The 144,179-nt window shown below is 39.1% G+C and overlaps 1 protein-coding gene and 2 long non-coding RNA genes across 5 annotated transcripts; 1 reads left to right on the top strand and 2 right to left on the bottom strand.

The window, feature by feature from the left end:
* Positions 1–27,529: 27,529 nt before the first annotated feature.
* LOC117674115 (uncharacterized) lies at positions 27,530–42,209 on the bottom strand. The gene is made up of 3 exons (XR_015731325.1): positions 42,029–42,209; positions 32,442–32,668; positions 27,530–30,170 (listed from the first exon to the last, which is right to left on the bottom strand). It is a non-coding gene; the product is annotated as an uncharacterized LOC117674115 (long non-coding RNA).
* A 13-nt stretch (positions 42,210–42,222) lies between these two features.
* DCDC2C (doublecortin domain containing 2C) lies at positions 42,223–88,491 on the top strand. 3 transcript variants are annotated; one of them, XM_034432036.3, is made up of 14 exons: positions 42,223–42,900; positions 49,927–49,978; positions 52,108–52,184; positions 54,191–54,322; positions 56,844–56,981; positions 61,318–61,366; positions 64,217–64,370; positions 68,960–69,060; positions 70,513–70,575; positions 71,971–72,027; positions 73,592–73,615; positions 76,581–76,641; positions 87,200–87,334; positions 88,378–88,491. In XM_034432036.3, exons 1-13 carry the CDS (start codon positions 42,602–42,604, stop codon positions 87,292–87,294), a joined length of 1,302 nt encoding a protein of 433 aa, XP_034287927.1. In that variant the 5' UTR covers positions 42,223–42,601; the 3' UTR covers positions 87,295–87,334; positions 88,378–88,491. The 3 variants fall into 3 exon arrangements, 2 of the variants coding, with proteins under 2 accessions (XP_034287927.1, XP_034287928.1); XM_034432037.3 differs by lacking the exon at positions 71,971–72,027; XR_004593751.3 differs by lacking the exons at positions 87,200–87,334; positions 88,378–88,491 and having other exon boundaries at positions 71,955–72,027; positions 76,581–76,594.
* Positions 57,764–96,132, bottom strand: LOC117674197 (uncharacterized). Its single transcript, XR_015731326.1, has 4 exons — positions 96,031–96,132; positions 72,932–73,036; positions 71,967–72,007; positions 57,764–57,943 (listed from the first exon to the last, which is right to left on the bottom strand). It is a non-coding gene; the product is annotated as an uncharacterized LOC117674197 (long non-coding RNA).
* Positions 96,133–144,179: the final 48,047 nt, after the last annotated feature.

Genomic DNA, 144,179 nt, shown 5'->3' with positions numbered 1-144,179 from the left:
TTCCTGGGGCCCCAAAAGAGTATCCTGATTGGTTGTCAGACTCCCAGGGGGTGGGGGTCTTAGCTAGCCTTGCTGGCTGATGTAATCTTCCCAGGTGCCATGTGGTGAGTTTCTGTCCTAGATGGGCCTCATTGTGTTAGTTTCTGTTGCTATTGTGTTGCAGATTATGGCCCATTAACAAAGGTGTGTGTGGGGGAGGCAGGAAGCTGCTTTGTCTTTAAAACATGTTTCTCCATTTCTCATCCAGGGAAATATAATATTCTGTTTTTTTTAATATTTCCTAAAATATTTCATTCTTCCAGGAAAGGGGTGGGTGCTAACTTTCTACAGCCAATTAAGTTTCTATCTGAAGCTTAAAAAGGATGTTCAAATATCTGTAAGACAAAATTTGCTCTAAAGTATATCCCTCAATTCTCCATTTGCACCTTTTCTTCCCCCCCCCAAATTCTAAACATTCTGACTTTTCTGTATTCACTGTTAGATAAATTAAGGAGCAATAACTGTCCAAAGCTTTTAAGTTTCTGCCCAAGTATATCTGAGAATGTGATGCTAGCAATAAATCATCTGCATAAAATAAAACAAATTCCTATTTTTCACCTTGAATTGGGGAAAAAAATCAATTCAAGCTGGAACAATATCATTAATAAATAAATTAAAAAGCAGAGATGAAAGCAAACAACTTTGTTTCTCCCTTTTAAAAGTCCTGATATTATCTGTAAGATGTCCGACCAGGATAAACCTAATCTGAATTTGAGTATTAGTATATAAAACAATGATCCAAATTAATAGCCTTCTGTCCAAATTCAACTGATCTAACTTATTTTGGAGTTTGTTTCTATCAATAGAATCAAAAGCTGCATGAAAATCCACAAAGGCAACACATAGCTTCCTGTGGGTGTTTTTTAAATACTATTTATCAGATGATTTATGATCAATTGTTGAATAGGCTGCATTGAACCCTGTTTATTCCTCTGCATATTGTTATTGATGATTCAGTCCTCTTAATTTTTTAGTTAGATGTTTTGCATACATTTTAGCAGTGAAGTTAGCCAGACTAATCAGTCTATAGTGATATAGTGCAATATCGGATTTTCAATTTCAATTATATAGAATGTAAAGGATGTATGTTTGTGTTTTTATTTGTATAGTTATAATGTATACTGAAGATGGCATTTAATTTCGTTGTACCATGTGCAATGACAAAGTAAACTATAAACTATAATTCTATGCTTTTATTCCAATCTTTTGGAAGTTGAGAAATTAAGGTTATTAAATGGTTTAGCTGAAATAGGCTTCCACCTGATGATACTAACTTTTAATAAATTACCAGGGATAGTCTTCCCTGGGGGTTTAGACTGATGGTAATGCCAGGATCTGATATTCAATTTCTTTTAAAGAAATAAGACCAGGATGTAGCATCACAAAAGTTTTAGATTAATTGGACAATTAATTGAAATGTGATGAGTAAACAATTTAATATACTGGTTCTCCCATTCACTCTGGCCTCTTGAGTTTTTCTTATCTTCACTCAAATTGGTATTTATGTTTCCAAAATAATGTGTCTTTAGAATCTAGGAGAGGGTGCCAAAGAGACATTTGCTATGTCTTGTTATACTTTAGGAAAAGTTTATATTACATTTTCTTCCTAAACAGTTCCGTAATTACCTATGAGGCACAACTCTTTCTGTTTACTTTGCCAAATTCCTAACTATGCAATATGCTGTTGTACATTTTGTATCAAACCAGCATGCTATGTTGTTGATGAACTAAACTTAATTTAAGTGTCCTGCTTTAATTCTGATCTTAAATGGTCAACTATCATGTTTTTTGTAAAAGGTAGCTACAAAAGATTAGGATTTTGCAAAAATATAGGTATCCAAACCTTCTTAAAGAAATTAAGATGTCTAGAAGATGGAGTTCAATAGCATATGAAAGTCTTTCAGTGTGGGATGGATGTAAATAGGGATACTACATCAAAGGAGACCATGATTTCATCAGGAGCCACATATAAGCCTTGCAATTTTAAAACAATTAGCCCCTTTTTATAGTTTAAACAATACAGCCAACAGACGAACAGAGGTAGATGCAAACATTTTGTATTGACTCATCAGTATCTACACTACAATAACATGATTAAAATCAGCATCAAATATAACATCTAGCAAGAGCATTAATTAAGCCTATAACGTATGCAGGAAAGCAACCAATGGCAAGCCTTATGCCCACGTGAGGCATAGATTGACATAAAGCTGTTTCTGCACACACAAGGGAGACTTCAAGTGGTTAATAGCAACCACCTCAACAAACCGCAGGAAATGAGAGTTCCTGTGGCACAGCAAAACTTTAAACACAGAGTTTGGATCCACCTGGTGGCCTGTAGCTAGTAAGTGTCTTGCAATGGCTGAAGAAGGCATTTTATGGCCATGATTTGTTGTTGTTGTTGGATTACTCAAGACTGTCTGGACCCATTTTGGAAGATGCTCCTTTATTCTGAAAGCCAAACACCTATCAGTTCTGCCGATTTAATTGTCTCCTCAATTACAAACAAATTGGCAAACACAATGAATTTTGACGCTGATAGGTTGCACTTCCTTAATTACAGGCAGTGGTAGCCTCTGGGTTTGATGTAATATGTGAAGTTCAGCCATACTGAATATTGCTTTAATTAAAGGTTTAAACTTCACGTTGTCAGGTGTGCTAACTGATCCCCCTTAAAGGGCAGCTAAATAAATACCTACTTTTTACTGCAGTTGGCATGCCGGCTTTGGTTCCCTTATTTTACTGTGCCTGTCAATAAAGTGCCTTGGATAACCATTTGAGCAGAGTGTTTGGGTTAAAAATTCCAGTTCTTCTTTTAAACAGTCCTCAGTGTAAATTCGATATGCTCGTATAAATAGTGTCTATATCAATGCACGTTTATACTTAATTGGTATAAAGCTTGTGAAATTCAGATACTGGCCAGACCATGTTGACTTCCTATATACGATTCTTTGAATGGAGCCATCACTCCTTTGGATGATCAGTATATCCAGGAAGGGCAATCGCTCATCTACTTCATATTCGATGGTGACTTTCAGGTTGGGATGACAGCTGTTCAGATGATCCACAAAGTCACCAATAGTCTGTTTGATGGGCAAAAAATCAGTGTGTTGTCTACATAACGTCTATAATACGACAGCCTGAATATATGATCAGAAGATAGTGATTCCTTCTTAGGAATGAAGAAATCAGCTAAGATTGGACCTAAAGGGCTTCTCATCGCAACCCCGTCAATCTGATGATAAGACTGACCAAGGAAACGAAAAGAAACATTTTCAGTGCATAATAATATGGTCTGTTTGAGATTGTCAATTGGTATAGGGATTGATATCTGGTTAGATTTCACTGAACTGCACATATAGTCAACTGGTTTCATGAAGTGAAGTTTCATAAAGACTGAATGTCTATTGAGCACATGATGTCATTTTTCACATTGAGGGCATTCAACTCATTAGCAAGCCTTGTAATTTTGTCAAAAAATGTGTGGATGATGTGACAGTGCTGTTCGAGAGTGTGGTCAGGAAGCTTAAACATTGTGCCAGCCATTTAACCAGGTTGTAGGTAGGGGTATCTCGTAGTTCTACAATAGGTCTGAGGCAGGGGTGAAATCCAGCAGGTTCTGGAGAACTAGTAGCGGAAATATTTAGTTCAGAGAACTGGCAAATACCACCTCTGGCTGGCCCCAGAGTGGAGTGGGAATGGAGATTTTGCAGTATCCTTCCCCTGCCACGCCCACCAAGTCACGCCCAGAGAATCGGTAGTAAAAAAATTTGGATTTCACCACTGATCTACATAGAAGTCATTTTCTATGAATTGTCTGGCATCGGAGCCATACTCTGTCTCACCTTCTTTGGCAGAATCTATGAGACCATAGATAGTGACTACAGAGGAAGGACTATTACCAAAGATGTGTACTTTCATACAGTACTCTATGAGGGATCGTTGTCCCTGAACCAAACAAATCTTAAGAAATTTCTGTGTTCCTTTCTGACAAAGAAGCAATGGAACATTTGTTGGATGTCAGCTACAAAGACAACTCTGTGAAAGTCTCTGCAAAATCGCAAGAGCACTCCTAGAAGTTTGTTATTGAGGTCTGGACCTGACAGGAGAACATCATTTAAGGAAACACCTTCAAATTTGGCACTAGAGTCAAACACTAATCTAATCTGACCTGGCTTTTTAGGTTGATATACCCCAGATAGTGGTAGGTACCAATGCTCCTCATACTCTGAGAGGGGGAGCTATTTCTGCATGACCATTCTCAAAGATTTTCCCCATAAAGGAAGAGAAGTGGTCTCGCATTTCTGGCTTTCTTTGGAAATTAGGTTTAAGGGAAGAGAAGCACTTCAGCACTTGTTCTCTATTGTTTGGTGGGCGTCTTCACTGTAGTCTGAAGGGAAGAGGGGCAACCCAGCTGTTAGTGTTATTGTTAGGTTCAGCTTGTAGCTTACTCCTAACTTGTTGGTCAGGCAATATATCTGTTTCTTTAAGAAACAACTGAGCCACGTAATCAGGGTTTGCTGAACCCTGTAATTAGGCTACAGTGCATAAATAAGCAGCGCAGAGAAGCGTTCTTTGTTCCTGATTGTTCCTGTTGCTTCCTGCGTCTTTCTACTGATTGGCTTTAGACTGGATTGTTTTTTGGTACTGTATACCGAGAGTTACTAAAGTCTGTTTGCTTTGGTAAGGGAAGATACTTACTGGACTGATATTACTGTTTATGACCTTGGACTGTTTTACCTACACCGAGACTGCTTATTATCTTGTATATAAAGTATTTTTCTCACACGAGCTGCACATTTATCTCCTTCCCTGTGTGTTTCTGCTCTGCTCGTTGCACAAGCAACACTTTCTACACACACCCTAACAGTTATCTTTAACTAGTTTCTGCTACATCATTTCTAAAAAGTTTGTCTTCAATAGACATTGCTACCCGATTATCGTTTTTTGTCCTTTGGAAGACTGCACCCTAAATGGCCTTGGTCACTGTCACAGACGAGGTTGTCACTAAAGGAGCCTATGAAGGGACAAGGCAAGTAGGTAGTGTATGGCAATTCCTTTAAGAGGAATTGGTTGTGGAATGGCTGAAAAATTGAAGGACGTCTATTCTCTAATGTGCTTGTCAGCATGCTGCTAACAGAGGTTGGTTTGTGCATGCTTCCTAAACAACATCTCCTATAATGACCCACCCAAGGTCTAATTTCTGAGCGTAGGGAGCATTGTTGGGACCAGTGATCTGAGCTCTTATCTTGTGGACTCATAAAATATCTCTTCCTAGGAGCAAGTCTATCTGAGCCTGAGGATTGAGCTGTGGTATCAGATGTGCTATGCAGTTCAAATGTGGGTGATGAATCGTTGCATCTAGTGTAGGGATTTCAGATCTATGGTCAGGGATCTGGTTGCATTCAAAAAGAGTTGGTAATGTTAAGCATGTTTTCCCATCTACCGACTTGACTTGGTAGCCTGACTCTCTTCTCTGTGCTATCTCCACAATTCCTGCACTAGTTTTTAAGGAATATGGAGTCCTGGGGCCTTTAATGCCAAAGGCATCAAAGAAGGCTGAGCTGGCTATAGAGCTGTTACTTTGGTTGTCTAGAATGGCATAAAGCTTAATGACTTTGTCTCTTTGGCCTGCTGGGTAGACAGTGGCTAAACAGATTTTGGAGCAGAACTTGCCATCTCCAATCTCTTTGCAGACTTCTGTGCATTTTGTATTGATTTCTGCTGTGGTTGTAGCAGTGTGTTCTTCCTCCCTGCCATGCTCGCTGTCACTGTGTGTTATAAAGTCCATGGTGCTGGCCCTGGATGTAAAGCTGTGTTGTAGCCTGTGCTGCCACATTCCATGCATTTTACACTGACCTTGCAGTCATTGGCAAGGTGGGAGACTGATGAGCAGCACTTGTAGCAGATATTGTTCACTTTCAGGAAAGCTTTGCAATCTTCTATGGACTTCTCTCTGATGGCTTTGCATTTTAGGAGAGGATGTAGCTTCTGGTGTAGAGGACACTGCTTACCAGGATCTCTGATCTCTGTCTCTATGCGAGAGGAGCTGGCAGACCTGTGAAGAGAATCTGGAGGAGTCACATTAGTTTTGTGGACTGCTCCTGGAGACTTGCAAGGATTATGTTCTGAAGGAGCAGCACATGACAATGTGAAGTCAAAGCTAGGATCATTTCTTGTTTTAGCATGTTGGTACACAAAGTCCACAAAAACAGAGAAGGGGGGAAATGGAACATTGTGCTCTCTTTTGTATTTGGAGCTGTGTGCGATTCACTGCTCTTGTAAGTTATAGGGTAACTTTTGTACAATGGGGTTGACACCTCTGGCTGTGTCAAGGAATGCAAGTCCTTGCAAATCCCCTTCCAACTTACCTTCTTAAAGGTAAGTTACCTACATTAGTAAGTCACTAAGTTCCCTAAGTTTCTGATAGGCTCTGTTAGGTATTCTGGGAAATCTATCAAGTCTTTCAAACAGTGCATTCTCCACTGCTTCTGCTGATTCATAGCACTCATCAAGTCTGTCCCAGATTGTTTTAAGGCTTGTTTCAGGGTAGTTTATATTTATTGTCCTGATTCGCTTTGCATGCTCAGCAGATTCAATTCCAAGCCATATAATTATTAAATCTATCTCCTCACTATATAACATATCCAAGCCTCTGATGGCAATTTTGAAGGAAGATTGCCAAGCTCTATAGCTTTCAGAATGATCGTTAAACTTTTCAGGCTTTGTGTGACCAGCTCACATTGTGCAAGGAACTTGGCAAGGTCTATTGTGGCTTGTTTAGCCAATTGTGCATTGCTGTGGTGAAAAGGTGTTGAGTACTCATACCTTTTAGGAGTTTCCAGTTTCAGCTGGTCCTTTCTATGCTGCTCTGGCATGAAGGCTGATCCTATTGGATAAATTGCAGGGTCAAGTACCTTGGGTGTAAGTGGTCTGCTATCACAGGTGCAGCTTTGCTTGAAGCTTTCTCGTTTGTAGACTTTGGGGCTTGTCGTTAGCCTGTAGTGGTGCTGAGTAGGATCTTTGGCTTGTTTCTTGAAGGTTGTCTTCCCTATCGAGGTGGGTGTTGCTGCTTGGCCTGGAATGCTGATAGATGTACTCTGAGGTGTGTTGCAGAAGAACTTGGGTTTCAGCTTCTGACTCAAGCACATTGCTGCATTTACTGCATTTGTTGTTAGAATACATGGCACTCTCTATGGCTTTGATTTCCATTGTGGCAGCTGTGACTTCTTTCGCTATGGTTATCTATTCTAGGCTCGCTTCTAACAGGGCTTTCTCTTTTTTTATTTCTATTTCTTGCTCAGCAAAAGCTGCTTGTGCTTTTGCTGCTTCAGTCTTTGCACTGGCAATGGCCAATGCATCACGTGCTGATGACCTTTTGGAAGAATTAGAGACTTGAGACCTTGTCTCGTTTGAAGACTCCCAGTTCTGTGATATGGTGTCTTCCGGTGGTGCTTGACTATCTAGAGACTGCTGTATGGCCGTATGTAGGTAGCTGCATTGGCAGAGTAGCAGGTCTCTGTCTAGTCTTTACCCTGGATCCCACTTGCTGGGTAACTGCTGTTTCACTGTTTTGTCCCCACTACATGTTAGTCTGTGTGCAGCTTGACATGCAGCTAAACCCACCTATCCTCCAATAAAACGGACTGTGTGCACAGATCTGAACGCTTTATTGGAAGAACAGGATATGGTGAAACTGAGGAAAATAGGGATACATACAGTGAGAATCAACTCTAAGATAGACAGTATTAAGTTACTGCTGAACATAATAATTAATAAATACAAGCAGTTTGAATCTCACCAGCAATGCTCTGTGTGTGGGATGTGGGCTTGTCCTTAGATGACCATATGCCACAAATTAAAATGGCTGCTTCTTTGTGCTTCTGCCTTCTCCAAATGTTAAACGAAATGGAGTCTGGCTTCTCAGTGTGCACTAGGTTTAAGAGTGCGGACTAATGGGTAAAGGGTGGAGTCAGTTTCAAACAATATAGTTGGGGCATATTTGTCTCTCCGGTCACTAGATGGGGCTAGAGAGCAACAACAGTATATAAAGTTATATGTTGTGGCATGACAGTTACATTATTATTATTCATCGCAGAGTCGGCCAGTGTTCAGACTTGATTTGGCATTTCCCTCTACCTATTGAATCCTTTTCAAAAACCTGAGATAGGCAGTTGTGGATGTTTGATCTTATATTATTTATTTATTATCATTATATCTTTTATTCATTAAACACGAAACTCAGTCAACTGAACATTTAAAAATGTATCAGAAATATCATTGACTGGTGCTGATGGTTGATACGGGTTGCTGCCAGCATCCTAGCTATCAACCAAGTATTTTCTTAAAATGATTACAATGTTCCAAGAAGCACAGTTTTTTGCAGTTCCGCCTGTATTATTGCAGGAAGTTGCAATTTCTTGATGTATTTTATAAAATTCTTGGACATGGTGCCAAGTGCCCCAGTGACAATGGGTATCACGTTTCATCCATAATCGTGTAGTTTTGATGGCCAGGTCGTGATATTTCGTGATTTTTTCCAGTTCTTTTTCTTTGACTCTGGCATCTCCTGGTACAGCGATATCAATAAATTGTATGCTTCGGTTTTCGACAACTGTGATATCTGGCGTGTTGTGTTCCAAATGACGATCAGTCTGTATTCAAAAGTCCCACAAGATCTTCACCTTATTTTCAACAACTTTTTCCACTTTTATGTTCCCATGACTTTTCGGATACAGGTAAGTCGTATTTTTTACATAATTACCAGTGGATTAATTTAGCAATTTGGTCATGTCTAACTTTGTAATTAGTTTGTGCGATTTTGATGCACTCAAATATTAAATATGAAACAGGTTCAACTTTGTCATTGCAAAGTCGGCAATTTGGATTGTCAGTGGATTTTTGTATCTTCACTTTCATGGCATTAGTTTGTAGTGCTTGTTCTTGAGCAGCAAGTATTAAACCTTCCGATTCTTTCTTGATAGTTCCCATCTTAAGCCATGCCCATGTGAAGTTGTTATCACATTTTCCTTCAAATGCTGTTCATGCAAAGCTTTGGTTTTCCATCTATTTAATCTTTCATCTAGCTGTTTTTCCTTATATTCTGTCTTTGTTTCTTTGTTCTAAAAATGTTCTCCATTTTCACAGCCTGCAGCAATTTTTCTGTACTTTAGTCATTCAATACTTCTTTCTTCTTCTTCTACAGTTCGATGGATTTGCAATAGCCCTCTGCCCCTTATTCTTCTTGGCAGGTACAACCCGTCAATGTCACTTCATGGGTGTAAAGCGTAGTACATATTCAATAGTTTACGTGTTTTCTGGTCCAAGTTTCAACCACACTCCATTTGATGATTCTAGCTGAGTAGCGTCTCAGCTTTCCAGTCCCCAGGCCTTGCGAATGCAGAAATGAACAAGCTCTGGAAATAGATGGTATTTTTTATTCAAGCCTGAGGCCTGGCATAAATGAGTGTTTGACAGTTGCAAACTCAGCGCTGAAAGCTAATGCTCCCAGCGCTCTGTTTATAGGCAAGACCACGCCCCGTCCCACCCCCCAGGTACCAGCGTCAGCATTCTATTTCTCCTCAGCAGTCCACTATCTGGTGTCTGCGCTTCCAGCCTCTGTCTGCCAATAAGTTGGGCTTCGGAGGACCGCCAGTCAGCTGTGCGGGTGGCTGGGAAAATGCCGCGGCCTTATGTCTGCGACTGCTGCAATTAAAGTCGATGCCACCCCAGCCGAGCACTTCGTCACTGGCCAGGTCATTGCTGCACCGTTACTCCCTCCATTGCGGTGGCTTCCATCCCCCCACAAGTATGGCAAGCCGTTCGGGGCTTGATAGGCAGCTCCCCCTACTAGGACTGCAACTGGAAGACAGTAAATATCTATATCTATATATATCTATATATAAATCACGGTTGTTCATGGTTGCCCGATTTCCATCCCTCCCCCCTGGTTTATGAGGGTAGGCCTTCTGTACTTTCGGATTAGTTGAACGGCCCACATGTCCTTCTCTGCCACCCAGGTGGCTTCTGTTGAGGGGTACACTTTCCACCACACCAGGTATTGTATTCGACCCCTGTGGATTCGGGAATCCAGTATTCGACCTATTTCATAGTGATCACTGCTAATAGGTCCTGGTGGCTGAGGCGGGGTCCTGATGTGGTTATCCTTTATTGGCTTTAGCAAACTGCTATGGAACACTAGGTGAATGTGTCCCAACAGGCGGGGCAGTTTCAACTCCACTGTGACCGGGTTTATCACCCTCACTATGGGAAACAGCCCAAGAAACTTTGGACCCAACTTTTTACAGGGTATTTTCAATCAAAGATATTTGGTTGACAGATACACTTACCCTCCCACCTGGAACGGTTTGTGAGGGGACCGCTTTTTGTCTGCTTGGGCTTTGTATGCCTTGGCAGCTTTTGTTAGTGCTGCCTTCATAGTGCTCCATACACCCAATGAGTGTATGGTGCCCATCCACTCATTGGACCGGTAAGGGGAGGGCGGTTCTTGCGGGTACTCGGGAATAGGCATGAAGTCCACCCCATTGACCACCCTGAATTGGGTGAACCCAGTGCTACTATGCACCGCATTGTTGTATGCCACCTCCGCAATTGGCAGAAGATCTGCCCAGTTGGTCTGCTGGTAGGTGACATAACATCTGAGGTACTACTCCACCATGGCATTAGTTAGTTCAGCTGATCCATTGGTACTCGGGTAAAACACCAAGCTAAGACCTTGAGAAGAACCAATCTTCTGGACAAACTCCCGCCAGAACTTTGTTGTAAATTGTATCCCCCAATCCGATATCCGCCGGGGCACCCCATGGAGATGATAGACATGGGTGATGAATAATTTGGCCAGTTTTCGTGCAGACGGTAATCCAGAACCAGGTACAAAATAGGCCTGTTTGGTGAAGAAGTTGATAATAGTCCAGATAACAGTATGGCTGTTGCTCTCTGGCAGCTCCACAAAAAAGTCCATTGGTATATCCTCTCAAGGTAGGGTCGTGTCTGCTACCACCTGTAACAGACCAGGGGGCTTTCCCACCTGACTCTTTGAGGTCACACAGATGGGACAGCTTTTCATGTACACCTCCTTTCATCCAAGACCACAAAAACTGACGTTTGGTGAGGTGTAGGGTCTTGAGGAACCCGAAATAGCCAGCCTATTTAACGTCATGGCACCTGTGAAGCACCTTTGATGGGACATATAGTTTATCACCCTTCCATGCCAATCTTCTCATTGGATCAGTAATGATTGATGCTCCAGGAACCATGGATTGCCCTGTAAGGCATTTTCCAGCTCCTGCATTAGTTCATCTGTAGCACTCTACACACGAGCCACCGGCTGCGGATAAGGAGGCATTATGGCCTGGATCACTTCCTCATAATGGGTATTATATTGGGGCATCCACAATAGGTCATCTGCCATTAAGTTTTTTCCCGCTGAGATATATTTGATGGTAAAACGGAACCGTCGGAAATACTGTGCCCACCAGACCTGTTTTGGGGACAATCAACGTGGGGCTTGTAGGGCCTCCAGGTGTTTATGGTCCATCCAAACCTCAAACTGGTTCCTGGTATCCTCCCGGAAATGCCACCACGTCCCCAAAGCCCACCAAACTGCAAATGCCTCCTCCCAGATTGCCCACACCTGCTCAGTCTCCGTCAATTTTCTGGATTTGTACACATGATAGCAATTGTCCCTGTGCAACCAGCCTCTGGACGTAGCATCCCCTCCCGTTGCAGTCCCTACCAACATCAGCCCTGAACTCTGAGGGATAATCTCATCCAGCGGCTTCATGTAGATGTTAAATAGGAGAGAGTACCAAGCCTTGCAGGATGCTATAAGTGAGGGGTTAGGGGTTGGATCTTTCATTTACTGCCTACACTGATTGGAATTGACCGAAGAAAGCTGAACCAGTTTTAAAACTACTGCCCAGCCCCAACTTGTGTCCCATGGCCGATAGTATCAAAGGCTGTTGAGAGGTCAAGTACTCTCCCCACTCCAATCACCCCCTAACAATCATACTCTCCTCCATCCTGGGCTGGTCTCTCTCACCGACCAGCGAGGGGGAGGACTGACTCATCCAAAAGCCTCCACTTGATGCTCATTCAGGGTGGGGATTATACGATTCAGTCAGATGCACCAGATGCTTCTAGGCTGTCACCTTAGGAGCAAGTTCACAGATGCTTCAGGCCCCAACCCTTAAGGGAACAAAATTAATTTAAGGGATTCACAACTTGCTACCTCAGAATTACAGGTTTCTATGTGTGTCACGACCACTTTTTGGGAAATGAGCCTTAAACATTTGAAAAATTGTACTGGTTACCCCATTGTACGTAGAAGGAAAAATTTTGGTATGTGAGCCTACCAACAAATAGTGCATGCAAGAAAAAAAATTGCGGCAGATGGTGACCCATCTTGGGGCCATACTGGAGGCTCCGAATATCAGATAGAACCTTGTTACATTAAATTACACCATAAAAATGAGAATTACAAAGTTTAATAAAAACTTTTTTGAAAAAAGCACTGAATTCAACTTGATATTAACTCAAATTTGTTTTTGTGACCATAAAAATGCTTATAAATTACTATTTGAAGGTTCAGCATTAAATGTAAGAATGTAAATGCATGTCTTAATAACGAGAATTACTATTTAACCCGTTTTGCATAACAGTTTCTTCAAAATGTTGCAGTAATAGTCATTATTGACTTTAGGCATCCACTTGAGCATACTTTCTATGTCATCTTATTTGGTTTGGGTAATGTGTGTACCTGTAACTCTATCTTAGGCACAGGCAATGTAACAGATGCGGCAGGCAGTGTTGGCGAAGCAGGTTTCCCACAAACACTCATCTTTTCAAAGGCATGGATGGTGACCGTGTTCCAATTTTCCACAGCGAAGGTTGTCTTGAACCTTACTGTTGAATGGGTCTGGGTGAATTTTAGTTCACCTAGTGCAGTGTTTCCCAAACTTGGGAACTTTAAGAAGTGTGGACTTCAACTCCCAGAATTCCCCATCCAGCATGGCTGGCTGTGGGATTTTGGGAGTTGAAGTCCATACATCTTGAAGTTTCCAAGTTTGGGAAACACTGACCTAGTGAACCTAGTAAAGTTGTGAAACTTTAGCATACGGCACATTACTGTACTGAAACTGCTTTGAACACATGGAGTGGCAATTTTATGTTCCTCGCAAAGGTCACAGATATCTTTTTTGGGTACATGGAATGTCAGGTTAAATTCATTGTTGAATACAGTTTGATAGTAAGAGTGTTTGACTGGTTCAGTTCCCGTTTTGCTGCTTTTTTCTTTATACAGCTCTTATACGATGCTTACATTTAATGAAGATTCGAGGTACTCTTTTTAAGTTCTAGCACAATAATGTGATTCCACCCTCGGAAATGAATTAATATGGTCAATTATCGTTTGTCTGGCTGTAGCAAAGAAATGCTTATGAGGGTGTTTCCCCCTCTTGTCTATGGTGGGGTATCTGTTACTAAATCTTTCTGGCTATGGTAGCTGTACACTGGCTTTGGACTGATTGCCAGTGTTCCTAGATAAAAATCCTTCCAAATACGAATTGCCCTGATTCACTGAATTCAGAATTCAATGCCCTGAAACATGTATATTCGAGTGTGACTGATATCCACAATTATTACTAGGATCAAAATGCAGGATTCCGAGCCTGCATTGCAATAGTGTTAGTGAATGGTATAGACTTAAAGCACAGACTACTCACTCTGGAACATACTCAGATCCACTCAGTTCATATAAGTCTGAACTTGCTTCCATATGGTGGAAGAAGACATTATTTTGGTATTCACATGTCCAGAAACAGAGGTAACGCTAGGCGCTGCAGGCTCCATCCTTGCTCCGTCACATGGGAGCAGCCAAGCACGACAATTGGCTGCTGCAAATAGAACCCTGTAGTTCTGAGTTTTCATGCAATAGTGTAGCTAGAACCTAGCAATTTTGCTATTTGTGGCAAATGTATTTAGAAATTTTACAAAATAAGTTGTTAAAAAATTAAGTCATGATAGATCGAACCTTGTTACACTCTTAACTCATTTTCAACAAAAATGTCAGATAGAACCCTGTAATTGTAAGACAATCTTTCAATGGAGGAAGGAGGAGCATGCAACCTAGATACTGTACATGCAGAGTTTTGCACCTGTCACTCACCTCCAACTGTGCAGCTCGGTTCCTAACCAGCTTACAGATCATCTTGGGAGCCCGTCATTCAGGATTTTGCTTGCATAATAAAGGAACATGTTCATCATTGACTGACTAAAACCAAATAAACCAAACCAAATGACTAAACTCTTAAATTATATAAATATTGAGAAAATAATCTTAATCAGGCCTCTCGGTTTGGCTGTGTGTTGTATCTTATTTGTTTTTATCCTTCTCCAATTTTTATTTTTACGATTATAAGCCACCCAGAGTTACTCTCAGTTAAAATAGACAGGTAATAACTTTTGTAAAGTTGTAAGAGTCGCTGGAGTCTCCTGGCCTTCTTTTCTAACCAAGCAGGTGCTTTCCCCTGCTATAGTCCATTGTTATAGATGCCAGTCCACACTAGTCCCTTATTCAGGCACCTCTACTTGCCTGGGTCAGCTGGACTATGCTATCTTGTCGTTCCAGCCTAATCCTCATGCGGTCTCCTCCCAGCAGGTAGGTCACTCCCCCATGTGACCACCCACTGCCCTGCTGGCTATTGCACACAGCATCTATTAGCTGGAGCTGCTTGCACTTATCCCAAGGACTCAGCAGTGCTCCAACAGCGCCATAGCTCCAGCTGACTCCTGCTCAAGGCCTGTGTGCTGTTACCGGTGATAGATAGCGAAGGCTGCTGGAAGTGCCAATCAGCTGGAGCCACGCGTGCCAATCCCAGAGCCTCAGTAGAGTCCCTGCAGCACTGTAGCTCCAGCTGATTCCCCACAAGGCCTGTGCACTGCTGCCGGTGACAGTGGAGGTTTCCAGAGCTCCGGACTTGCACATCCTGCTGCCGGTGACCAGAGGCCACTGGAGTCCAGATTGCCACTCACTGCACTGGCAGAGTTCCTGTACTGTTGCTGCCGAGAAGCTTTTATTCAGTCAAGCAACCAGTTTTCTTTCCTTTTCCTTTGTGAGGTCATGCATCTGTCAGCATTATTATGAAGCATGACCTCAAAAAGGAAAACTGATTAGCTGAATTATTATTCAGTCTTATCTAATTTCCAATATTGGAAGAAATATAAGTACAAAATGAGAGCAGAGATGACAGACTAAGGGTTTGAGGAACATTGTAGTGAGGTAGATAGAGAATTGTTGCTAAAGGATTTGTGAGTCACACGACTCCCCTTATATAAAGACAGTGTGACCCTGATTTGCCAGGGAGGGATACTTCCTGGCCAATAATCTTGTGAGTGCCTTTGTTGAGCCCTCCTCTTTTTGCAGTTTGCCCTTGCACTGGGGGGAGGTGTTAAGCCTGCCTCTATGACTTCTGAGGCCAGCCATAGCTGCCTCTTCTGGTTGCTAGGTAACACTGCTTTCCTTGATTCCCATTTTTTTCAGCTGAATCTCTTCAGGCTGAGGATTCTCCTGTAACTTCTCTCCATCTTCCAAGAGTCTGAGCTGGGCATGACAAAGGGAAAGTCAGTTGGCTGAGATTGTGACTGAGCATTTGAAGCCTCAGAACAACATAAACTTTGTTCGCTTTGCGGGAGCCAGCTTTCATGTCTACCCCTAATCTTCTCCAAGTTACACAAAGCCATCTTTTAACACTTCTTCATAGAATTTTGGCAGAGACTGATAATGATGGAGCAACTTTATTTCTGACTGGAGTCATATCCAGTTGCAATGTGCTTGGCTGCAGTCTGCCTATTTGCTCTAAAGTATTCACAGAAGTTGTGACAAAACATTTGGACTATAAAGCCACATTTTGAAAAGAAAGTCAACTATGTCAAACTATTATCAATCTTATATCCTAACAGTTTCATGCATTAGTTTTCTATTGAATCTGTACATGCCCTAAATAAATAAATTAATATTTTGAGTTGGGACAAATTATAATGAATTTAGATTTTTAGCCACAATCCTTAAACAGCCCGATTATAAATGAAGCTGTTGAGAATAATTACTTTGCTACCTTTCCCTCTATTTGTAAAAAATCTGAAATGAATAAAAATTTAATCCTATGCTCTAAATAGATTTTTAATATTAACCTTTTAATAATCCATGTAGCGGCTCCGTAGGACGTTGAGGACGCTCCCTGGGTGAGCGCTAGCCCCGTGACTTTGTTAGCCGCTAGAACAGCAAAAAATCAGCTGTCTAGTGGCAAAGAACCTTCCCCCCCGGGAGAAGAGGGGGAAGTGAGCAGCCAGGTGCAGGGTAGAGCTCCATAAGAGCCCTAGAATTAATTCTGGGGCTCGAAAAGTGCGAGCTCCCCAAGAACCTGGGAAAAGCTCCAAAGCCGGGACGCCTCTGCCAGAAGGCAGAGCAAAACGCCACGTCCGCTCCTGCTTTTAACTGATACAAAGAGAAAATTGAAGCAGGCAGAACAAAAACAGGAGACTACATAATTGCAAGTACTTACACTTTAATTCCTTTGAACATCGTTTCTTTTCGAGCCTATATGAGCGGAGCTGGAGTGGAAAGGGAGGGGAAGATGGCGCTGGCTCATTAAGACAAAGAGACGAAAGTGAAACTTAAGAAGAAAGTTGTTACAGGCTTGTTAACTCATTAATGCCTACCAGTTAACAACTCCGCTTAAAAAATTTTTGGATTTAATCCTATATCTTGGACTTTGGGAATTAAAATTTAAAGATCTTAAAGATTTTCTGATCTTTTCTCGCTGGCTATAAGAACTGTTTCTGAGACTGTGTAATTTTAAAATGGCTTCAAAGCAGACAAAATTGGTGTTGCCTAAAGCAGCGAGTGCGGGAAGTTCCCCAGCTCAAACTAGTAGGTTGCAAACCTTCTTGCCTCCGGCAGATACACAAGCTCAATTACAACCACAGCTACAACCACAAGCACAAATGTTAACACTTGAGATGTTTCAGGCAGCCATGAAAGAAATCAAAGAAGGTTTTAAAGAGGACATTGCATTTGCATTTAAAGGAGTCTCAGATCAAATGGAAGAAATGAAGGACATAATTAAGACAAGAAATCAACATATAAGGGAAGATATAGTCTTTGCACTCCAGGGACTGGCAAAACATGTTAGTTATGTAGAAGATAGAATTGATGAGGTTGCTCAAGCTAATGAGATTTTAGATGGTAAAGTTGAGCAATCACAAATTAAGATTGACAAAACAGAAGCTGAAATGTTGTTGACACAATATAAGATGATGGAATTTGCCGTGAGAATAAGAGGTTTGAAAGAAAACCCGAAGGAAAATCTGAAAGAGATCTTTGAAGATGCTCTGGCACAATTTATAGGAGTGTCCAGAGGTGAACTCGAATGGCAAATGGATCGGATCTATCGTGTTAATTCATGGGTAGCTAGACAAAGGAAATTACCAAGAGATGTTGTGATTTATTTTGTTACTAGAAGGATTAGAAATGAGATTTTACAAGCTGCCTACAAAAACAAGTTGCAAGTGGCAGGACAAGAAGTTGCAGTATTTAAAGAAATACCACCCAAAATGCTGAAATCCAAGAAAGAATATGCTTTTCTGGCAGATGAGCTGAGGAACCGACAGGTACAATACAGATGGGAAGTCCCAGTCGGATTATCAGTGGATTATGCAGGAGAGCGATATCGCCTTAATACAATTTACAAAGCAAGAGATTTTTATAGTAATATATTAAAGGCTGGACAACCACCAGTGCCAGGAGGCAAAAAAGCAAGAGAGGCGACAGAGGGAAGAAAAGAGGATTTGCAGAAGCAATCGGAAGGTGGAGCTATGAGTATGCAGGAGGAAGTACTGCAACTTTCAAGTGCTGTCCAAGCATGGGATATAGTTGAAAAACAAGAAGAAGGCAAAGATCAAAGACAAACCAGAGCAGCTACTAAACGTAAAGTTGAAGAGTTAAAAAAGTTACAAGAGCAGGCTTTATTACAAGAAGTGAATGCTGGTGTAGAAGCTGTGGGAGGGGCGAGACCTAAAAGAAAATTCCAAGAGGATTATCAAGCGGTTCTCGCCAAGCTTCGAGATTCTGAAGATGGCTTCTAGGTTCTTAACCTGGAATGTTAACGGTTTAAATTCACCACAAAAAAGGAAGAAAATATTTTACCATTTGAGACAATTTAAAAACGAAATAATATGCCTGCAGGAAACACATATAAGGACAACTGACCAAAAATATTTAATAAATACAAAATTGGGAACACATTTTGTTGCATCAGCCCCGGAAAAAAAGAATGGAATAGTGATTTACTTGAAAAGAGATTTGACGGCTAAATTAGTTGAGGCAGATCAACAAGGAAGATTTCTGGCAATTGAGATAATGATAGAAGGAAAGAAAACACTCTTATTGGGGATATATGCCCCCAATCAACAGCAAGAGAAATTTTATAAGTTGATACATACAAAATTATTACATTGGGATTATAATTCATGTATACTGATGGGAGACTGGAACGGAGTGTTAGACCCTAGTATTGATAAGAAAAGAATAGTACAATCTACAAAATTGCGATCTAGACTGCCTAAGACTTTTTTTGATATGATGGAGGATATGGAATTAAGAGACATCTGGCGTGAAAGGAATTATAGAGAACAAGATTTTACATTTTTTTCAGATAGACATCAATCTTTTTCAAGAATTGATTTTATATTAATTACAAATGATTTTTTTTCCAGGGTAAAGAAGATAAAGATTTGTCCCAGAATTTTAACTGATCACAGCCCAGTTTGGATGGAACTGGAGTGTGGGGAAAGAGTTAGGAGATCTTGGCGGTTAAATGAAAACCTTTTCAGATATGAGAAAAATGTAATAGAATGTAAAAGACTAATGAAGGAATTTTTTGTTTTTAATATGAACAAGGGAACATCTATGGATATGGTATGGGATGCTAGTAAAGCATATATGAGAGGAGTTCTGATAAATATGAATAATGCTTATAGGCGTAAACAAGTGGAGAAAAGGAGGGAATTAGAAGAAGAGATTAAGAAAAAAGAAAGGGTGTTAATTGATAACCCAGGGGATAAGAAAATTAAAGAAGAGATCAGTTTATTACGTGGGCAATTTAATATGATGCTTTCAGACCAAGTGGCAACCAATCTACAATATGCTAAACATAATACTTTTTGTAATGCAAATAAACCAGGTAGATGGTTGGCATACATGCTGAGGAAAAAACAAAAATCTCGTACCATAGAGAAAATAGAGTATAAAGGTAGAGAGCTGCATCACCAAAATATGATTAAAAAGGCATTTTTAGAATTTTATGCAAGATTGTATACTGCAGACAAAATACAAGGTGTAGAGGTAGAGACATATTTGGATAGACAGAATATTCCAATAGTTACAGAGGAACAAAGAGAACGGTTAAACCAATTAATAACAGAGGAGGAGATCCTCTCAACAATTAAACAGTTAAAAACTGGTAAGGCTCCTGGTACGGATGGATTAACAGCTGTGTACTATAAATATTTACAATTGGAGATGGTTTTACCTCTTAAAGAATTATTCAATAGAATTCAGCTGGGTGAAGGGGTACCACCTTCATGGAAAACAGCTTTTATTTCGTTAATTCCAAAAGAAGATCAAGATTTGACACAACCCAAAAATTATAGACCTATATCCTTATTGAATACAGATTATAAAATATTTGCTAAGATATTGGCAAATAGGTTAATGCTAGTAATGCAGAAGACGATTCATGCTGACCAAACTGGTTTTATACAAGGTAGACAAATGAAAAATAATGTAAGACAAATTGTTGACATATTGGAATATTTGGAAAGGAATAACCAAATCCCTGCGGTGCTTATATTTCTGGATGCGGAAAAAGCTTTTGATCGATTAGATTGGCAATTTTTATTGAGAGTGGTCAATAGGATGCAATTTGGGAATTGCTTTATGCAGTCTATAAAAGCAATATATCAGGAACAGACAGCTCAGATAATTATTAATGGCAGTTTGACAGAAACTTTTAAAATTGAAAAAGGCACGAGGCAGGGATGTCCCTTATCGCCATTATTATTTATATTAACTTTGGAGTTGCTGTTAAATAAAATACGTAATGCAGATGGGATAAAGGGAATCAAAGTTAGAGATTATGAATATAAGATACGGGCATTTGCAGATGATTTGGTTATGACCTTAACTCATCCAGTGGAATCAGCAAAGGTTTTGATTGATATAATAAAACAGTATGGTCAAGTATCTGGGTTTAAGATAAACATTGGAAAAACAAAGATGATAGTTAAAAATATGACAGCTAATCAAAAAGAGGAGTTACAAAGGGTAACGGGATGTGAAATAGTTAAAAAAGTCAAGTATTTAGGAGTTTATATTGCATCTTCTAATGGTAAATTGTATAAGTATAATTATGAATTGATATGGCATAAAATACAAGTTGAAATGGATAATTGGAAAAAACTACAATTGTCCTTGTTGGGTAGAATAGCAGTTATAAAAATGAATGTGTTGCCTAGGTTTTTGTTCCTCTTTCAAATGATACCAATACTAAAAAAGGATGCCAACCTGGAAGAGTGGCAGAAAGGTATTAATAAGTTCGTATGGCAAGGTAAGAAACCAAGGATAAAATTGAAAATAATGCAGGACATACGAGAAAGAGGAGGACTGAAAATGCCAAATTTAAAATTGTATTATGAAGCAGCTGTTTTATCAGCAATTAGTGATTGGATTAATTTAACAAATGGAAGGATATTGAATATTGAAGGGCATGATCTGGTCTATGGTTGGCATGCTTATTTAGTGTATGAAAAAAGGGTGGACAGAGCATTTAAGAGTCATATACTGAGAAATGCTTTATTGCGTGTCTGGAAGAAATATCAATATAAGTTAAATGAAAAAATACCTATATGGACAGCACCCAGGCACGCAATAGAGAATACGAGTATAGAATGTAGACAGGATGTAATTACGTATAAAGATATTCTCATTATGGAGGGAGGTATATTAAAATTAAAATCTGTGAATGTGTTGAAAGAGGAGAAAATAATTCAAACATGGTTTCAATATGTACAATTACAAGCCAGATGGAGAAAAGACCAGAAAACTGGTGTTATACAAAGTGATGAAAATTTAATTAAACAAATTAGAGATCAAAGTTCAATGCATATAAAAAGATTGTATAATATACTGATAGAGATGGACTCGGAAACAGAGCTAGTTAAGGACTGTATGATAAAATGGGCGCAGAATTTTGAACAGCCAATAATGATGGAAACGTGGGAGAAAATATGGGTAACAAATGTGAAATTTACCAAAGCGCAAAATTTAAGGGAGAACTTTTATAAAATGTTTTATAGATGGCATCTAGATCCAAAAAAGTTATCTCGTATGTATCCGAATGTACAACCAAAATGTTGGAGATGTAATTGTGAGGATGCTACTTATTTTCACATTTGGTGGACATGTAAAAAGGTTAAAGCGTTTTGGATTAAAATCTGGTGGATTTTACAAAATATTCTTAAAAAGAGGTTGAAATTTACACCACAGCTGTTTCTTCTGGGTATAGTTACGGACTGTACAGTTATAGAGACTAAATTGATTTTGAATTTAATAACTGCAGCAAGACTGTTGGTGGCACAATATTGGAAGAAGCAAGGTTTACCTACAATCCAAGAGTGGACAATGAAAGTTATAAATCTAGTGGAAATGGCAAAAATTTCGGCGTACCTGAAGGATCATTCAAATGAAAGATATTTAAGAGATTGGAGAAGGTGGATAGATTATATTCAAAATAAATATCGGAATAAGAAATTGCAGATAGGTTATGAATGATTATATAGATATTTAGTGTGTCTTTAAGTAATAAAGCTAGGCGGGTAATTAGGGAATTGAAGAAACAAGAGATGTGAAATGTCATAATTGTTTAGATTAGGATTGATTATGATTGTTGAAGTTTATATCCTGTAATTTGTTCTGGGAAGGGGAGGGGGGGAGGGGGGAGGTTGAGGTAGGGAAGGGGGGGGAATATGTAAACTTTTTGTAAAACTTTTCAATAAAAAAAAAAATAATAATAATAATCCATGTAGTTGTAGGAAACTATGATATCTCAAAACCGTAATCTGGAATAATTATGTGAAATGTTTATTTGACTTCTAAATACTGTACATATAGTTTTCTGAAAATGTTTGTGTTTGGAAATACTGGTAGTCACAGTACAGATCAACAAAAATGGCTTGGCTATAAGTTACTGAAAAGGATTCATTTTTACCTGCTGTCTTTACAGCAAGCAGCACATCAGGGACATTGGTCCTACCATGATACGTCCTTTCTCGTAGTGTGGGATGGAAGGTGCCAAGCTGGGTTATTTTAGGCCAGTGATGGCTAACCTTTTTGCCATCGCGTGCCAGGAGAGGGGGGGAAGGTTCGCGCGTATGCATGCCCACACCCATAATTCTATGTGCCCTGCCCTGCGCATGCGCGTACAAACCCATCTCCCCCCCTGCTCCTGGCATGCGATGGCCAGGTAGGCCCATTTTTCTTTCTTACCTGGCTCCAGATCCTCTCTATGCATCTGGGAAGGGCAAAAACAGCCTTTCCCACTCCCTCAGAGGCCCTCCAAAGGCCTGAAAGGGCCCATTTCCCAACTCCCAGTGGGACAGCAAAAAAGTCACTTCCTATCCCACTGGGAGTTGGGAAATGGGCCCTTTCAGGCCTTTGGAGGGCCTCCGAGGGAGTGGGAAAGGCTGTTTTCGCCCTCCGCAGATGCATAGAGAAGATCTGGAGGCAGGTAAGAAAGAAAAACTGGCCTTCCCCCCCCCCCCCCCGGAGGCAGGAAACAGCCTGTTTCCCTACTTCTTGTGGGCCCAGAAGGCCCGAAAATCAGCTGGCTGGTGGGCGCATGCGCCCCAGAGCTGAGCTGGCGTGCCCACTGATATGGGTGGCACACGTGCCATAGGTTCGCCATCACGTTTCTAGGCTCTAGCTCTATGGACTGAGTTGAATTTTTTGAGGTTCTGCCTCCCTGGTGATGTTCCTCAGTTTGATAACGAAGACGAAGCGAATAGTAATCCACCTGAAAGACAGAAACAAAAACTCCCCACCCATTGGGAGTCAGACCAGACAGGAAAAGGGTGGGGCTGGCACCTGCCATCCCACATTACGAGAAAGGACATATCACGGTAGGATCAATGTTCCTTCTCCATAGTGTGGCGATGGGAGGTGCCAGGCTGGGAGATACCAAAGCCTTGCCAGCACTAAGGGCGGGAACTGTCCTGGGCCGACGTCCCAGCCTCCTCGTGTACCCGTTGCAGGACCCTCCGCCCAAAGGCTGCCTCAGCAGAGGCATAGGAGTCAAGTCTGTAGTGGCGGATAAAAGGAGATGGCAAAGTCCATGTGGCCGCCCTACAAATCTCTTCAACAGAGGCCTAAGTAGCCCAGGCCGCAGTCGTTGCTGCACTGCGGGTAGAGTGGGCCATTATCCCCTGAGGCACCGAGAGAGCTTGAAGCCCGTAAGCACATGCTATGCATGCCCTAAACCAACACCCTACTGTGGAAAGGGTCCCCCTGTGGCCCAGAATTGACTGTTGAAAGGAAATGAACAGGAATTCAGTCTTCCTGAAGGAAGGGGTCCATGATACGTAAATACGGAGGGCCCGCCTAACATCCAGCATATGCCAAGTCTGCTCCAAGGTGTGCCGAGGCCTTGGACAGAAATCTGGCAGGACCAACTCCTGTGCTCGGTGAAACAAGGAGTTGACCTTCGGAAGAAAGGCAGGGTCCAGCCGCAGGACCACCTTGTTAGAATTAAAAATACACAGGTCTACCCTCAGCGATAATGCCGCCAACTCTGATATCCATCGGGCAGACGTGATGGCCACAAGGAAAGCAACCTTACACGAGAGGAGGCAAAGACTAGCCTCCCTCAACAGTTCAAAAGGTGCCTTAGTTAGTGCCTGTAAGACTTTTACCAGGTCCCAAGTTGGATAACAGTGGAGCGTTGGGGGCCGGAAGTTAGAAGCCCCACGCAGAAAAGCTCGCACCCTCGGATGTTGAGCGAGGGAGCCCCAGTCCCCAAAGGTCAAAACAGCCCAGTGCAGCCACCTGCCTACGCAAAGTATTAGGGGACAGCCCCCGTTCCAGGCCCTCTTGTAAAAACTCCAGCACCTTCACCACTGGGGCAGAAGTAGGGTCCAAATGTTTCGTGGCACATCAACCAGCAAACATGGTCCATGTGGCATTGTAAATGCGTGTAGCTGAAAGCCGTCTTGCCACCTGAATAGTCCAGATGATCCTGGTAGAGATGTTCTCCCGTCTTAAGAGCCTCCGCTCAACTGCCAAACGGACAATTGCAGCCGCTGGGGGTTGGGATGCAGTACGGGCCCCTGGCTGAGGGAGACTCTATCCGGGGGAATCCTCCAGGATTCCCACCAGGTTGGTGAACCACAGTCTCCTGGGCCAATGGGGGGGCCACTAACAGCAACTCTGCCTTCTCCAACAACCCCTTTTGAATGACAGCTGGGATGAGGGATAGGGGAGGGAAGGCATATAAAAGCCCCCTGGGCCACGGGGTCCGCAAAGCATCCACCCCCTCCCCTCCCAGGGCAGGAAACCGGGACAGGAACCTGGGAAAGTGAGTGCTCGTTTGGAGAGGCAAAGAGATTGTTCACCAATCAGCTGAACTGGTCTGCGAGTTCTACAAACAGGCTGGGATGGAGCCACCACTCCGATGGATCCACTCATGGCTCGACTCAGCCAATAGGCTCGGAAGTTGGCCGTCCCAGCAATGTGATCTACTGTCAGGGACAAAAGATGGGTCTCTGCCCACCGGCTTAGGGCCTCCAACTCCTTCATAAGGGACCTTGACCAAGTCCCCCCTTGCCGGTTGATATAGGCCATCGTTGTGATATTGTCTGTGAGGAGGAGGACATGGCACCCCCTCACCTGTGGTAGGAAAGTCTGAAGGGTCAGATGAGTTGCCCTGAGCTCCAACCAGTTGATCCGCTGATTGAACTCCAGCTGTGTCCAGCATCCCTGGGCAACCTGAGATCCGCAATGGCTTCCCCAGCCGAACAGGTTGGCGTCTGATGTCACAGTCACTCGGCAAGGCTCCCTGAAAAAACCACCCCTCCTGATGGCTACCAACAGACGCCTGGATGAGCAGATCGTCCAGGTAACATTGGATCCTGATAGGGATCGTCCTGAGGTATGCTGCCAGCACTGCCAGAATCTTTGTGAACGTTCGGGGGCTGAAGCCAGACTGAACAGTAAAGCCACATATTGAAAGTGGCGGCCGGCATAGCAAAACCTCAGGTACTGTTGATGGTCTGGACAATAGGGACATGGAGGTATGCCTCTGTGAGATCTATAGAGGCTAAAAAGTCCCCCTCCCTAATCCCCACCAAGATGGAATGCAGGGAGTACATCTTGAACCTCCTGTATACAACGTAGATGTTGAATCCCTTTAAATTTAGAATTGCCCTCCACCGCCACCGCCCCCCGAGGCCTTTGGGATGATGAACAAGTTTGAATAGAACCCTCGCCCCCGTTGTTCCGGTGGAACTGGCTGAATGGCCCGAATATCCAGCAAATGCTGGATAGCCGTCTCCATGAGTCCCCGCTTGACTGGGTCTCCAGAAACTGGACAACGGAAGAAAAGCCTCAGAGGAAGGGAAAGAAATTCGAGGGAGAGCCCTGCTCTTATCTTTTCCTGACCCAGACATCCATAGTCAATTCGTCCCAGCGGTCTGCAAACAGACCCAACCTGCCTCCAATGGGAACCTGTGGCCTGCCTTCACTTGGTGTGTCGGGCAACCCTGCCACCTTGACCCCGGAAAGGCCTCCCAGACTGTGGCAGTCTACTCCTGCCCCCAATGCTGGAAGTAGACAAGCCTTGTTAGAGGCCCCCGCCGAGGCCTTGGCAAACTCCTTGTCCAGGGCCTTCTGCCTCACTTGCGCAGTCTTTTCCTCTGCCTTGGAGGAACTGCTGCATGCCCTGGCCTTGGCCCTTATCTTGACCGCTGCAGCCAAACTGGGTGTCCTGGACTTGGTTGGTGCCTTGCCAACCCTGTCAGGTGGTGGGGACCAAGAGCCCTTGGCTGAAAAGGACCCCTGCCGGCCCGTGCCCTCCATATCTAGCCAATTGGTAGGCCCTGAAGCCTAAGGAATGCCAATCCTGAGAAACAGTCCTGGAAACCTCTCACCGGGAGTAAAAGGTTCAGTGTTTGCTACTTGAGTTAATCACTAAGGCAAGTCGGACCCCACTCCCATGGAAAGAAAAAATAGGGCACAAATACAATACTTGCCTGAGTCCAGTGATGAAGGGCAGATGACAAAATGGCAGACTCCAATTGGTGGTAAGGCAATCTGCCCTCAGGAGCAGGCCCACAGACCCTGCCATATTAGGCCGCAAAGCGAACCCATAGGCATGGCTGGCCGATGTCCTGGGCTCCGATCTGCAGCCATGGAGAGCCCAAACCAGCCATGTAGCAGTCCAGAAATGATAGCCACCAAAGAAACAGGCCACTGTTCAAAATGGCCTCCCGATGGGACCACACCAGGAATGCAAGGCTACTGCGGTCTGACTGCTCTGCCTCAAGCTCCGCGCCACAGCGCTCCACCCATCCACCAACAAAAGCGGCCCCCGCACAGGCTATAGAAGGCTGGCGCGGCCGTAGAAGCTCCGGAAGCCGCCTCCAGCAAGAGGGCAAATCCGCTGTACAGCTGCCAGGCGGCGATCAAAGGCAGAGCAGGGAAAAGCCACACCAAGGCTGTAAAAGGCTGGCGCGGCTCCTGTGGCTGCAATCCAGCAATCCAGGCAGCCCAGAAACTTGCAGCAGCCCTATCAGATACACTCCCAAACTCAGCGACGAGAGTTGTGGGGAATGGGGAGGGTGGGGAGCACCATGTGGGCCACCCCCCAGCTCAAATCTGTTGCCACGGAGAGCCCTCCCCAGCTGCAAGGCAAACAAAGCAAAACAGAAAGCAAAGAAATACCAAGGGAAAGAAAGCAAAACCAAAAAGTAAAAATTTAGGGAATTATTCCAAGCTCAGCTCCTAAACTATGGCGCAAAAGAAAATGCATCCATAAGCTGAGATTGAGTTAAAAAAACTGAGGAACATCACCAAAAGATTCAATTCAGTCCATAGAGCTAGAGCCTAGAATAACCCAGCCTGGCACCTCCCATTGCCACACTATGGAGAATAGATTATTTTTTGGTAAAGTTTAAATTGGGCTGGTACATCAGGAGTAAATCTGGATTTGCTTGGAATTTTATTTATTCTTTTAATGTGTCTATTGAATTTGGAGTCAGAGAAAAATAGCAGATTTTCATAGACTATACAGTTTTTCCAGATTCTACCTATCTTTTTCTAGAAAATATCAGCATGGTGATCCATATACAATCACTGAGCTGAGAAAACTATTCCAAATTTTTATTCTCAAAATATAATTTAATTTCTTCATAACACTCCACAAAACATTTGAGAACTTTTCCTTAGCTCAATCACCTCACATTGTTGTACAGCAGCAGTCTGCTGTAAATTGATTCAACTTCCTGCAATAATGCAAAAAAAAAATCTATCTTGTGAGAGGGCTGAGCAGCTATTATAAATTCACTGGTTTTGTTACAATTGTCATTTCATCTTTGTCATTCTGCAAATCCTGCCTTGGGAAACAACCCCCACCCTGGTGGATAATGCAATGAAGTGGCACAACTGGATATCCAAATAGCTTCCAGAAACAATTTCACAAATCTGACCTCCCCCCTCATTGTACTTCTGAAGAAATACACAACGTGTAAAATTGCCCAGTTTTTAAAACATGCTATGAAAAGCGTGGCTTTGCAGTCATTTTAAGTATTCTCTTAATTCTATGTTTAAAAACATCCATACAGCCATCAAAAGTTATAATAGAAACACGCTTAAAAAGAAAGGATAATAGCATAGATGCATAATGCTACCCATTTTTCCCCATAGGATTGCACAAAAGTTCAATGGCAGAAAACCGAATATTGTTCCACAGACTTTTTTTCTCTATGAAAACCTAGCTCCTAATGAAGAGGTTTTAAGAATGATTGCTGAATTATGGTCACATCTTCAAAGGTATATTTACTTCACTTGGCTTAGCTTTCCTTTTTATTATTTTCCCCATCTGTCCTCCCAAAAGCTGTTTTTATTTTTAGCCATAATTTGGTTATGATGTAAAGAACTTACGTTAATAGGATTTTTCAAACTATGTTTAGCAGCACCCTTGCAAATTATTTCCAGTAATCAATTTCATGATCTACCTGGATGGAAAGATAGATTCAGACATTCCCTCAAGAAGCAAAATGTCTTTGATTGGTAAAGTAAGCCCATATTGCTTTCTCACATTGTCCATTTGGGGTAATTAGTCTTGTTTTGAGTCATTAGAAAAAAGTACAGTAGCAAGAAAAAATTAGCTCAAATACATAGACTGCCTTAGGCTTAGGGCATTTCTGAAGTTAATGTAGAGTTGCGATGTTACACTTGTTATCTTTGGCACTACTGTATTTGGAAAAACAATTTTTTTTTGGAAGATATGGATTGGTATACCGTTTTGCTAAAACAGAAGCAGAAGAGGCAGATCTGTAGATGTGCACAAAATGAAGAGCAAAAGTCTTTAGGGATATCAGGAGGGCATTCCTAATAGAGATTTTGGTCTGGGGATAGTGTTGTTCCTGGACATATGCTGTACGTGGCTCTTTCAAGGCATAATGACTTGTCTTAGGTGCTTCTTTTTTTAAAAAAAAATCATTTCTGCCAACACTTCTAAAATGTTTATCTAGAGTGGAATTATAATCTATTGGCTGTCCCATATGACCTTGAGCAAGTCAGGTGGTAAAACTGTGCAAAGAGCATGGAAATTAGAGACAAGTGCATTAATCTTTAATGCATTAATTGGTTGGAACATCTATCAAGCCTACTAATTAAATTTCAAACTGCATTTGCTTTTGGAGTTTTATCTATTAGAAGGATGGCAATTTAATTAATGTCTTCTGGTGCTTGATCAAATTCCACTCATAAAAGAATCAGATGGGTATACATATAACCCAGGCCCCGTGGTGAGCAGATGGATGCATGGTTCCATTAGTTTTTGTGACAACATACGTCAGTGGTTGACCAATGTTTCCTTTCAGATGTTTTTGTCTCCCTAACTCAGCCCAAAGTCCTAGCATTCCCTGGCGATTCCCATCCAAACAGAAATGCAACCACCTATATTGCATTGTCCAAGAGCAGCTGAGAGAGCTTGAAAATGGTTTTAAGTGCTGGAAAGTGATTTTTATTCCCCCTCCTCTTACCCCAGCTCAAGACTTCCTATTCAGACAATTCATGGCAATTGGAGGAAAAGGCGTTTGGCAACATGGTTGGGGACAATAACCTGCCTGGCTCTAGTTGGTCAGACAGGTATATTATGGATCTATCCCTTCTGTCTGGTCCTGAGGGTTGGCACATCTTCTGCAAGACATGTTGGCTACAACCATCTTGTTCTTTTTAACTATGTTGTTTGACTCCTTCACAGGTGACCTAGAAATGGACTAGCCCATCCCTGATTTAGAAATCGTAATGAAAAAGCAATTGAAAGGAGTCAGCTCTTGCATTTTCATGCATAGTGGGCAATTCTCTTCACAGTGGCCCTGACCCCTCATTTCCTTTCCTCAGGTAAGGTTCTTAGGATGGTTAAAACTTCCACATAAATCCCCATAGCACAATGCTTTCTCTAGCTCTAACTCTTCAACAACACTATTTTCTGCAGCTGTATTTTATCTGCAAATATCCAAACGAACACTAGTTGGTAGCCAAGAGATACAAACATCCTTACTGTTAACTACTGTCTACTATGGTCTTCTCTAATTCAGAGCAATCAGACGCTGATTGGCAGCCTCAGGATTAGTAAACAATCAACCATCTGAGGGTGACTTAGCTCCTCCCTCTTCAGGTTTGTGAAGTACAAGTCCCAGCATCCCTTACCATTAGCCAGGCTGATGAGCCGTTTGGTGGTCTACTTAAGCAATTTCTAAAAGGCGCAGGTTCCTCACTCCTGAAAGAAAAAAGGTACAATTGTGTTTTGTAAGATAAGTATTTTTTACAATCTACTAAATTACAGAACTGATTGCAAAGAGAGTGAACATCAAGAATTCTACCAATAGTCACAGCTGCTAGAGAGAAATTCCCTGAATTTCTCCAGCAGGAATCCGAAAGCTTGGAAGACAAAACCTCTGGTCCCGGTGACCGACCCAGATTGGATCCTGCAACATTATCCTGAGACACAGATATTCACCTTCATTGGTGAGTCACAGTTGTCTTTGGAATGGTATGCTAGCTACAGCTTATATTCCAAAGAGTGTACCTTAATGTAATTTAATACAATTAGTATGATTATTTCCCATCTACTGTAGTTAACATATTTCTCTGTCTGCCACATTAAAAAAATGCAGTTGAACAGCAATATTTGGAAAGCTTTGGACAATCACAAAATCTGTAGAAAAGTGTTTTTCAAACTTGGCAACTTTAAGATGTGATTGAGGAATTCTGGGAGCTGAAATCCATCCATCTTAAAGTTGCCAAGTTTGAAAAACACTGTTGTAGAGTGTTGTCAGATGTGCACATTCCAGCATTATGCATAAGGCACAATAGCACAGTGCCCAGGACCTACAAAACCTTGGGGGAGGGGGTGTCTATGAAAATGTTTTAAATTAAAAAATGGAAAAGTAAAATCAAGTTTTGAATTCTATAACAATATTTTAAGATATTACTGCTTCTGTTTTTTATCTAATTTTTATGCCGCCCAACTCCCCTACAAGGCAACTCTGGCTTGCATAAATTATTATGTATGATTTGTTGATAGAGGATCTACAAGTGATACAGCTGTGGATGTGCAACCCAGGTCTATGTGTTTAAACCATGTTTAGACCTTTGAGAAAATAAAACTAATAATGAGTGACTGAAGAATGATGTATTTTTGGTGGATTAAAAGCAGCAATGAGGATTTTCTGGGGCCATCATCTACTTTACAAGTAATAACTTTCCCCCCTTCATATTAGAACCTTTAATACCTTATAAAGCAACATATTTGTGTGTCTGTGTGTGCGCGCATGCACATGCACATGCCTGTCTTATTTCCTGGACTAGTTCCTGCAGTTTTCATGGCAAGATTTTTGGAAGTAGTTTGTGGTTGCTCTGGGAGTAGCCCAGGGTTACCCAGTTGGCTTTGTGACAAGGGTAAGAGTAAAATTCAGCATGTCTTTGTTTGTAGCCTGATGCCCTTAATCACTAGACCAAATATATATCACTATACAGGAGTAGAACAGTAGAGAGAGAGGGGGAGGAAGAGAGGAGGTGGGGAAGCAAACCAAAGTCAGAAGGAATAGAAAGAAATGTGCATTTTCACATACTTTTTCTAATTACACCTCCAAAGTTTTTCTTTTTGTAGTCTTTTGGCACTGGGGTCAAAGCAAGCGAACTCAAGTTTCACACAAAGTATTCTAGACATAGAAGGCCAATTGGTTTATGCAACTAGTCCATGTGATGGGGTCATTAATAACAGTGTCTCAAATACCAATTGGCCAATTATCTGGAGAAGATCAGTGGCTCAAAATTCAGAAGAGGTTTATCCTTGGCTCATTTTAATTAATGCCTTAACAACAACAGTGATAAAAGAGAATTACAAGAACATCTATTTTGCCAAACCATGGTGTTCCTATGAAGCAAGCTCAAGAAAACAATTCATGTTTTGTTATGCAGTCAATTCTATAGGAACATACCGTTGCAGTTGATTTCCCTTTTCCTCTCAAAATTCTCAGGATATTCTCACTTATTTTATCTACATTACCTATTAGACAATAAAGACAATTTGGTGTCCTTAAGTGGCTGTTAAGTTTTGTTATGCAGTGTATAACTTCATTGAATATAACGAAATATAACACATAGAACATCCCAGTGCACATATTCTGGAAAGAGAGAAGTTCCCTAGTAATGGGCTCCAGCACAAGCCCAAAAGTTTGGAACAATAAACCTTTGGTCCTGGTGACCAGTTCAGATTGGATCCTGCAACAATATCCTGGGACATGTATATTTGCCTTCAGTTGCAAGTGTGAATTAATTTATTAATCTATTATGAATTAATTAATCTATTATGAATCTTAATGGTTATGCAAAGCTTAGCTATGGAGGGTTGTTTTGTTTTTTTTACTATAACCACAATACAGTTTAGTCTAGGTTTATCTCAGGATATATGACAATCTAAGCAAGTTTCAAGCAAATTTATTTAAATATATATTTAATTTCTATAATTACAGAACATTCAGTGTACCTGTCTTGCCAGCTGCATCCCTGAATTGTAAGAGGAACATGTTAGAAAAAGAAACAAAACTCTTTCTGTCTTTCCAACTGTATACCGGAAGGAAATAGAAGATGATGATGATGACCAGCAGCAATGTGGATGGGTTCAGGTACAGTGGCTATGAGGGTGCTGTTGGAAGACCTAAAAGGTCAGTTTAAGGACAGACAGCCATGGAGAAAATCTATCAGTTGTGATCACTAGGAGTAAAAAATAATTTGTTGACAAATAATTAATCAAGTGCTAGAATAAACCATTTAGTGAAGATTCAATAATCACACAATGTAACTAACTAGTTTCATACAATATACTTATCCAAATGCAAATAATATAATTTAGGTTAATGTGTCAAAGCAGCCATTCTCTAAAAGAACTAGGCCAATTAATGGCAGGTCTACTCTGCTCCAATTGCTTTTTCTTCGCTCCAGGAACTTACACAACTAGAGTATAAACAAAGAAAGATTAATTTACATGAAGATCTCTAAGCATTATGTATATATATTTTCCCTTCTTTTTTATGTTGTTTTAAGATCACATTCTGTTGCAAAGCCAATAGGGAAGCTAGATTCATTTAACAACCATGTTACTAATTTAACAACTAGAGTGATTCACTTACAACTGTCTTGCTTAGCAATAGAAATTTTGGGCTTAATTGTAGTTGTAAGCTGAGGACTACTTTGGAATTAATCAAATCAGATTCAGACACTGAATCTCTTAATAGGTAAATAGTCTCCAAAATCATATGCACCGTAGACTTACTTTGCATATTAAGAACATCAATCTATCCATGTCTACTCAAATTTCCCTAATGGGAAACAGATTTTGAGTTAAATCAATGCATCTACAAAATTATGCCATTCTTTTTCTGAATGCTCGACTCTTTCACAAAAATTCATCATAAGCTAGAGCAATAGATCAAGGAAATACATTCTATTCTATGTGCAACCAGCCAAAAACTAAGTAAGATCAGAACAAAGGTTAAATTTTTTATTTAATTTGAATTAAACTCAGTGAGGTTAATATAACTCCCAACAGGTTTTAATACTTTGTACTGATCTCGTCAGAGGGTATAATGGCTCAGTGGTTAAAGACTCTGAACTTGACAGCCTGGTTTCGACACCTGAGTACTGCACAACAGGATGAACTCCTGTTACTTGTCCCAGCTCCTGCTCAGCTAGCAGTTCAAAAGCATTCAAGTGTGAGTAGATAAATAGGCACTTCAATGGGAAGGTAACAGTGCTCCATGTGTCTCGGCATATAGTCATGCTGGCCATATGACCACCTAAATATTTTTGGACAAAGCTGGCTCCCTTGGCTAAGTAACAGAGATGAGCACCGCACCTAGAGGTGGACTCAACTGGAAAGGAGAAACTTACTTTTACTGATCTCATATTAAAAATTATAGTTCATGATACACCAGGTTTTATGGATTTGCAGGCTGAATAGTAGTTTATCACTCTATGTAAAATGTAATTTTTAATTTTTAATTATATTAGTGCGGAAGTGGCAATGAAGGAAAGCACAAATTCTTCAATTTTATCACTAACAGAAACCATATGCATATACCGTATTTTCCGGCGTATAAGACGACTTTTTAACCCAGGAAAATCATCTCAAAAGTCGGGGGTCGTCTTATACGCCGGGTACCCGAATCTGAGTTGCTGGCGCTGACCGATGACACTTTGGGAGCGCCGGCAACATTGAGGGGAAGCTGTACTCCAAATTAGTTCCAACCTACAAGAGGTGCCAGGCAGTGCGCGGCCCACGAGAAAGGAACGCGTCCCCACTCTACCCCAGAATTCAGGTCACCTTCCTTTCTTTCCCAGCAGTCCACAGTGAAAGCGGCGCCGCGGTCGACCTGGGCCAGCGCCTTGCACACCTGGCTCTGCGTCTCCATTATGAGAAGCTCCATGCGACTTCGCATGTCTCCGCCCCAGTCGCGCAGCTCTCGCAATCCGCTCACCGGAGGAGCCATGAAGTGCTCGCACCGCCTGGCCAGATCTTCCTCGTCCTCCTTTCCCCATGGCTTTTCCAGTTGTAATTGCTGCTGCTGCTGCCGCCGAGGCTGCTCCTTCATCTCCGCCCGCCGCACCAGACCCAGCCCGGCCAGCACCGCCGTGGCTCCCGCAGTCCAAGCGGATCGGCACCCGGGCTCGCAGGTGAAGGGTGGGAGTGCGCAGCGCACTTTCCTGGCTTGGTGCCGATCCGGACGGCTGCAGAAGGAACTGGGCACCGGCTGTCATGTCTTTTCTGCTGTGCGGGATTCGGCACCTGGGCTCCCGGGGTTTAAGCCTCCGGGCCGGCCCGCGCTGCTCCAGGATGTTCGCTTCGGGCTCCTTGGAATCGCTGCCGGGCGGTTCTTCCCGTTGGGGCGATGGTGGGTGGCAGCGATCGGCATCGCTTGGACTGCAGGAGCCACGGCGAACTCCTTCCCCACGAGGTATTGCTCTGCATTTCACCACCTCTTCCAGGCTCGCAGCCACCCACCATCGCCCCAACGGGAAGAACTGCCCGGCAGCGATTCCAAGAAGCCCGAAGCGAACATCCTGGAGCAGCGCGGGCCGGCCCAGAGGCTTAAACCCCGGGAGCCCAGGTGCCGAATCCCGCACAGCAGAAAAGACATGACAGCCGGTGCCCAGTTCCTTCTGCAGCCGTCCGGATCGGCGCCAAGTTAGGAAAGTGCGCTGTGCACTCCCACCCTTCGCCTGCAAGCCCAGGTGCCGATCCGCTTGGACTGCGGGAGCCACAGCGGTGCTGGCCGGGCTGGGTCTGGTGCGGCGGGCGGAGATGAAGGAGCAGCCTCGGTGGCAGCAGCAGCAACAATTACAACCAGAAAAGCCATGGGGAAAGGAGGAGCAGCGCTAAATTACCTTCCGGGGTGGAGGGGTGTGTGTGGAAGAATAGGTGAAGCTAAAACGGCTTTCTCGTTCATCCCGATGTCAAGAGAAGCGGCTTGAGGGGCGCCCGAGCTTTTAAGATTTTAACCTGGGCTAATCGGGCGGGGGAAAGAAGTGCTCTAGTCTGCAAACGAGGCAGGGTCTTGGGTTTAAAGGGTGGGGGGGCAGAGAAACTTTCAAGGCAGTTTTCTCTCAGCCAGAGGTAGAATCTGAACGGGAGAATATGGGCGCGCTGCGTGGATTGCATTATTTCGCTCATTTCTGGAAATATCCCTGCGCCCCTTTTCGCCTCCCGGAATTATGTGGCTCCCACCCACCCCACCCCACAACAGATCTGCACGAGAGGCCAGAAAACTGTGGGTTTCGTGTGTGTGTATGTAACAAAAGGTGCAGATGTCTTTCCCCCCCTGTTTCTTTCCGGCTGCAGCCTTTCTTCTGAATGGGGTCGGGCTGGATACGCTGCGAAAGAGATCGGCTTGGGGGAAAAAAAACCGGTCTGCCGCCTTTACCACTACCTCCCCTCTTCACAAACACACACTTTTTGTTGTTGTTTGTTGCTGATAACATTCCCCCTCTCCCCCCCCCAATTCCACGGGTTCAAAGCCGCCGAGAGAGAGAGAGAGAGAGAGAGAGAGAGAGAGAGAGAGAGAGAGAGAGAGAGAGAGAGAGAGAGAGAGAAAGAAAGAAAAAAAGAGTTTTGATTCTGCCGGCTTATTGCGAAGGCATTGGAACAAGCAGCCTAAAACTAGGAGGCGTGTAAAGTCGCGGCTTAACGTTGCCGCAATGAGACTTTGGTGCCTGTTTGTATGGACGGTGTCCATGCTTGCCGCGTCCTCTGTATCGAGACCTCTTTTAAAGCTCCTTTTTGATAAACCCCCCTTGTGCCTCTTCTCCGGGTTTCTTGGTAACTGGGATCCGCTACACGTGCAAAACGGAGTCCCGAAATGGCTCTCCCGAGGTTGCCCGCTCTCACCATTACTGCAGCCGTCCGGATTGGCGCCAAGCCAGGAAAGTGCGCTGCGCACTCCCACCCTTCGCGTGCGAGCCCGGGTGCCAATCCGCTTGGACTGCGGGAGCCACGGCGGTGCTGGCCGGGCTGGGTCTGGTGCGGCGGGCGGAGATGAAGGAGCAGCCTCGGCGGCGGCAGCAGCAGCAATTACAACCGGAAAAGCCATGGGGAAAGGAGGATGAGGAAGATCTGGCAAGGCGGTGCGAGCACTTCATGGCTCCTCCGGTGAGCGGATTGCGAGAGCTGCGCGACTGGGGCAGAGACATGCGAAGTCGCATGGAGCTTCTCATAATGGAGACGCAGAGCCAGGTGTGCAAGGCGCTGGCCCAGGTCGACCGCGGCGCCGTTTTCACCGTGGACCTCCTTGGAATGCTGGAACCAGCTGGTTGCTGCGCAGAGCTTCCCCCAGGCATCCAGGGAGATATTACCGATGCTCTGACTTCCCCAGACCGGTGGACCTCGCCATCAGTGGGGGTCAGCTGAGGAAGTCAGAGCGTCGGTAATACCCCCCTAGATGCCTGGGAGAAGCTCCGCTCAGCAGCCAGCTGGTTCCAGCATTCAGCAGCATGCAGCCTTGACTAGATTGGCACAGCTTTCTGTCAATGTCATCAGTCAGTGCCAGCAACTCAGATTCATGAAGCTGTGCGGATCTCGACAAGGCTGCATGGGTGAAGGAAAAAAACCTGGTACAAAATAGCCCTCTTGCCACTACACCTAGCGTAGCCCATTACCTTTCTCTACAGTACAGCAACAATACATACAGTACAGCAACAGTACATACAGTATAGTATACAAATATAACAGTCAAGACCCCATCATGGCTCCACCAGCAAGAAGAAAGAAATATGAAGCCAGTTTTAAACTTAAAGTTGTAAACTTTGCCATGGAACATAATAACTGTGCTGCTGCAAGACAATATGGAGTAACAGAAAAGATGGTTCGGGACTGGAAAGCAAATGTAAAAGCGTTAAAGAGTATGCCAAGGGGTAAGTGTGCATTAAGAAGAGGCACCCCACATTGGCCAGAACTCGAAAAACATGTAGCAGACATGGTGAATGAGCATCGCCAAAACGGTTATGTAGTGACACGAAATAAAATACGTTTGTTTGCACTTCAGTGGGCCAAATCTAACCCAGATCACAGCAACAGATTTAAGGCCACTGTATCCTGGTGTACTAGATTCTTGGAAAGGCATAAGCATTTGAATTAAAATTACCATATTGAAATCAAATCTGATGTTTTTTAATTTTTATTTGGTGTGCGTTGGAAGAGGGGTAGTCTTATACGGCGAGTATAGCCCAAACCCTATATTTTAACAGGAAAAGTAGGGGGTCGTCTTATACGCCCAGTCGTCTTATACACCGGAAAATACGGTATATGAACACAGCATATATTGTGGCCATTAAAATCACTTGCCTAGTTCAGTTCCCTGGGCCCTGACATTGTATATGTATTACTGCATCCTGATTCATCTAAGCGAGGACCTTTTGATTCCATGGGCTACATCTGTTGTGAGATTAGGAGACAGAATGTGTATACAGATGCAAATATTCACATGCTACATAGTATGTATGTTAACCTCTCAAGGGGAAACACTGGGAGGAAAGAAGGAACGGAATGAGTGATGAATCCAACCTTCCCACCCTATCAACAATTCTGCCTCCAGACTTCAGATTTCCCATGGTGGGTGATCCTGATATTGTCATGCAAAGAACAAGCTTTGTAGATCAGTCCTTTCTGGAGGATATAAAATGAAAGTGGCCAATGAGCAATTATTCGGCCAATGCATATAATGTTCAGGAAAGTAATGACTACTGAAATGTAAAGCTACTAGCTGGACGCCTGTGTTTTGCTACGAAACTATGTGCTTGAGCTTGATAAATTGACACTTACATCCTGAAACTTAATGTAGAATGTGTAACTCCGTAGCATCAGAGTGTGTTAATATAATGCAACTGGCAATTGGAACAGAGGGGGAGGGGGAGTAGAACTCCTTAGCATCAGAGGGCTGCTTGGAAAGTGAAACTATTTGCTGTGTGAGCAAGAAGGAGACAGGAAGGAGGCTGGGCGTGGCTTAGCTTAAGTGTTCTGTATTAAAGCTGCTTCCTGCTGTGAAAGTAAAATTGAAACTCCTCTGCTTGTGTTTTGCATTTGGAACAGATTTCTTTGCAGGTGGGGAGGGGGAGTAGAACTTCTTAGCATCAGAGCGTGTTAATAATAATATAGGTCATTTTGAAAAATCCTTTCTTAGTGAGCACTACATGACAAATTTCAAGTTTGTAGGCTTTATGGTTCTGGAGATTTCGTGATTAATGCGTGAGTGGTTTTTGCTTTTATATATATAGCTAAGACTTGAACATAACACCTCTCCTGCGTGAGCTGCACTGGCTCCCAGTTGGTCTTCCGGGTGCGCTTCAAGGTCTTGGTTACCACCTTTAAAGCGCTCCATTGCATAGGACCTAGTTACCTTCGAGACCGCCTGCTGCTACTGATGACCTCCCATCAACCTGTGCGCTCCCAGAGAGGGCCTCCTCGGGGTGCCATCAGCCAAACAATGTAGGCTGGTGACCCCCAGGGGGAGGGCCTTCTCTGTGGGGGCACCTACCCTCTGGAATCAGCTGCCCCCAGAGATAAGGAGAATCCAAGACCTCAGTGCCTTCCGCCGTGCCTTTAAAACTTTCCTTTTCCAGCAAGCCGGGCTGGTTTAAATTTTTTTAAAATGTTTTTAATTGGTTTGTCACTTTTTAAATTATGGAGCCAAATCGATATATATTCTTTTAATTGTTTTTAATGTTTGTATTTTATGTTTCTTATTTGTGGCTGTACACCACCCTGAGTCCTCCGGGAGAAGGGTGGTATATAAATTCGAAATAAATAAATAAATAAATGAACGAACGAATGAATGAATGAATGAAAAATAAAAAATTCAGATTATCCCAAGAACTGTTTGTTAGATGAGCTCAGGAACGCAAAACCTAGGTCACATCATTAATAATAGCAAATCTGTAGATACCGTAATAGGTCATTGATATACTGTATAACGGAACAGTGATTATTTATTTTACCTTCTGGGATAGAGTAGATTGTTTACCACCACATTCAATATAAATGCACATATTCAAGTACTTTTTTTTCTAGATCTGAATTTATTATTTTGTTTAACTTCACATATGCCCCTCCAAGAATTATCTCATCCCAACAATTATCTCCTACATAAAAGAACATTTGGAAGTCTGAGGAAAAAATAGCACAAGTCTGCCACCTGGAGTGAGTCTTCTATAAAACCAATATATAACCTTGATTAATGATTTTATATACTGTAATACAATTGATGTACATCATACTTTGCTAAATATAAAAATCCTATGTATGTCCTACAGGCAAAACACAGAAAGACCAATGGATCTTTTCGTAGTCCTCGATTTACAACAGTTTGTTTAGTAACTGTTCAAAATTACAACAGCACTGAAAAAAGTTACTTATAACCATTTTCCACATTTACAACAGTTGCGGCATCTGCAAGGTCATGTGATCAAAATTCGGATGCTTGGCAACTGGTTCATATTTATGATGGTTGCAGTGTCCTGGGGCCATGTGATCACCTTTTACAACCTTCTGACAAACAAGTCAGTGGGGAAGCCAGATTCATTTCACAACCAGGTTACTAACTTAACAATTGCAATGATTCACTTAACAACTCTGACAAAAGTCATAAAATGGAGCAAAACCTATTTAACAAATGTCTCACTTAGCAACATCCTACATTTTGAAAGAAACAACAGAAAGGATGGGAAAAATGAGTGTAACAAGAAAACAGCTATTTTAGTCTTTGTTATATTTTTAGAGGAGGACCTGTTCACCTTACCACTGTATTTGGCATTAATTCTGTTCATCTACTCTAAGAAGGCAAAGAGGATTCTGCTTTGATGTTGTCAAAGGGTCTCTCTGTTAACAGAGAATGGTATTCTTTGTTTTTTCCTGTACAAGAACCCAGAGAAAATTTGGGAGATGTGAGATGAAGAGGTATTCCTTTCTGGGCAAAACAGCCTGTTCTATATATCCTGGAAAAACAAAGTGCTGCTAGTTTTCCCAAAACTCACATGAGCTTCATAGCATCCTGGCAATGCACTGACAGATTTCAAGTCAGCTCTGGAATTTGCATGAGTTCAGGGCAGCCCAACAAATTAATACAAGGACAGATGGCTTCAGATATCTAAATTATAAGGAATATAACACTTCCTTTCCACAGTGACTATAGGAAGCACACTAGTACATGGAGAATGAGGGCAGAGAGATACCAGCTAATGGCTGTTTTTTGCAGGCTCATCTCAGTCTCAGAGTTCTAATCCTGCTTTAGGCATGAAAGCCAGCTGGGTGGCTATGGACCAAGCACTCTCTCTCTCAGCCCAATCCACCTCACAGGGTAATTAATTGTGGGAAAACAGGAGTAAACTTCATTGAGTATTAGGTATGTTCACCACCTTGAGTTATTATAGAAATAATAAAGATAGGATCCAAATAAATAAATCTTCAATAAACATTGCCTGGAAAAATTCTTGAAGTTACAATGGCTGTCCTTTCTAAAATCATGTTTTCAAATCAAGAGCTTCAAAATATTGTACCACTACCTATTCCCTTGGTTTTCTGTAGAGCAAATAGTTTTCATTTTTACATAATCATAACAAACAAAGACATAGTAAAGTATGTAATATAAACCAAAGCTTGATGATGGCTTAGCATACCAAACGTTGAAAACTACTCTGACGCCCTTTAGTGAAGGCAATTTATATTATGAGGAAGTCAAATAATATTTAGCGGTATAAATTCTAAATTGAAGCACAACAGACTCTTTAAAAATATTCAGGAAGATATTTTTGGATATGAACTGAAATATTCTCTTCGAAGTTTTCTGAGACATAGAATTTGTTTTAAATCTATTTTAGCAAGTCATCATTACAGTAGCTGATGGCCGTACACTAAAACTAAGATTTAACCTAACTAAGGTTACCCATGTAACCTAAGTTTTCTGGATTGTGTAGAATTGAAAAGGATGATCTAAGAATCTGTTGAAATTTCTGTTGTTTTAAATATCTATTTCTTAACTGCTAAGGCATGCAAGCAAAACACATAAAGATTTTTTTTAAAAAAAATAACCAAAACCAAAAGGGGTTTTGCAAAATAATAAAAAAATATATTCTGGCAGCCCTCCCCCGCTTTTTCCTCCAAGTTACTAATTGTTACTTGCATATTTTTATACTAGTTTGAACATTTTTATCTCCTACCTGCTTGGATAACTTTAATCATCATTACAAGTAAAAGTTTCTTCTGTTCTATTGGAAGTTTCTCTTTTTTTTTTCTCTCTAAACAATCCCCTATACTCTAAGCTTGCCTTGCAAGGGTGACCCTTCCTATCCGAATTTAGCTCAACCTCTGCCGTGTTTATCGATCGTCGCTTTCCCTTTGCTGCAAATCCTTTAATTCTCTCTCGTACTCCCCATCCTGGATTGAGGACAAAGTTTCTCTTTTCCAAGGCTGTGCCTGAACAAGCGAAGAACCAACCATTCCCGACACAGCAACGTTTCAAAATCTTTCTTGGAGATTTTCCCGCGCGCGAAAGGCGACAGCAGACCCGGGAACTGAGTAAACTCTCTTACCGATCTGCAGAGCACAAATACAAATACTTTTGTATTTATGTGTTTTATTTTGTGCCTGTTCACCGCCCTGAGTCCTTCGGGAGTAGGGCGGTATACAAATTTAATAAAATGAAATGAAATGAAAATGAAATGAAAGAAGCAGCTCCTCCCGCCCTCTCCACCTGGGCGAAAGCTTCGTACTGGAAGAGGTCCCTTCTCGTCTTGCACCGCCTTCTCCCTCGCCGGGACACTTGGTGTAATCTGTGAGTCACAATCCTCCCCCTTAGCGTGACGTTCAGCCCGGTGGGTTGAGGTGAAAGGGGGCGAGACAAAGCTGCCCATCTGAGGAGTTGTCGGGGAGGGGGGGGAGCTTGGGGTGGGGGGGATCAGTGTTGGTGACACTATGAGGTAGGAGGTTGCTGAAGCAGGATCTTTTAAACGGGAGGTTAGACAGACTCTGAAGGTCTTTTTTTGCCCCACATACTTTGTGTTTTTTTTTTTGGGGGGGGGGTGTAGATAGGAATCTTATAGTTGTCTTTGTTTAGATGTATTTTCTACCTTCCCCAACCCTCGATCTAAAGTAGTAGATTCAGCATGATTGGGACAGCCCGACCTAGGGCGATGTACAGTTTAACAGATTCTACCCCTGCCCGGACAATTTGGGTCTACCGTAACGGGGATCCGTTCTACATGGGGAGGAAATTTATAATCAATCCTCGATACGTGCCCACCTTTGAAGCCTTCATGATCCAGCTGAATGAAAGTGTGCCAACACCCTTTGGGGTGAGGAAGCTCTATACACCCGGACAAGGGCATACTATTACAGACCTCCCGGAATTGCAGCAGGGAGGTAGATATGTGGTTGCTGGCAGGGAGAAGTTTAGGAAACTAAAGTAAGTATGAAGACCGGACCATTGCAGTCCTTTGGATCTTAAAAGTTTTGTTCAAGTTTATCACAATGTGCAAAGTTTCTTCTCTCCTTCCTCCTCGATTTTATTAGATAACAATCCAGGTAGTATAAATTCCAAAGAAAATCTGCACGCTGCTAATTTTAAACCTTTATTCAGTATTGCCAAAAGAAAAAAAAAAGATGCTGATAGCGGAGTTTAGCATAACACTGAAAATATTAGTGGGAAATTCAAGTCCTTGCGGCAAAGATTTTTTTTCTGCATCTTTGTGGTAGGTGAACTGCATTTGCCTTTGCAGTATTCATAATCAGCATTAGAAACTGATTAAGTCAGTGTATTTATAGCTTGCTTGATATATATTAGGGATTAAATGCTCTGAATAATGGTTTTAAAATCCCACAAAATAGAAAATGCCTCAAATAGTTAGTTAATCTAGAATTTGTATGTAAGAAATATTAACTTCTTTATATTTTTATTTTGCACTGTGTTCTATCTTTCCATAGGCAGTCCATCTTTGGAAGTATATAACTGATCTGCTCCAACACAACCCTATTTGCTAATTTGATATTCCTTATTCCTTCCTCTGCCTTGGATTTATCTAATTATTTAAGGCTTAAGTGCAATATGAAAGTCAGTCTGTTCTCTTTTACTTGCCATTGTCTAACTGGGTAGGGAAGGAGTTGCAAAGAGATAAGAAAAGATGGCTGTATTCATGCAACATCTAGATCCATTACACATTTAGTAGCCACATAAACTTGCTTAATTTTATCTTTAACACTAGCACTAATGATGTTACCTAGTTTGGGTAATGAAACATTTTCAAGAAAACAATCAAGCTCAGAGAGTACCAAGGACCTCTCAGTTTTATTTTTGGCCTGACTTTTTACCATTGATTGTTGTGTGATCCCAAGCCAGGTGTGTCAAACTCAAAGCCCGGGGGCCGGATTTGGCCCGGGGGTGCTCAGATCTGGCCTGTGGGGCTGCCCTGGAAAAGCAAAGAAGTGGCCCATGGTGTCTCTGCCAGAGAAAATGGAGCTTGGGAGCCTGTTTTCTCTGGAAGAGTGCACGGGCCATCACAGGTGCCCCCGACACGAGTGATGGTCAGCTGGCCATGCTCCCCCTGGCCATGCCCACTCCAGCCCCCCCAAGATCAAACATAACCCTCATGCAGCCTTCAATGAAATCCGAGTTTGACACCCCTGTCCCAAGCTATTGATTTGTTCAGAGAAAAATGGGTAATTCGCTAACCAAGCTGTATGTTTTATGAATATAGCCAATGAGTAGAGTGCTTTACATACTTCTTTTTGCTGGAGCAAGGAAATAAAGAACAGAGGTATTACAGTATAGGCCAGGGGTGTCAAATTGGTGGCCCATGGGCTGGATGAGTCTCGCGCAGGCCACATCCACCCCAGCTCTGTGAAGGGGAAAAACGTCAGCAACATGATGCAGCGAGTTTGACACCCCTGGTATAGGCCAATAATTAGATCTTTAACTTGATACTTTCTGTTTTTCCTTAAGAAACTGGAGAGTGATAAAAATTTTGATTTGGCTTAAATAATAGCTAATTTTGGGGGAGTTGTAGTGATTGGCTTGCCTATAAATTAGTGGCCAGCTGGTAAAATCATTTGCTTACCAGGAATCTATCCATTTAACAATTGCCTATACTGGATTGAAAGGACTAAGAATTATTTTTATGATAATGTTTCATTGTTCAGTTGGTTAAAATATGTTGTTACTATTAAACTGGAAATGACTTCCAATATGCTCTATAATCTAAACTTGTTCTCAAAGTCTTTTGTTTATATGCAAAATTATTCATAATTAAGACTCACTAGGATAATTGAGACTCACACCTCAATTTACAACAGTTCATTTAGTGACCATTCAAAGTTACAACAGCATTGAAAAAAGTGACATGACCGTTTTTCACAGTTACCACTTTTGCAGTATCCCCATGATCACGTGATCAAAATTCAGACCCTTGGCAACTGGTTCATATTTATGACAGTTGCAATGTCCTGGGGTCATGTGATTACTTTTTGTGACCTTCAGACAAAATCAATGGGGAAGCCAGATTCACTTAACCGGGTTACTAACTAATCAACTGCAGTGATTTATTTAACAACTGTGGCAAGAAAGGTTGTAAAATGGAGCAAAACTCACTTAACAAATGTCTCAACATTTGTGGTTGTAAGTCGAGGACTATCTATAAATGAAAACTGGACTGCAGATTTGTTGAACTGTAATTTATTACTGAATTTGCTGAAACTTGGTACCTCTTGGCTGCTTAGTTGATGAGAGCTGGTATTCATATTAAATGAAATAGGCTGCTGCCTGCAATTCCCACTGTAAGATAATGATTTGTTTTGTTTTGTTTTGTTTTGTTTTGTTTTGTTTTGTTTTGTTTTGTTTTGTTTTGTTTTGTTTTGTTTTGTTTTGTTTTGTTTTGTTTTGTAGTGACGTACTTACTGTGTGATACCTGGCCAGTCTATTTACAGAGCACAGAAGACATAATTTTAGCCTCTGTTCCTTTATCTTGCAAAAGGAAATAGAATTGTCAAAATGCATTACTATTCTTACTTTAATTTAAAGTTAAAAAAAATAGAATTAACTCCTGGAGTGTTGTAGATTTTGTTGTATGAATTGTGCTGCTTAATGTTTACATAAACTATTGGAGAAAGCTGTGGTTAGGATTTAGTATATGATGTCCTTAATAATGATACCCAATTATAATTCTTTTTGTTTTGAAGCCCAAAATGGCATTAGATGCTTAATTTTTTTCCTAGAATCATAATGAACTCAATTATAATAAAATGAAGGTCAGTGTAGATACAGCTAATTTTTAATGAATAGTATGGTTCATCTTGTGGTGTTTGTTCTTTCTTGATGTAGCCTTGTTTTCCATAGAAACAGAGAAGTTTTGAGTAGAGCTATTAGACAAGATGAGAAGATAATGGGTCTAAAAATTAAAAATGAGACCTTTAAATTGGGAACTTTTGATGATGATTTGGTTTTGATTTTACAAGACCCTCTGGAAGGGATTGAATTTTTGATAAAATTTTGATAAAAAGATTTTGGCATTAGCATTTTTAAGATTAATTAACAAAAAACAATCTTGGTAAAAATATAACTACACAAGGTCAAAATGATCTGATGAAAAATATCTGGTTTTAAAATTGAGAAAAAGACTAAATATTTTAGTTTTGTCTTGACTAATATGAACTGTATGTTGTCAAAATAACTGTCAAAGTTTTGAATGAAGTTAGAATATGTTGAGTTGGAAAAAAATGCAGTTGGGAAGAATATCTGTGATTAAGATAAATATTTTATCTAGAATGTTATTTTTATTCCAGACTACATTGACGACTGATATAACATTTAAGCAGTGGCAAAAAGATATTTCCAAGTTTGTTTGGCAAGGCAAAAAGCCTAGAATTAAATACAAAGTGCTGCTGAATACTAAGGAAAGAAGAGGATTAGGACTATCAGATTTGAAGCTGTATTTTGCAGCTTGTTTTTTAATATGGATGAAAGAGTGGGTGACTCTAGGAAATAGGCAGGGGTGAAATCTAAAATTTTTGGCTTAATTAGTGGGCGGGGCTTGGTGGTAAGGTGGGTGGGCGTGGCCAAGTCAATGTCACTTCTTTGCCCTTTTTTAACCTACAAAACACAACACAACACAACTGGCTCACCCACAATGTAAAAGCAGCTGTGCTAGACTTAAAATGGTCCCGCAACAAGCAGGAACCTCACACAGCCACAAAAAGCCCAAAAAAACAACTTTCACACTTTACACACACAAAATTCCACATACAGCTTTGTGAGATTTTGTGTGTTTGTGTAGTTAGAGTGAAACACTACAGAAACACACTAAATCTCAGAAATCTGCACAAATATTATTTTATTTTAATTTATTTTTATATAAAAGCAGCTAAATTTAAAACTTCTTAAACTTTAAATGGCTAGGTCTAAAAAAAAGAACAACTAAAAAAAAACCCAATTAACTATTTTTTTTTAAAGCTCCCAAAGGGGAAAAAACTTACCCAAAGAACAGGGGTCTCCAACCTTGGCAACTTTAAGACTTGTGGACTTCAACTCTCAGAATTCCTCAGCCAGCTTTGCTGGGAGTTGAAGTCCACAAGTCCAGGCAGGAAGGCAGGCAGGCAGAAAGAGCTGCTCACCGATGAGCTTGATTGCAGGCAGGCAGATTCAATTGCTTGCTGATGCATGGATTGCGATTGTCATCATCATCAGCAGCTAAGGTAAGCAAGCTGGAGGCTGGGAGAGGGGTGGGAGAAAAAAAGAACCTTTTTTTCTTTTACATAGCTCTGGCGATCCAAGCTGAGTTGCCTGATTAGCAGGCAATTCAGCTGGGATGTCAGAGCTTGGCTGGTCAGAGCCATTTAAAAGGAAAAAAGGCTCTGATGATCGCAGGGCTCAGCTGGGCATCGGGGGCGGGGGCAGGGATTTTTGCTACTGGTTCTCCGAACTGCCCGCCTCCATCGCTACCTACTCGCCTGAGCTGGTCCGAACCGGGAGCATTTCATCCCTAGAAATAGACCAGTGGTGGGTTGCTACTGGTTTCTCCAGTTTGGGCAAACTGGTAGCAGCAGCGGTGAGAGGCTCCGCCCACCCGCCTGGACGTCCTCAAATATGATCTGAGCATGCGCAGAAGTGGTGCGTGCGTGAGTGAAGTGTGTGTGCGCACGTGAGCGAACCAGTAGCAAAGGTAAGTGAAACCCATCCCTGAAATAGGCAGTTTTTGGAATTGGAAAGACATAATTTAAGATTTGGTTGATACAGCTATTTGTGGTACAATAAAGTTAAGGTTAATATAGATAGATGTGCCATATTGAGAATTTAGAATAGATATAAGGCAAAATGTCTCTTAAAATCCATGTATGTTTGTCACACCAAGATCGTTTGAGAAGGGAAATGGTATTTAAACAAAAATGGTTAACATGTTGATCTGCTGATCTGTTGGAAGGTTTTACATGTCGTTGGTTTCCCTATGCTTAGTTAAGAAGAAGATTTAAGCTTGATAAGAATTATGAATTTGAACATGGTAAGACTAAATTTGATGTGGAGTTGTGTATAAATGATGATCATTTTATTGCTAAGATGTATAAACTTTTATTGAAAAAGAAACAGGATGAACAAATTAAAATCTGTGTGATAAAACGGGCAATTTTTAAAAATAAAATATACATTTGCATCAATGGAAGAGTATGTGGAAGAGGGGGTTGAATTTAAGATTATAATTCAATATAAAATTATTCAAGAGAATTTTTATAAAATGATGTACTGCTGGTATATGACACCAGATAAGCTACCATAAATATACAGGGATTTTCTAATATTCATTGAAAATGTAATCAAACTGAGGGTACACTTTTTCATCTTTGATGGACATGCAAGAAAGCTAGGAAATATTGGGATCAAGCATATATTCTGATGCAGAAGATTTTAAAAGTTAATGTGCAATTGAAACCAGAGATTTTTTTTGGGGGGGGGGGGGTTTAATGGACACGCAAATGGAAATCATCTTATGGAACATCACTTTTATATATGATAACAACAGTGAGATTTTTATATGCTACAAAGGTGGAAAGACTTACAAATACCTATAATGGAAGAATGGATAGTGAAGCTGATGGAGATGATGAAATTGACTGCTTTGACTAAAGAAAACATTGACTTAATTTAATTCTACTTGGAAACTACTTTTGGAACTTTGTGAAACATTGAAAGAAATGAAATGTTAATTTTGGGATCTGCTGATTAGAATTATACAGTATTATAAGAATAATATGGATGGGTGGGTGGGTGGATGGATGGGAAGGGAAGGGAAGAAGGAAAGGAAGAACCTCAGACCTCTTGAAAATTTTCAGAATTTGCTGGTGAATTCCCAGATACCAAATGATCAGAGTTCCTTTTCCATTGTAATTAACTATGTCTGCTGTGTCTATTTCAGCAAAAAGAGATTAATCTCCATGGCACTATGCAATTCCCATGACATGTTTTTAACTTGATAAGCGAGTGAAGGTTTCATGTGTCCTGAGAATAACAAAGAGTCTATTGATGAGTGTCTTAAGGAAGTTGGATTTAGCACAAAATTGACCCAGGTGAAAAGGAAACAGGATGAACAAATTAAAATCTGTATGATAAAATGGGCAATTTTTAAAAATATAATTATATTTGTATCAATGGGAGAGTATGTGGAAGAGGGGGTTGAATTTTGAAGTTCGATTTAAGCACAAAATTGACCCAGGTGTAATTCCCCATAAATATCTAACTCCCTTCATGTCATGCAGACTATTTATCTGAGAGTTAATTTCAGAGTTTCTGCTGGGACCTCAATTCTTGGGTTGTATGTTCCTCTGTGTACCTCCTGTCTCCTCCACAGAGGGTCACCAAAAATAGAAATGTTTGTTAGAGACCTATGTAAAGAGTGATCAATAATAAAAACTGATCCTGTAAAATAGACATAAGTGAGAGTTTATTATCTGTTTAGCTCTTAGATCAAATATATTTCTCCTGCTTATACTGTTCATCATTTGGGGTGGGGGGGTAATTAAATAATATTGAAATTCTGTGGGTTATACATTTTTAAATGTATGTAAAGATATGAGCAGTGAAATTGCTTTTGTTGAACTAACACTTGTAAATGATGACATTTAAAGTAAACCAACACTTCAGCACAAGTTGCTTACTGATGTGGTATTGTTGTTTAGCTTTTTTTTTTTTTTTGCTGCTCACAATATCTATTGTGAGAACTCCAGTAGTATCTCCCTATTAAACCTATTCTTCTAATGTTCATCATTGCATACATTTTCTCCCTAGTAATGGCATAACTTACTGTAGTTTTGCCATTTGATTGAAGAGAATCTGGGTACATTAAGCTTCTACATAAGACAAGACTGCTCTATTGGACCAGATTTCTCTTTTGGACCCTATTTTCAAATTGGTTGACAAATTAATGAGAATGTGATATATTATACTTTTCTGCAGTTACTCTGATATAGGGGCAAAGAAACCTGAAAGAAAGAAGAGGGATGAGGTGGTGAGTATCTCATCAATGCATATTCAATAATTTTCTGAAGAAAACAGTGACTCCATTTTATCAATTTATCATGTACCAACTTAATTTAATTCAGTATGTTATGGTTTAGTAAAATATAGAAATCCTTTGCCATAGAGAGTTCATATATTTATCTTTCATTTGAATACCACACAGCCTATTAAAAAGCTATAATTGGTTGATAACCCATAATATATGAAATACACACACACATATATGTTTATCAACCAATTGTAGCATTTTACTGGGCTGCGTTGTAGTCAAATGTAGGTTAAGTATATGCTCTCTCTCTCTCTCTCTCTCTCTCTCTCTCTCTCTCTCTCTCTCTATATATATATATATATATATATATATATATATATATATATATATATATATATGTATCCGTGGTAAAATATAAAATTTGTTACTACCGGTTCTGTGGGCATGGCTGGGTGGGGGGTGGGGGTGGGGGTAATGTGACTGGGTTGGCGTGACCAACTTTTTTTTATTTTTTATTTTAAAACCATTTTTTCTACAACCTCTTCGGCCGAAGAGGTTGTAAAAAAAAAAAGCTTTTAAAAGCCTCTGAAGATCAGGCAACTCAGCTGGGATCGTCAGAGGCTTTTAAAAGCATTTTTTCTACAACCTCTTTGGCTGAAGAGTTTGTAGAAAAAATGCTTTTAAATTTTTTTTTAAAGCAACTGATGATTGTGTGGGTCAGCTGGGCATGGGCGGGGCGCAGGGATGTTTGCTACCGGTTCTCCGAACCACCTGCCGCCATTGCTACTGGATTGGATGATCTGGTCCGAACCGGGAGCACTTAATCCCTGATATATAGATAGAGAGAGAGAGAGAAGTAGAAGGAAAAAGTAAACATATCAAAAGTCGCAGTCATTGGAAGAAGCAAATAATTTGATCCTTGAACTACAAAGCCAATGTATACAATTGACTGATTTGTAAAATTATGAAAAACATGCTTCACAGTAATTATAGGCCTATTAATAGTTTAAAACCATGCTATATAATGGAAAACCTCCTCCTCCTCCATTATCATCTCTGAGGGCCAAAGAAAGAACATGACCCACAGAGTCTCTCCCACAGAGAGGGTCTCCTCAGGGTGCCATCAGCCAAGTTATGTCGGCTGGCGACACCCAGGGGGAGGGCCTTTTCTGTGGGAGCCCCAGCCCTGTGGAATGAACTGCCCCCGGAAATACGCAAGATCTCCGACCTCCGAGTGTTTCGTTGCGCACTGAAGACCCTGTTGTTCCGCCAGGCAGGGCTATCAACTTAATAATTTTAATTGGGGTATTTTAAATGTTTGGGGTTTTAAATCGGCCAAATCTATGTAATTATTTTAATTTTTAATTATTGTTGTGTGTTGTGTTTTTAAATTGGCTGTACACCGCCCTGAGTCCTTCGGGAGAAGGGCGGTATAGAAATAAAATTATTTATTTATTTATTTATTTATGACAGTGACATTCTAGAGGTGCACATTAAGACTGTAATGTGACAAAGTCTATTGTAAGATCCTAAACATTGCATTTTACTGAATAATTCAAGAATATTCAATCTGTGGTTTAGGGTAATGTACAAAATCAATCATACAATTGTGGAATTGGAAATATCCATATCAGCACCTTACATGAAGCTGGTGAATGTACAAAACTTATTCAGAAGTTTCCAGTGAAGCAAACATTGCAATGAATTCAACATTCCCTGTGGAATACAATTCAAAATATTTCTAACCTTTTAAAATAAAAACAGTAGGGGGGAAAACATATCCCTTGCTTGCTCCCGTGTTTTTCACAAGGGAGCAAGAATGGAACTCTGGTTTCTGATGGAAAAGAATGTTTTAAAAATTGAAAGTAATTGTAATTTATAAAACAACAAGTCGTGGGACTTTATGTGTAAGAACTATGAGTGCCGTTCAGTCTGTACAATCAAAGCAAAATCTTGGATAATATTTCTTAAATTCTAAAGGAATTTTTTTTTGCAATACATTCTGGTCAGAATTTGAATAATTAGAAAAGTACTTGGATTTCAAATCTGGTGTTGTCTACAGCTGTGCAGATATCTGGGGCAAACATGATCTGACCTTTAAGATTCTGGAGTCTTTCTGTTTCTTGCAGATTCGACCAGTAGTCCATAGTAATATAAAAGTTCCTTCCAAATGGCAATCAATTTATAATAAACCAAGAAATATTAAGTGAGTATTTATTTTTAAATTTGTTACGACTGTAAGTTTGTAAGAGTTCTTACATTGCTATTTATGTCCAACTGAAAAAGTATATATGAAGATGGCTTGAGGGTTGGGCTAGAATTCAGATCCCTGGTTCAATATAGAATAATAAGATGGATAAAAATGCCAAATTCATTATAAACATCTGGATGACTATATGACCAATCATAATAACTTTATATTAAATTTTTGGGCAATCTAACTCTAAAGTGACTCTGGGTGGCTCACAACAGTCAAAAAAGTAAGTTTGGGCCTAATTATGCTTCTTTCTTACTTGCCTCACAGGGCTTTTCTGGGGATAGGGGAAGACAATTTTGCATGCTGCTCTGGACTCTGGAGCAGATGTGGGATCAAACAAAAAATAAAAAATAAAATCATAAGCCAAATTTCTCCAATCTGGTATCTTCCAGGAATATTTGTTTATCTGATGGGCAAAGGCTTGCAAGCAAATAAAAGAGGTCAGTTTGGTTTATGTAGGAGCATCCAGATTCCAGACATTAGTTTTACTTGTTTTTTGTTGCAACAAGACTCCAATTGGAGCACTTTAGCAAACAGCAAATTCTTTTTTATATAGAAGATCCTGAGAAATTCATATATTATGTTTTCAGTACTGACCTCTGAGTAATTTATTCATCTCATTTCCTTGAAATTACAAGGATGAAGCTACTTTGATAAAGTTAGCACTAATATCAATCTTAGTTTTTCAAACTTTTGGGATATATAAAAAGGAAAAAGAAGGGACAATGTTTTACAATGTTTATAAATGGCTTGACTATGCCTTTATTTTGATCAGATAATGAATCTTTCCTTAAATGTATTTAAGTGCCACTAAAATTTATTTCAACAAAGAAACTTTAATATGTGTATAATGACAGTTCCACTAGATGGCCCCAAATATCTTATAAATGCAACTTCCATTGCTTTAGAATCCTGTTTTAAAGAATCAGTCAGACATAAATATTTGGCCTGAAACCAGATTTACATAATTGATTTAGATGGTTAGTGAATACATTGTGATTTTGGTATGTTGCTGTACTAAGAACGATATTGGAATGTTTTTTCTAGATAATATGCAACAGTTTTAATAATACTTAGAGCAACAATCTACAGTTGCTGCAAATAGTTTCAATGAAATATTGCTATAGATAAAGAAGTAGGATGTGAAACTAAAAAGTAGATTAATTTTCCAGAACTATATTGTACATTGGTATCACAGTATTCTTCAACCCTTGAGGTTGAGTTGTATTTTATACTTTTTCATGTAATGGAACAGATACACACTTAAGTAAAATGCTTAAGGGAGTTAACAGCAGTATTGAGAACAATGCTTTGCATAGCAAAGCTTGTTATAAATTCTCTTTTCTTACACACATGTATGATTTTTAAAAGAAAAAGTGGAAGAATGGAAATATATATATATATTCCCGTCTGTCTGTCTGTCTGTCTATCTATCTATCTATCTGATAAATGATCCAAATTCACTCTTTTTAAACAAAGATTTTTGTATCCACATCTCAATCATAGTTTCTTAGGAGCATAAGTCCCATTGATTTCATTTTAACCATATCTGGATTAGCATGCTTAAGTCCCACAATAATTCCATATGTAGTTATAGGTTGAGGAAGAAACATTCTCTAATACAGGTCTCAGTAGAAAAACCAATTGATTTTATTAGCTTTTTAAAAGAATTGCACTTTATTTCCTCTGGGAATTGTTGAGGGCATCTTCAGTTGCTATAGAGAGAAAATAAAATTTCAAAAGCCAAACCTTGAGTTCTTCAACTAGACATATTTATATTTTTGAAATATGAACATTAACAACCTAAGGAGTTTAGAATTTATTCAATAAATTAAGATTTAAAATGTATTGCTGGATGTGGCTGGATCCTTAATGAAACATCATCAAAATGATTTGCTTACGTATTTTCAATAATTCCTATTAAAATTAGGTTTATATATTTTTGTTTTTGACAGTGTTTTCACAAATGGAGATCTCTTGATACCGCCCATGAAAATCCTTATACCTAGATTTACACTAAATTATTGGAATAGTGTCCTTGCACTTGTAAATGAAAAAGTAATTCCTCGCTCTGGGGGTATTCGTAGGTAAGTTAGTCTTATAGTAACCTTCTATTAGAAGAATGAAAAATGCGATTAAGATAGGTGACTTTTAATAACCACAACCAAACAGATCACACAGATCCAACAAAACCACTTCCAGGAATGCAATTGCCCCCCCCCCGGCAACCCGCACCCCCCCCTAAATATGGAGCCACCTGAATACAATCAGGACAGGCCATGCCATGCCATGCCAGAACTAAAGCAAAGCTCTTTAAGTGGGGAACAAACTATAACACATATAGTTCAAAAATGCCTCGTCAGGAAATTTCAAAGCACATGGGATGATCTCATTGCAACCACACCAGAAGCAGTTAGATGATTAGCTTCCTTAGATATTGAAATATAACATCTATCCTATTGGAATTCTATGGCTCCATATTATAGTAATGTTATTATGGTTTTACCTTAATTTAACATTTTATCTCCTATATTGTATTGTCCACATATCGTTTATGTGCATATGTATGTGTATGTATATGCTGATGCTTTACTTAAACTAAATCTGTATATCGGTGATAGCATGACCTCTGATGCCATATGCTAAATAATAATAAATAGTAACCTCCTTATAAGAGTGGACTTAATATATTATTTTTGGCCCTTCCTAAAAGTACAGTTAAATTAGAACTTTTAAGGAAACTATAATAATCAAAATAATAGATTTTGCAGGAATTTAAGACAGGGTTGACAGTCTGTTATTTATTAAAGTGAGCTGCTTTTTGCAGGCTTCCATGTGAGCTTAAAAAGAAAGATAAAGTAACATGATTAATGAAACTCTTACAACAGAATTATCTTTGTCTCAGGCTTACACACAATCCATGCTTGTGCTTACACAAGTTCTGAAGTAGTTTTAAATTGTTTTTGAAGCCCTAATCTCTACCACCAAAGGTACTAATACTTTAGAAGAACATTGCTGCTGAATCAAATGTAATAAAATGTTTTGCGAGTGGCTAAATACTAAACACTCTATCAAGATATGAGGACAATAATTCTCACACCCTGTTGTTGGTACTAGTGGTGGTAAATACCATATTTCTTAAATTTTCATCGTTTGCCCAGATTACTGCCAAATTGACATCCACTGCTGGGAATCCTCTCTCTCCCTAAACTATACTTTAAATTAGGACTTACAAAGTAAACATGATTTATAGTGAAACATGTATGCTTGAGTTAAAAGTTCAAACTGTTGTTATTGTTGACAAAGGAAGAAAGAAAAAGTAAGGTTCTACATTTAGGCAAGAAAAATCAAATGTACAGGTATAGGATAGGTGGTACGTGGCTCAACAGTAGTACTTGTGAGAGGGCTCTTGGAGTCCTAGTGGACAATCATTTAAATATGAGCCAGCAGTGTGCTGCAGCTGCCAAAAAAGCCAACACAGTCCTAGACTGCATTAATGGAGGGATAGAATCAAGATCACGTGAAGTGTTAATACCACAATGTAAAAAAGATGTTGAGACTCAAGAAAGAATACAGAGAAGAGCAACAAAGATGATTAGGGGACTAGAGGCTAAAACATACAAAGAATGGTTGTCTGGAATTGGGTATGTCTAGTGTAATGAAAAGAAGGACTAGGGGGTTACATGATAGCAGTGTTCCAATATCTCAGGGTTGCCATAAAGAAGTGGGAGTCTACAAAGCACCTAAGATAGGACAAGAAGGTATGGATGGAAACTAATCAAGGAGAGAAGCAACCTAAAACTAAGGAGAAATGTCCTGATAGAACAATTAATCATTGGAATGGCTTGTGGATGCTACAACACTGGATGTTTTTAACAAGAGATTGGACAGCCATTTGTCTGAAGTGGTATAGGGTTTCCTGCCTGAGCAGGGGGTTAGACTTGAAGACTTCTAAGCTTCATTCCAACTCTGTTATTCTGAGGATCTTTTCGGTTTTGTAAACCATCGTTTGGAAGAATCCATTGTCTAATTTGTTTTTGCTCTTGAATATTTAAAACTCTTGTCAGTTTGCATGCAAGTTGAAGGAACATGAGATTTCTACATGCATCTGGGGTGCATGATTTGGCTTATAACTTAAGTAACCACATTTCTTTGCAGCATTGCCAATGGATAGCACTGCAAGCTTCAGGTAAGCTGTTTTTTTCTGTACTTGCCTTTAACTTGCAGTAAAGATCTAATCTTGATTTACACTGAAAGGTATTTTAATGTGTATTGCTTTTTTCCACCCAGCCTAAAATTTGGAGTTGAATGCAATGTTTACCAATTTTCTCAATATTAGAACCAGAAAATTATCTCTCCACTTTGGTCATTGTTTCTATATATTTTTATAGTTATTGTTTCTTAATTCTCTTTTTATAATAATTCCATTCTGTTCCTTCTTGGATCTGGAGGTCCCTCAAGTTTACAGTACTTCTCTCTGTTTTGGTTTTACATAATTGAAGACCAAAGATAGAATTCAAAATATAAAAACAAACATTTCATGGTGAGTAAAGTTTATAATGTCACTTAGGTATACTTATACCCATATTAATTTCCTCTTCTTTGTAGATTGTTTACTTTAAATGGTCAGCCTATACATGGACCTGATAAATTAGAAGATAACCAATTTTATGTTGCATGTGGCAAAGAAAGATTTCAGCGTTTGCCATACTGGCAACATCCTAAGGTTCCAGAAAATATTCGTCGGTAAGCTGGGACTTATCTAAACTGATCTTTTGTAGCTAGTTGCTGAAAACCAGCTCTAGCTGAGCCAAAAACCTTATTTTTCCTAGAGTTAAGATAAAGATTTATGATTACTTGGATTGCATGTATATTGCAGGAGTTATTTTTTTAAAAATTTTTTTTGGCTGAAATGAAAAATATGAAGTTGATCTGCAGATTTAACTGTTTAAATCTTCCTTTAACCCAAAGCTTTTTAAATACACTCATTTGTCTCTATTACTTCTAAATTGTTTAATATTAGTTTGCTGGAATAATAAAGTACTTGTTTAATATATATAATATGATAGCTTAATTGTTAATATGTCAATAATATTGAGTTAAATCATTCAAAGATTTTTTAAAACAATGGTATCTATCTCTTTGTTGCTGTTCCTTTATTTTTTAATTATTGAAGGCATGCTTCTAATTAATATATTAGTCACTGATTTTATTATTTTGTTCCATATATGCGATATGTAAAATATTATAAAGCAAGCTCTAATTCCCCTGCCATTCCATAATGAACAGATACCATTTTTTAAAATTTAATACATTCCATAATGTATAGATTTGGAGATGATTCCTATAGGGAATTCAAAAAACACCACTCTTGTATTCTAAATAATATATTTCTTTTAAGTGGATAGCAGGGAGTTCTTCTATTGTCTTTAAGACGTTCTTTGTCTTCCATGAAAAACCTAGATTGAATCTACTAGCTAACAATAGAGACAGTACTCTAAATAGAGTTGAACAGCCTTTAAAAATGTGGAAATCCAAACTAAGTTAGGTTTATTTTAATCATTTTTTTTCTGTAATATTTCTAATGGTGTCTCTTTTTTTTAACCTTCTGTTTTATCTCATGGAATTGAACCATCTCTGCTGGATTCTTCCTTTCTAGGATCAAGATCAAGTCATGTTGATTTGATAAGCTGTAGTAAACTTCAGATCTAGTGAGGGGGAAAAAAAACACTTTGTAATCCACTCAAAATTATCCAGAGATTCACAGCTAGCTATTTTCAGTGCATTCAGTTCAGTTCATTGCTGGAGATTCAGCTTCAAAAACATCTATTCTTTATCATGATTTTTATGATTCACAGAGCTGCATTAGGAACTTTCCAGAGCTTGGTGAGGGCATGTTAGTCCTTGATCTCTTTGTTTTGTTAACAGTTATTATATAGTTTATTGCCATACAGAACCTGTTTTGCTAAGTGTCAACATTGCAAAAGTAAACTTAGGAAAAATAAAACACAAACTGAGTTTCTTTTTTTTTTTTAATTTGATTTATATGCCGCCCTTCTCCAGGGACTCAGGGCGGCTTACAAAGCGTTAAGCTATAATGCATTGTAAGCCGCTTCACTGAAGCAAATAACTTTGCTTCAGTGAAGATCATGCAGTACAATCTTGTAATTATTCTTCACACTTGTTTTTATTTATTTTATTTATTTTGTCAAACATGTACGAGATAACAGGTATAAGTATAAACATGGACAAGAACATAGGAAACGAGTATAAATAAATGGGGACAGTAAGACAGGGACAGTAGGCATGCTGGTGCGCTTATGCACGCCCCCTTTACGGACCTCTTAGGAATGGGGTGAGGTCCACAGTAGACAGTTTAAGGTTGAAGCTGTGGAGGTTTGAGGATGTAACAACGGAGTCAGGTAGAGCAGTCCAGACGTTGACCACTCTGTTGCTGAATTCTTATTTTCTGCAATCGAGTTTGGAGCAGTTTACCTAGAGTTTGTATCTATTGTTTGCCCATGTATTATTGAGGTTGAAGCTGAAGTAGTCATTGACAGGCAGGACATTGTAGCAGACAATTTTGGGTACTATGCTTAGGTCAGACCATAGGCGAGGTAATTCCAGGTTGTCCAGGCCAAAAATTTCGAGCCTGGTGGCATAAGGGATTCTATTGTGAGCAGAGGAATGGAGTATAAAATAAAATAAATAAAATAAAATAAAATAAAATAAAATAAAATAAAATAAAATAAACTTAGGATGAGCACAAACTGAGTTTCTTTGCTTCAGTGAAGATCATGCAGTGCAGTCTTGTAATTATTTTCCCCGCTTGTTTCTCCCACTTTGGCCATTTTGGGTAGTAAATTCAAAAGCAATAGACTCGAAAACCATTGTAGTGCTCTGATTTAACTACCAATGAATGCCCCCCCCCCCCACACACTTCAGTACATAATCTTTGATGTTTGCAGCAAACTAAAAATCACCCAAATTGTTCCGTACTACATACCATATTCAGTATGCACTTTCAAATGGAAGGAGAGCCCCATCTATTAAGTTTTGAAAGTGCAAGTAATAAGAAGCAGAAGAGATTACATAACAGGCAACAATCTAGTTTTTTTAAAAAACAACAACAATGCACCAAAGTTTATTATTTTTTGTGCGGAAAAAAATCACAGATTTGTCATTTGCAATTCTGCTGCAGTTGGTAAAACATACCTGCAATAGGAAACCACCATAAAATATGGAATTGTATAAGGTGATCCTTATGAGGTAAAAGCCCATGAAATGTAAGTTTATGGTTTTTATAACGTTACAAGATTCTTTGTTGTTTAGCTACTACCTAATGTCACCCTAAAATTTCTTTTCTTCAGATGAAGAATATTTGCCCACTAAAAAAAACACAGCATAAAAAGTATGCAAGCATGTTTTCTTCTAGGGGGCCTCCTTAACATCACTATATAGATAACATTATGAAATAGTGGAAATTGTTTAAGAAATTAGCAGCTTATATAAGTGACTGTTTGAATATCAAGTGACATTTGTAACTTGAGGAAAAAATATGGGAAGTGGGTATTTCTTTATAAGCTGGTGATTACACAAATATTTTCATGCTTCTCAGTATCATCATATTTTTCCAAGAAGAATGAAGTTGATAAAAGTAGCCAAACAAATAGAAAGTTTAAGTGTTAGTTTATAGTCTAGAAATGTGTGCACGTTGATGGATTGAAATCAAGAGGGTTGGAGATAAGGCTATAGTTACTTAATGAGGTAGTTAGAAAGCTGTTAGGAAGACTAAATTACAAGTATATCCAGCCTAAAATATTTTAATTGGTTTGACTCAGCATTTTTCAAGTATAGACTAGGATGCACAAACATAAAATATCAATAAGATGAACTAATTCCACAAGATATTTTCTGCATTCTCACTGAAACTTTTATGGGGCTGAAATACATAGCTGTAAATTAACATGAGATCAGTAAATGATATTTTTACTCCACATCATGCCAATTTGTTTATTTATTAAAAGAAACTTTTTAAAAAATCAGGTGAGACAAAGACAATGAAGGGCAACAAAGAAAGTATCTAGCGAAAATTGTGCCTATAGGCCATATGAAGACAAATTCCAAAAATAAAGTTATGGATGGACTGTAATAATAATACTGGGGCATGTTAAACTTAGTAATTCAGCAATGAATGGCTTCAGAACATACCAGAATGTTCCATTCTGTTCCAGACATTACCAGAGTTCTCTAGAACATGATGTTTTGTGGGTGACTTGGCAATTTCTCAAAGTAATTGCCAAACTATTATCTGGAGCTGATTTGCAAAGTCCTGGGAGTGGTCTAGCTCTGAAACATGCCTGTTTCATTCAGAACTTTGTGGGATCTGAAATGTTCCATTCCCTTATCTCTATGTACTGTCCATCCTGAACAGTTTAGGTTGCAAGCAGTCTGAATTGTTTCACATCAGAAAGGAAAAACAGGAATGAAGTGCTTTCAGGACAGTATCTAGCGGTAAATAAATTTCATTTACCTGAAAGATAAAATCTAGGAAGAAATGTTAGGTACGAAAACTAGATCATGCCCTTAAATTAGGAGCGAACAATGTCTAGCATTGAAATGTTTAGGGTACAGCCCTAGAATTCTGCCAAAAGATGTCAGCATATTGAAAGTTTTAGTGTGACCTACTGATAAATGTCTAGGGAATATGTGATGAATAATTATACTATATTAATTAAATTAAATTTAATTAAACTAAATTTGAACAAATTTAGTTTTTATCCTAGCTTTATTGATTTTTTTCCCTTTAGCCCAGGCTCATAAAAGATTGTATACAACTGCAAATTCTTAAATCCCAAGATGTCTGTGAAAAGTTTTCTATTCTATCACCTTTCTACTTCTTTAAAAAATTGTTCTCATGCTCACTACTGAGATTATAGTAGTTTGTGATCAACTAATCTAAAAATTATTTATGAATCTGAATGGTAGTTCTTAACTCTATTAAATAAAGATAATTACAATAATATGATTTACAGTTACATTTATAAATAATTATTTAGGTAAATTGTCCTTTGCATTTTAGGAATTTTTTGAATTCACCAGAACCTTCAGAAAAACTCCCTCTGAAAAAGGTAAGAATTTGTTTTAAAATACTATGAAATATGCAGTGCATATATAACATTAACTCTGAATACTGCTTGAGCTCCATTAAGTCTTGCCGTTGAGCTAAATTTATATGGGCAAACACTCAGTCTAAATGATTTTTAGTTACTACTTTACTATTTTTGCATATCATTTATTACAAAATATAATACCTTAGCATCACAGCACAAATGTTATTCTTGCCTTGTGGCAATGCAAAAAGCAAAATCTTGGTAAACCCAAAAATATAATAGTCAAATACATCAACTCACTAGCAACCAGTTTGTTATAAGTGCAGTTTATACAAGAAAGAGGATCATTCTTGAATTTGGCTGTTTGTCCAAATCTAATGGCACTAATTCTTCAGCATCATATAACCAATTGACCACGATGGGTAATAGGGTGTAAATATAGAGTTAAGGATTTACTCTGTGTCCACTCTTAGTTTGCTGATGTAACATCCTACCTTTCTTCCTTATCATACATACAGAATACAGGATTTTGGGCTCTCCTGCTCATCACCGTATTAAGCTAGGTGCTGGCAGATGCAGGATAGCAGGGGCTGCAGAGTGCAAGGAAACAGAACAGAATAACCAAGTTGGAAGAGAAAAGGGACCTTGGAGGTCTTCTAGTCCAGAGGTCACCAACTGGTGGTCCACAGTGCACCCGGGTGAATCAGGTGTTTCGGGATGACCAATGGGCCAGTCCTGTGACTAGAGCTCTGGAATATGGGACCAGCCAGGCAGCTTGTGGTGGGGCTAGAAATCTCTGCCGTAGAGTGTAGTATGTGCAACTTGCAACTTTGCTGGTGGTGCAACGTGCAAGGAGTAGTGCAGCCCTCGCCGACCGGAACGAGGTAAAGATGCTATTGCGGCAAGGGGTGGTGATGGCAGTGCAGGCGGGCCGAAGCAGCAGGTGTCGGCAACCTGCAGCTCTTTCATCCCCCTGCTGTGGATCTCTTTTGGCTGAACCCACCTGTGGCTGGTCCCGCCCCTCGCCCTCCCCTCCCAATCACTCCTCGCCTGGCCTGAGAAGGTAAGGGTGTTGGCGGCAAATGGAGACTTGTTCAATATTCCAGAGTGGGAGTGAAGCGCCCCTGTAGTTTCTTCATCTCTTGCTGGGTCTTGCGGGCGCTTCCGGCCCTTTTTGGTGCTGCATGCACCTCAGTTGCTCGGGGAGACACATGACTTCCTCTCAGCCTTGAGACACTGGCTCGGCCCAGCCGTTTCTCTCTGCCACTGCTGTTGGTTCCTCCATTGCCTGCCCACTGCTCTTGCAGCACCTTGCACAGCACAGTTAAATGTAGCACACTTCACAATGGGGGCGATGGCATCCCCTCCTCCTCCTGGAGCCCATTACGATGCAGAGCATCGGCTGCAGCCTGGTCGGGTGAGTGTCTTAGGGCAGAGAGCAAGGTCATGCATCTCCCCAAGCGACCGAGGTGCGTCCAGCATCAACAAAGGTTGAAGAAGCACCTTTGAGACCGAGAGAGTGCCGGAGAATCAGAATGAGAGAGAGATGCGAGAGAGACATGAGAGAGAGACAGAGAGACAGGTGAGAGACAGACAGACAGACAGACAGACAGACAGACAGAGATAGAGAGACAGAGAGATGAGAGAGAGAGACAAGAGAAAGACAGAGATGACAGAGAAAGACAGAAAAAGACAAAAAGCGATACAGAGAGAGAGAGAGACAGAGTATGAAAGAGAGACAGAGAGAGATGAGAAGAGAGATACTTGTGTCCCATAGAAAAGAAGGCATCAGGAGCCACAAAACCTGGGTAGGCATGGCTGGGAGGGAGGGTCATGTAACTGGGTGGGAGTTGAGTTGGTCATGCCCACCCAGGTTTTGTAGCTTCTGGTGTATTGTTTTCTGTGGGAAACGGGTCAAATGCGCTGGATTCATATTAGTGGTCCACGGGATTTAAAATTATTAATTTAGTGATCTCTGAGGTCCGAAAGGTTGGTGACCCCTGTTCTAGTCCAAACCCTTGCTCAAGCAGGAAACCCTGTACAATTTCAGACAAATGGTTGGTCCAATCTCTTCTTGTAAATTTCCAGTATTGGAGCACCTGTAACTTCTGGAGCAAGTTGTCCCACTGATTAATTGTTCTAACTGTCAGTAAATTTCTCCTTAGTTCTATGTTGATTCTCTCCTTGATTAGTTTCCATCCATTTCTTCTTGTCCTGCCTTCAGGTGCTTTGAAGAATAAATTGACCCCTCTTCTTTGTGGCAGCACCTTAGAAGGGGTTGGAGGTCATGTTAACTCTGGGCTACAATAACAGCCCAAAGTTTGAGGACAGGGCATAAAAATCATTGAGCCCCTTGTACCTTTGAACAATTGCTGAAGAAATGGTCATTAAAAATGGATATTTTCTAACAAAGGAAAGAAGTGTGCCATATGTTCTCATTCTCCAGTCCATTTCTCTTTGTTACCACTGGACCGTGAGTTGATGTAGTATATGGCTGTACTTTTTTCCTTTTTACTCTTCTTTTTACTTATTTTATTTTTTATTTTACTTATTTTGCCTTCAAGTCAGTATTGACTCTTGGTGATTGCCTTGACTAGTCCCTGCATTTTCTTGGCAAGGTTTTGGAAGTGGTTTGCCCTTGTCTCCTTTGTAGGGCGAGAGTGATTGGCCCAATGTCACCCAGTTTACTTCGTACCCAAGGCAGGACCCCTGTGCCTAAGAGAGAACTAATGTTGGGTCTTCCCACTTGCAATCCAACATCATAACCTCTATACCACACTGGCACTCCAGAGCAGAGAGAGGGAGAGAGAGAGAGTTCTGAACCCCAAAGAAATAAATCCATCATTTTGGGATTTGTATTTGTTGCAGCCTCCTATAGAAGGACCTAAGCAAAGAGATCGCATTGTGACTCCCATAGAAGTATCACGACAAGGAGGAGGAGATAGGATCTCCGTTTATTATGCCAAATCTGACAAAGCAAGGCAAGAAAGACAGGCTCCTAGACCTGTGTCTCCCAATGATGGTAACATGACATAATGTAGCTGGTGCCTAAGATTTCAGAATGACATTGGGTCTTTTCCTACTTGCACTTAATTATGGCCCAGATTTGATCTGGGAGTTAAGTCATCCTTCACTATACTAGCATTAAAGTCATGTTTTTCCCTTACTCCAGCTTCAAGATGTATAAAATCTATTAAGCTTTGTCACCTTTACTTTGGAGCAGTGTTTGTCAACCACAGTAGCTTTAAGCTGTGTGGATTTCAATTCCCAGAATTCTTCAGACAGCATGGTTGGCTGAAGAATTCCGGGTATTGGTCCAGAGAGATCCATCCCTCGGCTGCTATTTTGTGATGTGCTGCAGGGCTCAATATTTTCTCCTCTCCTTTTCAACATCTGTATGAAATCACTGGGCAACATCATCCGTCATCAAAGGTTGAGGTATTTACAGTATGCCTCTACTCTTGGTGATCCAAGTGATGCTATGGCTGCTCTCTCACGGTGCCTGGAGGCTGTGGGAGCCTGGATGGAGGAAAAACAGGCTTTGGCTGAATATTTTTGGGTACCCGGAGCTCCAGGATCTGGGACTTTGTCATCTTTGACTCTGGATGGGGTGGCACTGCCTCAATCAGTTCTGGACTGCAACTTGGGGGTTCTCTTGGACTTGTGACGCCTGCTCGAGGAGCAGGTAGCTATCACAGCTAGGAGAGCCTTTGTACAACTTTGTGTTGTGCACTAGTTGTGGCCTTTCCTGGATCAGGATTTCCTGCGCTCAGTTCCTAGTCATCTCATGGTTGAACTATTGTAATGAGCTCTACATGGGGCTACCCTTGAAGAGCATTCAGAGACAACAGCCGGTGCAGAGTGCACTGGTAAAGGCAGTTTTGGGGGCCCCAAGAATAGCCCCTATAACACCACTGCTCCACAAACTGCATTGGTTGCTGGTCTGTTTCTGGGTGTAATTCAAGATGTTAGTGATGACCTTTAAAGCCCTTCATGGCATGGGTCCAGTTTGCTTGAGGGAGCATCTCACCACACTGGGATTGACCCATCCCACTCATGCTGGCAGAGGAGGTATGCTGTGGGTCCCTTCAACCCGATTATTCTGGCTGGCAGGGTCTGGGAGGAGGGCCTTCTCTGCTGTTCCTTTTGCCCTCTGAAATATCTTGTTCCTCTCCTAAGTGAGGTTGGCCCCAACCTTCCTATCCTTTCCTAAGGGCCTTTCGTAAGGGCCTAAAGACTTGGCCCTGCCAGTTGGCTTGGAGCCCCAATGTGGGAACAGCATAGTTGATTGATTAGTGATTGATCGAGTAACAACAGATTCCACCTTTCCCCATTCCACCCCTGTCCTTCCCACCTGTCCTTGATTTTAAACTTGGTTTTAATTTATTCTTGTTTTAAGGTAGATATATTTTTTTATTATTCTTACAGTAAGAGTTATCTTATGGTAAGAGAGGTGGCCAATACAATTTATAAATAAATAAATAAATAAACTATAAATAAATAGAAGTCCACATACTTTAACATTGCTGAGGTTGAGAAACACTGCTTTGGAGAGAAGTAAAATGTCGGCAATGATTAGGAACAGAGACAATAGATATAAGATAAGGACTGCCAGTGAAAACAGCAACTTTCACACAATATTCTTTCTGAAGGGATGGATGGACAGCAGTGGGAAAAGGCCCTTTGTAATTGTACTCATGTATTCTTCTTGTGCTTGAGAAATGAATATAATTGGTGCTTACATCAAACTATTTTGGTTAATTATTTGTCACAGTAATTGCAAACAATGGTCTCCAAATTCAAGTTTCGTTTTAAATACTTCATAGTTAGTGCTATAAGCTCAACAGAAGAATTTGCTCTTCAAGAATATTAATTCTTGTTCATACCTCTTTAAATTATTTGCCTTAAAATCAGTTGTGCAAAGAAAAAGCCTCAAAATTTACATTTAGCATAGGCACCTCTTGAGCTTAAGCGACTACTTAGAGCTACAAGATTGATTTACCGTAGTTATACTTTAATTCTCAAAATATGTAATATCATTGTTCTTTAAGAATTGTGTAGCAAAAAATTCTCATTATATTTTGTACAATCTTGGTAGCCCCTTCAGACCCTGCTCATTTGCCATTGAAATTTCGCCGTAAAACCCATTGCCAAATTTCACTTGTTAATGGCTTAGATCCCATATTCAGTTACTTCAAAGCTCAGGTTAGGAACTGGAAGTTGACAAATTAAAAATATTCATTTTAAGATTCAAAGATGAATTACATTAAAATTTCAGATACATTTTGGAATTGTTTGTATTTTAAAATGCTCTTATTTCTTTTCTGGGATAAACCTATCCAATGTTTATGTATTTGTGCTTAATGTACAATTATATGAAAAAGTATATTCTTTTCTGGATTTTTGCATATCTCTGCTGCTGTTTTTATCAAAATTACACATGAAAACGGAATTTGAGTGAAGAAATCACCCAAAGGTTTCAAATTTGTTTCATTTTTTTTTATAAACAGAGTCATCAGACATGTGATTTGTCAGAGTGAAAAAGTTAATCCCTCTCCTAATTTGGTTGATATAGTTAAAGAGTTAATTAGGACAACAAGTACTTCAGTAAATTGTCAGCTGATTTGATCCAGCTTTATATATCTTACACAAACTTTGATTTTTCCTAGTGGCACATTGTGCCCTACTCAAAAGAAATTTCTGAAGACCTCCATAGAAATAACATTGATATCTGCTTCTCTGGAAGAAATTACAAAATCTTATATGAAGCTTTGGGATCCACCCATCTATAGTCGGAGATATGGTTTTAAAATGAAAAGATTTGGAACAATAGGGAACAGCTATCCTGTCAAAATCTTTCCAAGGGCACAGCATAAAATTGTTCAGAAAGTTACAAAGGACCCCAGAACAATATCTAGAGACTTGCAGTCTTCTCTAACCTTTGTTAAAATAAGTTTATAGGACTCCAACATCAAGAAAAGAAAAGAAACTGAGAAAACATGAAATTCATGGGAGAATAGCAAGACAGAAGTCATGGCTCATAAAAGAACATTAATGCTCATCTCAAGTTTGGAAGAAAAATATCCAGACTTGTGAAGCAATGTTCTGTGGACAGATGAATCAAAAGTACAACTTTTCAAGCTACATGAGGTTATGGCATGACAATCATACCACTTGTCAATCATAGAGATGGTAGTGTCATAGTTCAGGGACACTCTGCTGCTTCAGAATCTGGATGTGCTACTATTTAAAGGAAAAGGAATTCTGTTTGTTTGTAACTTTTCCCAGAAGAATATTAGATCTTTTGTCTCCTAAATGAAGTGGAAACCATGAGGTAGTGATCCCAAACATACAAGTAAGTCTCCAAGAACATGGATAAAGAAAAACAAACTAATTATTTTGGAATGAAAAAATATCAAACTCATAAGCACCAGACAAATGTTACAGCAGACACTGAAGTGTATGGGTCACACTAGAAAACCTTCAAATTCTATTGAAATGAAGCAGTTTGCCTTGGAGAATTGGCTAACGTTCCTACTTAGTGATGTGAAGGACTGAACATTTGGATGCAGTTATCAAAGATAAGAGTGGTACAACTAATAACTGAAACTAAGGGGGCAGTGATTCTCTCACACTGGTACATCACACATCAGATGACGTTGATGTATTCATTCTCTTTATGTCTTAGTAGATCCACATGAAGAGAGCCAGTTTGGTTAAGGCTTCAGGCTAGCATTAGGGAGACCATGAGCTCTTCCCACCTGAGGCACAAACTCAGCTGAGTAGCCTTGGGCCCTATCTTTCTCAGACCTGGAAAAGAGGCAGTGGCAAACCACTTCTGAAAAAACGTTGCCAAGAAAACGGCAGGGATTATTCTTCAGATTTAAAGGCACCAAAAAATAAATGTAGCTGTAATGGAATAACAAAGTGGATAATGCTGAAGTATTTTTTCCTTAAAAGTGTAAGATGATGTCCCCTAAAATACTGTATTATACTAATATTATTGTAGAATTGCAATATTGAAAAATTAATAACGGTTTAAAACACAGTATGTACTTTTCTAATAGGAGCCTTCTTATTGCAATGAACAAATGCACGTTCACTGATGTGTGTACTTTTGTTGCTTTTTTATTATACTCATTTTGGTTCTTTGTTTTAGAAAAGAGTTACAAAATTTCAAGACTTACAGTAGTTCCTTTTTTGTGCATTTGGGTTTTAGGCAGCCCATATTGGATCAATTTGCCTTGAAATACTAATTGAACCCACACATATAAAATAAAGCTGAGTAGCTTGTAGCAGAAGGCTAAACATTTAGGAATTTAAATATTTCTATTATTTATCAATTCATGTTTCTGAAGCTGAATAATATCTCCTTTTGCTTACTCATTTACTAATAAGGATGATTCTTAATGTAAAAAATACTAACCCTAATAATTATTATTAAACAACTGTTGCTTAAAAATGAGGTTTAAATATCTGTTAGCTACAAATAACGCTTAGCAAAAACAATGTAACTGCAGTTTTCATTTATAGATATTTATGTGTACACTGTTTATGTTAGTAGTTCCATAGAGTAAGATAAACATTTCTTTTAAATTAATTTATTTTCAGAGCATAGTATCTATATAGCTCATAAATCCCCGACAGAAATTGAAGAGGCTCGTGAGATTCAAGAAGACAAAGATGTTAAAGTGGAAATACCCATTGATCAGGTGAGTTTAAAATAGATTTTTTCTGAATGAATTTTATTAGAATTTTGATTCCCAACTGCCTTTGTTTGTTTTTCTTTTAGGACTACTAATAAAGTAAAGGACCTATCATCTTGCCAACTAGATCTCCATTTCAGATTTTAAGTAGCAGACAACGTAACTTTTTTTTTTGAGGGAGGTTCTTTTTAAGTGAACATAAATTATGAGAAAATACAGCCACCAGTATTAATATGTATATTCAAAAATAGTCTATGCTATATCTTCAGAAATAAAATACTATGGAAGTGAAAATCTTAGGACGTCTCTGACTTTGTAGATTCATATCCAGCTTTGGCTTTATTAGGTACCTATTGGCCAAGTTCCACTTCAGGACTCTTGAACATTGACTTATATAATGAGAAAATACTCAAAGTCATGCCTTGTTTAGTTAAGATGATTTCCAGATGAATGACTTCCCTTACTAGTCTAAAGATGCTATGTAACTATTCCATCTTCAAAGAGGGATGTTCATATTTTTGCTGCCGTCTACTGGCCAGGTATGGTTGTGCCCCATATTTCAAAGAAACAACAGTATACAGTATATTTTATAATCATTTTTAAAAATTCTACAGGTTGTCTATTCCCTGGATTTTAATATTCCATCATTAAAGGGAGAGAATTAAAAAAAAACTTTTTCCTGACTGAACACAATTATTAGTAAGAACTGGCTTTTTGATTTGCTGGTACAAAGTAGAGAAATCAGTTTTTAAAATCTAAATAGAACATGGCTTATTTTCTGATTGTGATAAAGTTATGCCAGAAAGCTTATGTTTTGTTTTTTTCTGGTCATGTAAATCATAACTGTATTTTATTCTAATAAAGTCTGTAGCTGAACAAGGAAATTTATTTGTATCCTGGGATTACAATAAAATGTATTAGTTTTCTTACTGGTTTTTCAACAGTGGAGAGTAATACAAGGTGTTTAAACTCCAGTGCTTTTAATGGAAATAAATCACTATTTGTCTTTTTTTCCTTATTTGTGATAAAATAATATAGGGTAAATTTCATTTTACTGAATTCTGTTCATGCAAATCTTAAATAGACTTTATTTCTAAGCAAAGCTGTAGCGCAGAGTATCCAAAATTAGAAAAGATATTTGCATCCTGGAATTAGAAAAGAACAGGTTACTTTTTGTTAATTGTTTTTACAGCGTTTGAATTGATATTGGTTATTTCAAATGAAATCTCAGGTATAAATTCTTTTTTATCAGTTTATTTAAAAAAATAAGACATTTGCCACAGGTTTTGTGTTTATATTGTTACTCGAAAGAAGTGAGTCTGAGGTTTGTTACATAGACAGTGTATTCCTCAAAAAGGAAAATAGCTGGCTGCTTTTTTCCTAATCTGTAATTGTAAAAAGCTGAAAGTTGTTTACTTTTGTTTATATAAATCTGAATTGGAATTTATGTTATCCAAGGTTCCGGCTGAGATCATCCAGGATGAGGAGATTTATGCAGATCCTGGGAGTATAAAAGAGCAGGTTTGTTTTGTTTTTGTTTTTTGTTGTTTTAAGCAATAGTTTAGTTTAGTTTAGTTTACCTTATTGACATTGCAAAATTAAATGCCATCTTCAATGTACATCATACATAAGAAAAATATAAAAATAAAACAAACACACATCCTTCACATTCTATACAATTGAATTGAAAACCACTGATACTGCATTAATATTACACTATACAGTAGAATTCAATATAGTTACTACTCTGGGAGAGAACCTGTTTTACAGCCAACTTGTTCTTGTTTTTATTATCCTGTACCGTCTGCCAGATGGTAATGTTCAAAAAAAGGGTTGCCAGGATGAGATGGACCTTTAAGAATGTTTTGAACTTTCTTAAAACAGCGGGAGGTATAAAGCTTTTCCAAGGAGGGGAGAGGGCAACCAATGATCCTCTAGGCCAGTGGTCCCCAACCCCCGGTCCGCGGACCGGTGCCGGGCCGTGGAGTACGTGGCACCGGGCCGCGCAGCGGCCGGGGGACATGAACGCTGCAGCGCAAAGGCTCCTGGGCCGTGCGCAAAAGCTCCTGGGCCGTGCGCAATGGGCCGTGCGCAAAAGCTCCTGGGCCGTGCCCCCACCCCTGCGCGTGCTCAGCGGGCCGCGGCGATAAAAAGGTTGGGGACCACTGCTCTAGGCAATGATGTTAATCCTCTGCAGCGCTGTCCTATCTGCCACTGTGCAATTGGCAAATCATACGCAGGTGCAGTAAGTTAAAATACTCTCTATAGTGCAGCGATAGAAGGTCACCAGCAGTTTTTCATTCAGTTGTTGTTTCCTGAGAAGTCTCAGGTAGTAAAATTTCTGCTAGGCCCTTTTGACCAGTGCTGCAATTTGAGTGCCCCAGATCAGGTCCTGTTATGATGATACCCAAAACCTTAAAACTGGGCACTTGCTCCACTTGTCTCCATTGATAACCAAGGGCTGAATGTCTGATCTATTCCTTCTGTAGTCCACTATAAGCTCCTTGGTCTTATTGGTGTTAAGGACCAAATTATTGTCTCGACACCATGAAAGCAACTGGTCCACCTCATCTCAATAGGCAAACTGATTCCCCCAGAGATGAGTCCCACCACTGGGACTATAGGGAATAATATTAGATATGTAAAAAGAAACCCGGATTATAATTTAATGTTTTTTTTTTTCATTTTAAAACCCAAAATAATCTTAGCAACTAAAATCATTTAGGATATTTGTCATTTGCATTTACTGTTCATAAGAAGCGGCCTTCAGGGTTGCTAACAAAGGGCAAAAGGTATAAAGGGTTTTTTAAAAAAATAGCAGAAAGAAGTTACTTTTCTTTAATTCATGATAATATAGGAAAACTTTGATTTATTTCCATCTTTTATGCAAATATAACTAGAATTTATCTTACCAAGGCACCAGCTGAGATTGTTCAGGATGAGACAATTGATGCTAAGAATATAAAGGAACAGGTCAGTTTGACTTTTGTTTTTTTATAATACCAGAAAGCAAACTTAGATATATAACATGGAATCTCAGTTTTGAGTGCTTGCTTCCTAGTTTGTTAAAAAGAAATGAACGTAAAATAACCAAAACTATTGGTGATAATTGATCTGATAAACAGCTGAAAAAAAATCAGCATAGCCATTTTTCCAATCACCTCAGCTGAAGGATAGCATAGCTTCAGGAATATTGAAATCTATGTGCTTAATAATTAACTGTTCAATGGTTTAGGCATATGTTGCAAGTGGGCACAATAATATGATTTCTATTTGATTTTCTTTTTGTGTTTAACATAAAAATATATAGTATACATATATAATTTCAATTTTATTTCTACCTTACTCAAGATAGTCGCTGCTTCACACACACACACACACACACACACACACACACACACACACACACGCAAGAAGCTGTTGAATCTATGGAGATTCCCAATCATCCAGGTCAAGGTTGTCCCAAAGGTGCTTTTTCAAAAGGCAACTGGACTTTCTTGTTTTTTTTCTTTGAAAATGTTTTGTTTCTCATCCAAGAACTGAAGAAACTTCTTGGATAAGAGGATAAACGTTTTCAAATAAAAAAACCAAGAAGGTCCAATTGGCCTTTGGAAAAGCATTTTTGGGACAAGCTGTTGAATCATAATGTCAAAAATAGTATAGGCCACGCCCCCCCGCCTCCCCAGTTTCATCCATTTGGGACATGCATGCAACATTATATGGAACCAGGGATAGGGTTCACAACATTACAACACTGCTTTGACCAAGTTGCCTCTCCTTATATGGGTGCACAAGGCTACATAATTCAGCCCTGGCAGATAGTCATCCACTGAGGACAGAAGCAATACTTTATGGAGAGCAAAAACATTACGCTTACCCTCCAAATGATTTTATCCATAGCAATTTTGACTATTGTCTCTCCGACTTTGCTCAAGTATCATGGAGGGTAGACAGTCTTCCTTGTCATGTGACCATGGGGATGCTGCAAAGATCATAAGTGTAAAATAACCTATGGTCATAAGTTTGAAATAAGTCATAAATGTGAAAAACCTAGAGTCATGTCACTTTTTTTTAAAATGGCCATTGCAACTTTGAATGGTCACTGAATGAACATTTATAAGTCAAGGACTATCTGTATTTGGAGCAAATGGTTGCAGGCTCCAAGCACATGAGACTTTCAAGGTTATAACCAGCAGTAATAAACCAGCAACCAAAGCACCATCCATAGGACTGATGTTACATGTCTGCTTTGGGCCGTAAAGCATGAGCACTAGTGCTTAAGACACAAGATTGTTTCGGCTTTTATACAGGCTTCATCTAGCCTGCTATTCTAGTGTACCTCTAGGTACTATTCATTTTTATTGCAAGATACTTTTTAAATAACAGTAACCCAGAATGTTGTTTATTGTAGAACCTACAATAAAATAAAAAGCTCTACTCGGCTATAATGGATGTGGATAAGATGTAGCAAATGTACCTCTTAGCTTTAAAGACTAAAAAGTGGGAAAGGTTAATTCTTACTGCTTTTTTCCTGTAGGCAAAAGAAGGTGAGCAATTGCAGGTCAGTGTTAAATATATATATTTTCAGTTGTTAAAACTTACGAAATAGCAAAATCTGAAATTCTTGAGTTGGGAAATTTTGCTTTTTGCTTTATTGTCTCTTTATAGTGGCCAAACTGGCATGGAAGCTAATTAGGGTCATCTCTGATTAGTACATGAATAGGAGATTACCTTGAAATCCCTGGCTATAAATTTAGGTTGGAAATAAAAATAAATCTAGAAGAAAACTCATTATTCCCTTCCGAATTACATGGATATGTCACTAGGAGTTAGCTCAACTCCAAGGAGACATTAATTTTCTTTGTTTACAGTAAGCATTTCTTCAGTTAGTTTATTACATCAGAAAGTAAAACTCCATCTTTCATATTGCTTCCACCACAGAACAGAGAGAATGCATCTCACTTTTCCATATATTCAGTTGTGATGTTAGATTAATTGCATAGGGAAAAAGTGGCTATAGAAGAGCTAAATTACAATCTTGTCTGTCAATTACAATTGATATATCAGATTAGGGAAAGCATTGACAGGATATTGAGGAAGTAGTCTGCCAATTTTAGCTCCTGTGAAATCCTCCTTTTTCTTATCAAATATTTATAATGTATCAAATTGAAACTAGTACTGTGATACAAATAAAAGGAAGTTTTTTCCATGGTTCTTTAAAAATTACAATTTTTATACAGCTTCAGGTTTGGTCATTCCTTCAGGATATTTGGAATAAACAATAACATATTTTTCATAGTTTTGAATAAGCAGAAGGTTTCTTTTAAAATCTTAACTCAATGATCCTGTCTAAAAGACTAAAGATTTCATTCTCTAGTAAAATTATTTTTCTTCTGTTCAGATTCAGTTTTCAAATAAGAAACTATTAAGTACTTTTAGATATAGGTCTTTTCAATAAGTTCTAGGTGCCTAAATTTTCTTACATTATCTATAAAATATATCTGTAAAACATTTGCTTTGGCAAAGTTACAAAACATTTGCTTCTTTTGGATTAAGCAGGGAATGTGGTTTAAATACTTGCTAAAATCCATAGGAATAATTTATTACTATTGATTACTTCAGCAATCCACTATCAGTGAAAGAGTACCTTTTAATTAATAATGCCAAATCTGCCAATAAAGTGCATATTGCTTGATGAAGCATTTTGTCTCCGACTGAAATTGTGTGACTTTAAAAAATTAAATCTATATTGATTTTCTAATTGGTTTTCCATGCACTACCCACAAATCCTTTTAAGTGAATATCTCTGTTTATATTCGGAACACAACTTAGTGCCTACAGTTATATATTTTAGAATTGCCACCAAAGATTATCTGATATTAATTCACAGGTGAAACCTGTATCAGCTGAAACCTGAAGAGAAGTGTAGAACTAATTTGCAATTAAAGTTTTTAATCTAGGTTGCAACTTTGCACGCAGTGAGAATTTTGGCGCAGTTCTACACATGCCCATTACTGGAATAATTTTATGTAGAATATTGTAGCATCATAAATAGCAAATATGCTTGAGAAATATTTATGCTGAATATAAACTATGTCTAGATATACTGGTAAATATTCCCAAAGATTTTAGAGTAAGATGTTTCGTGTACATGATCAAAAGACAATTGGTTGAATCTTACATTTAATTCTGCTGGATGAAGAAAAATGTAATTAATACATTTTTTTTAAAGTTTCTATTTTCTTGGTTTTAAAGAATATCATGCATTCTCTTAGTCTACATTTAATGTACAACTTACTATTGTTCTCAAAAAATCACATTCTGCATCCCTAGTCAGTCTCTTGAAATCCCACTCAATATATTTCAATTTTTTGCATTTGTCATTTGGTTTTGAAGAATATAGACCATTATATAAAAAGTCTCTGCTATGTGACATAAGAAGGCCTTGGTAAATTTAGCACAATTATAAATCAAAATTATTTTACACTTAAATTTCTGACTCAAAACTTTTGAGTTCAAAATGGTGCAAATTCAAAATATTTTCTACATTATTGGAAAGGCTGGGATCTATGTGAAGTGAAAGAAAAATCATATGTTTATTACCAGTTGACTTAGAACTCCTTACTTAGTCTTTTGGAAAATCTGCTATTTCTCAGGGACAGTGGTTGCAGAAGTTTCAACAAGAAAAAAAAGAGGAAAGAGCCAGGAAAGCGAAGCTACAACTGTGCATGCTTGTTTGAGTGTGTGTATTTGTGTGTGTGTATGAATATTTATATATTTATATGGCATTATACAATATTAATGACACATATATTTTATATAATATATCACATTAACTCATAATCTTAATACAATAATTGTAATATATTTCCATAGTATTTTAATAGTGTGTGTATATGTGTGTGTAGAGGGCATGATAGCTCAATGGTTAAAGACATTGAATTTGTCAGCTGCAAAGCTGACTGCCCAGGTTCAAGACATGAGCACCATGTGACGGGGTGAACTTTCATCCTTGCCCCAACTCTTGCTCACCTAGCAGTTTGAAAGCATGCAAATGTGAGTAGATAAATAGGTACCACTTCGATGGGAAAGTAATAGCGTTCTGTGAGCCTCAGCATATGGCCACATGACCACAGGAAGTGTCTTTGGACAATGCTGGCTTCCAGAAATGAGCACTACGCCCTAGAGTCAGACATATCTGTAGAGGGAAACTTTTACCTTTACCGTTATATGTGTATGTATGTATGCATATACTATATATGTCTGTGTACACACATATACACAGGCTTTATTTATTTAAAAAAATTATATGCTGCCCATCTCACTGATAAAGTGATTCTGGGCAACTTACAATATACTAAAAAGATATAAAAGATAATATAAAGTGATTAAAATCAAGAGGATTAAATAAGATTATATATAGTCAAACACACACAGACATATGTATACTATATATGTATATTTATAAAAAAATCTTGCTATTCGACAGGACTTTCATGATCTCTAATGACTGATTTCTGTTACAGGAGAAAAAAGGTGCTTTCAAAAGAATGTTTGGATTCTTTTTCAGTAGATCAAGGAAAAAAGGTATGTCGTATATATGATTTTAACTTCGTAAAAATGCCTTCAGATATACAACTTCACCTACAGCTGATCAAGTATTATTACTGCATTCTTAACCTCAACAATCAATAATTTGACAGATGCTCAGGAAAATTTCACTGATAGGAAAAATGTTATATTCTCTTGGCTAATTTCAAAATCAAGTGTTTTGAGATTCCGGACAGATTCAGTGCTTTTTGATATAGCAAAGGAATTTGCTGCTTAAAAATTTAGTGATGGCCAAAACTCTGTATGGACTTAACTGGAAGTAGACATACTGAAAGAGAGCCAGGCTGTCAGTCATTGATCTCATTCGCTCCCTTTGTGGGACAGTATATTTTGTGTACTACTTGCAGTGTGTGAGATGCCTGATCAGCAATGTGCTGCTGTTTTCTTATCCTGCTCATAGGCTGTTCAACAGGTAGAACAGAATTGTGGATTAGCTAGGCCCGTGGTCTGATCAATACAGCTTTTCACATCATAGCTCTTGGCTATTATAATTAGTAAGAGGTTTATACCTGTAGTCATCTTGGCATTATTTGATCAGTCCTGACGTGGATATTTTGTAAGATGAGGCAGATCAATGTGGCCTTCAATGTACCACCTGACACTTTCTTTGAAAATTTTTATGAAATATGTTTTTCTTATTCCCTTCTAATATTCTGCTATGTCACATCTTCTGTAGGGTCCTGGCATGCCTTAGCAGTCAGTTTAAGATCTTTGATATGTGTACATGTGTATTTATTACATTAATTCTTTATATTTTTGTGGATGCAGTTAACATTTTCTTAGGTTTGCACCGAAAAATGAATAGTATGAAATGGAGAAGAGTTATGTACTGCCTCCTGTGGTAGCTTGTGCAAATGCTGATTTGAGCCATAGGTAAAAAGTCCATCCAAAAAATGGCCTCCTGGTCATCCAGTTGCAGAAGGTGGGGTAAATCTTGTGCCTTTGAAAAAGCAGCTGGGAGAGGCACATAATCCCAGAATTTAAATATACCATAAAGAACAACGGAGTGACCAATATGGATGCTATCAGCCACTGCTGTGTGAATTAAGCAAAACATTTATGTATGAATCTTTCAACACATGCAGCAAATAGTTTGGGGTTCTAAAAATGTGAGTTTAGATGTTTTGCTCCAGACGGGGATCAAAATGCAGTTCTGGACAGAAAAGTTTCACATCTTTTGTTTTAGTTGTTGTTGTGATTGGAAGTAACCTTACTTCTTCTCTTGTCTAGTAAAGAGTATAGTAAAGCCATAATAAAGAGAGCATTCATGTTCATCCTACTGTTTACATAGGTTGGTTTAGGGGGTTGATCTAAGTTGAGTCTTGGGGTAAGTCATTTGGGAAGGAGTTATTGTGGCTCTGTCTCTGGAGTCTGATTGGAGAATGAGCCACACAGAGGAAGAAATTACGGCGAGGGACCATTGGATCCAGCACTGGAATGGTACTTCTGCTCGAGGGGTAGTGACTGGAGGTAAGTATCTGGTTGCCCGCCTGCCTGCCTCTAAGGCAACCTCCACCACCTTAATTTAGTTTACAGGTAGTCCTTGACTTACGACCACAATTGAGCCCCATTTTACGACCTTTCTTGCCACAGTTGTTAAGTGAATCATTGCAGTTGTTAAGTTAGTAACACAGTTATTAAGTGAATCTGGCTTCCCCATTGACTTTGCTTGTCAGAAGGTCACAAAAGGGGATCACATAACCCCAGGACACTGCAACCATCACAAATACATAGCAGTTGCCTAGCGCCTAAATTTTGATCATGTGACCGCGGGAATGCTGCAATGGTTGTAAATGTGAAAAACAGCCATAAGTCAGTTTTTTTCAGTGCTGTTGTAACCAAACAGTCACTAAACAAATGGCTGTAAGTCGAGGACTACCTGTATATATTTTTTGCTTCAGTTTTGATTCAATGTCATGTGATGGTGAGAGAGGGAGGGAGAGAGAGAGAGAGAGAGAGAGAGAGAGAGAGGGATTTCTTTTACTTTGTCCCATTTCACTCTGCAAAAGATCAAAAACACAGAACTTCGCATTCTTGCCTCATTCCTTTCTATTAAAATATTTATATCTTCAGGGAACATGTTACTCTGAATTCAAGGAAAGATAGGGCAATGCTAAGGATATTGTAATGCATTGCTGCACATTAAGAAGCATAATCTTTAAAGTGATCTGGAATCCCAGTGTGGTTGATATCTTTCTTGTTCTTTATCAAGTTTTATGAATATTGTTAACACAGATTTTAAAAATTAAGTTCATACATGATTCGAGTCATATACAGTTAGAATATTACTGTTAATCCATTCCTATCCATAGCTATTCATATTTAGATATGGTCTATACAGTCAAAAGTCAATAAACAAAAATAGACATCTTTTTGGAAGTCTTTTTGCGTTTTCTATTATTCATTGAATATTAGCATTGAGTTTTCAGTGGCCCTGCCTCTTCTGAATCCAATTGATATGTATCACAGTTTTCATTTTATGTATTGTTGAAATATGGATTGTAAAATCTTGAGTATTACCATGCTACTGTATAATGTGATACCAATTCAATTGTCATTAGAATGTTCTTTAGCACTTTTTTTAAAGTCCTGGAATAAAATAAATGCTGTCCAGTTTTATGGCCTCTGCTGTGTTTTCTGTACTTCCTTAAAATCCACATGTATCACTTCAACTGTATCATTTTGTAAGATTTTAACAGTTTTGCTGTATATCATCAATTTCTGCAGGTTTGTGGATTGCAGTATTTTCTCGTTGATGGTAATTTTGTTAAAGATTAGAAGTTACAACAGTAAAAACTAAAACTAAAAAAAAAGGTGTAGGAAAGAAGAGAAAATAGAAAGAAAAATAGAAAAGAAAGAAAAATAGGAATATAATAAAGAAAAAGAAATTTACTTTTCTACCAAGTATATATATATATATTTAGTAACTTATCACCTTCTCTTAAAATACAAGGAATGAACTATATATCTACAGTCAACTACAAACAAATCCATATACCGTTTTTAGCGGCTTCCCCAGAGTCCTCATGCTTCGTTTTGCACAATGAAAGCAAATTCTCAGTTTATTTCATACGTTGTTTTACCTCCAACTTTAGCATTTTTGGTGTTGTATTGAAAAAAGTTGAACTTTCAACATCAGTTTATCCTGAATTTATGCTTGGAGCATAATCACAGAGCGCCCCCAGTCTGAAAGATTTACCTTTAATTCAAATTGAGATCATTCTGTTATTTTGGGGTTGCACCCAAGCACTAATATTGCTGACTGTTCAATTTCATCTGTGACTTTCTTGTTTGACATAGAAGTGCTCTGTTAATATTATTCATTTATACAATGTATAGTGCCCAATTCCCAATGACTCTGTGTGGCTTACAGTTAAAAAGTAAGAAAAAAAATAGCAAAAAAATGATAGCCCAAAAGCAACATATAACTAGAACCTCTTTCCAACAGGGCTCATCCTTCACTCTGCATTTCAAGTCTGCCATCAAGCTTGGCTTTGTTTATGATTGTGATGAGTTCCAGTGAGAGAGAGAGAGAGAGAGAGAGAGAGAGAGAGAGAGAGAGAGCGTATGCAGCACAGACCACAGATTTGCCCCCTCGCATTCTATTCAGAGTTTATGATCATTCCAAAGTTATAGCAAAGAGAAAACTAGGCATGAACATTAAGTAGTAAAGAGCCTTAAATAATTCAGTTTATGATTCAAAGAAGTTTTTCTTCTCAGTGAAAGAGGCAAAACCCTTGCAGCATCAATCCTCCTGTTCTGTAATTCAAGAACTTCAAAGTTTTTTTCCCCCCACAAATGGACGTGGCTTTATGAACCAATCTCTGTTATGAATGAGGCTCTGTTTTAAACAATATTGTTTGTTACTCCTTCTGAAATAGTTTCCAATATTAAGTGTATATTGTAATCTAATCTACATATTGCTTACATCAGCTGTTTCATTTCTTTTCGAGAATTATTATCTTTGTTCCTATCATGGCTATTAAAATTGTTTTTGTCATTGGAGAGGCTAAATAGGGTTCCCCTTTTTAAAAAAGTCATAAATGTCTTACTGTTAAATTCAATAACTAGCATTATGATTATGCTGCTGCAAATTTCTAGTTGCAAAAGATTAATAAGATGATCTAAGAAATGATAGAAGTTGAGAACATAGATTTTACAAGTGCATAGCTTTTAACCATAGAATTTAATGCAGGAGTGTTTTTATCATAGGGCTTAATTCCTTTTGGAATATAAGTTTATGTGTAACTTATATATCACAAAGACAAAACTCTTAAAGCAAAAATGTCAGAGAAAGATGACATATGTAAGAGACTAAAATGCTAACAGTAAAAAAGAAATAAAAAAATTAAATAAAATTAATAGCAAAAGGCAAAAAGGAAACTTTTTCTATCCATATAAATTAAAAGTATGGAAAATTACTCTTGACCAGTACAAGTATTCTATGTCAAATTTTTGCATATGGTTGAATATCTATAAAGTTTCGTTTCTTCTTTTTCACTTCTTTCCTGTTTAATTAGGTATGTGCTTATATATTCATTTTATATTTTATTTTCTTCAATAAAAAATAAAGAGTTTTGTTTTGCATATCAAGTTCATGAAGTCGGCAAGTATTACTAAACATATAATGTTTACTTTTTATTATTTCTTTTTCAATTTTTATTCTGCCTTTGGAAAGAATTTATAATTCTGTTCATTGTAAAATAATTAGTTTATTTGATCAAACTCAATGAGAAAGTTAATATTGCCTAGTTCTAGAATGCTGGCAACAGTAATAAATTATTTGATAGCAAATACAGTATATATAATGTTACCATTTGCAATCTACTATTTAATTGGATGAAAGTAAAATAAATATATACCAGTTTCATGTACACCATATATATGTTTTTCCTGCTTTCCATATAAAGTCTTCTAACCTTCTTTCCCCCTTAATTCATTGTTTGAAATCTCTCCACATTAGATCCCTAAATTCAGAGGAACAGATATTAAAATACCCTACAGTTAATTTTATGATATTCAGGACTTTATGTTAAAATTCATATAGTAACAACAACAGCCTGTTTACTCTTCCTTTCACATAAGGCTTCATTTCTTGGTTGATTAGGTTTAGGTAAATAACTGAGCATCATAAATGTAATGAGAAAAATATTTTGTACTCTCAATTACTTTTCTTGGTGAAAAGATATAATTATAGACACTTAGTCCTGAGTATTATTATTTCATTTCCATTGCAGATGTAGTAGTACATTGTGTCAATATAATTGCCTAACACTACAGATTAAAATATCCTGTTTTTATTTCCATTGCCATATTGTGGAAACATTTCACTTTTCCCTCCGGCTGCAAATATTCAGCGATTAATGGGCATGCCATTTCCAGGGAAGTGATAATATGTGAAATCTCATTTGTCTTGATAGGCAAATGCCTTCTTTTATGTAGATTTAAGACTTCTGTATACTGGATCAGGTTTGTTAATTGATTTCATTTAATTTCCTGTTCTGCGCAATCCACAGAATGAGGATTTCTGCAGTTTTTGTAAAGAGAATTTTATTATATCCTGCTTATTGTGCCAATGTATACAAAAGGTGTATACTTACTGGACAATAAACCCAAAATTCTAAAATGTGTGGTATTTGGCTATGAAGAAACCTTATTTAGAAATCAGAATGTCTTATTTGTAAGCATAAGTTGGTACTAGAAATGCATGCCGTCTTTAAAGGGTTACATATGTTCTTGCTCTATGTGTGGTAAAAATGTATTTAATTATGGTATCACATGTTTGCCTATGCTGTATGGAGCGCTGAGATATTCAGCAAAATATGGAAATGAGAGCCTGGGAATAAAATAGAGTTTTATCATGAGCTGTCAGATGTAGGATTCTGCCTCGTTTGCTGATCTTGGTAGAAAGTTTATAGGAAATGAAGAAGGAGACTGCAGTCAGAAAGACTTCTGCTACATGTAAGTCAGTGATAATGAAATCATGCAGAACTGTATTAAAATGTTTCTTCTAAAGCTATTTTGGTAGTCAGTCTAGAAAATTGGGGACAGAAATCCAGGCTTTTTCGTTTAGTCATGAAGGCCTTAAAAATGCAGTGGTGTGTTATCTTCTGCCATGATACACAGTTCAGCTTAGCCAGTGCCTCAGTATCCGTATACAGGTGGTTCTCGATTTACAACAGTTCTCTTAGTGACCGTTCAAAGTTACAACGGCACTGAAAAAAGTGACTTATGAAAATTTTTCACACTTAACGCCCATTGCAATCATCCCCATGGTCAGATGATTTATATTCAGATGTTTGACAACTGACTCATATCTATGATGGTTTCAATGTCCTGGAATCATGTAATCACTTTTTGCAACTTTCTGCTAAGCAAAGTCAGTGGGGAAGTCGGATTCACTTAACAACAATGTTAAATTGTTGTAGTAACATTAGTACTACAACATTAGTAACATTAGTGTTACTAATTTAACAACTGCAGTGATTCACTTAACAAATGTGGCATAAGAAAAGTCGTAAAATGGGGCAAAAAGTCATTTAACAAATGTTTCATTTAGTAACAAATTTTGGGCTCAACTGCGGTCGTAAATTGAGGACTACTTATAGAGAGTTTTTTTTTTCATCTGCTAACACTAGCTAATAAGCAAAGAAGGGATGGGAATCTTGTAATGTCATAGTAGAAAGTAGGTACTATTAGACATTAAAGAGAGAACCAGCCAGGCAGCTGATATTTCTGACAGTAGACTTTCTCTCACAAAGCCTGGTCATTCTGCTTGAAACATTAATTCTAATCTTAGTGATGATTTTAAACTTGGAAATGTTTCCTATCTACCAGAAGTTTAAAGTGGGATAATTCCACATTCAGTTCCATTAACTTTCTTGGAAGAAGGGCAGGCAATCTTGAGATTATTGAATAAATAAGCATCACAGAATGTGTATACAATATAGGATGCTTATATTTATTTCATGTTTTTTTCTGGATATTTTGACTTCCCATAGGTTTGATTTTCTTGCAACATTGAATATTCCTAAATCTAGATGTTGAAATCGTATTGATTATCTATTATTGTCTATTAAATACTCTCAGCATTTTTTTCCACTACCCCCCCATAGTTTTCTACAATTTTAAAGTAAGTATCTCTGAAATGGGAGTGATAATATTTACGTCCAGTGATTCCGTTATAAAAGATTCTGAAAAAAATCCCAAGGTTCTCTGTACATCTAACAGATAGTGCTATTTCATGAAATGATGATGTGCTTTTACTGAGAGGTATTGTGCCATATTCTACTTTTTTACTCTTACTGATAAATGTAAAACGTGAATACATTTGAACAACAATGACCATTTCACGGGGGCTTCTGGTTTGGCTTCCATCGCTGTTAGACGGTCTTTTGAGACCGCCAGCCCCGCCGCCCGTAAAGAGCCGCCTTTACAGCTGAAAGGCGGCTCGAAAAACTCTGTTTCCTTAAGGAAATGTGAGATAGAGCCGGCGAGAGCAGGTAGAGCCCTCTGCGAAGTCCCCAGAGTTCTTTTTTTACTCTTGGGGAGGAAGCAGGATGAGGCTCCCTATTCAGCTCACCGCTGCTCCGGGCTTCGGGAGAACTCTGCGCTTTGCAGAGCCAGGCGATGGGACCAACCCAACTAACGAAAACTAACAGATTGTCTGAACAAGCAGGATGAAATCTGGATCTGGGACTCTAAATTGCAAGTATTTCTAACAACCCTATGACTGATTTTAAAAGTGAAGAAAGAGTGAAAGAGAAAAAAAAAATTAAAATGGCGACTGGCTGAGGCTTGAGAAGAAAGCTGAAAGCGAAAGTCCTTCCGTTTGAATAGTTTAATACATTACAAAGTATCTGAAACAATAGCGCTGGCTAGAAGTGAAGAGAAAAATTCTTATTTCATGCTTCTTTCTTAGAGACTTGATATTGATATTGTCTGGAGAGAAGTCTTTTTCTTTAAAAGGAAAAAAAAATCTGTTTGTGTGGCAGGATGGCGTTAAAACTGACAAAGCCAGACAACCAAGCTGTGGGGGGGGGGCTCCCTCATTTACAAATCACATGAACAAGTTTTGAGCTTGCAGATGCAGAAGAATGGCTTTAAAGACCTAAAGGAATTTGTTTTGGAGGAGATGGCAAGACATGATGAGATTGTGAACCAGAACCTTGAAAAATTTAGACAAGAAATTAAAGAGTTGGTACAACAAAAATATGATAACCTGAAACGATATATTGTAACAGCTTTGAAAAGTTTTTCAGAAATAATTATAAAGATGGATAAAGATATCAACTTAGAAATAGAGACTAAAATGAAGGAAGCTGATTATAAGATTCATAATTTGGATAATAAAATACAAAGAATTGAAAATGACTTGACAATGATTCAAGAAAATAGCTCAGAAGTAGAGTCTAAAATAAAGGAAGCTGATCACAAGACTTACAATGCAGATAATATAAAACAAAGGATTGAAAATGAAGTCACAATGATGCAATTTAGATCCATGGAATTTGCGGTCAGAATCAGGGGAATAAAAGGAAAATAACAGAGAAGACTTGAGAAAGATGTCTGCTGAAGTTCTGGCTGTGATTTTAAAGGTTAGTCCTGAAGAGGTATCCTGTAAGATTGATAAGGCCTACAGAGCAAATTCTTGGGTGGCAAAGCAAAGGCAGTTGCCTAGAGATGTGGTGATTTACTTTACTGATAAAGGAATAAGAAACAATATTGTGCAAAAGTCTTTTAACTCCACTCTAGAAATGAATGGAAGGAAGATTTGGATATTTAAAGAGCTGCCATCCAAGATGTTAAAAGATAGAAAGGACTTTGGATTTTTGGTGACTGAGCTAAAGAAACAAAACATCCCATTTAGGTGGGATGCTCCAGTTGGTATAATATTGAGATATCAAGGAGAAAGATATCAACTAAATACTGTTGAAAAAGCGGAAGAATTTTACTACAAGGTTTTTTAAATGGACCTAACATCTCTACGTATGTCATCAGTGTTAGGAACACAGGAGGGGGATAAAGAAAAGCAAAATGAACAAGAGATTGAAACTCAGGCTAAGCAGATGGAGATGGAGGTAATGGAAAAACAACAAGTTATAGAGGCCTTTTTGGATGAGCCGCTTCTGGATTCTCCTCCAGAGGCTAAAGCTGGATCACCTATAAATATAAGAGAAGCGGCTTTGGATTTCGATTTGATGTCTTATCCAGTTACAGACCAGAATGTAATTCAATCAGCTGATATACAAGTCCAAGAAAGGCAACCAGGATGGAGATCTAAATCACAACACGTTAAGAAAAGAAGAAGCAGGTTCTACAAAACTAAAAAATTTTAAACTAAACAAAAAAACTTTTTTTTCTTTTTCTTTAGCCAACAGACTAATGCCAGTTACTTAAGAGATGATTAAATATAATAAGCGGGATTTATAGAAGGCTGATACATGAAAATATAACTGAGGCAAATTACAGACTTATACTATTTTGAGAAGGATAACAGATCTCTGCAGTGCTGGTGTTTTTGGGATGTGGAAGATGGCCTTTGATTGAGCGGATTGGAATTTTCTATTTTGGATTCTTTGGAAAATGGATTACGTATATATTGAGTTATAAGGCAAGAGAACTATGGAATTGGGGCATGCAGAAGATCTGGTTGTTACCCTAACGTGGTGGTTGGAATTAATAATCTAGACAAAAGACATTACAGAAGATACTATATGGAATATAAATATAAAGTCACTCGGGTGGTTTTTTATATACAGAAACATTATTGATGGGGGCAGATGGTAATTGAAGATACTGAATATACTGTTGGAAGCAGAACTTGATGTTACCCTAACACAGGCGATGGAATTAATAATCTAGTTGAAAGACATTACAGAAGATACTATATGGATTACAAACTTAAAGTCATTTGAGGATTTTATTTATATATGGAAATATTTTTTAGTTGTGTGGTGTGGGCAGAAGAACAAAGATATTAAAAATATTATGTATGGTAGACCTGTAGGAAAGTGGGTGGAGATAGGTTAGGTTACTGATTGTTTAGTTTAGGAAAAGGGATGTTATGTTCAGATATTAATATACGTAAAAGATTTGAATTAAGAGATATATGTATGGGGGTGGAGGAAATGGGTAGATTATGAGTTGAATAAACGCCAAATTAGGATTTATTATATAATTTTACAGCTGAATGTTGCTCTGAAATGTATAGTATAGGGGGGATATAATAATAATATTAGAAAGAAATGGTTAGCATATGGGGGGGGTGTAAAAGGATGGTAAAGTATTATATAATGTGATATCAATTTGGATTTTATTTTGGAGAAGCCATGGGGGGAGGGGGGTTAGGGAGGAGGGGGGGGAAAAGGGGGAAAAATCTGTATTTGAAAACTTTTTCAATAAAAAAAACAAAAAAAACAATGACCATTTCACAATTGTGCTAATTGCTTCTTCACATAAGAGAAACAGTTTCTTGCCGTAGAAATGAATAGAATTTGTTTTACCATTGGAATAACGTGCACCCAATTTTTAGATATAAAGGAAAATGATGAAGAACAAGATAGAAAGAAACAAATGAACAATTACCCATCAGAAAATGAATACTGGGATGCCTATGGGTATGACTGAAGGAATGATTTTAAACATCTTGCCACCTGTTCTTATAAAGGTATAATATAAAAGTTTGATATTTCAAACATATTTTCTCATGCACTAAGACTGCCAGATCTGCCTTCAGAAGTCTTGATTATTAATAGAAGGTAGCAATGACAGGTAGAAAATTCTACTGCTTTATTTTTATCAACAGACTTTTTATAACTCAAATCTTGTATCCTTATCATACATCTTAGCACATACCTGACAAAATTATCTAGATAAAACTTCAACCTTCAATAAAAATAGAAATTACGTTTGATATTAGTACAGTAATAGGCACTACATTCCTATAAATTTATATTGTATTGTACTGTACTATACTATACGATATATTATATTTATTATATTTTTAAAGTTTCATGGGACTTACTGCAAGTTAAGAGCCTTGATGGCGCAGCAGACTAAAGTGCTATTAAGTAACAGCAACTGCCTGCAATTACTGCAAGTTCAAATCTCACCAGGCTCAAGGTTGACTCAGCCTTCCATCCTTTCGAGGTAGGTAAAATGAGGACCCGGATTGTGGGGGCAATAAGCTGATTTTGTATAAAAAAAGAACACCGCTTGGGGGGGCCGAAAGCCCTACTAAGCAGGTATATACAAAAGTATGAAGGCTATTGCTTAACGCATTGTAAGCCGCCCTGAGTCTCCGGAAAAGGGCGGCATATAAATCGAACCAATAAATAAATAAATAAATAAATAAATAAATAAATAAATAAATAAATAAATAAATAGCTGTAGAATTAGAGAGCTATAATACTAAGCTAGAATAGACACATTTCATGAATGAATGAATGATTTATTCTGAAATAGTGGCATATAAGATTATCCTGTTGGTATTAAAAGGTAGAACAATATTTTTAACGTTGATTAGTTTACATATTCTTTTAGGTTAAAATTATTATTGCATTATTCAGAATTAACCTGATCATTCTTGCCACTGAAGTATATTCGTTAGGCTGTAAATAATAAATATTACAGAAAATACTACATGATAGTTAACTTCATATTTACAATCAATATTATGAACTAATAATAATTCATTCTTTTCTTTTTTAGGTTTCTAATCCTACAACCCTTGAAAATCATGTTTATTGATGATATATTCTATGCCTTCATTTAAAAGTTTTAATTATTTCATCTTTCAAGCACAATTAAAAATGTAAACTTTAGCAATGGGTTGTCTGATTTATATTTTTGGGTGCATTTCTCCATAAAGGTTTGGTAAGAATGGGCATGTAAAATACTTGAAGAAAACTGCATTGTACAGTGATTTTCACTATACAAGTTGTTGATGATTAATTCTTTTGTAACTTCCTGAGGAACTATCTTTCTATGTCTCCATAATCAGCAAGCCTGCTGTGTAATATAATTGCACTTGAAAGAGAATCACCACCTCATGAAATGAATAAACTTCATTATTAAATCTGATAGACTGAAGAAAAAACATTGAAATATCCAAACAGAATAGCATCTTTTCCTGTGCTTTGAGGATAAAACACACCAATGTTTTAGGCATTTTGATGCAATTTATAACATCTGAATTTTTAGAAACTATAATTCTTATAGAAGAATAAATACATTTCACATCAGTTAAATTAATAAAACCAATCTTGAAAGGGGGCTAAGAAAACATTCACAGAATGTTAAGAAACAAAATACTCACAGATCTCATAAGGAAAGATAGGCTGTTAAATCTAATTCCAAAATTGTATTTGAAAAATAATTATACCCTGTCAATTCATATCAGCAAAAAACTATATAAATAATTATTGTATCTAGAATCATCTCTTTTCCTTCCTTCCTTCCTTCCTTCCTTCCTTCCTTCCTTCCTTCCTTCCTTCCTTCCTTCCTTCCTTCCTTCCTTCCAGATCTTAATCACAGTTTTTTTTCCAGTGATAGCTGTTGGTATTTTTCTTTCTACTGCATTTTAGCATATTACATTGTTTTTTGAACCCAAAGCCATTCTCTCATAAATTACAAATACTTATAAAACCAGCCAAATCCAATTAAGCCATCTTAAGTTAGAGACATAGACAGCTTTTGGAGCTATTCATTGTTATAATATTTTTGAAAACATTTCTATCTACTCTTATCCTTATTAAATAAATATTAATTCATTTTTATTCTATTTGCATCCTGCCTTTATTATTTTTACAAGTAACTCAAGAGTGTGAGTTACTTGTAAAACACACTTTCCTCTGCCCGTTTTTCCCAGTTTATAGATATAGAATTTAAACCACAGTTGAATCTACTTTTTCATGGATATTATGACTATGGGAGGAACAATTATTACTGCCAAAGCCAAGAAATTTAAGGGAGGAGTATGAGGAGGATCTCATGTTCTTTCTGTACCCCTATGACGGTTTGAGGAAAAACACTTTTTACATATACTTTGTACTGCCCATGTAGGCTTATTTGACCATTTACTCCAACAAAATTAAAAAATTGTCTGAGAAATTTGGAATAGTATAGAATGATTAGTGACTGAACATCATCTTTTTTCAGAAATATCACACATGAAACCTTGTCAAGTTGCTTTATTTAACCTATGTCTATACTCTTTTTCCAGTGGGTTTTTTTTTTTTGTGTGCCATCCCTAAATATATTTGTGTTTGAAGGCTGCAAACTTCTCATGGTATATGAGGCCCAAAAACAAGACTAAGTCCCAAAAACCTGAGCACGTGTGGAGGGAGTGGCTTTTTTGATAACCAAGATGAAAAGATTGGACATGTTGAAGTTATATTGGATGGTAAAATGGATGGGTGGGTGGATGGATTAGGTTTATATCCTATCTTTCAAGACTTCAAGGTGGCACACATGGGACTACTTCCTCCTAGGTTGATCTGTAATAACAGTCCTGTGATTTGCACTCTGCTGAGGGAGTGACTGACCCAAATTAGTAAATTTCTGTAAGCGTCTTTGTCTGGGGCAGGCTTGAACCTGAATGTCTGTCATGTAATCTCTGTTCTTCACAGGAATTCCAATTATAGCAGTGCTTTAAAGCTGGCTAGTGAATGAAAAACACTGAATTGAAGCATTCCAGTCCTTCCACTCAGTGATTGTGTGTTCTTCCTTTAAAGAAATTTGATGAAAAGAAACAGCTACCTATTTGTGTAAATGTTTCTACTAGAGACAGAAATTAGGCATAGAGCTGTTTATGAACAGGGGAAGAAATTCTGAGTTAAAACTACAATGGTGAAAAATAATAAAAGACTTGAAATTTTCTGCTCCATAAATATCCCATAAACCTTTATAGCTCTCCTTTCATGTATCATCTTTCATTGATCTGTCAGCTTTTCCAGTTGCATCAAAATTTCTATTTCCTTATCAGGTATTGCATATGGCAACCTGTGAAAAGATTAAGGATGGAATCATACAGATATATATTACAAAGTACAGGATAGCTTCTGCCATGCTGTGTTGATATCCCTTATTCCCCCTGACTGTTGAAAATATATTTAGCAATAAGCGAGCAATCTTTGGTCTAGCCTGATGCTTTTTTGCTTTGCTGAGGTAACTGCTGACAGATCCAGAGAAACAGGACAAGGACATCTGGTTTCTGAGGAATGACGATCAAGATAGCTCCCAGTCATTTCTGAAATGGATTTTTGAAATTATGGTTCACCGGCAAATTAAAGCATTTTGAAATATTGATATGTGTAAAACTGAGCTGTAATGAAAGGTCAATGTGCTTTCTTTCAAAGAAGAAGATAGAATATATGTGAATGAGAGACAGGCTGATCTAATTTTTTTTCTAACTTTGCTGATGACCTGTTAATGTATTTGGGAATTTCTAATGTTCTGCCAATCTGCCACTGTTTTTCAGCAGCCCAACCTTTTGAAGCATTGTTATACCTGTCAAAAATAACAGTAAGAATAACCTTAGGAAGATCACTAATCAATAAAGAGATATTTCTTTCAGATCCCTTATCATTCACATCAATGTCACCGCCCTTTTAAATGCATTATCCTTTTTTTAAAATCTCTCATACCTTTTCTAACAGAACTAATACTGTCTTTTAGACTTTAAAGTGGATTATTTAGTGTACACTGCCTTTGATCAAAATAAATTTCTGGCACCAATTATTGAATTACAAGCCTTGTAGAAGGAGAGCCATGTTAGTCTTATGGTAGCCAAAATCAGGAGTCTGTAGAACCTTTTCAGACTCAAACATTTTATCAAAAGATTTAAGCATTCATGACTGCAGCTCACTTTATCAGATGCAAGCTGAAAAGTGCAAGATGAAGTTAATAAAAGAGTTGAAAGTTCAATCTTTCAATCAATCAATCAGAATAGAGCTGGAAGGGACTTTGGAGGTCTTCTAGTCCAACCCCCTGTTCAAGCAGGAGACCCTTTACCATTTCAGATAAGTGGCTGTCTAATCTCTTCTTAAAAACTTCCAATGATGAAGCGTCCACAACTCCTGAAGGCAAGCTGTTCCACTGGTTAAGTGGAACACTGTAAGGAAGTTTCTCTTCAATTCCAGGTTGCTTCTGTCCTTGATTAGTTTCCATCCATTATTTCTCGTCTTGCCTTCTGGTGCTTTGGAAAATAAGTTGACCCCTTCCTCTTTGTGGTAGCCCTTCAAATACTGCTATCCTGTCACCCACTAGTGCTTCTTTTCTCTAGACTAGCCTGGACTATTTGGTCTGATGAAGTAAATTGCAAATCATGACCCTTATGCCTTTTTATAAAAAGTGTTAATTTGAAAAGGTGCTACCAGGCTGTTGGTTTTTGTGCTACAAGCAGCAACCCCAGGTCTCTTTCTCTAGCAATAGGAGGCCATCTTTTCTGCCATAGGCATTCAGTGCCCATGGGTTGAAGACTCTGCATTAATACATGCTTACACTGAATGTACTCCTGTACCATACAGCTCCAAGCAGCTGCTAGCATTCCAGAGCCTGAGAGATGCACTAAGCACTGTATTAGGAACGGTGTGGGCAAGATAAGAAAGACTGGTTGGCAGTTTCACAGGCTGAAAAAACATACATTAAAATTTCCTTGCAATCTCCCATTCGGAGGTTGATGCTCTATCTCAGGAATTCAAAATGTGTTTTCCTTGATCCTTTTAGCAGCCCTCCCCCAGGCTGTCTCAGAAAGATTTGGGGGGGGGAAGCAAATTCCAAAGTTTGGGCCCTCCTTTAGTGACAAATTAAATGCCTTAGCTTTTTTTCTCATGTATTCTGAATGGTACTTTCCCAGTGAGTATTCATGTTCTTGATTTAGCGAGTCCATTTTGTGTTGTGATTCTTGAAGAGAAAGATTGAAATGGTGTTTTTTTTTTTTTTTTTGCAACTTCTGGAACTTCCCTTGAGAAGATGTGATAAAACAGAGCATTGCTCATATCTATTGTGTAAGTCCTACATTCAGATAATATTAGTGAGGGGGAAAATAAACATATGAGTCACCAATTACCCAGTAGGAATACTCTTGTGATAGTAGAAGACGCAGGATCTATTTTTTTTTTTTTATTGCACCTCCAGCAAATGGTCAATTAGTCTTGATGATAAAACTGCTAAAGTGTAAGGCATAACGATTCTTGCTCAATGAGGTGTGTGTCTTTCACTCCTGTCCAGTTCAAACACTGGCTGCTGGGTGACTGATAACACTGTCAGTTTATGATTAAAACCAGTTACATCATCACATACTTCATGACAAGTCATCTAGCTCCCTTCCAGACAAAACAAACATTTTGGATAAGCCTAAACCAAAATGTTATCTACAGAGAAAAGAAATAAACAGGAGGATATTGCTAAAAATAAAATGTTACAAATTGGGGGGAATACCGACTTGCTTGGTGAGTGGTTTCTGGGTTTTGCCAAATGTGCTAAGAATTTACTTGCTCAGTGATAGGGAAATTTCAAAAACTAACCCTTTTTTTTTTAAAGGATGGTGTCAGGTGAAATAATACACCAGAAAAACAATCCTCCCTTGAGAAATACAGAAATAATGCATTTTATGTACATAAAACATGAAGCATTATTTCTACGGAAGGATAATTTTTAGGGTGGAGATCTTCTGAGTCGCATTCAGAAGGGAAACAAGTCTAGGTACATCAACAAATGTATGCTTTAGTTTGGAGACAGATTATTAATTATACAGCATTCACAAATAGAAATGACATTAGTGCATGCACTAGAGCAGGGGTCTCCAACCTTGGCAACTTTAAGACTTGTGGACTTCAACTCCCAGAATTCCTCAGCCAGCAAGCTGAGGAACTCTTGGATTTGAAGTCCACAAGTCTTAAAGTTGCCAAGGTTGGAGACCCCTGCACTAGTGGATCTGTATTAACTGAGTTTTCTTTTTCTTCTAGCCAGATAGCTCAGCTTTTCTCTCCGTTGATTTTTTTTTTAATCAAAGTTTGGTGTTAATTCATTTCTGAACTGTTCTGCTTTTAATTATGATTTTGCCATTGGAGTTTGCAGAGGAAAAATTAGCCTACTGACAGATAGTGTAATCCACTAGAATATACAAGGCCAAATATATGCTCTCTCCTGCTGATCAAATGTTCTTTTACTTACTTTGAGGCAGATTTTATAGACTTATATACACATCTTGGAATTACAGGCACACAGATACATTTTGAGAATATTTTCTACAAAGCATCTGGGAGGACAAAAGTGTTTCCCGCCCCCCCCTCTCCAAAGAATGACAGCTATAAGAAAGCTTCTTTAGTGTGATAATTGAGCCATTGACATGATATTAACCCTGAAAGGTCAGGATTTTGCTGATAAAGAAATATGCAAAGATTACCCTGCATATCTCACTGATTTCAATAAGACAGTGAAGAACAGTCTTTAAACTCTTCCACTAAAATCATTGACCTGTCATTAAAGTGTGCTCAGCTTTCGCTGGACCCTATATTTGTTATCTATAATGGAACACCTGGGATCAAAACAGAAGTTTTCGGTAACTCCCAAGAACACCCTTGAAGAATTGTCTCGTGCGAAATGCCTGTTAAAGTCAGACCTGCCAAATGCATTTGCCACCCTGATGTATGAAATAGCAGCAGGCTTTGCACCTGTAGCTAAAATATTTCACTTTGATTGTGAATTATTGGGATTAAGGTCGTCAATTGCAAATATAAATAATCTCTAAGAAAAGTGACTCACCTGCACTGCACCAGTATTGTATCACTGGTTTTCTTTGATGTAGATCAGTGTTTCCTAAACTGGGCAATTTTGTGATACATAAACTTCAGTTCTCAAAATGCCCCCAGCCAATATGACCATAGTTAAGAAGAATTTTTCTGGGAATTGAAGTCCACACATCTAAGGCTACCTTCTCTGCTTCCCTTCCATGGACTAAATTCTTCCTCAACCAGATCTGGAGGCATCTGAACATTTCACTCAGAGTATGCATTCTGTTGAGGAATGAGATTCAGCTGGATATTTCCTATTGTGTTGGCCCAATAGGGAATTAAGAATTGATAATACGATCGGTACAAAAGTCAAATAATGTGTTTCACAAGATGAAATATTCTACAGCATTATTATTGTCTGAATAGATTATTCTAACCAGAGAAGTAAAACTGAAAAGCATTCTGTGTTAAATACATATAGGCACAATCTTGCTGAAGTTAAGCTCTGTTAAATTTTATTGATTTTTGCAGTGATAAAGTAAGTGAAGTTTAATTCACCGCTAAAATCTAAATGATATAAAAGTGCTGGATTTTTCCATGCACAAACATACAGATCCTCAGATTTTAATTTTAATTTCATTGGGACTATTTGCTTTGGCTCTTAGAAGCAGTTAATTAGTCTATCGTACCCGACTACGGTGATTAAGACAGATAAAAAAAAATGGTGTGAACATTTAAGTGAAACTAAATGTAAAATAAAAACCATCTTAACAAGTTTAAATTGTGAATAAGTCCAAATTGTCCAAAATCAACCTAGGTTCATTTTCACTTCTACTTATCTCAAAATGCTGAAAGTATCACGTCCCAATCAATGCTCACCTACAGCTGACAAACCAAAGACTCCAATCTTATCCTCTTAACCCCTTATCTTGTGGAAGTCAAAGAACCATCAGTCTCCTGCGACTTCCATGCTGAATACAAAGTAAACACAAACCTTCTGAAATTTCTCCTTGTTTAGAAATGACCAACTTCAACTATAGGTAGTCCTCAGTTTACAACCACAATTGAGCCCAAACTTTCTGTTGCTAAACAAGGCATTGGTTACGTGAATGTTGCCTACTTTTTTTGCCACTGTTGTTAAGCGAGTCACTGCAATTGTTAAGTGAATCAAGCGGTCATTCAGGAAATCTGGCTTTCTCCAGTGACTTACCTTATGGGAAGCTAGCTGGAAATGAAGATCACATGATCCCAGGACAGTGCAACTCTCATAAATACCTGTCAGTTGCCAAGTGCCCAAATTTCGATCACATGACTATGGGGACGTTGCAATGGTTGTAAGTGTGAAAAATGGTCATAAGCCACTCTTTTCAGTGCCATTGTAACTTGAATGGTCACTAAATGCGTGGTTGTAAGTCAAGGACTACCTGTATTCTGTTTTCTCCATAGTAAAGAGGAGGTAAAAATGGGCATCTCAAGAACTCCTGCATACACTGAGAAGTGTCTGCAGCCTGGTGATTTTTCCAGGTTATGGTTCTCTTGATAATACATCTTGGGGGGGGGGATGTGCTTGACCTTAGAAAACATTTACTGGTAGAAGGTTACCAAGGAAAGACCAAACAGCTCTTACCAGTCTGAACTGCTAATTTAGAGAGAGCTCTTGATATTAGTCTGAAGACCCCAGGAAATGAGAGCAAGGACCAAAATTACCCTTCTCTGTATTAGAATATCTCAGTCCATTATGGGAACCTTCATTTTCATAGTGTTAGTGATGTAACAAAGGCACATGACATTGCAAGAGAGACGGTGCGAGATACTTAGTTGGTGATTCTTTTATTTTATATGCCTAGTTCAGGAAATGCTTCTTTGTTTTGCTGTCCAAGTCAAGGTTTTTTTCTCCCATACCTTATGGATCAATCAATTAATACAAATGTTGACCTTTTCGGGTAGGGATTGACTGATCAATCACTGGCAAAAGAGTTCCCTGGCAAAGGAGGAGCTTTTTTAAAAAGAAAGATCTGGTTTCTATTGTTTGAAGGAGCAAATTAAAAAGTCACATGAATACTTTCACATTATTCGGATTGACTGAGAAATGCCGTGATGACTAATGTTCCTTCTCATGCCATTCAGTCCCCTTGACTCCTAGAAATCAATTTCTGTCTTCATTTTCCCCATCCCCAGTGAGTTCATAAACCATAAGACACTGAGGCCATTTCCACAGCCATGATTTATAGAGTCTTATAGCGTCATCCGGCCATCGCTGTGGCGATATATCAGTAACGAAGACAGGATTTCTATTAACACAGCAATGGCTGGATGATGTTGTAAGATGCTATAAATCAGGAACGCAGAAAGGGCCTGAGGCCTTTTTTGCATGAATGTCTCCAAGCACTGCCCTGGCTTTCTGTAGTAGATAAAAAACACTACAGCTTGCTAGATGAGCTGTCTGTACAATCACCATCATAGAATCCGTCTCACTTTGTTTCTTTGATCCAGATCTGTAGGTAGATCCCACCAGGACCGACTATATACCAGCCTTCCCTCTGCAGATCGCTCCTCCTGTTTTTTGTGCAAGGTAAAAATATGTGCTGGCACATCCAATTCTTAGCTAAGAAAGTCCTTTGGAAAAGGTTGTGGCAGCGAGTGAGGAAACTATGCCTTTACAATCATCCTTTTGGCAGAAAGAAATTAAAAGCCTCTTCCCCTCCCCTTCTGCTTCTTGTAAATACATTATAAATCTTGGGTAATCAGAGTAACCAGGATTGGTGGGAGGAAAGGGCATAAGCCCTGTTTTACTCGTTTTACAGCTGATCTTTGCAAGGTGAAGAGGGAATGAAATAAGACCACCTTTCTGGAAGAATGGAAGCTTGTCTGGCTGCCCAGCGTGGAGAATTAAATCAGTGAAGGGTGGAAATGAAGCCCACGGCTTGTAAAAAGCTGTACAGGAAGTTAAGAGTATTGCGAAAAGCTCCTTCTGCATTTCTAACACAGGAACTGACTCCCAGGTATGGAAAAGCCTTTAGGGGTATGTGATCCCTTGGCGCTTTTCTAATAGAGATCAGTTTGCTGGGAGGAATGGTTTTTTTTTTTTTAAGTGTGCAACAAATGCAACAGAGAAGCCATAAAGATGGCTTGTGCATAATTTGGGACACTATGTTTAACATCTAAATTAATGAGGCACTCCAGATCATTGTAACCCATTTATATAGAGACCTTCTTCTTCTAGAACAAGCTTGCTACAGATAATAAGAGATATTGTAGAATTATGCTCCATTGATCAAGGCTGTAACAGCAGATTTTGAAAACCTGACAATGCTTCCCCTTCTCTCCCTCTTAAACCAAAAAAAGTCAGGATGAGTCAGTCTTGAGTTTCTTTCTCACACTTTTTTTGCCTTCCTAGACTGGGCTCATGTTTTACTAACAGTCTCTGCTAGGTCCAAGGTCATCTCTGTGCTCCTTGTCACCTATGAAACAATTTAAGGTAACTGCATCACTGATTAATTTAGCTTTATTGTTCTTATTGAACTTTTGTTAGGATACACTTCAAGAAAAAAAAAATTCTGATTGTCAGTATCAGGATAAACCAAATCAATCTTCTATTTTCTTAAAAGACTTGATGACCTATAAATAATTTTTGGGATCCAATACCAACCTCTGGGGGTAGCACTTTCCTCAGGAGAATGGTCATTGCTGAAAGGCAGACGTCTCTTTTTCTTTTGCTGTAGAATACAAAGGGAAAGAACAAGCATCAGAGTGGTTTTGTAAATCCAAATCTTTTGGAACCTTTATCCACTGGGCTCCATGTCATGAAATTCATTTGCAACGCCAATGCATTCAGAGAACTGAAAGGGCAGAAGTTACGATTTCTCTTCCACTAGATTTCACCCTCAGTCATGTGATCCCAATCCAAGCTATTTCACCCTCAGTCATGTGATCCCAATCCAAGCTAACCCAAAATCTCTTTACTGAAAAGTAACGAGGCAGAGACTTCCAAAAAGTTGCTAAGGTGAAGCAATGATACTCCTTATCATTACTTCACCTTATGATACAACTACATTCTCTCACATGATCACCTTCTTTCTGTAGATGAACGAAAGGGCAGGCACATTGTGATAGATTTCCTCCTTCAGTTTTCTAGGAAGTCGGTTTTCTTGGGCAAGCACGCACACTTCCAAACAATCATAATGAGCTGCAGTTTCCCAAGTACAATTTTTGTTTTCTAAAACCTCATCCTGTGTAAATGTGAAATTCAAAAGCATTCTTGGGAGTAGGATTATTTTTTAGCGTACTCCTGTTTTCTATCTATTTCATTCTTAACCATAGGAATCTAAATAATAATAATAATAGTAATAATAGTAGTAATAATAAATGAGAAGGTGAAGATCTTGTGGAAATACAGATGGATCGTCATTTGGAACACAACACGCCAGATATTTCAGTTGTCGAAAACCAAAACGTACAATTTATTGACATCGCGGTACCAGGAGATACCAGAGTCGAAGAAAAAGAACTGGAAAAAAATGACGAACTATTGCGACCTGGCCATCGAAACTATGCGATTATGGATGAAGCATGTAACAATGATACTCATTGTCATCGGGGCACTTGGTACCATGTCCAAGAATTTTATAAGATATATCAACAAATTGCAGCTTCCTGCAATAACACCAGCGGAACTGCAAAAAACTGCGCTACTTGGAACATCGTACATCTTAAGAAAGTACTTGGTTGATACCTAGGACACTGGCAGCAACCCTTATCTACCATTATCACCAGTCAATGGTATTTGTGATGCATTTTTGAATGTTCAGTTGACTGAGTTTCATGTTTAATGAATAAAGTATATAATAATAATAATAATAATAATAATAAATTAGGCTGGACTTAGTGGATGCCAAGAAGGTATAGTAGGCTGCCAAGCTGGGGGGTCTGTTTTGTTTCAAAAATGTGATTCCCCAAAAAGTCTCTAAATTCCAGTTTTTCTTTTTGAGTTTGGCTGCAGACCATCAGTAATTTTGACCCTTGGGAGAAGAGGAGGCCTGAGATGATGATGATGAAGAAATTGTGCATAGGGCTTAGAAACTTGAAACCCTTTTGCAGGTTCCAGTGTCAGATTCACAAAGCTCATCTCTTAGCTGTCTTTCAGCATCTGACACTAAATTAATATTGGGTTTTACTGTTAACATATGACAATGATTTGTGTTTGTTGCAACTAATATTTTTCCTTATATTTCAGGCTTGAATTTGGAACAGAATTTATTTAGAAGAGCTAGTATCCATTTGAATGAAATAAACATTACCTGCTGCCAACAAGTCTTAATTTTTCTTGAGAGTGTTACTGAAATTTTTCCAACTCATTAAGTAGTTGTTCCTAACTATCATTGCTTTTGAACATGCACACTGCACATTTTATTTTCTGAATGCCTTCGTGATACTAATTAAGCCTCAAATGTTGCCATTATTGAGTTGGTAATGTGCCAACAATCACAAAACCCCTTAAGAAGCAACTTCTAAACATGTGCATTTTTTTTTAAAAAAAGAAAACCATCAAACAAGGAAGCAGATAAAAGGCTGTGTCTGAAGTAAAGAGTGTATTAAGAGTGTTATTACAAAAACATCATTTTCACACTCTCTGTGTAGAAGGAAATTAAAATTCAGTAGTTTACTTGCAAAAGATGTGGCCCACGGTGTGATATAACTGTTTGAAGGAGCTAGACTTCCCTCAGGGTAGGCCTTACTCTAAACTTAAGTTAGCAAACATTTAATGTATACATGCTAAATTTATACTGGATTGGCAATCCGCTACAGCAAATTTTGATATCACAAATCCTTATTTAAAATTTCATTGCCCTCATTACTTCTATGGCATGTTGGCCAGTTACCCTATTTGTGTTAAGGCACCAGGCTAGAAAGCAAAAGACTGTGAATTCAAGTCCTTAGCCATGAAAACCTGCTGGGTGACTCAGCCCAGTCTTCCTCACAGGATTGTTGTTGTGGGGAACATAGGAGTAGGAAGATATGTTGGAAATGTTTGCAGCCTTGGATTGTTTGTAAGAATAATAAATAAATAAGTAAATAAATAAATAAGTAAAAGTATTTTGAGTGGGTGGAAGAAGCAAGTATACTAAACTGCGATTGTTTACATTTTGTGGGTATAATTTCTCTCATTTACTCCAGGTTGGGAGTTGCTGGATCTACGGACATGACAGAGTGGCATCTTGCAATTTTACCTGTGAATCTGAAAGAAGGACCATAGTTTTTGGTAATCACAGTTACACCTTCACACTCTTACTCCATCCGGGTTAGGGAAAGCTCAGAGTCACTGGTCAGCATTGACAAAATAATCCATTACTTGAAAGAGTTCCTTGGGTTGCCATTGTGTGTCCATCTGCAGTTCCAAGTGCTGGTTGTTATCTTTAAATTTAAAATCCCTACATTTATTAGAGCCTGGATATCAAAGAGAGAACCTTTTCTAGATTCATTCTGCCTAGATAACCCAGGTCGGCCTACTTAAGAGTTAGGGAGAAAGGGCAGGAGAAGGAACCATTAACATGGGCCTCTGGAAGGTTTTTTGGACAGACAGTGAAATCCTATACTTGATATAATAATTTCAATGTCAGTGTATATCTTTATCTTACATATTTTTAATATTTGTAAGATGCCTAGAATCCATTAGGGTTGAGGCCAGGATAAATTTCACAAATAAATAAATATTGACATATTACTACATCTGGTGGCAGGGTTTATTTAGCTACTAAATTTTGTTATTTTATGAAGGAATTTGAAAAATTGGCAACACATTGTAATCTTGGTAATTAATTTTATTGCTAGTTTTATTGTCCATTTTCCCAAAGACTTATAAAAGGGTCCAATATAAAAAATATAATTCAACATAGTGTCATAGAAGCATTTGTAATACATAAAGAAACTAACAGTTGCCAGATTTACTATTTACTAAAATACTACAAACCTAAAATACATCTGGGAAATCAAATTTTGAAGTCTTGAAGAATTCTTTAGTTATGGATTATTTTGTCAATGTTTGATCGTTGTTTCGTAGTTATATTCATAAAGTAATGACAGGCAGAATACTTCTATCTAGACAAAAGTGTTTTTAAGAGGACAGAAATATTGACTGGATATTTACATTATATTTATTTTTTTAGGATTAGAGATATACTAAAACATGTAGATTTGTTTTTTAATTGCTATCCAATCTTTGTTTTGTTCATTATTGTTATTACAATAATACAATAGCAACATTTTGTGGGTTTTGTTGATATATATTATTATTATATATATTATTACAATGTCAAAATGGCTAATGTGAAATATTCCAGATACCCTGGAGCTGCATTTGCTAAAATTCCCAGTCAATATGAATATGAGTAAATATAAATATATTATAAATTCACCAAATGTAGGACCGCATCTGTAAGGAACATTTTTGAAGCAAAAATGAAATTGAGCAACTAGGTGGAGCTGTACAAAATACTGAGAAACTAAATGTCAGTCCTGGAATCCATCTTTTATTTTGGATCTTCAGGGCTGCCACATTTAGTGCTGTGGGAAACTGGGAGGGGGGATTGTATGGAGTGGAGAGAGATCTAGCAAAATAGCATTCTTTTCTTTGAGAGTCAAGGACATTCTGCCCTGCACTGGGAGGCATCTCCAGTTGGGAAGGTGCATTGATTGGACCGGGTGATCGACATGTGGGTGCTGGGGGCAGGGACTTGGACTTTTTTTTGGGTGGGGAAAACCTGGAAGCTTTCAGATTCAAGTTTTCCCAGATGTGCCAATATGACATCTCTAATGAAATGGAATTTTGAGGAACTTCTAGCCTCGGAGTCTTCTTTCGTTGGGGGTGTTTCCTGGAACCCTGACATTAAGAATGATCCATGTCTGAAGTAATCATTTCCAATTTTGATTAAATTGATTGCTTAATTGACTGACTGACAGATTTCTAGGCTGATCCATTCCAGTCAATGTGAAAGAATTTTTTTTCCTGAAATAATTTATTTTATATGGGGAGAACTTTCTTAGACTTACTAAGAATGACAAGACAGGTATGATGAAAGTCTTAAATTCATCTCCCTTTCAGGTGTTTAGATGCTTATGTTATTTTACTATTATATATATACACACATACACACATATACAAATAGTGACTTGACTTACAACAGTTCAAAGTTCAAAGTTGCAACGGCAGTGGAAAAAGTGACATGACGATTTTTCACACTTACTACTATTGCAGTATACCCATGGATATGTGATTAAAATTCAGACCCTTGGCAACTGACTCATATTTATGACAGTTGCAATGTCCCAGAGTCCTGTGATCAGCTTTCGTGACCTTCTGACAACCAATGTCAATGGGGAATCCAGATTCACTTAACAACTATGTTACTAACTTAACAAATGCGATCATTCATTTACCAACTGTGACAAGAAAAGTCATAAACTGGGGCAAACTCACTTAACAAATGTTTCACTTAGCAATATAAATTTTGGGTTCAATGGTGATCGTAACCAAGGACTGTATACACACACACACACACACACACACACACACACACACACACACCCCTCTGGGAGTGTAAGCCATCTTCTTTTGGAAGGAATATCTCCCTTCCTTTCCATTATAGTACTCTAACAAAGTAAGTTGAGACTTTTTTTATTTCTTGGAGATGTTTCTCCAGTTGGAGAAACCGAGGGCAGCTTTCCAAAGAAACCAAGTGGGCCAAATTGATCTCCCTCTTCATGGGGACTGAACTTCAGTTTCCACTTGAAATTCAACACTTTCCCCTCCACTACGCTGTATTGCAGGCTGTGGCAAATCGAGGAACCAAAGTGTACTGCGCATTCCCCTTATTCATAGCAGTGACTTCTGAGGGTCATAAGGGAGGCTTCTGCACAATCTCCTGGTGGGACACCACTGCATAAGAAAGTTAAACATTGCCAGTAACAAAACTGCCTTGGGGAACTGACAGGATTTGTATAATTTGTTCTGACATTTTTATAAGGGCCTATAAAATGCGTAACAGGCATGTACTGGTTTGATGCAGAGATGTGTTTAGGGGAGGGAATGGTTTAATATAAAGCAATCAGGAACAAATGTCATTTCGTGTTTTCTTAAAGGCAAACATAACTGCAAAATTAATTGCCTGAAAGAAAAATGGGTCTTTTGGGCACTCACTAAAAGTGAAAAGCTCAACACAATCCATTTCCAAATGTTTGGGGCCTTCTCAAGCAGAATCCTAATGATTCCGAGATGCCAGAAAAGGAACAGCTGCATCAGCATATTTCCAAGGCATCTTTTTTTTTTATTATTGAAAAAGTTTTCAAATACAAATTCCCCCCCCCTTTTTTCCCCCTCTCCCTCCCCCTCCCTAACCCCCCCTCCCCACCCATCCCCCCCTGTGACTTCTTCATAACAAAAAAAAAACCTAATTCATAACAGATTACTTACTCCCTCCTCTAAATATTGACCTTTACTTACTAAAAATATTATTAATATTATAACATCCCCCTTTATCCATCCATTTCAGAAAAGAGAAAAGAAAGAAAAAAAAAAGACATTATACTATAACATTATAGAATAACTTCTCCACTTTAAAACTATACGATAATTCCTACTTTAACATTTAATCTTCTATATATATTACTATAACATTTCAAAGCGGCCTTCCCCATAAAATCTAGTTTAACATTTATTCCACTCTATCCATTTCCTCCACTCCCCTAAATATATCACTTAAAAATCCCTTTTCTTAGACTAATCAATCTACTAACTAGCTTATTCACCCACTATCATGCAAAATTACCATACACAACATTTCTTAATATCTTTAATTCACTGCCCACACTACTTAAAAATATATGTCTATATTTTCCATTATATCTAAATAATAAAAAAAAAAGAAAAGACAATTACTTTAAATTTATAATCCATATAATATCTTCTTTGAGGTCTTTCCACTGGATTAGTAAAACCAACATCCATAATCGGGTAACATAGCTTGCTGGTGCAACAGTTTATTCAGGATCTTCAATCATATCTGCCCCCATCAGTAGTAAATATCTTCTTATATGTATAAAGGTAAAAACAACCAGCCGAGTGACATTATAATTATATTCCATATAGTAATAATTGTGGGTTTCATCAGGATTATTAATTCCCATCATCGTAGTGGGTAACAACCCGATCTTCTGCATGCCCCAGCATAATTCTCTTGCCTTGTGATTCAAGATAAATATAATATGTTTATCAACACAAAAAGAAATTCCAAAGTGGATAATTCAAATCCATCAGTTTAAGGCTCGTTTCACGTCCCCAGATTACGGCCATGCAGAGATCTGCCACAATCCTCAGGATGATATTAACCAATACGTCGCCTCTTCTGTGTTTACACATAATCATTCATATTTTAAAGTCACTGGCTTCACTGTTGCTTGATTTAGAAATTTCTATTTTTATGCCACCTATTTCTTTTTTTCTTTTCTTTTTGTGGGTTTGGTTTCCATCCTAGTTTCCTTTCTACAAATTGTGTATCATCTGGTCGGTTTTTATTCTGCTTTGTAGATTGGTCTTGTTGGTTTTGTTTTTGTATCTCATATTTCTTTTTTATCCCTTGTATATCCCCTAATTGGTTTCCATGCTTATCCTTGCCTTGATAAGTCATCACATTAAGGTTAGATGCCACTTCTCTCAAATTTGTAGATAGTCCAGCTGGGGTATCCAATAAATCCAAAGGCAATTCATCTGGTACAGTCTCTGTTATTCGATATTTTACCTTTATTTCCAGCTCCTTCTGCTTATCCTGTATTATACCTGAAGATGTTAAGTTCATTTTCAACCTATTTTGATAAAATTCTTCCGCTCTTTCAACAGTATTTAGCTGATATCTTTCTCCTTGATATCTAAATATAATACCAACTGGGGCGTCCCACCTAAATGGGATATTTCTCTTTTTTAACTCATTCACCAGAAAACCAAATTTCTTCCTTTCCATCAATATCTTAGGTGGGAGTTCCTTGTAAATCCAAATCTTTCTTCCATACAATTGCAAATTAGAATTGAAGGAATTTTGCACGATATTATTCCTAATTTCTTTATCTGTAAAATAAATCACCACATCTCTAGGCAATTGCCTTTGCTTGGCAATCCAGGAGTTGATTCGATAAACTCTGTCAATCCTACAAAACACTTCCTCAGGTTGAACCTTTAGAATCCCAGCTAGAATTTCAGAAGATATTTTCCTTAAATTATCTCTATTATTTTCCTGCAAACCTCTTAATCTTATCACATATTCTGTGAAATTATATTGTACCATTAAAATCTCTTTTTCAATCTTCTGTTGCAGATTTTCTGCATTACCAGACTTTTGATCAGCATCCATTTTAGGTTTTTCTTCTAAGCTATTATCCTGAATGTTTGTCAAATCATTTTCAATTTTTTGAATTCTATTGTCCAATTTATCTTGAATTTCTTCCATTTTAGTCTCTAGTAAATTAGTATTTGTATCCAACTGTATCATAAATTCTGAAAAACCATTAGCCACTTTTGAAAATTTTTTCTCCAAAAAATCAAACTTAGATTTCACCAATTCTTTAATTTCCTGCTTAAATTTTTCAAATTGCTGATTCACAATCTCCTCCCTTCTTTCAATCTCCTCTAAAAAAAATTCTATTATATTAAAATCAGGTTTCTGAGACTGAAGAGTTAAAACTTGTTCCTTTAAATTGTTGGTGGGGGAATCCCCCCCCCTTCTTGTTTATCTGACTTTGTGAGTCTCAGTGCCATGTTTCCGCCCAGGCAGGCTTTGTTAAAAAAAAAAGCAAGAAAAAAAAAAGACTTCTTTCCAATCAACAACAATATCAAGTCTCCAAGGGAAAAAACGAAAAAAAGACACAGGAGCGAAGTTTTGTCTACAAATGTAGCCAGTGGTATTTATTCCGCTACATTGTAGTAATAGAAAACGGAAGGACTTTCCCTTTCAGCCTCTCCTCCAGCCGACGCCATTTTAAAAGGCTTTTTTTCCTCTTTCTTTTCCTCTTCTCTCTTAAGTAATTTTTAAAAAATCAGTAAAATACTTGCGGTTCAGTATTACAGGTCAGCTCACATTTTCTTTGAGTAGTCTGTTAAATTTGCAGGCTTGCTTTTTACGCCTGGCTCTGCATTAGCAGAGGTCTCCCAAAGCCCGGAGCGGCGGCTGGGGATGCGGGGCATCTCATCCGCTCCGTCCCAAAAGTAAAGGAAAAACTTTTGGGACTCCGCAGAGAGTTCTACCCACCCCTGCCGGCTCTATCTCCGTTTCCTCATGGAAACGGAGTTTTTTCGAGCCGCCATTCCGTTGTGAAGGCGGCTCTGACAGGCAGTGGAAGCTGACGATCCCAAAGGAACGTCTGGCAGCGACGAACAGCAAACCGGAAGTCCATTTCCAAGGCATCTTTGATAACATGTATCACTAACCTATGAATTGATTCAAATATTGGCTGCAGAGAAGAAATGTTTGGGAGTGGCCCAAGAGCCAATATAAGATCAGACATCTCGAGACAATAATTGGAATTGCTACAGATAAACCAACAAAACGACACCCAATTGTTGATATTCAAAGGTAGAAAAGGAAAAGAAAGTTTTCAAAGCCAGAATATTATCATAGAATGTTTTTATTTTACTTACTTATTTATTCAATTTGGAAGTCTGTCTGATTACATATTTTCAATTATACGGTAGTAAAAAGGGATAAAAATAAAATAAAGAAGGACATGCATGTCTAAACAATATTTATTTATCCCGCTTTTATTATTAGTTTATAAATAACTCAAGGAAGCATCCTAACAAAACAAGACGGTGATGATGACACAGTGATTCACATCTTCACATCTGATGGCAAAATGGTGCTGTTGGGCAGGGGATTGTATGAAGTTAGAGATGGCAGTTGTAACTGGAGAATCAAAGTCCCATTTTTTTTATGTGTGTGCCAGATAAAAAGAAGCCCTACTTTGCCCAGTCATGCCTGCTATTTTGAAGTTACACTGTGGATCTCCTGGCATATACAGATAGTCCTCATTTAGTGACTGCCTCATACAGCGACCTTTCACAATAAGTGCAGTGATGAAAAAATAACTTTGTGACCAGGGCTCACACTTATGATCCTTGCAGGCCTATAAAGCAAAAGAAAGTTTAAACAAGATCATAGGCACCGTTGTAGTTTCACTTAGCAGCCGCTTTACTTGCAGACGATGTTGAGGGTCCCAATTGTGGTCACTAAATGAGGACCACTGTAGTTTCAGTCTCTAATCCAAACACACTATTTCCTGGAATTGTAAGGCAGAAACGACAGCTGCACAATCGTAGGAAAAGGTGCAATGTCTCTCAGGCATTGTTGTTGCTAGTTGCGAAGTCGTGTCTGACCCATCGTAACCCCATGGACAATATTCCTCCAGGCCTTTCTGTCCTCTACCATCCTCTGAAGTCCATTTAAGCTCATGCCTACTGCTTCAGTGACTCCATGCAGCCACCTCATTCTCTGTTGTCCCTTTCTTCTTTTGCCCTCAATCTTTCCCAGCATTAGGCTCTTCTCTAATGAGTCCTTCCTTCTCATTAGATGGCCAAAGTATTTGAGTTTCAACTTCAGGATCTTCCCCTTTAAAGAGCAGTCAGGGTTGATCTCTTCTAGGACTGACCGGTTTGATCGCCTTGCACAGGAGGGACTCACAGGAGTCTTCTCCAGCACCATAGATCAAAGCAAAGTTCAGGCATTGTAGACAAGGGCTATTGTGTCCCCAAAACCACAATAGCCACCAAAGCAGCTTTTTGTCTTCAAATATGAAGTACTGCAGCCCCACAGATTACTAAATTGGCTACTGTAGCAACTCCCCACACTTTTTTTTTTGACAGAGCAGAAAACCAGTGTATTTTAGAATCGTTCTATGTTTTGTTTCTTTTCTGCAATACTATATATTGCTGTGTACATGGACAGATCATCAGGGAGTTTTACCAAGCTATTGATATCCTCTTTTGTAACACTTCCAGTAGCTGAATATTTTTGAGAACCCTTCAAGCGATTTGATATTTTTGTTTCTCCCAGAGCCACTTGGAGATATTTGCAAAATATTCTTCTTTGGAATGTTTCATATTCTGTTTTGTTCTGTCTTCATGATAGAGAAACTCAGAGACCTAACCTGTTCCTATGAATAGTAATATTCTTGCAGTAATCTTATTATTGGAAATGATTAGTGTACAATGAGGAATGGGATTAAAGAATCATATTCTGAAAATATTTGATGTACAGTATTCACAAGTTCAAGAAGTTTGATTGAGTTTGATTGAACTCGCAAGAAGGTCTTCTTTTACAGTGTGTTTCCCTGGACACAATGGTGAGGAAAGCGATGGAGCTTGAAAGGTAAGACATGCGTCCCACTTCTCACCTGCCCTATCTGCCACCCCCAAATTGCATTCCTAAAGGGGGCGGGTGGCTAAGCGAGGGGCAGGAGCCCTGTCATGCCCGGCAAGGGGAGTTAGAAGAGATGGGGAGCCACATCTCTCTCCACACCTCTCGCTTCTCCCCCACCCCACCACCCCTCTTGGTAAAGAGACAGCAGGGAAGGGAAGCAGCCAGGCTGCTGTTGCCATTAGGGTGGGGTGGGACGCGTTGGGCCGCTCGGCCGGCACAAAGACCAGGGAGGGGAGGGCATGTCCCTGCCTTCCCCCCCTGCCTCCGGCCTTGCCTCCTCAACTCATTTTGGTCGTGCTGCAGGCAACCAGAGGAAATGGCAGGACTGGCTGCGCATATGTAGAGGTAGTTGATGGGGGGACTTATTTTGCAGGGGTAGCTTTTATTTATTTATTTATTTTTATCATACTTATATGCCGCCCTTCTCCTGAAGGACTGGGGGCGGCTCACAACAATAAAACAACAAGACAGTAAAATGAATATTAAAATAATCCAATTAAAATCCCCGACAGTTAAACTAAAACCCCCAACAGATCATGAGATTTGTTGAAAAAGCCACGTCTTCAGGTCACCGCGGAAAGAGCGGAGGTCAGGGGCCGTCCGGAGCCCAGTGGGTAACTCGTTCCAGAGAATCGGTGTGGCCACAAAGAACGTCCTCATCCTGGGCACCAACAGGCAACATTGTCTTGCCGATGGCACCCGGAGGAGGGCAGTCCTGTATGAGCTCACTGGGCGGTGGGAGGCTGGTAGGAGGTGGTCCTGCAAGTACCCCGGGCCCATGCCATGAAGGACTTTATAGGTAAGTACCAGCACCTTGAAGCGGATCTGAAGGACCACCGGCAACCAGTGCAGCTCACGCAGGAGAGGTGTAACATGGGAGTAATGGGAAGCTCCCGTAACAACCCGTGCGGCTGCATTCTGGACCAGCTGGAGCCTCCGGGTACACCACAAGGACAGCCCCATGTAGAGGGCATTGAGTAGTCCAGACGAGAGATAATGAGAGCATGAGTGACTGTACGGACTGTATATCGCATGCACTGAAAAGCCCAATTGGGCTTATTATCCAGACATGTCTTATTTTCGGGGAAACACAGTACAATGATTTTAGTTTTATATATTCTATTATTTAATTAATGAAAATATAAATACTAAATTTTATGACAATTATCAGTTCTCTGTTCACATACTAAGATTGTGTTTTTCAGCCACTATTTCTTTTCTTATTTCCTGATTTTTTTATGCAGTCATTTAATTATTTCTTTAAATATTTTAAAATAAATAAATAAATGGTGTGTGGGGGGAGTATGCATTATAAAAAGAAAACCCCAGGAAGACAATTAATATTCACATCTATATTATAATGTATATATATGATATATAATATATGATATATAATTATATATATATGTTTTCTCAGGTTTTCGCGGGTGTTTGTATGTAGGTCTTTGGTTATTCGGGTCTTCTCCTACGTAAATTATATATATAATATATAATTATATATATATACACTATATGATATATAATGTATATATATGATATATATTCTACATCCTTTATATAAATCCCCCTGCCCTTCCCAATTGGCTTAGAGAATATAGAGCTTCCATTTAACTTTAGGATAGAAATCCAGAAGTTTCGGAAATTATATTTCTAATTACTCTAATGCTGGAAATACCAATATAAGAAATATGCAGGAAATTCTTATCATGTAGGCAGCCATTATCTTTGATGAGAGAATGGTCAGGCATATGTGTACTCAATACACATCATCCAAATTTTGAAAGGTGCATAAAATATGATATGCACAACTAAGGCTTGTGCACAATACCATGCCATTATGTGTACTGTAACACCATATCTGGTGTGAAGGGTACTTGGTGCTCTCTGAGCTTCGTTGTTTTCTTGCAGACGTTTCATTACCGAACTAGGTAACATCATCAGTGCTACCGTAGTAAGGAGTGGGGTTTGCTCTCAATTTATATTCTAGTGGTCTGCCCTGTCAGTGTTGGTGTGGGTGGTCTTGGAGGTTCTTTGGTTGGGCGGTGTGTTGTTGGCTTGTTTGACAGTTCCTTGATTGTGGTATCATTTCCTTGATCATTGGTTTGATGTTAATCTTGGAGTTAATCTATGCTCATCTGCATGCTGATTGCTGGTGGGGAGGGGTTTTGGTCTTTTTGTTCCCTTTTCTGGTATATGTCTCTGTGAATGAAGATTATGTGTAACATTAAAATATTTTCCAGATAATGGCAAATATTCCCTCCCTAAAGCTCATAAAGGCCAAGAAATACCCAGTTTAAAAAAAACCCCAAAACAATACAAATTATTTTCCCTGTCCGATATGTTTCCTTCCTTTTTGACTAATAGGAGGAAAAAGATGTCCTCTTGAAGCTTTTCAGTATATGTAAAAGCAGTAACTTTATTCAATAAATTCATAATCAAGGCCTTTTAAACTTACCCAACTGGAGGAGTTTTGCCTTAATTGTTCTTAAACATCATTACTCTTTTCCTTGCGCAATACATCATGGCATCAGAAAAGCCCCCTGGCTTAGTGTGAGCTGAACAAGGACATTGACAAATAATTTGGCTCAGGTTATCCTCTTGGAATTGGGGCACTTGAATATATTCCTTCATTATCCTCCTTGATTACGGGCTTCCCAGACAGAGATCTGGTTTCTCTCTCTCTCATCTGCTTAAATTGAATTGTACTTGTCAAGTGTTGTACATCATTGAACTTTGCTGCCCTGGAGATACTTACGGTTTATTCAGAGATGAGATGCATCCTCAGGCGTGCACACATACGGACACACACACACATACACACATACACACGGACTGTCTATCCTAGAGCATCCTGTTAAAAGGGGTTTTGTAATATTTCCTATTTTGCTGTTTCTGCTAATTTGATCATACAGCAACTCTACAGGTTTGATATGGGGATGAGTTTTGGGTAGATTAGACCAGGGGTCTGCAACCTCAAACACTCAAAGAGCCATTTGGACCCGTTTCCCACAGAAAAGAAAACACCGGGAGCCACAAAAACCCTTCCCGTGCCTGATTATTTCTTGAGCGGCCACAAAACTAGCATATGTAGTTGAATTAAATGTTCTGTTTTCTTCTAAAACTTTTCTTTTCTTGGATTTATCCATGGTTGGCCTACTGGAGGCTGAAAAGCTCAATAAATTGTGTGCCGGTGGGTATTGCACATTGGCAGTTGCGACGCATATTTTGAGTGACGGGGCCGCAGCAGAGGGGTGAAAGAGCCACATGCAGCTCCAGAGCCGCAGGTTGCTGACCCCTGGATTAGACCAAGGCTAGGGTAGGACGTTAGAAATAACTTGTTTTCTACTGCTGTTTTAGGGGGGGGAAAAAACAATTCGAGTTTCATCATTGCTGCAAAGGATGTGGATAGTCTGCTGTAAAGATGCAATGAGAGAGAGGAATGCTTAAATGATTGAACAGGCATATTATGCACTCAGAATGTTCTCGAAGATGTGATTTACATCCATAATCTTCAACTTAACCCAGCACAATAAAAATTCCATCTCACAAGTCTTGCAAGTGGACCTGTACAGTGCTTGCTTGTAATCCACCTAACTTGCAAGTGCTGCTAACCATTAAATCTGGGCAGTGGTGAAATCCAATTTTCTAAAAATTCTGTGGGCATGGCCTGGTAGGCGTGGCAGGGGAAGGGTATTGCAAAATCTCCATTCCCTCCCCACTCCTGGGGGAAGGATATTGCAAAATGTCCATTCCCACCCCACTCTGGGGCCAGCCAGAAATGGTATTTGCCAGTTCTCTGAACTGCTCAAAGTTTTTTCTACCGGTTCTCCAGAACCTGTCATAACCTGCTGGATTTCACCCCTGAGGATAGTGCAAAATCCCCATTCCCTCCCCACTCCTGGGGGAAGGATATTGCAAAATCTCCATTCTCACCCCACTCTGGGGCCAGCCAGAGGTGGTATTTGCCAGTTCTCCAAACTACTCAAAATTTCCGCTACCAGTTCTCCAGAACCTGTCAGAACCTGTTGGATTTCACTCCTGAGTCTGGGCCATAATATAGGGACATGAATCCAATTCTGTGGCAGATCTAAATGCCAGCTCTTCTATTCTTCTATCCAGAGGTTTGTGAAGTCAAAAAGAGTCAAGACAATGGATGTTCCTGCCCAATCAAATCACTGTCTTTTTTTTTTATTGCAAAAGTTTTACAATTACATTTTCACCCTTCCCCCCCCCTCAACCCACCCCAAACTTCCCAGCCTCCCTAACCCACCCTAACCCTCCCCTCCCCCCGGACTTCCGCACAATATACTCATATCAGGTAAAAAAAAATTAAAAAAAAACCCTCCTTGTATAAAACTTGAACCCCTCCTTCCCACTTATAGTTTTTCATCTTCATTACATTAAAAATCACTGTCTTTTTAACGTGCATTGCAAGACTTTAATTGTCCAGTTGCATGTGGCATCTTGACTTTTTTCACCATCATAGCCTTCTGCCTTTCCCATGCATCTCATCAGGGGCACCTGTGAGAGGGAGCCAAATGCCAAGATGGTGGGTTGACCATGCAAATGAAGCCCAACTCATAGTTCATTGATGAGTTATGCTTGTAAAAAGGAATGGCTTTCTTTCCTATGGCCATACCTGCCATCTTGATCTTTTGCTCACCCCTGCGGATGTCCCTGTGTCTTACTAAGTCAGTTGTGTTTCACTAAAGCTAAAGCAAGAAGAATAGGATTGTTAAATCCCTTATGGGTCATAAGAAACTTTGCTGTTTAACGGAAAGTCAATATGTCTAAATGTATGTCTAGACATGAAAACACAAATATCATTTTTTATGCATGCCATGTCCTGTTTCTTGATGCTTCCTTTGTCTTTTCTTCAGTGATGAATAAGCAGCATGTATTTGCTTTCCTACACTCTGGCTGGTTTACAATAATCAGATTAAAAATTCAATAAACCAAACAATCTCATGCTATAAAAACAACTTCTATAAAAACAGCAGCCCAGTGACCATAAAAATTTCATATCAACAGTACACAAATCAAACACTACTGAAAAGTCAAGCTCCAAGTGCCCATTTAAGCATAACAATCTTCACAGCTTTGTGGAAAATCAAGAAAGAGTATGTGCCAAAACACTCCAGAGGGAAAGTACTTGCAACCAGCGCTGAGGAGCTACCCTTTGGCCAATGTCCCCTTACATTCCCTCCCTGCAGATTCTACCTGAGGGAGACAGTCCCTAAGGTTTTCTGGAGCCAAATTCATGAAAGGTTTTGAGACCAAGGCAGGACACTGAGTTGGACTTTGAAACCCATTCATCATCACAGAAGCAAGCAGAGAATGGTATTATGTTACAATAATCATCCTTGCCCACTAATATACTAATTGATGATGATGATGATGATGATGTGGCATCAAATTAGCAACCACACTGATAGATTTTCTCCATCACAATCTGTCCCTTACCTGGCCCAACTCTATGGTACCTTACATTGGAACAACCATGAGTTTGACTGCTCTTTCCCCATTATGACTGCTTGAATGTCCACTGATAGTAGATAGAATTTAGAAGCTGACAAAAAGGTCCAGCAAAATGCTATGGTTGATAGTATCAAAATATCAGGAGGATCCATTTGCTAGGTCCTCTATCAGAGATAATCTCCTCCCATGCCTGGATTTGAATCTTCACTATAAAGGATCTAGATAAAATGTTTCACCTAGGATCCTCTATTTGATCCGCATCACCAGCAGAGAACAATTGTTTTAATTTTTGTTCTCTGACTATCGTATCCTGTCTCCTGAACAACCTGAAACCTTACTAGGCAAACCTTTTCAGTCAAAGCTACAAACATCTTCACGTTTTCAGGTTTCAGTGATCCATACCAGCTCTGGCTGTTCATCCGCCAACTATATTGTGACTGGATGCGATCTTATTTTGCAGACATTTGATATTTATTATATAGCTTGAAGCCAAGTCAACCAACAAGATAAATTTGGCTTCATTATAGTCACTGAAGTCCTCACCAAATGGTCATGTGAATGAATCGACATCACATGGACTGAACTGAATATGTGGATGGGAAAGAAGGAGGGAGAACTCTCAGCAATTTATTTCCTTCCCTTTTGTGCGCAAACTTTGGTTAGTACTGATTGAATTCTGTCTTTGCACTCTCTTATTGGTGAGCTGGAAGGAGCATTCATTGGCTCAGTGTTCTCTGCATATTTCCATTGTTCCAAAGCCAGCAGAAGTTAAACGATTGTGATTGTGGGATAACTTTAAAGAGAAGTGGATGGGATGTGGGAATAGCCTACATTTCCCAATTATTATACTTCGAGGTTTTTTTCCTTTTCCTAAATATGTTTTATCTTAAAAAAAAAAAAACCTCAGAGAACATATTGAAGTACCACTTAAGATAGGCAATTAAACTCCCATCTGTTACATGACAGTGACTTCAAGACTGAAATTTACAAGAGAGATTTAGTAAAAACTGCAGTGTGGCATTGGCAGAGCAAAGCAGAGGGAGAACTTTGGACTGAGTGCTGAAATAATGAATTATAGCTACAGCATTTGCTCACAGTTTGAAATCATAAAATCCAAATGATTATGCAGTAAAATGATTATATATCCTGTAAAGTTCAGTGTATATAATAAAACAGGATTCACAGTGGTGATGTTCAGATTTCAGTCTTTGGCTACTATCAGATAATAAAATTCATCATGAAATGTAAATTGGAATGTAATGCAGTGGAATTTTAGTCCTGGCAAATCTTTGCCTTGTAATATCTGCAATTTTGAAAGGGAGCCCAGAAATGAAGGACAAGATGCTTTTCAGAGACAAACAACTTTTGCAGCCCCTCCCCCATCCACAAATCCTGCTTGAACATGGACAATAATGCAACTAGATAAATAATATATACTGTACTTAGCAGGGGTGAAATCCAGCAGGTTCTGATAGGTTCTGGAGAACCGGTAGCAGAAATTTTGAGTAGTTCGGAGAACCGGCAAATACCACCTCTGGCTGGCCCCAGAGTGAGGTGGGAATGGAGATTTTGCACTACCTTTCCCCCAGGAGTGGGGAGGGCATGGGGATTTTGCAGTATCTTTCCCCTGCCATGCCCACCAAGCCACACCATGCCCACCAAGCCACGCCCACAGAACCAGTAGTAAAAAAAAATTGGATTTTACCACTGGTACTTAGAGAGTAACGTTGTTTCTGATCATTTTCATTAAAACTATTGCTTCTAGCAGATATGTGAGGGTCAAAAAATGCAAGGTGGTAGAAGCATCACTATGATTCAGACCCATCTATTTGGACATGCCTGTGATGGACACATATATAGAATGGATGTGATTTGCAATTGACCATCAACATGTCTGTTCCATCTCTCTCCCCCCCTCCCCCCTTCACACAAAAGATTGCATGTTTCCATTTCTCGTGCATGTATAATTGGTTTGAGCTGGAACATGCTGCTGATCATTTCAAGGAATTTCTACCTACTTTTCAAATTTCTCTACAAACACTGTTTTCCAACAGTCTTTTATTTTGGTCTGTGGACTGTTAATCATATTGTAGGTTTAAAAAAAAAACACAAAGACAACAAGAAGCACTCTGTAAATGTAAATATTAAAAGCATGATGTATTTTTATTTACCATGTCCCTGATAAACCTACTGTTAATGTTTTAGCAAAGAGCTTTGCAATTTAAGAGAAAATGGAGAACGGGAGAGTAATTTTCATTTTATTCTTGTGCAACCAGGCTCTTCATTTCCATAGTGCTGTGCATGGTGACTCCAGGTACTGACACAATCCATATTGCTTCCAGGTCTGTATATCAGTCCTAATTAATATTGACTCAGCCTGGCCGGAGCCATCTTTTTCTCAGAGAATTTATTCACTTTAACTTGTTTGGCTTCCTGAAAAGAAGATCAAAGTCAGCATAGGAAAGGGCCATTGCTCAGTGGAAAGTAGAATGCTTGGCACACAAACAGTTGCAGGTTCAACCCTGGCATCTACAGGTTGGCTGAATTTCTGAAGAATTGCCAATAGCCAGCACAGGACTAAATGGTCTGATTAAGCACAAGGCAGTTTCCTCTATGAATTCTTCAAGCAATAACCTTGGAAGAGTTAGAATTGTAATTCCCACATTTCCTGGACCTAGACAGATTTGGGCATCTTCAGACTGGGAATTGTAGCTGCTTCATATCTGGAGGAAACAGACTGAAGATGGCAAGTCCAGAGTATTGCATATTCCAGGGCTTGTGAACTATTTTTCCTCCAACCTTTGTACCACTACACACTGGCCATGTGTAACCCCATTGTTCTCCCTAACCCATCTCTCTATCAGCTCTTCTCAAATACATGGCTGAATTTCTTGGAACATGTTAGAAAAAAAGAAAGCTTCCACTTTCCCCCTCCAGGTTCAGTTATAGCAAGAAGTGCCTAGCTGATTACAGGGAACACCGTGTGAGGATTTTGCTATCCATTTCCAGTCTACCTTGCTGCCCTTTTGCACAGATAGGTTTCATCCAGATACTTCTTAATTAGGGGAAATGATCCAGTGCAGTGGTGGAGCCCAGAGGCTATGGATCCAATTTCACTCTGGTATCTGCAGGCAGCAGAAAATGGAGAAAATCTGGCTGGAGAATCAGAAGAACTGCCGACAAGAAGAGACTCCTTGAGCTAAACAGGCTAGCATTCCCACCTGACATACAAATACATTTGGGTTTAGTTAGGCCCCTAATATTTTGCTGCCAACCCAAATGAATGTTCTTTTAACATGGCAGATTAAGGACTTCAAGAGTATTTCTTATGTGAAAAAAGGAGAAGAAGGTTTGTTGGGAAAAGAGGTAAAAGAGAGGGTAGAAGAGCAACCCCAGATGTAATTAAAATGTCTTATTTTTATGCTTTCATTAGAAAAAAATATGTATATATATGATCAATTATGGATAAGAGAATGTACATTTACAATAAGAAATAAGAATAAGAAATAAAAATAAAAAAAAATTTCTAAAAAAAGAGTATTTCTTATGTATGTATTTAGTATGAATGCCTTGTATGTGTGTGTGTGTATTCTGGTACTTACAAATATGCATTTTGTATTGTAGGGTCCTTGGTGCTCTCTAAGCTTGGTGGTTTTCTTGCTAGCACTGATGAAGTTACTTAGTTTGGTAATGGAACATCCGTAAGAAACCACCAAACTCAGAGAGCATCAAGGACCTCCCAGTTCAACCCTAAGCTACAAATATTTGTACATTTTGTACTGTTTTTAAGTACCTCTTCTTCCATTCCTGCAACTAACCATCTGAATGCAGCCAGGGTGAGATCATTTATTATCCTTTATTTATTTATTCTGCAGGACAATATCTCCTGCCAATAGGTTTAGAAATATGAATAACAATCCAAAATGAACACGAAAAAACAACACAATCAAAGAATGTCTCCGTGTTGGTGTGTATCTCTAAAAACTAGCCCATAAAGGAATAAATTGTTGGACTGGTAGAAATTGTACTATAGCCTCATTTTTTGTGATTTACATTTATCATCTTTTTAGTTTTATATTACAATACGCAGTTAGATGCCATCTCCATTAATCTAAAAAAAAAAAAAAGCCTTCTACTTCCCAAAGGTGCTTTACTGGATTGTCAAGATCTAGGAGAGTGATGGTGAACTTTTGATCTCGCGTCAAAAATTCAGAAAATTCCGAATTTGATTCTACTAGTGCAGTGGTGGCAAATCTTTTACTCACCAAGTGCTGAACAGGTACATGCTTTGTGTGCTTCACGCGCGCGCATGCTATCCACACATGCTATTCGCACAGCTCCTCCCCGTGTGCTGTGCGCGCAACCACACTATCTGCGCATGTGCACAGCTTTTGTGCGGCTCCCCTGTGCACTGCCGTGCAATCGCACCATCTGTGCATGTGTGCAGGTTTTGCGCGTGCTCCCCCGTGCGCTGTACACGTAACCACACCATCTGCACGTGCGTGCGGCTTTCGCTACCCGCAGGAGAGTTCCGAAGACCAGCTGGGTCCCCTGAATTGCGCGCATGTGCACCAGAGGCCCAAACACCAGCTGAGGCATGCGTGCATGTGCAGCTGCAGGTGAGTTGGGCGACAGCTTGCGTGCCCTGAAAGATCGCTCTGTGTGCCACCTCGGGCACTCCTGCCATAGGTTCGTCATCATGGTGCTAGTGTGTCACACCCACCCTGCTGCCGGACAAAAGAGAAACAATTCTTTACATATTGATTTACTTAAAAAGATGTAACCCAATCATATGAAATGAAATGGATATGTGGTATTTTGTATTACATAAAAAACACGTCCAAAGTATTCATTATTGTTTGACATGGTATAATACTTTGTGAAATAAACAATCTGCCCCAGACCTGAGTACCTCTCAGAAAAAAAAAAAACGTTAATCTGAAGCAGGTTGCACAAAGTTTTCACTATGGAAACTTTGCAGGATGCATTTATGTGGCCTTGTAGCTTCCAAAAAGAGTGGGAAAAGATATTCTTTTGCGATTTTTTGGAAACTCCTGAGACCGTGCAGGGTCCTTTTGATCAACCTCCAGAAGGTCTGGAAGCCTGTTGTGTCACCAAAAATGATATCGCATGCTACCTGTCAAATGCATGTCATAGGCTCACAATCATCGGTCTAGGAGCATTCTCGCCCCTGCACCAGAACCAGTGCAAATACCTGGAAAAAGCCCATAAATATTTAACCCAATAGAAAGAAAGTTTACAGCAACATCTTTAACAGATGAGCTATAGCTGTCATGTATCAGATTGTTCTACTGAGTAAAATATTTTGACTGGAGCTCTTTACCATCACTTAACTCTCCGCTCTTTTAAATTAGGAGTTGGCAGGGATTCAGCATGGCCACTAATCCTGACAGCAAATGCTGATTTTAGAAGCAAAGACTGTCTGAGTGGCAGGTCATATTTTGCTTGTTGGATTCCAGTTGGGTTTTGGTTGGCATCAGGCCCACATTTGCTGGAATGTATAAACTTTTAATCTGATCTAGCATAGCTCTCCTTTTGTTCTCCACCCCCCCCTTCCCCAAATTAAAAAAAAAAAATCTGTGTAAAACCTCAGATTGAGAAATAACACCAGGAACACTTTGCCATTTCAGAACGAGTCCTGAAGGAGCAATCAAGAATCTTGTGGTACTTGAAAGACTAATATCCACTCTCAAATGAATGATTTCCCAGCAATATCTGCAGGCTGAGGGAGGAGAAGGGTAAAAAGAAAAATCAAGGAGGCAGTTGTCATTGCACAAAGTCCTCTCCCCTTTTTTGTGCTTGCGTTGATATTTCATGCACGCACAAAAAGCGCAGGGCTTCAACTACAGGGCCGAGGCCACCATCTTGACTTTTTTGACCCTCCTTTCCCTGCAGACTTTTCTGTAATGATCTGCCTCATTTGAAGAGTGCTCACAGTCCTTGTGCATATGGAAAGAGTAGAAATAACAGCAGAACCAGAAGTGTTTTCTTTCAGCCTTCTAAATTAAATGGCATTTCAATCCTCATCAGAATTCTTGGATTGCATCATGGGACTTCTTTAAAAAAAAATGACTCAGTACAATATTATGAATTTTATCAGAACTGGCACTGCACAAAGTCAGATAGAGCAAGCAGGCAAGCGAGAGAAACAACCACCACAAGAATTTGTGCTGGATAAATTCCAGCATATTCTTACAACTTGATCTTTTATGTCCTTTTTCCCCTCTCGGATGCTGGATAAAATCCCTCATCTTAAGGATATAGATTTTATTTACAGTGAGCTAGACAATGATTAAATTAAGCACAAAGAACTTGTGATCTTCCCAATGTTATAAAATGTGACCTCCTAGCATTCCTCCCCATTGGCCTTGCTGCTTGCAGTCGTTGGTTGCTGAAGATCAGCCATCCCTCTTCTAGAAAAGCTCTGCGTTCCTCACTCCTGTTTAAAACACACGATCAAAAGGGTCTGCATGCGCTCATTCTTCAATCATTTCTCGGTCTCTCCATTCATTTTTAATTAGCACCTGCAGGCGGATCAATTTGAATCAGGGTACAATGGGGAAAGGAACACCTACAGTTGTCTCCTGCTGCCTTCATAAAGAACATGGCTTCTCCCCAAGCGGTTTGAAAGGGATGTAGGAAGTTAGCACCCACACCTCTCCTAGGAAAATGAAATATTCTAGGAAATATTAAAAAGGCAGAATATTATATTTTCCCTATAGGAGAAACATGTTTCTAAAGACAAACTCAGAACCTCAGCTCCCTGCTCCCCCCCTCCCCCAGCAGATATTTTGGTGCCAACCTATCTACAAGACAAAGGCTGGGCCAGCTTATCTACAACACAAAAGACATGGCCCTCAGGACATGATAGGATTAGCCATCACTCAAGAGCCAAACCAGGACAAATCCATTAAGCCATAATAGGAATTGCCCAAAGCCCCTTCATTACATCATCACCCAGCAAGATTCAACCAGGCCTGGGATTCAAGTTACCCCTGCATAGCCCCATGGGAGTCTGACAACCAATCAGAATACATTTCTTACACAGGAACAGGAAGCTCCAAGGCGGGGCCCAAGAGGGTATAAATCTCTCACCCATGTGCTCATTTTGCCCAGGACCTCAAACCATGTGGTCCTGTCCACCATTAAACCATCTTTCCAAGCAATCTCCATTTTTCCAGTGTCTTTCTTCCCACTTGTAACTGAACCCAGATGGACATTTCTTCCAACAGAGAGATGCCACTGGTTGTGGTTTCTTCTTGAAATGACATAATATTCACCTTTAAAATCTTCCATTAAAGTCCTGCAGTTGGTATTTTTAAGGAAAAATTAAGAATGCAGAGATGATGGTTTGCTTTAAGTACAGCTTAGATTGGTTTTACAATAAGAGGGCTTAAACAGATAGATTTCTATGAGTAACTGCTGTCGGCCAGCCTGATCTACCAGTGTTTTAGTGGGTGATATGACTATATTGTGGAATTCTAGAGGTCCAAGAATTTGGCCTATTGGATTTCATCATGCTTTCTGAAGCAGCAAAGAACAAGACCTGACCTTTAGCTATGTCAAGAATGCTGTCCTAAGTGTCTCTTTGGTTCAAGCTAAATGAACTCAGATCCTTCAAAGGACTTTTTTTTTTCAACCTTCCTAATTGGCCTCCCTGACCCGCGTCCAATTTCCTAATTTCTTTAATTTCCATTTTTTTTCTTAAAGCATAACGCTCAAAGCTAGACACACAATCTTCCAAATGAAATATGGGTGCAGAAGAAACTGTTACTTGCCATGATTCAGGAATACTTCGTTTTTTAAAGAATCTCTCTCTCTCAACTATTTGTTAAAGCAATCAAGAAGGAAGTTGCGGTTACCCAGTCTGGTCACAGGATGTCAGTATTTGTCCATTGTGATGTAAAGCTTTTCCCAGGCATAAAAATGCTTCCCAAAGAGAGTGCCGGTATACCTATAGAATTATGTCAAATCATGTCTTCTGTTTTTTTTTAAATTAGGAAATGCAGTAGATTCTGTGTTGTGCAAACTAGTTCCCTTTCTTCCTTTAGAAATGATTAAAATAATGTCTTGTATTGCATCTCCTGATATATTTGCTTACAAGATTCATCAGTTAGCTGAGGGAGATGGGCAATTTAATCCAATACATACAAAAAACACTAGGTTTGGGAATCTGTCAAAGATAAATACTATTATAAAACATTGAAAAAAGAAACATTCCATTTTACTATTCTCTCTCTCTCTCTCTCTCTCTCTCTCTCTCTCTCTCTCTCTCTCTCTCTCTCTCTCTCTCTCTCTCTCTTTCTCTGTCTCTCTCACTCACTCACACACACACACACACAATTTCTCTTCCTTCTGCCTCCTCCTTCCCCCAAGCCATACTGATGAGAGTTGTAGATTACAGTCCAGTAATCTTCATTGAAGAGAACCTCATTCATCAAATGGATTGATTCAGGCTGATATTATTGTGGTTGGTCACACAGTCAGCCAGATGTTTAGACTGGATTTGGCATTTTTACGTATCTAGTCCTTCCCAAGACATAGCTTGATGGTGTAAAATTTATTATTGCTGGATGCAAGCTTTTCCAAATAAAGCTGGGTTTTGCAATTGACATGGGGATTTTGCCAATGCTGATATGTTCGTGTGGTGCTTCACATTATTTTGGGATTGCATCCAAGGTACCTATCACTATTGGTACTATTTTTGCTTTGCTTTGTGACAGTTCTACTTTGATTTGCAGGCCTTTGTATTTGGGAATTTTCTTCAGCTCTTTCTCTGCTATTCTGATTTCTCCAGGTACTGTAATGTCCAGTATCCAGCTTTTTTTGTCTTTCTTATCAACAGTTGTTAGGTCTAAGGTGTTATGAAGGTGCACAACAGATGAAGAATGGTTGGAGGAATTGGGTATGGTTAGTCTAGAGAAAAGAAGAATTAGGGGTGACATGATAACAGTATCCCAGTATTTCAGGGTCTGCCACAAAGAAGAAGGGGTCAGCTTATTTTCCAAAGCACCAGAAGGCAAGAGAAGAAACAACGGATGGAAACTAAGGAGAGAACAACCTGGAATTAAGGAGAAACTTCTAAACAGTGAGGACAATTAACCAATGGAACAGCTTACCTTCAGAAATTGTGTGTGCTTCATCACTGGAGGTTTTTAAGAAGAGACAGGACAGCCACTTTTATGAAAAGGTATATGGACTAGAAGACCTCCAAGTTCCCTTCCAGTTCTACTCTGATTGATTGAAGGTGCTTGTCTTTTTGAATTGTAAAATCCCAGCACACTTTAGCTTCTTCATTTTCTATGACTTTGGCTATTTTGTGGTCCCACCAATTCTTGCTCTTAGCTAAATGGCATTTCTTGCAGCTATTCCAATGTACCGTTGTTGCTACTTTGTCATGCCGTTACTTTTAGTCAGTCTGTGTGATCTTCTTTGCAGCAGCTAACTAGGTGGTCCTCTGTTTCTTCAGCTTCTTTGCAGAGACACCATTTGTTCTCTGTTGCTACTTCTCAATTCTGGCTTCATATGCATTTGTTCTTAAGGCTTGGTCTTGAGCAGCCAGAATTAGCCTCTCTGTCTCTTTCTTCAGTGTTCCTGATCTTAGCTATTGGTAGGTCTTTTTTGCCGTTTTTGACTAGCAACTGTGTCTTCCACTGTGCCATTGATCTTTGAGCAAAACGTCCGATGTTTCTACCAATTCCTATTATTTCTAGATACTTGATAATCCAATAATGTGGCAGGGAGTTGAATGCCTTCTTGTAATCAAGCCAAGCTACATTCAAGTTGGTCTTAACATTGTAGTTTTCCAGAATCAACTAGGAGCTGATTTTTTGCTCCTCTGTGGTCAATTAGGAGCTGATCTTTTGTTCTTCTGCTGTTTGGGCAATTTCTTTTCTGCTTGGGTGGAAAGACCTTGTTAGACTTACAATATATACTACTTCACAGTGCTTTACAGCCCTCCTTAAGCGCTTTATAGTCAGCACATTGCCCCCAGGGGTGGGTTCTACTTACCTTTACTACCGGTTCGCAACGGGGCCGCGCATTGTCTAAGGCCTTCCATGGAGGCTGTCCTTCATTTATGAGCCCTTCCTGACTTCGGCTCTTGCAGCCACTGCGGACTCTGCTGGCTTCTTGAAAGGACGTCGCAGAAGCAAGAAACTTCTATTAAAACCAAAATATCAAATAACTTGATAAATCCAACATTTCTCTGAAGATATTTTGCATACAGTGGCAACATATAATTCAGTGCATCTCTTCTAATTTTTAATCAGTTAATTGCTCTATATGCTATTCTAATTGTTGCTCCTTGATAAGCATATAGATTTTCAATAGGCAGGTGAGATGTGTATCTGCAAAGCCAACCTCTTAGTATAATCAATCAAGGCAAAAATGTATGTCTTTGTGAAACCTCCTTGTCTTTTCCATTATTCGTTAGGTGCTTGCAGTGTGATCCCAAATACCCGTGTATATACTGAAACCAGGTTGTACTTTTGATCATTTTTGTTCCATGTACAATATTGGTGAAAGTCTGGACTGCAAAATGTTGAGCATTATCTTACTGAACAATGTACAATTGTTCGGCAGAGGTAATCCTGTTGCTTTAGATGTTGCACCTTAGTACAGTTTGGTTGTTGCTAAATTGATCATACAACGATATCAAGCTAACTGTCTTGGGTGAGTTAGAAGTAAGATTGCTTCTGAAAAATTTCTTAGAGAGTGTTAAATGCAGTTGAATCATTTCTCATAGAAAAAATAGACATGTCTCAACATGCATTAAGACCTATATTCTGGTAGCAGCTGCCATCTTTGTCATGCTAGACTCTCTTCAGTTGCAATGTTGAGGGAGGTCCAGTGGTGGGTTGCTACCGGTTTGCCCCAGTTTGGGCAAACCTGTAGCAGCGGCAGCGGGAGCCTCTGCCCACCCGCCCGGACATCATCAAATACAATATGTGCATGCACAGACTGGGCGAACGAACCAGAAGCAAAGGTAAGAGAAACCCACCCCTGGGGAGGTCCCACTAAAAGGAGAACATCTGAAGGTGAGAAAAAAAAATCCATTAAATAAAGGAGGAAGGTTAGCTTCAGAAACCTAAACTGTAGCTTAGATAACTTCTAAGCTCTTTCAGAAGAGAAGGCGGCTTGAAGTACACCTGATTTGACTAGCTTTTAAACATGGCCTAGAAGTTTAAACAAATTTGGAAAATACCTGTTTTTCTTATAGATATCTGTCAAATATTTCCTTGTCATCAGTGGGAATAATAATGACTCGGTTCATTGGTTTGCTATGAGAATAACTGAAAAAGTACATTCTTATTTAAAAGTACATTAAATGACATTACAAGGAACATACGCTTAAGGGGTTCAATGGCATTCCTCTTCCACAAATTGTGTATTTGTGCGGCGTTTTAAGATGAGGATTATTATTATAATTCACAAACTATTATAAATATGAACCAAACAATTTACAGATAAGCTTGTACAAATAACATCTTTTTCTTCTTTCTTGGACACTCATGCATAGAAATCATGCTTTTGTAGTACTTTACAGATTTCTTGCCCTTTTGTTCACTTTTCAGGGATATCACTGAGGGTGGAAATCAGAGATCCCAACATTTGACCTTTCTCCTTCTCACTTGGGCACTTCTCTCCCATGAAATATATTGCTATTTATAGGTCTTCTGTGTCTCTCGGCTACTAATGGATCTCTCTGCCATTCCACAATCCCTTCAATTCTAATTCATACAAAGCACCCCATGGTTTCCAATATACTCAGGTCTGCTGAAACCTTGTTTCCAGTAGGTTATTATAGTGTCTTTGATGACTTTTTGAAATCAATGCACCAATAAGATTTCCTTCTAATTCATGATGCTTCTATTTTGGAAGGTCCTATGAGACAGCCTAGATTGGGCAGGCCCACAGAAAGGTTAATTGATATGAGTAGCTGTAGATGTTCAAATCACTGAAGGATATGGGTTAGGATGAACATAACCTTGGATGTACTTAGAGATTTATAGCCCAACTCTAAGTGTTCCCAGATGTATTGGAACTGCACTGAGACTTTTCCTAGAACTAATACCATAGTATCATGCTATCCATCATGCTATGGATAAACATATGTATGTTCTCCTTGAGTCAAGCTTGATTGCTGGCTACTCAATGGACACATCGATGTTGAGTTTGGGGCAGTATTATAAAAGCAGTTTGCCACTTTTTAACTTTTCAGTTTAGTCTACAGCACTGGGATTTCCTGCTAACCTCTGTCTAAGCACTAATTATGCCTTGCTCTGATTAGCTTTTTTTAAATTAGCCAAGGTCACTTAATTACTGCCATGGAGAGTCAGATCCAGAATGAATAATTTGGGACAAGAAGAGATATACACCAAGATGTTGAGGAAGAGAACATTCGTATTTTTAAATGTTCAAGAGACCACCTAACTCTGTGCAAGAGCTTCCAGTTCAATCCCAGCAACCTCAGAAGGGGTTGACTGAAAGACGGTGGCCGACCAGGTTGACAAAACTTCTCTGAATGGATCAAAGAGCTGTCTGAGTAGAAAGCAGCTTCTTATACTTGTTGCATAGGTGACAAGCCAGTGTCTTTGTTTATAATGTTTACATGCCAATTTTGAGTTTGGAATGCAGAGTGATAGCTTCTTTCCATGTTTTTATCTGATGCAGAACTCCTTTGCTTTGATGAATCTGCTATTTTTAACCCATTTACTGTTGCTTAGTACAACCTTCCCTTCCTTATTAAAAATGTGTCAAAATATAAATGTACATCAATATGCATTTCCTCTTAAGAACAATTAACTAGAGGAATGGTTTGCCTTCAGACGTTGTGGGTCTTCCCATCACTGGAGGTTGATAGCCACTTGTCTGGAATGGTACAAGGCAGGGGTGGGCAAATGTGGCTCTTTTACAACCTGTGGACTTCAACTCCCAGAATTCCTGAGCCAGCTCAGGAATTCTGGGAGTTGAAGTCCACAGGTTGTAAAAGAGCCACATTTGCCCACCCCTGGTACAGGGTCTCCAGTGATGGGTTCCTCCCGGTTTGGTCTGGTTCGGCCGAGCCGGTAGTGGTAGTGGTGACGATATGACGTCACCGAACCGGTTCTCCCCCCCGCCCTCCCACCCCCCCACGTTATTCTTACCTTTTATTTGGTCCCACCCCCAATCTATTGCTGCCTCCTGACTCCCAGCTGATGACTAGAGGAAAAAAAACTGTTTAAACTCTTGCCACGGGGCTTCAAAGGGCCGTCCTACAGCTGATCAGTGTTAAAAGCAAACAAATGAGTTGGGTCGTAAGTGCGAGGACTGGTCGTAAGTGCGAGGACCTTCCAGAAATGACTGACCAGCTAGCCACGCCCACCTAGTCACATGACCTCCAAGCCACACCCACAAAATAAGCCACGGCCATAGAACCAGTAGTAAAAAAATTTAGAACCCATCCCTGAGGGTCTCCTGCTTGAGCAGGGGTCGGACCTCCACGATTCCAACTCTGTTATTCTGTTATGTTTAAATTGCCACGAACTGCATCAATATGTTAACAGAAGAGCAAACACTGACCAGGCTTCAATCTAATCCTTCCAGAACGGGCTCTCAGGAGATAGAATTGCATAGTCCTTGAGAGGACATCTGAGTTAGATGGATTATTAAAAGATTCCTCTTCCTTCCACCATAAATCTCTAAGCGTATATCTTTAGACAGTGTAGACCTTAAAACGGGAAAAGCAGATTCTGATTTTCGGAATAGAAACAGCTTCTGAATCTCTTTTAAGGCCATGCCTCTTCTTCCAAATTTCACTTTCTCTTCATTTTGCCGTTCATGAAAAATATAAAGTCATCCTAAAATAGCAATTATTATAAAATACATAGTGCAGAATACTTCTCTACAGAAGAAAGCCCGGCCTCCACCACGGTGAATGTATGGCCCTGAAGTAAAAAAAAAAAAAAAAAAAGGGGGGGGGGGAGAAGAATCTGGGAATCAAAAAGCAATAGCTGAAGGATGTTATGAAAACTGAAGGCATCCAGCAGGAGGAGCAGCAGTGGGTCTGTCCTACATTATTAGGAACACCAGCTGGCTGAATCTGAAGTCCCAACAAGTGGCTCTCTCATTGTGAGAGGAGAAAGGTGGTGAGGATGCATGAGTAACAAGTATGCTTGAGGCACTAATGAGACAGCAACCATGGCCAAGAAGAGCAGGCGAATCAAGATAGGTCCTAGGACTGTGTCAGGGGTGGGTTCTAAAAAAATTTACAACCTTTTCTGTGGTCATGGTTTATTTTGTGGGCATGGCTTGATGGTCATGTGACAATTATTTAGGATTTAGCAGAGGTACTGGTCTACCAGGCTTTTAACTGCTTGCAGAGCTGTACCGATCTACCCATTTATTTTTGCAGGCACTGATCTACTGATTTATTTTTGCAGGCACTGGTCTACCCATGTGTTTTCTTTTAACATTGATCAGCTGTAGGGCGGCCCTTTGAAGCCCCGCGGCAAGAGTTTAAACAGGTTTTTTCCCTCTAGCCATTAGCTGGGACTCAGGAGGCATCAATAGATTGGGGGTGGGGCCAAATAAAAGGTAAGAATAACACGGCGGGGGGTGGGGGGAAGGGGGGCGGGGGGGCAGAACCGGTTCGGTGACGTCATATTATCACCACTACCGGCTTGGCGGAACTGGGCCAAACCGGGAGGAGCCCACCACTGAGCTGTGTGGATGTGCAGGCATGCCAGAAGCTGAACAGGTCTCCAACAGATCCAAGCCTGAGAGACCCAGGTGGACAAGGAAGTTGGAAATGAAGTAGGCCCTTTCCCTCATCCCTTTGTTAAGTGGTGACAGCTGCTGGAGGGAGACTTCATGAAAGAACTGAGAAATAGTAGAGGGGAAACCCAGGAGGCCAGGACAAGAAAGAAGCTGTCAAGAGGATCCTGCTCTCACTCAGTGAGTCAGCTGAGAAGAACCTGCAGAAGCCCAAGAGAAGCAGTCTTGCAGTTGTCAGCAGGCTGAGAGGGAGAAATGGCATTGCTACAGTGGGAGACGGTGGGCGCAACTATTCTGGAGAGGCAGCTATCAAAATCCCCAAAGAGAAGCCGAGAGAAACTAATGGTAACCAACCTTGTAACCCAGACACTTGAATAGAGAGGCACTGAAAATAGCAAGCAAGTGGTTCTGAGGAGGGTTGGGAGGAGGGCTGGGAGGAGGGCAATAAAATACTCGCATTTAAGAGTGGAGTAAAGCGGGAGAGAGAGAGACAGATAATGGAAGAAAAGTGGGAACCTGAGAAGGGAAGTGTTTGAAAGAGAGAGAAATGAATGAGGATAAATGAAAGAGATTTAAAAAGTTAGAAGCACTCAAGCCTAGGCACGCGCATGAAGCTACGGTAAGTTCAAGGACATGGGAAACTGCATGGAATAGACATATGGGATGAATGCTTAGCTTGATACAAAGGAGTTGAATTCTAGAAAGATGAAACAAGTCAAAATAAGTTAGGAAAGAATAAACTCCTTGAAATAAGTAGGGAATAAGAGAACAAGGTACAATGAATTAGAAAACATATCTTTATATATGGTGGAACTTGGCCCCTTGAACTCTGAACAGGAGGAGGACTCTGCAGTGGGCTTCTGGGAGATGTAGTCTCCAGCAGACAATGGAATCAAAGTGCAGGGGTGCAGAACTACTCAGAGGAAAAAGGAGGGAGAACTCCTGCAGTGTCCTGGGCTGAGGATGGTGTTCCTGCTCCCATAAGGGAGGTGAAGATCCTAATCCAGCAGGAGAGTTAAGAAATGACTGTGCTCCTGATCCAGTTGCAATTTCTGGGTTCATTACCCCTGGGTAGAGAGGTGGGTCCCAGAGACCTCTCTCTAGCTCTGCAAAAGGTGTGCCCAGAAGGAAATCAGCAGGATTGGGCTATTATAGGAATAGCATTTAGACTTATATACCACTTCACAGTGCTTTACAGCCCTCTCTAAGCAGTTTACAGAGTCAACCTATTGCCCCCAACAATCTGGGTCCTATTTTTACCGACCTCAGAAGGATGGAAGGCTGAGTCAACCTTGAGCTGTTCAGGATCGAAGGAATTGAACTCCTGGCAATGTAAGCAGTTAGCCTGCAGTACTGCATTCTGATCACTGTGCCACCCACAGCTCATCTTAATTACCATATTCCCCCCCCCCAAAAGTGGGTGAAAATGTCTGTGCGTCTTATACAGAGAATGTTGCCGAAGCCCTGCCCACCCGCCAGCCCCCACCCTTCAACCTCTGCCTCCCAGTGTGCGGAGGCAGTGATAGATGGCAGCGGCGATGGGCTGCAATGGCTCTGATGGGCAGCGGCATTCCCTGCAGCCTGGAACAGCTGATCATCGGTATTCCGGGAGGTCAATCCAACTGGCAATCAGCTGCTCATGCTAAATCAGGCTGTGCTGAAGCTGACCAGGCTGTTTGCAGTTTGCTGCAAGGAGGCAAATGGCTGGAAGGCAGATGCAGATTTTTTTTCTTCTTTTCCTCCTCTAAAGCTAATGTGCGTCTTATACTCCAGAGCATCTTATACACCAAAAAATACGGTATCTTAATTAAAGCCCCACAAACTTCACAAGGTGTGCCAGTTTGTTAGAGCCAGGCGGGTTGATCATCTGAGATGAAGGACAGAAAGACCCAATCAGCAACAGATCCTTCAAGAGTGAGTGCTACATATACAAAAACAAAAGCACAGATTTAGTCCATTTTGATACTAAAACATCTTTTTCCAATGGAAGTTAAATATAGCCTGTCCCTAAAATGAACCTGTGAAGGAAGAGACCTTTTTCTTCTCCATTCCCTTTGCAGCTTGCCAGGCCTAGCTAGGGATGGGGAGGAGATAGAAAGGGGAGAGTTGGCATTTGAGAGTGTGAATTTGCATGGAGAAGGTGTGTGTGTGATCCAGTTGAGATTGTGTATTCAAGAAACACAGCCAAAAAATGAGCTGCTATTATAAAATGAAGACGATAGCTTAATGACGATGGTGACATTTAAGCAAGGGTGAGCATGGAAATGTGGAAATGATTAATCCATGGGAGTTTGCTACGTATCCCTTTGAATCCAGGTCAGATTCAAATGGACCTTGACCGTGCTTTTAGTCCTCATGGGACAGTTCTGTTCCCTGTGTTTTTGAGCATGAATCCCTGCTTTCCAGAAAGAGCAAACTACCAGCTCCAGGGAATTTGGATTCTGAGCATGCTTAAAATGCTTAAAAGAGTTAGGCATTGGACAATCTTTTGTTTTATTCTCCTGGGCTGTATTTCCTCAGAGGAATTCATTAAAGGAGACCGCAAAAAGTAAAGCCAGATTCTTCTCTTTTTGACGTGACATTTTTTTCCCCTCGTTTCTGATACTCTATTTTCTGTCTCTCCTAAGCAGCAGATTTAGGGATTTAATCTAATCTTCTGGAAAATAAAAATAGTGCCTGAGTTCTGAACCAATCTTCACTTAGAAATTTTGAGGTTAGCCCAAATTACCTTGCAGGTCCACGTCAAATAAAAGATCCAGTTTGCCCCTCCTTGATTTAAGATATATTGAGAAGAAAAGGTAAGATAATGTTGTAGTAGGAAAAGGGCCAACTAGGTTTTGAAATCTTCCTTTCAAATACTTGGCTGTCCTTGCCTATTTTCAAGGGGAATGTTGAAAAACCTATTTTATTGATTGATCCAAGATGGCGCTGCTGAAGGCTGCCTCAGTGAAAATGCTCTCAAATCTTCTCATTGTTCCCATCACCCATCTCCTCCTACAGTCATAAGACTGTATGACTGTAACCTTGTTGCTGGTATCCTTATGATTTATATTGATTGTTTCCTAATATGATTTGATTGCTTATTTGTACTGTATGACTATCATTAAGTGTTGTACCTTATGATTCTTGACAAATGTATCTTTTCTTTATGTACAGTGAGAGCATATACACCAAGACAAATTCCTTGTGTGTCCAATCACACTTGGCCAATAAACCTATTCTATTCTATTCTACAGGTGAAACTCAAAAAATTAGAATATCGTGCAAAAGTTCATTTATTTCAGTAATGCAACTTAAAAGGTGAAACTAATATATGAGATAGACTCATTACATGCAAAGTGAAATAGTTCAAGCCTTGATTTGTCATAATTTTGATGATTATGGCTTACAGCTCATGAAAACCCCAAATTCACAATCTCAGAAAATTAGAATATTGTGAAATGGTTCAATATTCTAGGCGCAAAGTGTCCCACTCTAATCAGCTAATTAAGCCATAACACCTGCAAAGGGTTCCTGAGCCTTTAAATGGTCTCTCAGTCTCGTTCAGTAGGAATCACAATCATGGGAAAGACTGCTGATCTGACAGTTGTGCAGAAAACCATCATTGATACCCTCCATAAGGAGGGAAAGCCTCAAAAGGTAATTGCAAAAGAAGTTGGATGTTCCCAAAGTGTTGTATCAAAGCACATTAATAGAAAGTTATGTGGAAGGGAAAAGTGTGGAAGAAAAAGGTGCACAAGCAGCAGGGGTGACCGCAGCCTGGAGAGGATTGTCAGGAAAAGGCCATTCAAAAGTGTTGGGGACTTTCACAAGGAGAGGACTGAGGCTGGAGTCAGTGCATCAAGAGCCACCACAAACAGACGAATCCTGGACATGGGCTTGAAATGTCGTATTCCTCTTGTCAAGCTGCTCCTGAACAACAAACAACGTCAGAAGCGTCTTACCTGGGCTAAAGAAAAAAAGTACTGGTCTGTTGCTCAGTGGTCCAAAGTCCTCTTTTCTGATGAGAGCAACTTTTGCATCTCATTTGGAAACCAAGGACCCAGAGTCTGGAGGAAGAATGGAGAGGCACACACTGCAAGATGCTTGAAGTCCAGTGTGAAGTTTCCACAGTCTGTGTTGATTTGGGGAGCCATGTCATCTGCTGGTATTGGTCCACTGTGCTTCATTAAGTCGATGGTCAACGCAGCCATCTACCAGGAGATTTTGGAGCACTTCATGCTTCCTTCCGCAGACGAGCTTAATGGGGATGCTGACTTCATTTTCCAGCAGGACTTGGCACCTGCCCACACTGCCAAAAGTACCAAAACCTGGTTCAATGACCATGGGATTACTGTGCTTGATTGGCCAGTAAACTCGCCTGACCTGAACCCCATAGAGAATCTATGGGGCATTGCCAAGAGAAAGATGAGAGACATGAGACCGAACAATGCAGAAGAGCTGAAGGCCGCTATTGAAGCATCCTGGTCTTCCATAACACCTCAGCAGTGCCACAGGCTGATAGCATCCATACCACGCCGCATTGAGGCAGTAATTGATGCAAAAGGGGCCCAAACCAAGTACTGAGTACATATGCATTCTTATACTTTTCAGAGGTCCGATATTGTTCTATGTACAATCCTTGTTTTATTGATTTCATGTAATATTCTAATTTTCTGAGATTGTGAATTTGGGGTTTTCATGAGTTGTAAGCCATAATCATCAAAATTATGACAAATCAAGGCTTGAACTATCTTGCTTTGCATGTAATGAGTCTATCTCATATATTTGTTTCACCTTTTAACTTGCATTACTGAAATAAATGAACTTTTGCACGATATTCTAATTTTTCGAGTTTCACCTGTATTCTATTCTATTCTATTCTATTCTATTCTATTCTATTCTATTCTATTCTATTCTATTCTATTCTATTCTATTCCAAAGTAATTATTGGATCCAGCATTTGCATGTTGGCAAGAGATGGACTAGCCATGAATTGGTGGAAAACAGGGAGAAAAAGAGGTAATAATCTTTACTTGCCCAGCTTTAATTCTGTGGTTTCTGGGAATCAGCTACAATAATGTGAACTCAGTTCCTGAGTTTTATAAGCATCAGAGGAAAAACAAAAGCCTTACAAAGAAGGAAACTGGGAATGGTAAAGTGATTAAAACAATTGCTTTATTATTAGTCTACATGGCACTAGTTTTGTATAATGAGCTGCATAATTATACAGTGCAAAACCCCTGAAGCCTTATATTATATGAATTAGATACTTAAATTGTAAAATAGATCTGATCAGTGCATGGAAAAAATACACATAATTTGCAAAATAATATCTTTATTTTTATTTAAAACATTTTAAACAAGGTCCTCATAGTGACTGCAACATAGGCTGCTTATACAGTAGATTGTTGAAAGAATGGAGTTTGCCCACCTTCAAAGGGGATCCAGAAGTAAATCTTTCTCTCTGAGCAAAATACACTTTGGATGTTAGATGTCAGAAACAGAAAAAGGGCTACTTTTCTCAATGGTATTGGTTCCTGGAGTGACCTCCTGCTCCTTCTTTTCTTCCTCCCACCATCACTGATGCGGTATTAGTAAAATGAAAGTGAAAAATAGAAAGGAGGAAAGGATCTCTTTCTCAGAGTAAAATTGAAGTCCACAAGAGTTTTCCTTGTGGTGCTATGGAAAATAGGTTGACCCCCTCTTCTTTGTGGCAGCTCCTCAAATACTGGAACATTGCTATCATGTCACCCTTAGTCTTTCTTTTCTCCAGACTAGGCATATCCAATTCTTCCAACCAGTGGTGGGATTCAAATTTTTTTACTACCGGTTCTGTGGGCGTGGCTTGGTGGGCATGGCCAGGGGGTGTAATAGGTAGCACTCGGCCTCCTGCATCTCCCCTGGGAGCAAAAACAGGCCGTGGGGGGGATGTGCCAACCCCTGTGCCCCATTTTTGGCCTAGGAGGCCTCTCTGCACTTACCTAAGATTCCTGGAAGAGCAGGAAGGGGCGAGGCCAGCCAGCAATTTAACTACCGGTTCGCCCGAACTGGCTGAATCCCACCACTGCTTCCAACTGTTCTTCATATGCTTTAGTCTCTAGGCCTTTAATCGTCTTAGTTGCTCTTCTCTGAACTTTTTCTAGATGCCTTAATATCTTTTTTTGTAATTGTAATTCATCTATGACTAATGTCATAAAAGTCCCTGTCAGCTTCTTTCTTTTACCATGCCCCTTCCTGATTCTTGTCAACAAGTCATAAACAGGGTAATGTGAATTTGTGGAATATTGGTGCAAACACTCTGAAGTTTTGAAGGAAGAGTATTATTTGCATTAGGAGTAAACATTCACCTGGCTTTTTAAAATGAAAACGTAGCTTATCTTTTTCGGAGCTGATTCACTGTAGTTCACTCTTGGGGAACAAAAGAAAAGAAATGAGTAATCTGTTCACAGATAAGACCTTTGACCACAATCAAAGAAAGTACTTGTGGTTTTTTTACCCCTGCAGCTACAACTAGCTGCATCTGCTATTTGAGGATGACACCACAGGAGCAATTACGTACTACCCCCTCATGTAATGCTCAATCTAATGGCCACTCATAGGGAACATTACAATGTTACCCTATGACATTACATTTCAAAAACAGGCAGGAAACACTCTCTTTTTATTTGCTGAAATGTTTAATGACTTGTGAAATCAACAGCCACCAAATTCAGTCTACTTTTCTCTTTGCTAGTAGGAAGTTGAAATGATTCTTTTTATACTCGTGGTTTGGTCTTTGATCTGCTTCATGTGAGACTTTTGTAGAACTGCAGTTGAACCTAACAATCTAATTCGAAGAAAGGCAAGGACTGATGTTTAACCCATTTCCAAGGGCAGAATGGGAGGATGAACTGGCAGATCAAAAATCGACAAGAAACTCCTCCATTGTTGATTTAATATCATTTGTTGTCATCCATCTTTTGGGTACCACAAGTTGTTTGGATGCCCGTCTATATTGCTTGTGTCACGGGGCAAGGAAAACTTGTAGACAGTTGTCCTCAAATAACAATTTTGTAAAACTACAGATTAAAAAAAAGTGGAAAAGTTCAAAAATGTTAAACTATGGGCCAAATTTAATTATTTTAAATCTATTTTTAATCGTACTTTATGTATAAATGTTTTATTTTGGCTGTTCACCGCCCTGAGTCCGAAAGGAGAAGGGCGGTATAGAAATTTGAATAATAAATAAATAAATAAATAAAGCTGCAGCTGAAACTGCACTGAATACAACCTTCAACGTCAATCTGAATAATCTTTAATCAAAAGAGCTACGTAACGTGGAGAAAAGACAAAATGATTTCAGCAATTAGAGAATTCTCTCAAGAGGAGATTATTCTTTTCCTAAATAGTCACAGGATTATCTGTTTTAAAATACTATTTCAGTGTTAAAAATCAAAGACAAAACTCAAGCAACTGAGGAACTCATGCAAATGAAAAGATTTATCAGGTGTATTTGTCAGAACTGTGGACAGTATCCAATATGTGTTGGCTGGCATTTTTTAATCGCATTGCCCAGAATCATTATAAATAGGACAACCTATGAATTTGATAAATAAATAAATAATAAAACAAATAACCTAATCATGTTGCTGTTGCCAAAATTGTCTGATATATTTTTCCTAATAAGATCTCAAACATCACGTATCTAGTATTTTCTTTAAATAAACAGCCACTTGTTTGATATAAAGGAGCATCTCAAAAATATTTAATAGTTCATTCCAGGCATGGCTTTCAAAGAGATTGGCAGACGATTGCTCTTTTGAGCTATAGTATTTTGTCACAGTCTAACTTCATATCACCCAAGGGACACATTAGGTATCAAGCATTGTCACCAGCAGACATCTGCTATGTTGGGTGCTGCGGGCTTCCAGAACAACTGGTTATTTTTGGTGACAGTAATCCTCCAGCATGAGCTCCTGGTTAAATTCTTTAGAGATTTGTGGCACATAGTCTCAAATCACATGTGAAATTCGAAGCTTGTGACTGGTTCCTTCAGAATGCAGATTTTTGTTTCAAAGCAATCCAAGGTGTAGGAGTGATAGGCATAACAGCATGTGTGAGCAGAGATTTACGTCTTTCACTTACTTTTCGGATCCATGCTGCTCTTGATAGTACTCTATAGGAGGGAATATATTTTTCCTAAGGTAAAACATATTTTGGAATATATATGATTTAAATAGGGAAAAATGGATTGGACAGGGAAATCCAGTACACCTGTCATCAACAGCTATGTAGTCTGTCCCCTTGCAACATCCTTTAGGAGAAAAATTAAAACTTCTGTTCTCTTGTGTAATGTGTCATTTAGCTCTCGCTGTGCATCATAAAGGTCAAATATGACTTTTGCTGTGTCTCCTTTCTCAGTGATAAACCAACTTTCTTTTTTTAAAATATAATTATTATTGAAATCAACATAATATAAAATATAAAGGGAAAGGGAAAGAGATGGGCAGTCAGGGGAAAAAAAGGAAAAAAGCATTAACTTCCAACCTTTTTTTCAATGAAGTAAAATAAAATAATAAAATGCAGCCTCAGATTGTTACTTTTATATACTTAGTATATACTAGTCATTTCTTTAACATTGATCAGCCAATTTTCAAAAAACTTAAATCCACAGAATTGAGATCGCTCTATAACAGTGATGGCGAACCTTTTAGACACCGAGTGTTCAAACTGCACATGCATATGTTGCGTGTGCGAGTGCAAACACGTGCATGTGTGAATGTGTCTGCATCTGTGGATGTGTGCGCATGCCTGCACATGCGCAGATGTGCACACACTGTGAACATGCACACAGACATGCGCAGATATGTGCAAACATGCACATATGCTGAGACATGTGTGGAAATGCATGTGTGCATGCACGGACATGCGCGCATGCACAGCAGAGACCTGAAGACCATCTAGCCAGCAGGAGGTGGGGCATTCCAACACCAGCAGCACAGCAAGAGGTAAGATCTTTTTCTTTCGTGAGCTTCTGTTTCGTTGTTTGCAGGGAAACAGAAGCTCACAAAAGAAACACAAAAGAAATCACACATAAGATCTTTTTCTTTCGTGAGCTTCTGTTTCATCGTTTGCAGGGAAACAGAAGCTCACAAAAAAACCTCCACGGAGATCTGAACTGGGGTGACGGGTTGCATGCCAGCATAGAGGGATCTGCGTGCCACTTCTGGCATGCGTGCCATAGGTTCACCATCATGGCTCTATAAGATTCCTTTGCTGGCAAAAGCTTGTTATATTCATAAAGTGAAAACAATCCAGCCCGCTTCTCTCCATAGCATGCCAGCAGCACTAAAAACAAAGCATGCCAAATGTTGATAAATACAGAGTCTAGGTTGCTTCAGTGGTTGTTGACTTTTGCAGTAAGACAAATGGAGATTTTACTTTACATGGATAAGGGAGGGTAGTGAATCACTTACTGTTGTTGTGTCCCTCTTTTCATTCCAGAGATGAGAATCTTTGGTAGAACAGAAAACTTTTGGTGAGAGAGTTTTACCAACTGGATTCCACATGCAGATCTTCAGGCCGCTGCATCTTATCATGTAAGAGAAGTAAAACAATCTTGCATTAGCAACATTGAATGTGAGCTTTCTATTTCATTCTACTTTTGAGGGAAATTATTACAACTGGCCAGGTCTATGTCAGCCTGGGTATTCTATGGGCTAGAACCAAAGTAGAACCTGGTCAATGTGAGCGTGCTAAATGTAGGGGCTGCCTGAATCACTCCCACTGGAGAGGGATTTTCCACAAGATTACCCTGAGCATAAAGATGCTTTGGAATCAAACTCAAGAATCAAACTCCTTTTATGATTTTCTGCTCCTCTTTCATGATTACCAAAGCATCTTCCAGCTCAGGATGATTGTTCCTTTAATCACCTGTAATTCTAAATGTAATTTGATATTAAATTGTACAATCCTGTAAGTGTATTATATGACATAATATGGTGTGGGTGGGTGGGTGTGAATGTGTATGTTATGAATAATGCAAGGGTAATGGCTAATGCCTGGAGCACATCCATCACATGATAAATGTGCTTGCAAAGTGCCCTTGTAAAATGAATTATGGCTATTTCCTGACCAATGTGCAGTACATACAGTGGTGTTCTTGGAGCTTTGTCGTTTGCTTGTTTCATTACCTAACATCATCATACCTAGATGGGTGATGAAGCAACTGCAAGAAAACAACAAAGTTCAGAGAGCACCAAGGACCCCATAGTTCAACCCGAAGCTGCAAATATTCTCTTCTATTGGTTTCAATGTATTGTATTTTTTTAAAAAAATTTTTATTGTGAAAGTATTATAATACAATTCCAACATTTCCGGTTCCATGGTGTTAATACATCTACACATATTATTTACTTGTTATTTACATAATATTACCTTGTTCCATTGTCTTAGTTTGAAGGGTATTACCCATAGTGATGCATAATTCTTTGTAGATATATATACATATTATTCACATATAATTTACATATTCTTACATCTATACTCAATTGCAGTTGGTGCTTCAGGTAGTACTGCTCATTTCTATATAACCATTATAAATTAATTATTGAGTTAAATTTTAAGCTCTCTCAAGCTTCACTTTTGTTTTCTTTTCTCTAACCACTCATACCACATATCCCACATGCTATAATAATCCGTATCCTCTCTATCATTGATCTCTAGTGTTAGTTTGTTCATTTCAGCGCACTCCAATATTTTCCTGATTACGTGTTCTTCAGGTGGAAACTTTTTTTCTTTCCAATACTGGGCGAAAGAGATTCTTGCAGCTGTTTTTATGTGTGTAATTAAGTACCTCTTCTTTTTTGCATATTCTGTTTTCAGGATTCCCAGGAGAAATATTTTTGGTTCTAAATCAATAGTATCTCCTGTTATTTCCGAGATCCATTTCCGTATCATCCTCCAGAATTTTTTCACTTGGGCACAGGTCCATCAACAATGATAGTAGGTACCTTGCTGATGGCCACACTTCCAGCAATTTGAACTCGTATTGGGATAAATTTTTGCGATCCTGGCTGGTGCTAAATGCCACCTGTAAATGTTTCAATGTATTGTATTATCTTCTATTGATATCCACTGTTGACCTTGGAAAAGAAATATATCTCAAAGGCTATATATTTCTGAGGCAACGTGCAGTATCACCAAAAGGCCTTGGAAATGCCAATAATTTTGACTGCATTTTGTACATTGTCTGTGCAGTATATACATTCTCTGGCCAATATTATGCTAATTCTCCTAGAAACAAGCCTGGGCTTCTCGTTTTCGTTCAGAGGTAGGCAGCTTATTGTTTGCAGGGTTCATTTGGTCTATCATGTCCCTGTATGTGATTTCCAGTATCTTCTTCTACCAATCAACTGGCAGCATGAAAAGAAGCCAGGCAGCTCAATTATCTCCAGCCATCAGTTAGGAAGCTTGCAGGGGGAAGAGAATTTTAACTGTTTCCCCTTTGCCCCTGATAAAATAACTTCAACCTGCACTAGTATTAATTTGAGGCAAAAAATAATAATAATTATCCCCATGGGAGAATAGAATAGAATAGAATTCTTTATTGGCCAAGTGTGATTGGACACATAAGGAATTTGTCATGGTGCATATGCTCTCAGTGTACATAAAAGAAAAGATACATTCGTCAAGAATCATAAGGTACAACACTTAATGATAGTCATAGGGAAACAGTCAATATAAATCTTAAGGATACCAGCAGCAAGGTTACAGTCATATAGTCATAAGTGGAAGAAGATGGGTGGTGGGAACGATGAGAAGATTAATAGTAATGCAGACTTAGTAACTAGTTTGATAGTATTGAGGGAATTATTTGTTTAGCAGAGTGATGGCGTTCGGGAAAAAAACTGTTCTTGTGTCTAGTTGTTCCGGTGTGCAGTGCTCTATAGCATCGTTTTGAGGGTAGGAGTTGAAACAGTTTATGTCCAGGATGCGAGAGGAGCATATTCTAATAATGCTCACTTTTATATTTATTTATATCCCACCTTTATTATTTTTATAAATAACTCAAGGCGGTGAACATATCTAATACTCCTTCCTTCTTCTGTTTTCTCTATAGCAGCAACCAGTCTTTGAAGTGGGTTGGACTGAAAGAGAGAGAGAGTGACCAGCCCAAAGTCACCCAGCTGGCTTTCCTGGCTAGAGTAGGACTATAACTCACATCTAGTGGCTTCTAGCCTGGTACTTTAACCACTGGACTAAAACTGGCTGTCAGTGTAGTTACCGTATATGCAGCTATGCCCTCTTTTCTTTGCAGCTCAGCTGTGTAAATGGAGGACTTGCAGCAAATCCTGAATGGCCCAATGACTAGATGTGATGGTCTTCACGGAATTAACTCCTCCTTTTGTTCTACATCTAAACCCTTCAACAGCCAGCAGAGGCAGAATTTTGAGCCTTTGAATAACTTCCATGAATGGTTGAGTGACTTAGTTTGAGGAAGCCCTTCATTATACAAGCTTGGTACAGAATAATGGGCCCTGTACAGGACAGTGCTGTGAAGAAAAATAGAAATTTCCACAGTGAGGGGACATAAGATACTTTCCTACAATCCTCTCCTTGCCCATGAAATCAATGGTGAAGTACTTGTAATGGCCTTGTCTCTTAATGTTTCCTCAGCTATTTCTAGGAATAGTTGTTTAATGGGTTTTTTTTTCTGAAGACTAAAAATACAGACTATTAAAATTAAGCACCTCTGTGATGAACTGGCTTGTAGGCTATAGGTGTAATATATTAGAGGAGTAAATTGACATTTAGAGTATTAATCATATTATCACCTTAGTGGTAAAACAAACAGAAGCATAACATTATAATCTTGATTGTTCAGGTCTCCAGCTTTCTATAAAAACATGAAACATACAGCCATTAAATGGCTTTAGAATGCTAGTAGCCATTCACAGAAGGGAGCCAGTCTGACTAAATGCCACTTTTATTGATGAAAAGGAACCCAAAAACCTAATCAATATTAATTAATATGCTACTGAGGTGCTGCACTGGCAATTGCGACTTACATGTGATTACATTATCCAGGTCCTCATAAAATATTTTGTAATGCCCACATGGAATTCTATTTATAGGGAGGGGTGGGATATGGGTTGGCTGCCTTCCTTCCTGCCTGCCTGCCTGCCTGCCTTCCTTCCTTCCTTCCTTCCTTCCTTCCTTCCTTCCTTCCTTCCTTCCTGCCTGCCTGCCTGCCTGCCTGCCTTCCTGCCTGCCTGCCTTCCTGCCTGCCTTCCTGCCTCCCTGCCTCCCTTCCTTCTTGCCTGCCTGCCTGCCTTACTTCCTGCCTGCCTTCCTGCCTGCCTTCCTGCCTGCCTGCCTGCCTGCCTGCCTGCCTCATAATTTTATCTGCCAAATAGACATCAGGTCATATGGTCAGAGCTTTGCATAGAAGTGTGCTGCCCTCCAAGCTTGATTATTTCTTCCTTTGAAAGACAAACATGGAGATTAATAAACTAGACAATGTAAAAATAAATGAGAAAGAAGACAAAAAAAGGAATAGAAACTCAGATGACACCTGTGTAAATGGAAAAGGGGGACGGTGGGGGAAAAAGGAAAAAATGTTACTACATAAATGTAGTAGGCAAGTCTCCATCCACTGAGGCACCAGGTGAGAAATAATGTATTATATTGTACAAACAGGTTTTGATTGCAGGACTGGAATAACTTAGGACTGTAATGGAAGCTTCCCATTATGACTGTAAGTGATGACAGTTGTAAAACAAACCATCCATGTAATCAACCTAATTTTATGACCTTTTTTGTGGTGGTCTTTAAGTGAATCACCTCAGTTGTTGAGTGAATCTAGATTATTAAGTAAATGCTGTGGTTGTTAGGCAAACCCATGGTTTGCTATGGAGTGTTTTTGCTGAAAACTGGAAGTAAATATTGGCTTTCATCAAAAATGTCATAAATTGCAATCATATGACCACAGGCTCTGTCAAGCATCCAAAATGTTGTCATATGACTGCAGGAGAGTATCAGAACTTGGAAGCCTCTTCCTTGTTTGAGCTTGTTCTGTTTTTTTTTGACAGACTTTTCCTCCTTTTCATTTTACACACATGAAGATCAACAGCATCTAAAACCCCAACCATAGCTGTGCATATCGTAGCCACACGATAACAGAAGTTTTGGTTGCATCAAACACAATCTGCTTTCAGTTACAGTTTGCGGTAAATTGAATATTACATTATCTGAACTCACATTAATTGCAACCTAGCTGCATTTGGAGATGCCTAAACAAATTTCAGAATTGCATGCCAGACTGGGAAATTAGAAACAACAAGAACAAAAGCAATACAAGAAACGAGTAATAGCAAACCAGTTCTATATAGCTGCAAAACAAACGATATATCCTGAAATCCCCAGGAGTCAAGCTCATTTGGAAGAATGCTTTACATTTTAAAGGAAAACCCCCTCTAATTTAGTTTTCTCTGAAATGGTAAAAGAAATCCATGCTGCACTAACAGCTACAGGAGACCCTCAGAATGGCTTTAAGAGAGCAGAGTGGTACAAGGAGATCAGAGGTGGACTGCTGCTGGTTCAGGTGATGCGGTAGTTCCGAGCAGTGGCTGGACCCGCCCATCCGCCCTGGCACTATCCCGTCCTATATAATTGCCGTGTTTTTGATGTCGTGAGCATGCCGTGCGCACGCTCACATTTTCGGTTCTGGGTGAACCGGTTATTACATTATGTGACGCCCACCTCTGAAGGAGATGACAGTTGAAATTTTCAGACCCCCAAGTCTGTGGAAATGGTTCCATTGTCTTCAGTGTGTCTAATTCAAATGCAATACTACAAAAAAAGAAAAACGACCTATAGAGCAATTACAAGTTAAAATAAATATAGAAAAGGCTAGATTGTCCGATTGTAAAGGGGAGATTCATATTTTAGCAGTTCTAGACAGGTGCTACTTTCAGGCTTGTAAATCTCACATGGAATTTCCATTAAATTAGGGGGGTGGGAAATCAGTATCTAAAGACCTAGAAGATACCAAGCTTATTCAGACAGGTCAACTCCCATAGCTCCTCATTACCTTGGACTT

The sequence above is a fragment of the Pantherophis guttatus genome, chromosome 1 (assembly GCF_059756535.1).
Source record: "Pantherophis guttatus breed Tessera chromosome 1, ASM5975653v1, whole genome shotgun sequence".
Lineage (NCBI taxonomy): Eukaryota > Metazoa > Chordata > Lepidosauria > Squamata > Colubridae > Pantherophis > Pantherophis guttatus.
Note: the sequence above shows the minus strand (reverse complement) of the source record. Positions and strands in the feature narration are given on the sequence as shown.

Coding starts and splice junctions, on each gene's coding strand:
- DCDC2C (XM_034432036.3), top strand. CDS start 42,602: ATGATTGGGACAGCCCGACCTAGGGCGATGTACAGTTTAACAGATTCT. Junction 49,979..52,107: donor GAAAGAAGAGGGATGAGGTG/GTGAGTATCTCA, acceptor TGTTTCTTGCAG/ATTCGACCAGTAGTCCATAG. Junction 54,323..56,843: donor CGCTCTGGGGGTATTCGTAG/GTAAGTTAGTCT, acceptor TCTTCTTTGTAG/ATTGTTTACTTTAAATGGTC.